Source organism: Desmodus rotundus, chromosome 3 (genome assembly GCF_022682495.2).
Source record: "Desmodus rotundus isolate HL8 chromosome 3, HLdesRot8A.1, whole genome shotgun sequence".
Lineage (NCBI taxonomy): Eukaryota > Metazoa > Chordata > Mammalia > Chiroptera > Phyllostomidae > Desmodus > Desmodus rotundus.
In genome coordinates this window covers 84,694,484-84,831,048 of record NC_071389.1, presented here as the reverse complement: position 1 = coordinate 84,831,048, position 136,565 = coordinate 84,694,484, and the positions used below count along the sequence as shown (strand labels likewise).

General features: G+C 44.2%; 1 protein-coding gene and 1 long non-coding RNA gene across 3 annotated transcripts; one reads left to right on the top strand and one right to left on the bottom strand.

The window, feature by feature from the left end:
- Positions 1–39,162: 39,162 nt before the first annotated feature.
- On the top strand, positions 39,163–80,821 carry LOC123478900 (uncharacterized). The gene is made up of 3 exons (XR_006654310.2): positions 39,163–39,239; positions 78,905–79,668; positions 79,772–80,821. It is a non-coding gene; the product is annotated as an uncharacterized lncRNA (long non-coding RNA).
- LY86 (lymphocyte antigen 86) lies at positions 64,882–123,330 on the bottom strand. 2 transcript variants are annotated; one of them, XM_053921834.2, is made up of 6 exons: positions 123,138–123,265; positions 95,728–96,012; positions 91,888–91,974; positions 90,552–90,680; positions 69,897–69,949; positions 64,882–65,979 (listed from the first exon to the last, which is right to left on the bottom strand). In XM_053921834.2, exons 2-6 carry the CDS (start codon positions 95,813–95,815, stop codon positions 65,896–65,898), a joined length of 441 nt encoding a protein of 146 aa, XP_053777809.1. In that variant the 5' UTR covers positions 95,816–96,012; positions 123,138–123,265; the 3' UTR covers positions 64,882–65,895. The 2 variants fall into 2 exon arrangements, with proteins under 2 accessions (XP_053777809.1, XP_024408042.2); XM_024552274.4 differs by lacking the exon at positions 95,728–96,012 and having other exon boundaries at positions 64,888–65,979; positions 123,138–123,330.
- Between the last annotated feature and the right edge of the window lie 13,235 nt (positions 123,331–136,565).

The window sequence follows — 136,565 nt, the reverse complement described above, 5'->3', positions numbered from 1 at the left end:
ATTAACAAGAGAAAATAACCAAATTTAATTGCATATGGATGGATGGGAACCCCACATACATGACAGTTTCTGGGATAGAAAGTTAAAATGAGATGCATATGGCATTCCGAGCCAAGGATTAGGTAAGACACCCTGGGGCTTCACAGGGGAGGAAGGTCATTTTCAGGACGATAAGAAGAACAGATGCTCAATAATTATAAGTTTGCCCTGACCTACAGAAAGGTTGTAAAAAGTTATCTCTGGTGATAATTCACTATGGGCAATACCCCAAATTTAAATTCTTTCAGGGAGAGGTAAAAGTTTCTTGTGAACCCGCAGGGTCTCAATTGCCTTCAGCTGAAAGTAATTCACATGCCCAAGTGGCCCATCTCGAGAAGGCCAGTTCTGAACCCCTTCAGGGACAAATTCCTGGTCATACCAAGTGGCTAGCTTCAAGGTCATGACCACTGCACCAGCTCCTGGTCCTGTGCAGCTGCCCATGTGCTGTGCAGTTGGCACATCCGCAAAGAGTAGGCCGCTCTGTGCGTGGATCAAGTCTGAATGAAGCCCTTTCTAGACACTGAGGGCCATTCTCCTCCGGGAACTAAAAGATGGCTTTTGAAAACTATTTTCCTTTCCTCTTTCTCATCTCCTCATTATTTTACTTACTTTAGACAATCTACACAACATCTTTCTTAAATGAGATGAAGTCCAGAATTCTAGGCATCTGTTTCAAGCATGCGGGGTGTCTCCAGCTCACTCAGAAGGACTACGCTCCATCTTGATGGTCTCCCAGCTCTTGTGAGCTGGAGCACAGCCTTGTGTGTGGTGGGGCAGCTGCTCTTTTGCCCTCAGCATCTCTGGGGCAGCTGGGCTGGGGCAGGAAATGGCAGACAGAGGATGGTTCCCTGCTGCTGTGCAGCTGTTGGTGAACCAGTTCCCCACGCAGGCAGCTCCCACCACTGGCCAAGGCTGCATGCTGTTATGCAACACGGCCTTGTGCTGCAGACAGATGCCAGGACCAGTGCAGCCCCATACTGCAAACACTAATAAAATCATAGGAGAACGTGTTTATGCTGCTTCTAGGTCCTGGTTTCATGATTGCATTTGCTGACTCAGCACAACATTTTAGCTGAATCTTAGTGAAAACATTTTTGGGCAGGGATGAGTGTCATAGGTATGTTCATAACACCGATTTCAGTGTCATTGACCCAGGTTCTCAATGGGATGCAGTGCTTACTCTGGTGGGTGTGAAGTAGCTTTTACTTCTGCGAGGGGATGTGAGGAAGTTAATGTCAAAGGAATGTCACAGTTCAGTCTTTCTGTTTCATCTGTTCATCTGCTGGCTTTATTTTTAAGAGACAGCGCAATGTTTTGGTGGAGGGCAAGTTCCCAGGAGAATCATTTCCAGAGGGAGAATATGGGGATATTGGCACAAGGAAAACCTTATGTTGTCACTGCATTTATTTTTCTAGGGTTTTTTCTATTGTGGCCTTAAAAGCCAAAAGTTCAGAAACTCATAGGAGGACAGGCAGTTTGCTTTAATTGTACAGGAATGGATATCAAAGCCACCGTCTGCTAGCTTGCCTGTGTTGGAGATCCGTGAAGCCAAACAGAGCCATGCAAACTGTTCTGTGCTGTGCAATAACTCTGCCTGACACTGTAGCAGCCAGAGGTCCCCTTTGGAAGAGTGTTTGTTGAATCCTGGCACTTGTAGAGATTACTGCAAGTCATTACCGATCGCTTCTGCACGCCTCACAGCATCTCCTGAAAAGAAAACACACTCAGACATGGTCTGACCTTTCTCTCCTGTGTAGTTGCCAGGCCCTGCTTTGCTGTCCTTTTGCTTCCCCCTTGAGGTGAGCAGGATAGCCTTGCTTTGGGCAGCAGCAGGAAGCCTTGCGTGGACACCTAATCACCAGAGTGCTCCTGCGGGAGGTGACTGGTGCGTGATGACTGAGCGGGCTGGAGTTTCTTCTTTGTCAGCCTAGCCAGCTGCCCTCATCCCCCAGATCTCTCTTCTTGGCACTTATCTCATTTCTCAACAGATTTCCAAACACAGGACTAAATTCAGATCATCAAAGAGCTTTGCTTGGGGAAGGCATATCATGATAAGGTTGCCACCCCCCCACCCCAATCAGGAGCCTTGCCCTGTTGATCTGCCAGGGAGGCTGCCTTTTCTGCTCTGCCCAGACTTCACAGAGAATGCTTCTTCGCCACTCCTGCCTCCCCAGTCTGAGATGCAATGGGAAAGCAAGCAGGTCTGTTTGCCTTCTTTCAACATTCCGACATCTACCAGAAATCCAGAAGAGTTCACATGATCACATAGCTCCTGCCTGATTTGGACATGTGGGGGATGAGAGAATTAGGACTTCAGTGCCCCCAAGAGGTGATACAAGTTGCAAACATAATTAGGTGACCAATTTATAAAACTTTCAGTGGGATCCAGGAATTCTATGCAAGCCTCTGCTTTGTACAAAGGAGATAGAAGGATGAAGCAAATAGGGTCCTTGCATTCAAAGAGCTGCTGATGGTCCAGGAAGGAGGTGAGATGTGTGCCCACATAGCTGGCAGGTGAGAGAACCCTGATGAGACAAGCCTGTCTGCTCCCCTGGGTTCCAGCCCTTTCTTAGCATGGGATAAATACAAAGGACCACAGACCAGTCTCTGGTGGTTTTGAGGAGTAATGAATAAGTTTACTACAAAATTCTTGAGGGGACTGTGAAAGGGTGAGAGAGTGGGCATTACATGGTCCAGCACAGTGAAGGCTCTAGAGAAAAGACCCTTCTGCATGTGCCTGTCAGGTTCCAGGCTGCCCAGTGCTGACTGGAAGTCTCTGCCCTCTTAGAGGCAAGTCTCCTGCTGCTTGGCTGGCTCATTCCTCCATCCCCTTTGCCAACCTCTCACCACATCTTCCCCACCCCTCAGCGCCATCGATGCTTTCTTTACTTCTCTGCCTGGCTCCCTTCAATAGGCTCTTTTCAGGAGCTCTATTGGCCCCCTCTCAGTTCTTCACAGGTTCTCTTCTACCACTTCCCCACCCCACCAGCCAATGGGGCTTCAGCGGGCAGAGCAGACAAAGGGACCTCCTTCTGGTACTGCTGAACTTTACCTGAGTCCTGCGCTCAGAAGGTCAATCCCCCCAAATATTCATGGTTTGTTTACCCCCCCTATAAATGTCTGGACAAAACCACTGCTGAGACCCTCAAATCATCAGATCTGGGGTGCTTTCCCTACTGCAATGGTCTGAACAAAACAATGCCCTTACCTGTTTGTTTGTTTTTCTTTGACAGTCTGGTGCTATGTTTGGATGGAACTGGCAGCATTTGGATCCCATCTTCCCCACAAGGTGCCGAGGCCTCTCCAGCCTGTTTATCCCCTCCTTGGCTGGCATCCTGGGGATCCCATGGGGAATCCAGCCCTGGTCTTGTGCTCGGACATTTGTCCATGGTAGCATGGAAAAGATTTGATTTTGGTTCTGTTTGAACACTCTCTAGGTTTCGTTTTGTTGCTGGCTTCTGCTTGGTACTATGAGAAACTCTCAATTGACTTCTCAACCCTGAAGGGGAACAGAATTTGCCACCCCAAAATGTGTCTCTTTGGAATAAGGATTATTTTAGGCTGATTATTTTAAAGAAACAACAAACATAGGAAAAGCTCTAAAATCTGAATAGAAGTTACTCTTTTGAAAGATACATTTACATTTATAGGGGAGATCTTTTTTCATAACGATGTCTCCTATCAGTACCAGGAAAAGGAAGATGACCAACTCTCTAGAAACTTTTAAGGCAAGGACTTAAATCTATGTAACAACCATACCTTTATTTACTGTGTTACTATGGGAGGTTCCAGGTAACCTCCCATAATTGAGCCCCCACACCCACATTTTTTGTCTTTAGCTGAAGATGGTATTTAAGATGGTGGCTTCAGACAGCTCTGGAAGTTATTTAGTTTTCCTGGGTCCCTCACGTGTTTACAGAAGGCACACACGTCATTAAACTTCCCCTTGCTTTCCTCCTGCTAATGTCTTTTATTACAGGTGGTCTTTGTCAAAAACCTAGAAGGGTAGAAGAAAAATGATTTCACCTTCCCCTCAACCCCTTTTGAAAATCCCTTCTGATTATGGTATGTCCTCACTTAACATCCTTGATAGGTTTTTGGAATTGGACTTTATTTGAAACAATGTATACTAAGTATAACAATACCAATTTTACCATAGGTTAATTATATCAATAAGAGTTAAGTTTCTATCACATACTCCTAGTCACAAAAAGTCACCAAACTTCTAAATAAAGATCCAGAACTCTTCTAATATTAAACATTGAAATAAATGTGAACTATACATCCATTTAAGAAAGATTAATAAAAACAAGTAAAATAATTTTTTCCAAACAGCTTCTTTCAGGTTATGGTCTCAGGGGGCTGGAGCTGATTCTGGCAGCTTAGGGTGCTAGGTGGAAGCCCCCCTCCCGCCCCTGGACAAGACACCTTCCATCACAGGGCCACTCAGAGACACCCACACTCACTTAGGGACATTTCAGACACACCAGTCCTCCTAACTTGCACTTCTCTGGCGTGCAGGAGGAAATCCATGGACAGAACCCATGCAGACATGTGGAGAACATGCACACTCCACACAGTGGCCCCAGCTGGGAAGCATCCCCCACCCCCAACATCAACGTTCTAACAAAATGATGTGAACGAAAAGACCCGCTGTATATATTTCTCCACTGTGGCGACAGTTCAATTCATGATCTCAATAAATGGTTTGACTGAGGACAGTTTAGAACTGTAGTGGCCTCTTTGGGCACCTAGAGTTTTTCTACCCTGCACCTGAGAAGGTGCTTTTCTCTACAAAGCACCTTCAAATCTCGGGGCTTTAAGGTCTGTCTTCATGTTTGGTCAGCTTGTTTTTCTTGGTTCAAGGAGGCTGAAAAACTAGACACTGTTTCCAATCTACTGCCCAATCCCTTAACACCATCTCTCTCCCCACCAGCTCTGCTTCTGTTCCTCCTTCACCCTCATCAAAACTTCACCACCCTGTCCTCACTCAGAATCCTCCAGGTGTCCCACTCGGGTGCTTCTCCCACCTTGTCTTGCTCCTTAGTCTGTAGTTTCCTTTTCTTCCTTCGCCCTTACCTTTCCGCTGTATCACCCCCACCCTTATTGAACTCCCCTGCTTGTCAGCTCCGCCTCTGTATTATTGGCATTTCCCACCTGTGATGGGAAGCTAATGACCTGAGAACCCAGGTGAACAAGCACTCACTTAGATTTGCATGTTCTTGTTAAAGGCTTTCTGGACAATAAGATTAGGGAAGAGTTTTAAATTAATTCAAGCTGGTCCTCAGGGTGTATTCTCCTGGGATCCCTGACTTATCTCAACTTGTGCAGCTGCTAGTGAGCCCTAGATATACCAGTTTTTAGGTCAAAAAAGCCAAATGAGCCACTTTTCATGAGGACCTTCATAAAAACCCAGAATATCCCCAACACTTATAGGCTGAAACCACTGGGGAGAGACTTTAGAATCTGTGCCCATTGTCTCTCCTCAAAAACTGATTGGTCAAAGACACAAGATTATAGGTGACAAAAAGATGACTCCACCTCAAACTATAGACACAGACTAGAAAATGTTGGGAAGTCAGGAGGAACTACTTAGGTCTTCCTCTTGACGACTGAACCAGTCTATCTTTGTTACTAATTTTATAAATGGCTTATTACCAGAAGTTAGAGATATCTAAAACCACAGTATAAATGGAAGAATGTCCCTCTCTCTGAAGATGTACACTAGCTCAACACCATGAAGACTCCACTGCACAGAAGATCAAATCAACACAGTGAAAACGGAAGGCTTTACAACTTAACTGATTAGAAGAAAGCAAGCCAGGGCAATCTGCTGTCAGACTCCCCACAGAAAAAGACACTTGCAGATATTGTCAATAAAAGGATATTGGACTTTGAATTGCCTGGCATTAAAATGCAAAAGGGAACAAGAGTCCAAAAATCCCTCTCCCAGATGACTTTCACTGAAGGCCCCCACCCCCTGCCCTGTGTCCACACTAACTTGCCAGAGGAGAGAATCACTCCCACGAATGGGCACTCCCACCCCCTTCCTAGTGGACCAAGGGCAACATACTCCTCCTCCAGTTCCTCTTATTTCCCACCACCCTCCCTTGCACATAAGCCATATCTCTGGAGGGGCTAGATAGTCATCCCTGTGACTACCTTTATCTGAACCTCTTTGTGTCTCACTAGGATCCCTCACTACCCAGCACAGCTTTCTGCTTAGCTCCACTACCCAGTCAGCCTTCTAGAGAGAGAGTTACTTTCTAACTGAGAACTCTGCTTCCTTAGGGGCCTCATCCTGGAGATCCTTGGCTCCCTGCCTCACACCTTTGCTGTTTAATGGCTTTCATTGACCATCAGATTTTTCTTGCTGCTGTCAAAACCCACAAACATCCTTTAGACCCCCAATACAGCCCTGGCTGGTGTGGTTCAGTGGGTTGAGTACTAGCCTGTGAACCAAAGGGTCACCTGTTCAATTCCCAGTCAGGGCACATGTCTGGGTTGCAGGCCAGGTCCCCAGTTGGGGGTGTGCAAGGAGCAACCACACATCTATGTTTCTCTCCGTTTCTTTCTCCCTCCCTTGTCCTCTCTCTAAAAATAAATAAATAATATATTTTAAAAAATTAAACAAACCCTCAAGTACAAATGAAGTACTTGACGCCCTTTGAGCTGCTTACTGCACTGACACAGACCACGTCTGGAAGGCCAACCATCTCAATCAAAGTAGAAATAGAACCTTCTGTACACTCCCAATACTCCCACAATATCCTCCAAAGAAAGAGTCCTGCAAGGTCTTTAACCTATAATTCAAGGCCTCCTTGACAAGGGAGTCATAATCCCACATCTAGTTTTGGTAATACTCCCATGTTCCCTGAAAAGAAGCCAAATGAGATACCAGCTAGCTAGTCCAAGACTTGAGAGCAAAACCAACAAAATATTCAATCCTTAGTTTTCCTTTAGTTCTGAAAAACTCCAAGGCCATTCTGGACTCTATCCACCCAACAGCACTTGCTTCATAGTCATAGACTTATATTCTGCTTCTTCCAGAATATTTATCAACCCTGACTCACGATATCCTTTTGCCTTTACATGGAAATTCAATAGTACATGTGGACTGTCATGTCCCAGGGGTTTACTAAGGACCCACCTTATTTCTCTAGCACCCTAAATACAGGCCTGAGAGATTTAACCCTCCCCAGCAACTCTGTTCTTGTCCACTATGTAGATGACATTTTTCTCTGTTCACCCTATTTCGACAGCTCATTTATCACTACCCATTATTCACTCCAAGCTCTTGCCCACAGGGACATAAGATCTCTAAAGACAGAATGCAATGATTCAGTCCTCAAGTGCATTACCTAGGGCATGATATCTCCTCTGAGGGGAAGACCTTATTCTCTAAATGAATTAACACTGTCATCATTTCCTTCTCCCTGAGACCGAAAGGTGACTCTGAGAGTTTCTAGAACTAGTTGACTATTAAAAATTAAATCATTTTTAATTTATTAAGGGTCCAGTTCCAGTGCAGGAACTGGACCCTTAACTTTTCCACTATAGTCTCCCTTATATGACATAGCTAAGGAGACTGTCTCCCAACCCCTTCATTGGAATTCTCCTTTCATATCTGTATCTCAAAGCTGTACATCCTCTCTATCCTACCTTTGGATCCCCTGTTTTGGACTCATTACCTTTCCCATTTTTTTTATAAACAAAAAGAAAGTGTATGCTTTGGGGGTTCTCACCCAAAATATAGGGAAAAGCAAAGTCCTATTGGGTACTTTAGCCTCACGTTAGACCCAGTGGTTCAGGCATTCTCGCCCACCCCCAAATTAGCCCAGACCACTGCTGATTTAGTTGTGAGTCATTTAGTAGTTCAACCCCTACATAACCAAGACAGTTCAGACCCTAGTACTCACTGAGAACACTCAACACTTGTTGAGACATCAAGCTGAGACATCCTCACGTCTGTATCCTGATCAACAGTCTCTAACCCTTCTTCACCCTGACCTCAATGATACTCTCCTCCAAGATGCCCATGCCACCTTGTTTGTGGAGGGTTTTACATCAGGCATACAAATGGGAAATTTTGACTATCTCAGATTTTCAACAATCCATTGAGTACAAACTCATATCCGGAGTTAATTCGATTCAAATGGCTAAACTTGCAGCTCTTATCTGAGCTTTCAAACTAACACAAAATAAGAAAGATGACTTAACACAGTTAGCCAATATATTTTCGGAGTTGTACATGATTTTGCTAAGCTATAGAAACAAAGAGGGTTCAGAACAGCCTCAGGGATACCATCAGAAATTGAACCAACTTGTTAGCCTATGAGCGTCTTTAACCAAAGAATGAAGTATTGTCAAAATTATGGCTCATAACAATAGCCAGACCTTCAAATTTATGGAAACTCCTTGTCTGACAAATATGATATCTCCTTCTTCCCAAGAAAATTCTCCCTTGATCACCTGCATACTTCCCATTGCTCAATCTCCTTTACAGACAGAAATTTACTTACAAACCTTAAGGCACATCAGCTTCTAATGCGTGAGTCTGATAAAATGAACTGAAAATAAGCTGAATATTTTATTCACCAGGATCAACTTTGGAGACACCCAAATGATCACTTGATCTCTCCTTGGTTCCTTACCTGAAATTTAATCGCAGCCTCCACAGGATCACACGTCATGGCAAAAAAAAAGTTTTAAAGGACTCTTCCATACTGGTGGGGGTGCTTTGTCCCTCCTATTGAGCAGGTAATCTCAGCTTGCCCCACGTGTCAGAAACACAATCCAGGTGAAAACATAAAGGTAGGACAAGTATGATGGCCAATTCCCTTTGTTCTTGTCCCCACTGGCAAGTGGATTTTCTCCAAGTCCCAAAGTCTCATCAGCATGAATATGTCTAACCTTAGTCTGTGTGTGTTTCAAGATGGTTAGAAGGTTTTTCCTGCAGACTGCCAGGCTGCATGCCACCACTGTAGCTAGGCTGCTACTAGAAAGAGCGTTTGCCACTTGGGGAATTTTTTGTTCTTCTCTAATGACAGAGGAACTTACTTTACTGCTAAGGTTATTCAGGATATTTAATGAATGCTTCCTTGCTCACAAAAGTTGCACTGTCCTTATCCCTTCAGTCTTTTAGAAAATTCGAATGAGCCAATGGTACCCTTAAATTCAAATTTTTTCAGGCTCACCAAGAAACTCATCCTGCTTTTGTCCAAAGTTTTGTCTCCAGTGCTGATGATTCTTCACTTCTCCCTCTCTGGTCAACACTGACTATCCGCTTACAAAATAATTACTGGCAGGCGCTTACCCTTGCTCCTCCTGGACCTTAGGAGACCCCAATCTAATACAACCCAGTGTTCTTAAACACTGCTATGGTCTTGTTAAATAACTGTCATACTTTTCACCAACGGGTCACATCTTCCTGTCCCCCAGACACCCCATTGCATCCCTTACATGATCTTAATTTGGACACTTAGTTTTCTTTCTTTTCAAAATTAAAAAATAATTAATTCCTTCTTGAGAGAGAGGAGGGAGGGAGAAAGAGGGAGAAAAACATCAATGGGTTGGTTGCCTCTCACACGCCCCCAACAGGGAGCCTGGCCCAGGCATGTGCCCTGACTAGGAATTGAACCAGCAACATTTCATTTTGCAGGCCGACACTTAATCCACAGAACCACACTAGCCAGAGCAGAAACTCATTTTTCTGAAAAGAAAGCACTGAAGACCAACCTTAACCCAGAAGGAAGGAGCCTTATGCTGTCCTCCAAACTGTCATATTGCTGCAAAACTACAAGGACTAAAACCTTGAGTTCACATTTCCTTATTAAAAAATCACAAGCCTTACTTTGAATGTAAATCCATTCAAGGTGGAGGCCTTAAACCGAAGTTCTCTGAGAGCCTCCAGAAGCAGATGACCACACAAAGTAGACTGCTTTCTCAAGACTCACAGAATAAGCAAATGGCATCCAAGTGTTGGACATTCATCCTGTGCAGATTGTAAATGCTACTATGAAGTCATTGGCTTGACAAATGATTCAACCATGTATCATGATCCAGCAGCCCTGAGAACAACTGTGCTTCTACCTGAATTTGCACAGAGGCTGAATCTGAGTGGACAACTTTACACACGGCAATCAAATCTGAACTAACAATTGGTGCAGATCTGGACACCCCCTCATTGATTCATCTCCAGACTTGGTTGTTCAAGTACAGCCTTCTGTTTGTGTTGAACAAGGGGAGGGACTGGCAATGTTAACTTTCCTTGAGTTCTGTGCTTCTAGAAAATAGTGAAGGCAAATTGCCCTAGCCTTTTGTTCTCTAAAATCTCCTACCCTTTCATGTTCTGGGAAGCATCTTATTGCAATGAACAGCCCTTCCCCATGACTTAGGTAAAACCCACCGTCCATTTGTTCTTGTGACCCCATTAAACTCACAAATGACCCTCTTGTTTACCTGTGACAAGGCCAGACACGAACCTTCCACATTCCCATTCTTTGTTTCCTAGATAATTAGCTAACTTATTTGTCCCTTAAAACTAGCTAGACAGAGAGATGGACATTTTTGTTCATCTGACTGACAGATCCCCCTGATTTCAAAAACATTATTACTGTAAAATCACCTATCTCTGACTTGCTTAGAAAAAAACACTGCTGAGACACTTGTGTCTTCAAATCTGGGATGCTCTCCCTCTTGCAATAGTCTGAATAAAATCAATGTCCGTACCTGTTTGTTTTTCATTTTTTCACATTAGAAATGATCATTTATTGAACACTTACTATGGGTCAGGCACTGTTCTAAGGACTACACATATATTATCTCATTTAATCCTCACAACAACCCTATGAGGCAGGTATTATGTCCACCCTTGCTCTTCAGAAGAGCAAAATGAAGTTCAAAACTTGCCTTGTGTCCAAGGAGAGAAAATGTCAGATTGGGGATTCAAGTGCAGCATTCTTTCTCTATAGTCTGAACTATGGCTATGAATTCTCACACATTAAACATTAGTATATTTCTTTTTGCTATTGATAGTAGAGATTGGAAGTGCCCGAAGGGCCAGGAATTAAGAGATTGAGAAATGTGTATGAGAGGGTGGCAATGGATGGGCATACTGAAGGCTGGAAAAGCCTTTGCTGAGTAGAGATGGCAAAGGGACTTTGCAAGCCAAGAACAGGCTCCCTGTCCAGCAGGCAGTTAGAATTGAGCTCTGAACTCAGGAGAGCTTTGGGGACCAAGATTCAGATATAATAGAAATCATCTGCATGGAAGTGATGAGGGACATGACCATGGGCTGATGAGTTAGCTAGAAAAGGCAAGAAGCATTGCCTACTTTTTCAAGAAGTAAGGGAATGGAGAAAAATAAGAAAATAATTGAGGCTCAGCAGGGTCATGCAAGTGCCTAAAAAATAAGTGTAATGGTGACATCCCTACTGCATAGAGATATACATTGAGCTTTTCTATTTTGCAGGCACTGTGCTATGCACAACCTTATCTGATCCTTCCCCAGACCCTGTGACATGGGTACCATAACCATCTCCATGTTAGATGAGGAAATTCAAGCTCAGAAAGGTTAACAGGAACTTTCAGGACACAGAACAACTGGAACTCTCACCCATACTCTGTGGATGGAAGTACACAGTAGTCCCTCCTCATTCAAGGTTTTGCTTTCTGCGGTTTCAGTTATCTGTGGTCAACTATAGTCCAAAAATACTAAATGGAAAATTTCAGAAATAAACAATTAATTTGTTTTAAATTGCCTGTTGTTCGGAGTAGGGTGTTGAAATCTTGCACCGTTCTGCTCCATCCTACTGGGCACCTGAATCATCCCTTTGTCCAGTGTCTCCACGTCGCGTATACTGCCCGCCCATTAGTCACTTAGTAATCTTCTGATTATCAGATTGGTTATCAGAGAGAAAGAGAGACAGACAGAGAGAGAGAGGCAGAGGGAGTCCATATTCACATAACTTTTATTACACTGTATTGTTATAATTGTTCTATTTCAGTATTAGTTATTGTTGCTAATCTCTTACTGTGCCTAATGTATAAATTCAACTTTATCGTAGGTATGTATATTTAGGAAAAAACATAGTAGATATATGGTGCGGTACTATTCATGGTTTCTGGCATCCACTGGGGTCTTGAAACATATCCACTGTGGATAAGGGGAGAGTACTATAAATTGGTACAACCACCTTTCAAAATGGTTTGGCATTAAACATTTTTTTTTTCTTTTATTGATTCTAGAGGGAGGGAAAGAGGAGGGGGAAAGAGAAGGAGAGAATCATCAGTGTGAGATAGAAACATCAGTCAGTTGCCTCTTGCACATGCTCTGACCGGGGACTGCACCTGAAACCCAGGCATGTGCCCTGTCAAGGAATTGACCCCAAGGTCCTTTGGTTTGCAGGATGATGCCCAACCAATGGAGCCACACAAGCTACAGCTGGTTTGGCATTTTTAAAATAAAGTTAAACATACGCTTATTACAAGACCTAGTATTTGTTTTCTGAGGAATTCATTCTTTCCAAGAGAAATGAAAAAATATCCACATAGGGACTTGACCACTGATGCTCGCAACACTATTATTCACAGCAGCTGCAACCTGGAGTCGATCCAATTGCCTATCAATAGGTGAATGGATGGGTTTTCCTGTACTATGAGTCAATATTTCACAATAAAGAGAAGCAAACTACTGAGATATGCAACTACTATAGGTAAGTTGCAAAGGTATTATATTGAGAAAAAGATGCCAAATACACGAAGGGTACATACTGCAAGATTTTGTTTACCTCAAACTCTTGAAAAAATGAACCTAACTTATGGTGACAGAAAGCACAGCAGTGGGCTGGGGTTGAGCATGGACCAGACTGGCTGGTAAGGAGCCCTACAGGAGTATTTTTGAGGTGATTGAAACATTCTACACCTTGATTGTGATGGTAGTGGCACAGGTATATATTTGTAAAATGGAGGCATTTTGTTGTATGTCAATTATATCTCAATAAAACTGATATAAATTTGAAAGCAAAAAAAAGAATGGCATGTAAATACCTTAAAAATGGGTCACAGAAAAAAAGCCTAGAATTACATTAAAAAATAATAAAATCTTAATTACCTCCCTATCCATGTAAATGCATGAAAAAGGATCCAGGAAGATCCAGAAAAATTTCAACAAAGTAATAACTGGATATTACCCAAGGGAAAAGAAATGAGATGGAAGGAGACATTTCCACTTATGATGAGTATATTTTCACTCTGTATTGTTAGGTTTTTATAATTAGTATGTATGGACTGTTTGTCTACTGGCTTTTTGAAGAGAATAAAAACAAAATACACATGTACGCACACACAAAGGCACTTGTTCCAAACAAAGCTGAGCCTAGTTCTGACTCCAGAGCCTGGAGCTAAGAACCTCTAGGTGTGCATGCTCTGGTGTGAAGGAGGACCACAGTCGTCTTCCCACCAACTCCAGCCACAGGACACCAGGCTGCAGGGACAGGGATGGTCCAGAGGCCACCTTTCCTACTTTTCTGGAGTCTGGTAATGGTGGTAGCTCAGCAGGCCATGTGCAAGAATAAGCTAGTGTGAGGGAATGCCTCAGACTCTCTTAGTTTCCTATAATATTTGGGTACCAAGCCAAAATAATCGTGAACAATTTTTTTTGACTAGTGCTTTCTAGTGACAACCAAATAATCTAGCTTCTACATCAGCGGTTCTTCACTGGGGGCAATTTTGCCCCTCAGGGAACATCTGGCAGACACTTTTGGTTGTCATAGTGTGAGGGGTGTGGGTGCTAGGCAGAGACCAGGGATGCTGCTAAATAAATATCCTACAAGGCACAGGATGGCCCCACAAGGAAGGATTATGCTGCCCCAAGCGTCAGCAGTGTGAGGGTGAGAAACCCTGATACAGCCAACACAGCTTCTACAATGCTCTCCAATCTTACTAAAGAAATAAAAAGCAATAATCCAGTTTGCTTTAGTGATGGAGGTAGATTCTTACAGTAGTGTTTTGTCTTTAAAGTTTAGGAGCTGTAGTGTAGAAATAGAAACAGAAGTTGTCTTCCTATCTTGTTTCTGGACAAAAGTTGGTCTTGGGCAAATATACATGAAGGGTGACTCTGGGATGTTAGGAATTGTGTTGGAGGAGATTTCTGGGGGCACAGGGTCCTGGGCAACAGGGTTTGAGCTCCTACCCCCACTTGCTGGGTGCCTTTGGGAGTGACGCTGTCCGGGGAGGGGAACGTGAGCATCTTCAGCTCTCCTGGGCCCCCAACACTTTGTATTCTCTAACAATTCCATGCACAGGTCAGTTTGGAGAGTTGCTAAAGCACCAGAAAAGGTAATGGAATAAGGAAGAAGGAACCACTACAGTTCTGCCTTTCCACTCCCAGCATGTGCTCCCTGCATGACCAGCTTCCTCTCTTTGCTGAGAAAGGAGGAGGTTGGGCAAGCAGGAGGGCTGACGGGGGTGTGGGGCGGGGACTGGTTGTGTGAGAATGGGAGGACAGAGGAAAGTCTGGGGTGTTTGTTTTCATAGTGGGATCCAGGGGGACCAGTGGCTTGAGAGTATTCTCAAGAAAGAAATGGTGACTGGCCCCTGACATTTTGATGTCACTCCTTGAAAAGATCTATACCTTTTTCAGGGATGAATTATAGCTCATTTAGGATATTTCTTATTAGTGTAACTACAGAAGCATAATTTTTTTCAATTTCCATAAAAATGGTTTGTTTTTTTTGTTTTGTTTTCAGAAACAAGTAAGAATGGGTGATTTTTAATTTTAGTTAATTTATTTTTATTGAATTTATTGGGGGTTACATTGGTCAATAAAATAAGACATGTTTCAAGAGTACAATTCTACAATGCATCATCTGCACATTGCATTGTGCACTCACCATCTGAAGTCTAGTCTCCTTCCGGCATCATTTTCCCCTGTTTACCCTCTTCTACTTGTTCTACCCCACCTCTAGTAATCACCATACTATTGTCTGTGTCCAGGGTAAGAAATTTAAATGTTAAAAAAGGGATATATAGTTAAAGATAAATCTTATTCCCAGCTCTGAGGCAGATAATCCTTTTTTTCATCCAAAAATGTCTTGGGGGACCTGATGAAGTTGTTGCTGCTTTAGGGTAGAGACCACCAAACCAAGGAAACTCATTTCTTATGACAGCTTAGGAAAGAGCACAGGGGCACCAGCCAGAGGCCAGGTGGGCGAGTTTCCAGGAAGATGACATTCCATTCTGGACAGACATTCACAGGACGATAAACTGTTGCACACAACTTAGGTGGTTGCCTACTGCTTTGTTGATAAAAGAGGTGAACAAAATCAAGGGATAGAAACAAAGCAAGAAACTGAGGCTTTTGTATTCACAGGCTGGAGCTGTACTGGGTTTTCTTCTGGAAAAGTCAATTCAGGTGTGTTAGCCAACCACTCCAGTCTTTCCTTGTGTCATCCATTTCAGAGTAAGTGGTTGACCCTTACAGGGAAGTAACACAAGTTAGAAAGAATAGGATAGGGTTCGTTAGTCTTTTGTGTTTTCTTAGACAACTCTTGTTTTCTTTTTGTGTTCAAAGCAAGTTCTAGTTTGGACAGAAAGTGTAGCCTCTATGGGTTGTGGGTGCCCCTACATACTCAGAATAGGCTTATCATACTTACCTTGCACCAGCATTGAGTCTTGCTGGACTCCCACTGACCATGGGTCCACTGGGGTTCCATTCTCATGGGACATCATGAGCACCACATGTGAATGGGGCAGCAGGGAAGAGTGGGCATGCATATTATGTATATCTTCTCTGCTCATGCACTATAGAACTTCACTCAGAAAACACAAGTTCAAAGATAAGATTATTAAGAATTTCAAGATGGTGATAGTAAAGCTTTAAACCAAGTGTGGGGCCCCTCTGAGCCCAGGGCTGTGTGAAGCTGCACAGACTGATGGCCTGTGAAGCAAGCCCTGCAGATGGATGTGAAACCAGGACTGCTGAGGGAACCCAGGATAGGTCTTGAAATGATGAATGAGTTACCTGAGGCCAACACCAATGACTGGAGGATGGTAGAGTCAAGAGCTGAAAGGGACTCAGTTCGTGACGACATTGCTAAGTCATGGTCTTAAGTCCTTTGAAACTTGCTGGACTTTTTGTCATCTAAGATAAAAATATCCTTGCTTTAAAAAAATAAGTTCTCTTACTTTTACATTTCAGCTGACAAAATGTCTTTGCTTAAAGCTGGTTTGAGCTGAGTGTTCCGTTACTTGCTGTTGAAAGTGTTCTGATGTATTCTGGAGAACATTCTGTCCATAATGAGTGATTGCAATACTGCCTTACCTGCCTTTTTCTTACCTGACTGCATGTCTTGTTCCATGCTGTTGACAAAGGTGGTTACATAAAACTAGGGGCCACCTACTTAGTCCTGATAAGATTTTGGAGCTCAAAAGCTAAAGAACACTAAAGGGACCAAGCTAGCAATTAGGCCCTGCAATCTGATTCCAGATGGAATGTCGTTCCAAACAACTATCTAGCTCACACATTTGCCCTCCTTAAAGAGCTGCATTTACATGTACCACCCTCTTTGGGTAGGTGATTACCTCGTAAGAATCACCTGTGACCTGAAGACGTGCTAGTCCAGTCATACTCAGGGTTAAGTTAACCACTGAGTCTAGTGTCACTCTGTGTTAGTCCTCATGCTTCCAACTTCAGCATCATTCAGTTTAAGAGGTGAACAAAATAATAGTAAAAAATATATAGTCAATCTGACACTCAGAATGTGATCTCAGAAAACATTAGCTAAGCAATAGAGCTGCAGCAAATTCTTGAAGATAATTAGACAATTCTACCAGCCTTCAAATGTTTATTCATCTTTCCTGGACTTGGTAAGCGCCCACATATGCCAAGATTGCTTTAATCATAGGACAAAGACCCCTGGGAGATGTTGTACAGACTGGTCTTGCAGACTCAAAGCCATCTCCTTTTGCTAACATGCAGGCTCCAAGTCCTGCCAATGGCTTAAGGCGTGTCACAGTGGAAAATATTTAGAGATAATGAATACAAGTAGTTGAAAATGCTAATAAAGTCATGTGCCATATAATGATAGTTTAGTCAATGATGGACCATATATAACAACGGTGCTCCCATAAGATCATAAGGGAGCTGAAAAATTTCTATCACTTAGTGACATTTTAGCCATGGTAACATTGTAGTGCAACTCATTACTCATGTGTTTGTGGTAACCTTGGTCTAAGCAAACCTACTGTGCTGCCAGTCATATAAAAGTATAGCACATACAACTATGTACAGTACATGATACTTACTAATGATAATGAACAATTATGTCACTTGTATATGTGTACTATATTATACTTTTATCATTGTTGTAGAGGGTACTCTTTCTACTTATTAAAAAAGTTTGCTGTAGAACAGTATGCTGTGTTACAATGGCAGCATCCTCATACATCTTGTGTTTACTGTGTCTCTAATGCTTGACTTAATCTCATGTTGTTTTGTTCATCCTGTCCACTAAGAACACAAAACCTGCTGCTACTGTTGCCAGAAGAGGCCACATTGATTGATGGACCTGGAAACAAAATGGAAAGTGATTAAAGACTATAAAGGTAGAAAACCAGTGATGGTTATTGCTTGCCAGTCAGGTATGTCCCATTCCACCATAGCTATGACCCTGAAGAACAAAAACAAAGTGACAGAAGCTGTTCAAGGATCTGCATCCTTGAAGTCAATGGGTCTAACAAAAATTCAAGATGGGCCTCAGACATGGAGAAACTTCTAATGACCTGAATTGAAGACCAGACAAAGAAGCTCATCCTTCTCAGCATCATGATGATTATGGCCAAAGAAAAAAGTTTGTTTACAAAAAGTTTGTTTTGTGAGTGAGTTGGACCCAATGTGGAATTCATTGCTAGCTCGGGGTGGTTTAATCGTTACTCATTACATATTGTGAAAGTAAATGGTGAGTCTTCGAGTGCTGCTGTGAAGGCAGATGGAGAATCTTTGGAAACTCTAGACAAGCTAATTGTGGAAGAAAATTACGTGACAGAGCAAATATTCAATATGGATGAAACCTCCCTATTCTGGAAACAGATGCCTGAAAGGACTTTTATCCACAAGGGACCCAAGCCAATGCCAGGTTTCAAGGCTTTTAAGGATAAGATAACAGTCTTGCTTGGGGGCAGTGTTGCAGGTGACACATGAAACCCTCTGTGATCTGGCAGGGTGAGAACCCCGGGGCCTTCAAGCATATCAGTAAGCACACACTGCCAGTGTCCTACAGGAGCAGTAAGAAGCCATGGCTGACCCTCCTCCTCTTCTGAGATGCCTTTCTGAATTTCTATGCCAGAAAAATGGAGTTCTGTTTATATAATAACATACCTTTCAAGATTTTGCTTATTGTTCATAATGCTCCCAGATGTCCTCCTTCTATTGGTGACTTTTTAAATTTAATCTTTATTGTATTTTTTTCCATTACTATTTGTCCCCATATACCACCTTCTTCCCAGCAATCACCACATTGTTGTCCATGTCCATCAGTCCTTTTTCCTTTTTGCTCAATCCCTCTAGCCCTTAAACTCTCCCTGTGATTTTTATCCTAATATAAAGTGGTCCTTTATGGATCACTTTATGGTTCAAGGGATCAAGGAGTTATAGCAGCTTTTGAGACCCATTACTTCAGAAGACCTTGGCCCAGGCTGTTGCTGCAACTGAGGAAGACATTGGTACAATTCTTGAAGGATTACAGTGTCTACTACAGCTGCATCTAGAGCCTTGCTTGGCCTTGGGGTAACATCACCGAGGAGTGACACTCAAGAAGTTAGTCCATGACTCAAAGGATTTGCCAAAGATGAAGATGTTGCAAAAACAAACAGGGCTGTTGCTGAGATGTCAAGCAGGTCTAACCTGGGTGTGGATGAGGGTGACATTGAGGTAGCTCCTAGAGGTGTTTCCTGAGGAGTTGATGAGTGAGGAGTTGTTGGAAATGGAACAGGAACACATAGGTGAGAAGAAAAGGAAACTGCAGGAGAAGAAAAAGAAGAAGAACTTCCAAGAAAATCCCCAGTGAAGGGTTTAGCAGAAGCTTTTACAGACTTCAGAAAACTCTTTATGGACCCAACACCAAAAGGTATTCGTAGAAATGTTCATGGTGCATTATCTGCCTGCAAGCAACCTATGATAACAAGAAGAGGCAAACCAAGCAAATCACAATGGACATACTTCTAAAAAGAATGATTCTTCTTCAGGAAGAGCCTCAGGCAGGTACTTGAGAAGGTCTTCCAGAAGAAGGCATTGTCATCACAGGAGATGACAGCTCCATGTGTGTTTCTGTCCCTGAAGACCTTCCAGTGGGACAAGATGTGGAGGTGGAAGACAGGGATACTGATGCTCCTGACCCAGTGTGGGCCTAGGCTAATGTGTGTGTTTGTGTCTTAGTTTTTAACAAAAAAGTTTAAAAAGTAAAAAAAGGTTAAAAAATAGAAAACAGCTAGTATTCTAAAAAATATTTCTGCACAGCTGTATAATGTGTTTGTTTCAAACAAAGTGTTAATACAAAAGATTCATTCATTATAGAAGAAAGAAAAATATTATTTTTTATAAATTTAGTGTAACCTAAGTGAACACTAAAAGTCTACAGTAGTGTCCAGTAAGGTCCCAGGCCTTCATATTCACTCACCACTTCCTCACTGACCCACCCAGAACAGCTTCTAGTCCTGCAAGCTCCATTCATGGTAAGCGCCCTATATAGGTGTACCATCTTTTATCTTTTATACCATATTTATATTGCACATTTTTATGTTTAGATATGTTTAGATACACAAATACTTACCACTGGGTTACAACTGCCTGCAGTATTCAGCACAGTACCGTGCTGGACAGGCTTATAGCCTAGGAGCAATGGGCTACCCATACAGCCTAGGTGCATGGTGGGCTGTACCATCTAGGTTTGTGTAAGTGCACTCTGTGATCGCACAATGAAATTGCCTAATGACACATTTTTAAGAATGTACCCTTCATTAAGTGGTGAATAACTGTAGTGAAAGTTGGACATCTTTGTTATCAACATTCTTAAGTGCCTGCAATTCTTAGCGTCAAAGATGTTTATGGATGGGAAAGTCCCATAGAGGTTACCTGGTCTAGCCCTGGCACAGAGGTAATTCAGACACAGGTGTGACTTGCCCAAGGTCAGCAGTTAATGTGGACCTGGGATTAGGTGTTTTGATTTCCTGCCAAGGGCTCTTTCCTCCCATTTCACCACTCCCTTATTGCTCACGCTAATTTATTGCAGGTCCTATTTGCACCGTCTCCTCTCATTGGTCTATATTCACACGATACTCTCTTCAGGATAAGATTACACTTTTTTGTCCATATTACTTCCCCATCCTCTCCCCTCTCACCCAGTGCTGTAGAGTTGCTGCTGCTGAGTCTCCAGCTGAAACCAGTTGAAAGGAACTTCCTGCCAAGTGACTTCTACCCAGGCCGCAGGTCCCAGGAGCTGGGCATGAAGCAGAGTCTCGGTTGTATTTTTTCTCAGATGTGTTACACATAAGCCTTGATTCTGTCAGGTTCCAAAATGTGCCCAAGTTACTCTGTAAATGCTGAATCACAAAATGTCAGATTTAGAGATTTAGAATGTAGTCCACTGGTTCTCTAACTGTGCTCCAAGGAACCTTAGCTGTTCCTCAGGGGGAGCCTTCCATTCAACCTCTAGAAGCAGGTGGGCTGGGGAGCTGAGCAGACCCAGATGCAAGCCCTCATCCTCTCCCCTGAGTTATTTTACTCATTTAGGGGTTCAGTATAAGATGTCTTGTGAAGAAAGAGTTTTGATGCTATAAAATGTTACAACTATGGACCCGGTCCAGCTCTCTCATTTTTAAAATGGAGAAAATAGAGGTGCAGAAGGAGGGAAGAAGGAACTGTAATTGCTCTGTGCGAAGCTGCCCAACCAGTTACAGAGCAGGGCTGGAACCTGGTCAGTAGACTCTCCCCCGGTACCTTACAGAGGATACCAGGACCCTCCGAGAAGCTGTATTTTTGGCTTGATTGGGAGGTTGAGCTATGGTAGGAAGTGCTCTAGTAGCTGCTCATCTGGAAAAGGAAAAGGACCAAAATCAATATTGACTGAGTGACTACTCTGTAACAGACACTGAAAATATACACATTCATTCATTCAGAGCACATTTATTGAGCACACCTCTTACGTGCCCCTGCCTGCCTCTCGAATTATTTCATTTCAAACTCACACCAAAGCAGCAGGAAAGCTGTAATGTGTTTCAAAGGTGAAGGCTCCAAGACGGTGAGTGACTTACAGGCTAGCACAGCTGGTAAGTGACAGAGCCACATCTGAACTAACATCTATTGAATTCTAAATCTGCTGTGCTGGGCCACGTCATGCCCTAATAAACTTGTGATGTTTTTAAGGCTCAGGAAGTCAGCATCTGTCAGTTGTAAGGGAGCCTTCCAAACACTTGAAACTCAGTCAAACAAACAAACAAACAAAAACCTTGAGTTTCTCATTATCTCTTTGGAAAGTGGTAAATCTCTCCTCTATGTCTTCACACTGTGGAGTTCCTTCATAGTCCTGATGCATCTCCCTCATCAGGCTTCCATGATTCACGCACATGCCGCCCCGTCTCCTGCTCACAGTGGAGAACATTGCTCATCCAGTGGCTTGGTTTCAGGCGGGGTCTTGGAGCAGCTGTCCCTCGGGGATGTGGGCGAGGCCAAGCGCTGTGCCCGTGAACATGAGCAATGGAAAGATAATAGTCATGTGCTGTGGAGGGAGAAAGTGTTTGTGTGCACTACGGGGCCAACTTTCAGTGGTGTAAGAAGTTTTCAACTGCCCAGGTCTTTCAAAAGACAGAAGACTCAAAAGAGTGTCAGCAAATTCTGAAGGTATTTCAGCCCCATCTGTTCAGCCATACTTAAGGCTTTTCCCTGCTAGACCCTGTCCAGCCTCTGGTCATCTAATATTCTTCACTGAGACCAGGAGTCATTTTGACTAAATTGGACTGATGTGGGTGCCAGGAAGGGAGTGGATGATGAAAAGAGAAGGGAAGGGAAGGGCAGGGTTTGTGCTACCTCTCCTGGGAGATGTGATGGCTGCCATCCCTTTGAACATTAGTATTTTCAATCTTAGTACCTGAAATCTTTCTACCTTGCTCTCAGGGGTTGTTGTTAAAGTTGGTGGTAGTGATGGTTCAATGGGGACTGGGCCACAGCCATGCAGTCTGAATACTAAGGCTTATACTTGAGGCTTGTGTTGCAAGCTGTAGAGGTAAATACGTTGTCTCTCACCTTAAAAATTAAACCATACATCTTTATGAAAATGTATTTAAATAATACGCAGAAAAATTATTCCAAGTGAGGACAAAAATTATGAAGAAATTAAGATCACAGCATCTTTTGGCATCATTCTCATTTATTTTGAACTAACTAGTGACTTATGATCATATTCTTTCCCACTGGAAAGCGGTAATTTTCTAAATTACTTCTAAAAAAGAAGGAAGCACCTTCTTCCCCCAAGCAGCTCAGCTCCCTTTTTAAAGCAACTTGTCAGCAAAGACATGCAATCTTCAACAAAGTCCCCCTGGGCAGTATATCACTGCCAAATGTGAGACCCAGGAGTGGGCTTGGTGGCCCCTGGCAGCAGCAGGTGGTTGTACTGCTGTGGTTTGGCCAGCAGAAGTAACTGCTACTTGCCTGCCCCAACCCTTCTCACAGGGGCTGGGGAACATACGTGAGCACATCCCTGCCTCCCACCCCACCCCACCCCAGGCCAGGCTCTGTAACTATGTGGGTACATACCTGGGACAAGGGCTGGCCAGTCCTCCATTTGTGAGCATGAGTGGAGGAGTGGAGGAGTGGAGGGAATGCACAATGAAAACAACATTCTATATTTTTGTGCTGCTTTCTTTCCTGCATTTTCCCCTTGGAGGATGCTGGGTAGAATCCTGACTAGGAAAAAGCAGGTCATCCACCTCAAGAGACAGATGTTACTTGGTGTTACTTGGAAGAAGTGTTGGTATTCACTGCAAATTCTTTCCAGTACCCTTCTTGCTTGTAATTGCAATGAATGCAAGCATGCGCCAGCATAAATCACCAGAGATGGCAGTGCATTTAGGCCATGTTACACATGGGCAGGTTTTCCTCTGTTTGTTGTTAAAGAGAGTCCATGTCTCTTCTCAGTCAGTTCTTCACTTCCTCTGCCATGGACTTCTTTCTTTCCAAGAGAGCCAGCTCAGGTTCACACACTCAAGAGCATTAGAAATGGGCAGGCGTGGAGCTCTTGGGACAACATTCCTCAAAACTCTCTTAAGAGTTTAGAGAGGTGGAACTGGGGCAACTGGTGAAGATTTCAGTGTTTGGTACCCAGCCAGGGTCCTGTGCTTTGGGGACAGCCTTATTTAGCTCTTTGGGACTTGGGTTAGAAGCTCCCAAGAAGCTGGTGCAAGGAGAGAAATGAACAGTCACTGCCCAGTCACAGACGCAGCCGAATAGAGAGCTCTCAAAGACTCAGCAGACAGTGGAGAGCCCAAGGAAACAGCTTCAGAAAAGAGAACATTTTCTTCCCCAACTGCTCGGCATCTGCCTGGATGGCAGCCAGATCCTGGGAACAGCACAGCGCTGGTATGCTTTGGGTGAGGCTTGCAGCCATAGCAACAGGACGGGAGTGACCCGTCCCTGAGGATGAGAACAGTGGATAAGATACAGATTAGGAAGGAGGGGCGGGGGAGGAGAGGTAAAAGTTGGACCTGCCTAAAGAATGGAGCCATCTTACTGTTGTGGATAAAGCCCACGGACAGGGCAGCACTTAAACTCCATCTCAGACTCAGATTGTGGCTGAGACCTGAATTCCTTCCCTCCAATGAGCAGAAAGCTTGTTAGACTCCAAGACCATGACCACCCCCTTGACTTATTCCCATCAAACAGAGTAAAATGAGATCCACAGCACTGACTATGACCCACCAACCCCCTGTGTGGGCTAACTCTTGATGAAATATTTATATGAAAGATGCTCTCCAAGGACGTGGCGCCCAGTAAGAGAATGCATGCCCTCTCCCTTGACCTGTTCTTCACTAAGTCTCATTCTCACACCACTGTGAAGGAGAAAGAATGAAACCCACCCTATCTAGAGATGTGCTGTATGTGGAAGACTGCAATTGAGCTCTTGACTCAGGTTCAAGGATATGAGTTCTAATCCCAGCAATGCCATGACCCTTCACATGACCCTCTGTGCCTCATTTCTTCATTCATAAAATGAAGGTGGAGAGGTAATCTACAGGGCCTCTCCAGTTCTGACTTTCTGTATGTCTATGGACATAGAATAAAAGATTATAAGGCACTTTTATTGGTTAAGTCTTCATTTTCTATTTCCATTTCCTTGAAGTCATCAGCTAGAATTGACGACAAGTTTTAAAAATGAATTGATTTCTTTCCTAACTCCTCTCTGTCCCCTGTCCCTCTCTCCCTCCTCTCTTTTCCCTCCTTTCTTCCTAATTCTTGCAAGTGTCATCTAGCCTCATCACTGGATGGGAGTTTTGTTAAGGTAGCCAATTGCCAAAATTATCTTTTTCTGTCATATCTCCTCACCTCTCAGATGACCACAGCACTCCTTAAGGCCTAGACCCACTGGCTGGCTTTTCCTGACCACATTTCACAGCAGGTCACCCATCAGAATTCCAAGCTGTCAGCCCCATGCCTTCTTTTGTCCCAATGACCTTCACCTCAGCCCTGGTATTGTAGCATTTGAAATTATTCATCTGAAGCAGTAATTCTCAATCCCAGCTCTGTAATGGCATCATCCCAGAAATGAAAGAAAGAAAGAAAGAAAGAAAGAAAGAAAGAAAGAAAGAAAGAAAGAAAGAAAGAAAGAAAGAAAGAAAGAAGGAAAGAAGGAAAGAAAGAACCAAACTCAATCAAAAACAATTCCTGGAGGTTCTGATTTAATTGACCTTCATTAGTATTTTTAATGTTCGCCAGGGGATGTTAAGGTGGAATCACTCAGAAGGATACTAATAAGAGGGGAGAAACCTCTTCTTTTGAATGTATATCATCATCACCATATGATGGTGGAGGTTACTGTCCTGTATTCTTATATGGTTGTCCTGTTGGAGCACGTCCCTTAGATGTGAGATCACTAACTGAGGTAGGTGGCCTCTAAATGGTCCCCAATGATCCCCACTGTAAGAACCAGTGATCCCTGGTACTTACAGCCTTATGGAATCCCCTCCCCTCAGCCTGAGTTGGACCTGGTGACTTGCTTCTAACCAATAGCACATGACAAAAGTGGTGGAATGTCACTTCCAAGACTTAGTTATAAAAGAATGACCTCTCTCTTGTTTGCCCAGTCTATATCTCTCTGCCCTTCCAGAGCTCTTGCCCAGAGGGAAGCAAACTGGTATATTGTAATTAATGCTGTGAAGAGAACCACGTGGCTGAAGATTAATATGTCTGACCAATAGCCAGCCGGGACCTGAAGCTGGCTGATTTCCCAACACTAGGGACCATGAAAGCAGAGCTTGTGATGAACACTGCCACTTTGCAGCCTTGTGAGAGAGACACTGTGCGGGAGTTACCCAGCTAAGCCATGCCCAGATTCCTGGCCCACAGAAACTGTGAGATAATACACATTTGTTATTTAAAATTAAGTTTTGGGGTCATTTGTCACTCAGCAATAGATTGCTAATACACCATGAGAGTAAAAGGGGATCCACAGATGGGGAGGTATTACTAGGAGAACCAGGCCTTCTCTCCATTTTAAGGAGAAGAGGGGTCTAAGAGAGTGTTCCTGGGGGTGGGTGTTGCACAGGCGGGCCCAGCTTGCTGAGGTTAGGAAGGTGGAATCTTGCCTGCTAGACTGGAGCTTCTCAACTGTCAGTGTGCACTCAGATCACCTGAGAGGGTCTCGTTAAAATGCGATTCCAATTTAATAGGTCTGCTTGGGGCCAGGGATGCCTCAAGCTCCTAGGTGACTCTGATACTGCTGGTTTGGGGCCACACTCTAAGGGACAAGGGGCTGGCAGTACAGATTTCTGTGTCTCCTATGGTTATTTCCTTTTAAAATACTCTTTTCGTTCCAAGCTTTAGTGGGTGCTTCGGGAAGTCAGGGAAGCGGCCCTTGCCTTTGGGACAGAGTTTAGAAGGAAGAGCAGTGCCCCCTGGAGGCCACATGGTGGAGGTGGTGGTGGGGGGGAGAGACGTTCCGAAGCGAATCTGAGATTTAGGTTTTATCACATAAAGGAACCATTTCTGTAAGTGAAAATGGTTAATTACTGGAAATTTCATAAAGTCCCAGTTATTACCGGGTCACAGTCTGGGCACCTGCCCTACCGAGGGCCCGCCTTTCAGACCCTGAAGCGTCTGCTTGTATTTGTGTCCACCTCCCCCTCCCCCCCCCCGCGCTTTGCTCTCAATCGGCTCCCTGCACCGGGACGCGAGGCCGGGCGTGCAGCCCGAAGCCGTGAAGAGAAAAAGCCTTTGACGTCGTAAAAAAAAACCCAACTTACTATGTCATGTGAACCAATGGAATGTATTTATTACAATATAAAAATAATTCCCCCCCACATGTCCGTGTGAAACGCTGCCGCAGGAAGATGTGCTCGGGCTGATTGGGGGCCGGGGAATAAGCCTCTCCCGGCTGAGCAGCGTGGCCCGCGCTCACGCCCCACGTTTAACTGGAATTCCCATCTCCTGCTCAAGCCTCTCCCACTTCCTCACCCTCACTGACCTCCTGATCTTGACCCAGTAAAAAAGTCCCCCCCACTTTTCCTATTCTCACAGCCTATCCGTTCTCTCTTGCCCTCACTCTGCTCTCTGCTAAGTGCCGTCCAAGGTCAAGCACTTGGACTGTGCTCTCAGTGCGCCCCCCCCACGCGACCCCGCTCAGCCCTGGACCTCCCACCACACTCTCCTGGCCAGCCCCCACCCTCTGGACAGACCCTGCTGCATGGCTGAACCCCATCATCCGGGTTCCCCGAATGGGATCTGGGGCAGCGGCGTTCGGCTGGGAGAAGGGTACTTCTGAACGATTCCCCTCACGCGCTCCAGCCTCTCAGGGGCGCTCCCTGCTGCTCAGCAGTTCTGTAGCTGCCCGTTTCTTTAAACGTGCCTGATGTTCAGTATGTTCGCAGACTGTCCTCATAATGTAGATTTTCAGCCTCACCCAGCCCGTGCCCTGACTCAGTCTCCAGGGGGGGAGTTGGGGAATCTGCATTTTCACACTCTCTCCAGCGATTCTTCTCATGAGGCAAGCTTGGCAAGCACTGCTGGTACTCACCCAGGACATCCTATTCTAGGCCCCTCTGTGGCCGCTGGGGAATTGCCCAGCCTCGCCTCCCACCCCCCTTACCCCCAGCCAATTTTGATGTTGCCTCCTTTCCCACTTAGAAGATTAAGGCCATCTGCTCTGTGCTTCCTGAAGTTTCCCACCCTCCACCCGAAACACTCCACATTTCCTATCTTTCCCCCTGGCTCCCTGAGGCTGACTTCTCTCCCTGCATCTGGACACCCTGCCCTCCTCCCCACCCACCTCCTCTGGCACATCGCCCTTCACTACCCCCTGTCACATGCAGTCAGTGTTTGAGCTTTGTTTGTCTTCTTTCTAACAAACAAAACATCTTACAGTAACTTAGCTTCTTCCTCAAGCTACCACCCTCTCACTGCAGATGGGCCTTGTCTTCCCTGGACCAGCAGTGCTTTCACCCTTTCCCTCGCTGGCCCACCCGGTCCTGGCAGTGCTTCGCAAGGCTTCTGCAATGCCCGAGGGGCCCGCCGTGGCCTTGCCAAGTCCTGGTTAGAAGGCCGAGGACGCCTGACTGGCCTTCGGGCTGAGCAGCCACACAGGTTTTGTTTTTCCTGACAGTGCTGCTCTGATCCAAGGGGACAGACTTGCTGTCTCCCTGCAAGTCCACAGGGCCTATCGTTGTGCGAATGGCTGCAGAATCCCAAGGAGAATGAGGGAAACGGCTGCCGGGGTGGCTCTGGAGTGGCCGAGGCCAGCAGGGGGGTTTCTTCACACCGACTGTGGTTAGACCCCCAGAGAAGACAGTCTGGAGCTGAGGAGGATCTGGGCTGAGTTCCATCTACTGACTGGACCCAGCTACACCCCCCCACTCTGAGTATTTTTACTCACCACACCCATCAGCTCGATTGGCTTTTTTTTTTTTTTTGGACTTTAACAAAATAATTTATTGAGGGGGAATTAATATAACATAAACCTGACCATTTTAAAGTAATACTTTAGTGGCATTTAGTACATTCACAATGTTGTACAAGCACCCCTATCTAATTTCAAAACATTTTCATCACCCCAGAAGGAGACTCCGGTTAAGCGGTTTCTCCCCCTCCCCCCTCCCCCCAGCTCTGGCAACCACCAGTCTGCTTTCTGTCCCTACGGATTTATCTATTCCGGATGTTTCATATAAATGGAATCATATAATATGTGCCCTTGTGACTGGCTTCTTTCACTGCAGCGCAATGTTCCCAGGGGCCATCCATGCTGCAGCATGTATCAGTGCGTGTTTCATTCGTGTACTGCAAAGTTCCTCTTTGTGGCAAAATACACGTAACATAAAATGTATCATCTTAACTACGTTTAAGTATACAGCTCAACGGTATTAAATACATGCATAATGTGCAGCCCGTACCACCATCTACCTCCAGCACTCTTTTCATCTTGTAAAGCTGAAACTCCGTCCCCATTAGACACTGACTCCCAATCCCCTTTCCCCCACCCCTGGCAATCACCATCTACTTTCTGACTCTACGGATGTGACTTCTCTAAGTATCTCATATAAATGGGATCATAGGCAATTCTTAAAGAATAGGCACCCAGTGTTGCTCATTGGTCCTATATGTCTTTAGAGAGCCCTGTATTTCTCACATTTTGCCTGATGATGAGAACCCTGTGGGGCTTGTATTACCAGGAATGACTGGTGGGCTAGAAATCCCATATTAGTGCAGGCTCCCAGCTGATTCTGACTAAGAACCAAAGGAAAACCCAGGAGAACACAGTAACTTCATCTTTTCCTTGCATGTCGTCCCCTGAAAGACCTCTATTTCTAGGCAGTACTTTTACTGTGACCCATGACGTGTGGCTGGGGGCATTCTTTTGTAAAGACCTTATTACTGCACCCAGATTCTGAAGCTAAAACAGGCATGGAAGGTCAAATGCTTTTTTCTTGCTTCTTTTTGGTAACTTCAAAGTAGGTTGTTGGGACAGACAGACCTGAGCTTCTCCCATCCTTCCACAGGCATCTTACTAGAATCATTGATCCATGGAGACCTGAGCAAAAAGAAGTTTAATGAGAGGAGAAAAACTTGGATTCAGAGGATGGCTGAAAAATCCCATTAAACAGGCCCACAAACACAGTTGTTCTCATTGACAGCTTCCTGATGAACAAACAGGGAACATCAGCATTTTGCTGTGCTCTCTGCATCTCCTCTTTCTATGTCCCTGACGCAAGAGCCCTGACCATCTCTGTGTCCTTTGCTGCAAGTTTAGACCATGAGTTACGCGGAGCCCAGGACTGCGCATTATTCTTTTTTGGGCCCATGACATCTAGCACAATTCTTGTTCATATTAGAACTTGGTAAATGTTGTTGATAAACCTGGGGCAGATGTTTATTGATTTTTTTTTGTGGAGCCCCTGTCTACCATAAACACTTTTACTAACTGTATGGTGCCAGGTGAGTACTGGAAATATAAGAGGAAGCACTTTGTAAAGTATATGATTGTCTAACCACTATGCTGCACACCTGAAACTAACACAAAACTACTTTGGATATAAACTGTAATTAAAAAATAAAATAATTTAAAAATGTATTACAAAATTCACGGGTCCCTGTGAGGCATGGTGGTTGATTGATTGATGGATTTAGAGTTATAGGTACAGAAAATGTAGCTACAAATTTATTTATTGTTCTGTCTTTGTAAACGCTCTTCTTAGTGTCCAGGTTCCATTTCTTTCTGTTCAGGTCCAAGAACCGCATATTTTGTTAACAATCTTAGCTAAGTGTATATCTGCCATGATTACCACTCATAACGCCATGGCTCTTCTGGATTTGTTTGGACTGAAACAGCATAGATCTTGTCACCTCAGCTCCCCAGCGCCAGGTATTTATTTAATGGCAGTCTCGTCATTGTGGTGCGGCCACCTCATCCACCCAAGTCTGTGAGCTGGCTTTTGCCGGCTCTCAAAATCGGTATTGCGTGCTGTTGATGAGGACTGGGATCCCAGGTTTCACCTGGAGCCTGCAGAGAAATGCAAACATTAAGTCATCCCCTGGCCATAAATGCATTGTTCTAAAATTTATTGTATAGTGGTCGGAATGTACACATTTCTACTTATAAAATGAGTAAGTCATAGAGATGTAATGTACATTATAGTGACTGTATTCCATATTTGAAAGTAGCTAGGAGAGTGGATCTTGAAAGCCCTCATAGCAAGAAAAATAATGATGATACAATATTTATTACCTCTCCCCCAAGAGTGAATTTTATACTCTGAAGGTGGAAGAACCCATTTTCCAACATGACTTCTCTCAACAATGTGGGCCATGACCCGACACTCCCGGAGTGCACGCTCTTTGCACGTTGCAAAACTCTCATGCCCCTCACATGCCGCCACCTGCGGGGAGGGCAGCCAGGGGCCCTGGGTGCAGGAGCCAGAGGGTCCCATTCAGCAAGGAATGTCTGTCCCTCCTCTAGCAGAGCCTGAGCCTCAGGGGACCAGGGCACCATCACACTGACTGGAGTAAGAGAGGACCTGCATTGGAAGAGCCCATTGTCACCGCGGAATGATGGCTAGAGAACACTCAGAGGCCTTTCCAGAGCCCACAGGAGATTGCCTGCCATGAACATGGAGGGGGAAAGTTGTTTTGTGGGCTACCAATGCTGCTTAAACCAAGGGTCTGTAATGGATTGTTGTTCTCCCAGAGCACTGAATGCATCCTGTATCGGATGTGACTGAGAGTCGTCCAAAATCAGCCTGTGAGTACTGCCCTGATGGCTGAACTGCTTGCGATCCAGAAGAAATACTTAAGAGGTGAGCCAAAGCGATCTACTCAGGTGGTTCCCCTCTGAAGATGCGGCTGGGCAAGGAGGCCCCAGGACAACCCCACAGGCACGGTCTCAGGGCTCTTCAGAGCATCTGACGTGCAGCATCGGAGAGTGTTCTGACATAGGAAATGAAAACTGCCCTCCACCCAAGTTTCAGTCAGGTCCAGGTAGCCCGCCTGGGCGGCACCATCAGCCTGGCCAATCCCAGGCACCAGAGGAGGACTAAGAAAGTTTGGAGAGGACACTCCAAAGCCTAGGGCCCCGTGAGGACCCTGCTTTGCCTAGATCTAAGGGGCACTGGTGAATGACCCAGGTGTCAGTTCGGGTTCTCTAAGAAGCAGACATCAAGATGGGATTAGACATGCAAGAAATTTTCTTGGGGAACATCCCTCTGGCAGGAAGGCTAAATAATGCCAAGATGTCAGTGGCCTAGTCCCCAGAACTTGTAAATATTTATCACACACGACCAAAGGGACTTTGCAGATGAAATTAAATTAAGGATCTTGAGATAGGGAGATTATTGTCGATTGGGTAGGCCCTAAATGTTGTCACAGGGTCCTATTAAGACAGACACAGGAGGGCAGAGCCAGAGATGGAGATGTGATGGAAGTAGGGGTCTAAGTGATGTGAGAAAGGGGCCATGAGCCAAGGAATGTAGGCATTCTTTAGAGGTTGGAGAAGGCAAGGAATGGATTCTTTCCCAGGACGGCTAAAGGGTTCTCCCCTTAGGGCCTCCCCTTGTGGCTTAATGGTCTATTTCAGACTTCAGACTGGCAGAACTGTAAGATAATAAATGCATGTTATTTAGGCCACTAGGCCCGTGGTGTTTTGTTTCAGTAGCCACAGGAAGCTAATACAGGGAGGGGTTGGACCATTACTGAGGAGGACAGGAAGGCTGGAGGGCTGGAGAAGAAACCTTAGACGGTGGTGCAGGTTTCAGGACGTTGTGTCAGGCCAATGACAAGTCTTTGAGCCCCAGTGCCTGAGAGAGGAGTCCTGAGTTTTGTGGGAACCGTGGCGCGTGTCCCTGCCACACTCAGTCATTGGCTGAGAGAAAGTAGATTTCGGGGCAGCAGTGGAGGCTGCCTGTAGTCTCTCGTCAGCCAGAGGTCCAAGAGGTACGTCTTGTGGCCTCCACAGCCCAGCTCTGTTGTACACATCCATCTACTCCCTACGGGTTCTAGGCATAGCTTTTACGTACTTACCAGGGGCCTCTTGTCCTGAGGGGACACTTAGAAGAGGGAGGCTAGTGGGAGAGGGACCAACCTCACATTCATGCTTTCTTTCCTCCACCATCCAGCCTGATTTCCCTCACTTCTCTCTCTTACTTTGTCAGATCTGGGTGGCTTAGCTGGTGATGTGACCCAGGTAAGAGTCCTAACCCATTCTAAGTCTGGGGTGCCCGGGAGGACCTATTCATAGTTACTATGGGGCAGGGGTACCAAAAGCAACCCAAGGGGATTTCTGAGCGCCACCCAAATTTCTCCTGTATGTTTTATAAAAGGAGCCATTTTCTCCTGCTGCTGGTCAGTGTCACTAACCCCTACCAGGCCTATGGCTCTTCTCACCTGCAGGCTCGTGGAACAGAGGTCCAAGGTGTGACGGCAGAGCTATGGCTTTTAGGTTCAGTGGGAAGCACTACATTTCCCAAGGGTGACTGTGAGTAATGGTAAGTGGGGCCCACACCCACCTGCTTCTACTCCTTGGTCCCTAGACCCAGGTATTGTTCCTGTTGGGGACACAGCACCATCAACAGATCTCTAATATAATGTGTCTTCGAGGATAACCTTCATCCTTTCAGAAAACTGCCCCCACACTGTCACTTCAGCTGCACTGTTTGAAGGCGATTCCAGCACTCTATGAGCCACTTCTGCAGTATCTGATAGGATCCCACCCACAGCCATGGGCCCACTCCTGCACTGCCCTCAGCATGAAGTGGGTCCTGCAGTGTGGTGCCTGACTGAGTGGGACTCCATGCCTGTGCCCAGGCATCCTGGAAGCCCTGGCTGGTGGTGTTGGCTGAGGCCCATTAGGCAGTAAGGTGAACCCATACATGGAATGGTCATATATCTTGTAAAGATGAACTGCTGGCTCTTCAGATGTGGAAGGGACCCAGTGGAGTAGATTTGCCAGTATATCAGGGCCTCTATATGTCAGTGGTCTCCATATCAGGGCCTCCGCAAGGTCTCTATTGCAGGCAGGGTGGACAATCAGAGGCAGCAGTAGATCCCCTGGCCTTGGTAAATGAGTCCACGCAGCTGGGCCCATGCAGAGCCTCCATCCTGGCCCCTGGGGCCACTCCATTTGCATGCTGAGTGCACTGGTCCTGGGTTGGCCAATGGTGTAGGCTGGCTAATGTCTACTGGCCGAGTAATTTTGTAATGATCTACATGGGTATTCAATGACTCTCTTGTGATGGATACTTTCTAGTATCTGTCAACATGTCACACAGAAATTTCAGACTTCATGCCCACTTCTATATGTCCTTCCACATGCTTTACTGGTGATACAGGACCCCCCTCCTACTATGACCATAGGTCAAGCTGGGGAAGGGGCCCAGTATAGCCGCGGAGAGTAACTCGTGTGTCTGGGCTACTAGTGCATGCAACTTACCTGTGCCCTGTGGTTCTGCCCAGGTTTGATCTCAAGTGTACCATTTCCATCTCATGATGTATCTTGTCCCTCTGCTGACACCTCCAGCCTCACGTGCCCACCAGTTCATATGGCTCCAGTTGTAGGTGTGTTTGCTCTGCAGTCTGGACCTGGTGCAGAGCTTTCTGGCTGCAGGCTCCACTCCGTGTTAGCACCCTTCTGTGCCACCCATGTATGTGCTAGAGCAGTATTCCTAGAATGTGTTGCCTCCAGAATAAAATAAGGTACACCAGGTGCAGTGCTTCTTACTTGTGGTAGGGGATGCAAGATGCGGCAGTTTGTATTTTGCTTTGGAGGGTTCATTCAGGAGCACTCCTGACCATTGCATCCCTAAAATCTTTATTAAAATGCAGGTCCCCGAATCATCTTTGGGTTTATCCCTCATCCTCTCTAGTGCATTATCTTACCAAAGTCTCCAGTGAACTAGCCACCTATTATTTCTTCTGTATAATCACCATGACATTATGTTCTGTGGGCTATTCAGGTGGTCTGCATACTTTCAGACTATTTTATGAGAGAAAGCAGGAGAGTTCACATAGGCCTGGGGCAAAGCTCTTGTTAAATATTGTTTTCTGTCCCACATGAATATAAACTGTTTCTAATTCTCTGTCTTGATTGGAATTAAAAAGATGTTGTACAAACACTACCAGGTAAATGAATGCATGTCATGAACTGTGTTCAGCATAGCACCTGCAATCAGGGCTACTATTTGTTTAATTTGTTGTAACTTACAGTCACTCCCTAGAATGTATTCAGTTTCTACTGGGACCAGACTGGTGAATTACATGGAAATATGATTGGTACCACCACTGTGTATACTTGAGGTCTGTAATGCTGGTATAAACTTCTGCCAGCCCCGTCAGAGTGGAATATTGTTTTTGACTTACCACCTTGGATGATATTTTCAGAGTTTTATATTTGGTGTTCTTCACTGTGACAGGTCTTATTCCAAGGGTCAGGTACACAGTGTCAAAGCTAATTCAACTACCAAGAATATCAATTACAATTTTGCACTTAGGGAACAAGAAAGTGACCACAGACATGAAGTGGACTGAGCAGGACCACTGTGAGCTGGACACGAACCAGGACCCCATCCACTACTGGCCTCCACACTAACACGTCTGTGAAGATGCTCTGGATCTCCAAGTCCGGCAACCCTCGAATTGTCCGGGTTCCCCCTTCCCCTGTGACTACTCACCTAGTGAGAGACCTGTGGGGAAGAATTGTTATTGTAGGCTGAATTGTGTCCCCTGAAAGAAGACATGTGGAAGTCCTAAACCCTCATACCTGTGTGAGTGTGACCTTATGTAGAAATAGGGTCTTTGCAGATTTAACCACACTAAGATGAGTTCAGTGTATGAAGGTGGGCCCTACTCCATATGACTCGAGCCCTTATAACAAGTGGAAATTTGGACATGGAGACAGATGTGCACAGAGGGAAGATGGTGTGGAGACACAGGGAGAAGTTTGTGTGAAGTTGGAGGGTTGGAGTGACGCACCAAGGCATGGCAGGATTTTTGGCAGACCACCAGACACTGGAAAAAGACAAGGAAGAAGTCTCCTCCAGGTTCTAGAGGGAGAATGGCCTTGCCAACACCCTGAATTTAAACTTTGGGCCTTCAGAACTGTGAGAGAAGAAATTTTAGTTGTTTTAAAACACCTAATTGTGGTACTTTGTTACAGCAGCCCTAGGAAACTGTTACAACTACCATGGCAGTGCAGCTTGCAACAGTGTTGCAGAACTCTACCTTTTTAATCAAAGGGTTTCAAATTGAAATTGACTCAGATCTAGAAACTAAGTAAGAGACCATGATATTTTACTGGGGCAGCCTCTGCAGCCTTCTGCTACTCTGTTCTTGCCTTTGTTGTTGTTGTAGATATTAAGCAGCATCTTCCTGGGCTGCCTGCTTATTTTGCCCTGGGGGACACCAGGCTCTGTTTACCATGTCCATGACTCCCTGATGGTCACTCCTCTTCAGCTGCCTCTGTGACCTCACCAGCTGGTAACGTAGTTACAGCCTTGTGGCTTCTGGTAGTTAAGTACAGCCTCCTGGCTGCTTGTGTTTCAGCCCTACCCCCAACATTCTGATATTCTTATCATGCATATTCATGAGCCCAGCTCTGTGGCCACCCTTTCTATGGTCAGCCTTGGCCTGTAGAGCAGAGCCACCACCGAGCATTGATGCTGGTGCCCTGTCACCAGCACATTCCCAATGGCTTTGGTGAAAGGTGTGTCCTCTGGCTCCTGTGGGGAACCATCCTCTGATGGATCTTCTGCGTCACCTGCTATACTCATTCCAGCATGTCTTCAGCCTCTTCATCCCTTCCTCTGCCACCTCGGGGGCAGCTTGGAAATATCGTCTTCACCCAGCATTGCCCATCGGTTTCTTTGGCAGAGTATTTGTTCATGCCCTGGAGTTCCTGCCAAGATGTTAAATTCTGACTCTGGGGAAACTGCCATTGAGTCAATGAATTTCTGCTCTCTCCAGTCATTTATTCTGGCACTCTTGATCAAAAGTCAGTACCAGGAGCGCTCCCCTAGCTCCTGCCAGTAGATATGGTTAATTCTTGCAGCGACTTTGAAGGGTAATTTCTTTCTTTCCTTTTCAGGCATAGCACATCCCCGACCAGGTTATGCTGTACTTGATTGTAGTTATCACATAGGAGTAGAGCAAAGAGGTGGGGAGTTCCCGAGGGGCACCAGCTACCTTGTGAGGGAGACAGAGAGTATCCTCAAATGAGAGGCAGGTGTAACCCCAGTGGAGGGCAGATGAAAGGCAGAGCACCTGGGATGCATGTCTAAGAAACTTCCAGTCAGGCTGGTGGGAGTCTTGGAGGCAAAGTTGTTCATTAAAGGAGTCCCTCATCTTTCAGACATCAGGCATCCCCTCCCTTCTGAGTGCAAGACACTCAGATCCTGGTTTATGAGATGAGGCTGATATGCATTGTACAGAAAGTTGCGAGGGTTGAATGAGACAATGCCTGAGAATGCACCCCATTGAGGACGACAAAATGTACCACTTCCCTTTCCATGTCCAAGGCAGATGTTACAAATTCATGATAGCATTTTTCCACAGGGAGGCCTGATTCAGCCCCTGAAACATTCTGTAGCAAGCAGTCTCTGAAATGAAATCTTGTTCCCAAATAGGATCCAGGCACTGGCCTGACTCTCTGTCCCCAGAAAACTCTTTGTTGGGAGTCCCAAGACATTTCAAGGGCTTATTAAACTGGTAGCTAGGTTTAATGAGTATATTCTGTGACTTCCAGGTATTCTGTTAGGATACTGTTCTCCAAGCAGTGCACAGCAAAACTTTGGTTCATGGGGAGGACACTCATTTCCTTCAGTTCTCTGCCAATTTTTGATGTAGGGAAGTTGGGGGTGGGGGTTCTGGTAACCATAGTGTGGAGAGGAGGGAGTACAGTTGGGGGTGTGTGTGCAGAAATGGAGTGGGTGAGGTTATGGGCTGGGTCGTAAGGGCTCTGTTTCTCTGTAGGGTGAGGTGAAGTATGTGCTTCTCCAAGGGTTCCCTCAGGGGCACACGCTTGTGTCAACTGAGTGAAGGTTTAGAAATATTGTGTTAATGGTATACAAACCCAAAGTCTTCTGTGTTCAGAGTAAAGATGGAGGGAAAGGGAAAAACTTTCTTCTGTCTGCTTCTTTTTCTCGCACTCTCCCAACTAATCAGACCTGCCTTGGGCAACTCCGGATGGAATGGAAATAGATTCTCCTCAAAGCAGCCCATGGGTCCTACTGCGGCACACAGCAGCAGCAGCACCACTGATGTTTTCAGCAGTGTTTATACAAGAGGCTTTGCAAGTAGGGGAAGGACGGTCAGAGGCCACTGGTTGGATCAGGAGTTAAGGAAGAGGGCGGAGACAGAGTCAGAGCCTCCGAGGCAGGAGAGTATTGTTTGGAGGGTTGCAGGTCCTTCTGGGAAGCAGGGAGTTCAGAAGGAAGAGGAGACTTCATGTGGGTGGGGTGAGTTTTGTTTTACATCTGTAGATCTGACAGTGCCAGCAGAGCGCTTGGGAGGAAATGCCAGTTGGTTATGGCAGATGTGGGTGGGAGCTTCAGAAGAGGCCCAAAGATGTGGGTGTATGTGGCATCTGCTTGGGGGTGAAAATTGAGGGTTTAAAAGGGGATGAGATCCCTGAGGGATTGTGATTAATTAGAAAATTTGGATCTCTAAAACCCATGTTGACATTTTAGGATCTATCTATCTATTCATTAATCTAGTTACACATGTGAGGAGCTAAATCGTGTGCCACAAATTCATATTTTGAAGTTCTAACCCCCACTACCTCAGAAAGTGGCTGTTTTAGAAAATAAGGTCTTAAAGAGGTAATTAAGACATTTGGACACAGAACAAGACAGAGACACAGGCACAAAGAGGAAGACCAGGTGGGGACTCCTGGAGAAGACAGCCGTACACAAACCAAGGAAGGAAGCTTTAAAAGGTACCAACCCCACCAGCATCTTGGTATTTGGCTTCTGTACAAATATACAATAACAAAAAGTACCTGCTAGTACAGTTGGAAAGGAGGCTGAGTAACACTGGCTCAGAGGAACTACCTGGACACAGGAGATCTAATGAAGATGTCTAATATTAGCACTGAAGACTTTTTAAATACAAAGGAAATTTAGATAACCCTTTATGTCTTTCAGGCTAAAGAGGTTTCCTAAGGTCTAATGAACAGATTAGAAATCATGGTAGATTGTTTTACGAAGTTCAAAAATTTTGTCCAAACATTAAGAACTCTCAACATTAGTTATAAATATACAAGGAAATTTTTTAAAATGGCAAATTAGTATTTATTTAGCATATTATAGACTAAAACATTAGACATATTGAGAAATAATGTTTTATTTCTTTATAAAATTTTCAAGAGTTTTAAGCAGTGCTTGCCTACTTCTTTTATTGTGAAGCTTCTAGTGTAGACCAAGTGTCTCTTCTATGCTTGGGTGGATTGTCATGCTCCTTTCTGAATTTGGGTCAGCTTCCGATGTTTTACCTTTGGCACTTCTAATACCATAAAGTATCTCCAAGAGTTCCTTTAATATGAACTTTTTTTGCAGCACCTTCATCCTTTTTGTCACAACCACTTTCCTCATCGGTTTCAATAGGGTCACCTCGCTCCCACGCTGCACATCTGGACTCTCTGGAACAACAGCTGCATCCGTATTCCCGCGGCTGGGCATTACTCTCGAACTCTGTTCAGGTCTGATTAAACTTTCACTTCCCGCTTTATCACTTTTTGTGTCTCTCTTTTGGTCATCCATTTCTGTAAAATGTTATGTGGGCTTATCACTGGGAGCCAAGGAGGCCCCACTGCCGCACGCTTGCTATCTGTGCACGAAGTGATAACACATGCGCAGTGGCCAGTCACCCGCAGACTCTGGGACGTGATGGGTCCCTGGCCGCGGCGCACCTCTGTGGTTTACGTAGTGATGTGTGGCCTGAGGAGCAAGCAGCAGAGTCGTGCTTGGTGAATTACTCTCACAGTACGGGAGTAACTGATACTGGACCTGGGTTGCTGGGGGCTGGTGTTATTTAACTTCCGTTACTGTGGGGTGACCGAAATTCGTGCCTCTGGGGAGTGCGCAAGGGCAGGGCTGCCTGTGTACTCTGTACTGTGATGTGTGTCTGATAAAACAAGGCCTAGATCATCAGAGAGCTTTTTTGTTATTCCTGGCCTTCAGTCTATAGACGTTCTTGTTGATGGCATCGTGTGTGAACGAGCTTTTCTTCTCCCAGAAATGGCATATTCAATCCTCCTATTGGAACCCATTGCTCAAAAGGCATCTGAGCGGAATTTGCTTACCTGAGGCTTTCTCCAGAGGCTTCCATGCTGTGCTCCTCAGTGTGTTTCCAATGGTGACTGAGCAGGGGGAACAGGGGTCAGCGCTAGGGAGGCTGTGGGCTTTCTCAGAAAATGTAGTATATTAATGCACATCGTGACTCTCCCTGAGACGTATTGTGCTTCCAGATGCTGAACTGCTATCATTTAAAAAGTGTCATTGGTTAATAACAGCTTTATAGGAAATGTCTCAGTCTCCTGGGGTTGCCATATAAAGTTCTACACACTGGGAAGCTTAAGCAAAATAATTTACTTTCTCACAGTTCTGGGGGCTGGAAGCCTGAGGTCAAGGTTCAAGCAGGTTTCTCCTGAGGCCTCTGGCCTTGCCTTGAAGACGGCCACCTTCTCCCTGTCCTCACCTGGTCTTCCCTTTGCACACCCACATCTCTGTGTCCAAACGTCTTCTTTCAAAGATGCAAGTCAGAATGTATTAAGGCCCACACAACAGCCTCATTTTAATTTAGTCAGCTCTTTTAAGGCCTTATCTCCAAATGTAGCACATTCCAAAGTACTGGGGTTGAGGGATTCAACATATGCATTATTTAGGGGGAGGAATTCAACCCATAAGAGGAAGTTAAGGAAACACAGCATATTAATTATAAAATGAACTGTGATTTTAGAAATTTTTAAGAACCAGGGAAAAATGTGTGATAGATTCAAGGAAATGTGGTAGTGCACACTATTTGTCAAATTTATTTGACCCTAGCATACTTTTTTCATAAATCATCCCATTGAATGGTATTATATGGCTCATACTTAATATAAAATGTTGAAATGGCTGCTAAATAGGCAGTAGAAAATAACTCCCTCATTTTAATAAAATATAGATAAATATATCTACTAAAATGAGCTTTTGTTTGGGAGTCCCTAGTTGTTTAAATATGTTCATAGGAAATTTACCACAATCTTTAGAGGGTGAGACTCTTGGTCTTCAAGTCCCAGTTTAAGGGGCTCCTTAATGGTTGTCACTTGCAAAATGGCCCCAGTAGGAGTGATCCTTCCTTTCGTGATCCTTACTCTGCGCTCCTGCTTAGTGCTAAATCCACGCTTCTCAGTCAGGATTCTTTGGGCTGCACGTGTGCCTCCCCTCAACTTGGGCTGCCTCTAGCTTCCCAGTGCACGATCCTAAACCCTGGGAAGTGTCTGCAGGACTTCCCCCAGCATGCAGATCTGCTCAACCTGGAAATAAGGGCCAATGGAAAAATGTTCCTGCCACTCAACCTTCAGACAGATGATTCTGAGATGTACTTCAAATACCCTAGCAAGATCTTTCTCCACGTATCTGCCTTGGTGGCTATTTTTATAACACCTCTTTGTATTATTGAGTTTTCCTTCTTTCCTCCCCCCACTCCCCCAACCCTCTTCCCAAATAAATGACTGCATGTAACACTCTGCCTTCAGGAAAAACCAGGCTGAGGCAGATGGGGTCACAAGTCCTGGGTCTTTGCCTGGGGTCCCCATATGGGAGTGGGCTAGAATGAGATGCTGTGGTTAGGGTGGGGAAGGCACAAATGCCCAATGGAAAGGAGTGCTGTTTCCAAGAGCAGAGGAGAAACAAGCTGCACAGATGAAAAACAGGAGAGAGAGAATGAGCTATCCACTATATATGATGGCCTTCAGTAGTGGTGGAAACGAGGCTCCTAAGAACGTGGCTTATGAAATGGTCAGGCTGGAGGCTTGCCCACAATGATGCCACCATGGTATTTAGTGTGCCTCCTATGTTCCACCCACTAGAGGATACAAAACAGCCACATTTCCCAATTTTTTGACACCCCAAAACACACTTGTAGAAGAGGCAAGACTATTGTTTTCATTATAAAGATGGAAAACCAAGGCGAAATAATTAACTGCTCTCCCAAAACCAGAAAAGAAAGTCGCTGCTGAGTTTGGGATTCCATTTGGGCTTCCTGCCCATGCCACTGAGCCCCACCTTTTACTGAAACCCTAGGGAAGGTTTGCTGGCTTTCCTGGAAGGCAGAGGTTTGCATTTGCATGCCCTGTGCTGGGGCCTTTATCTGGGTGCAGGCGGGAGAGTGTCGCACTCGTGTGCCTGGGGAAAGGGAGGGGAGGGTAACCATTCTGACAAGGCAGGCTTGGGAATGGCTGCACCGTGGATGATTGGCTTCCCTGACAGGACTTGCACTGCCAGAGAAGTCTCCCTGACTCTGTCTGTGGACACCAGAGGACAGAACGCAGCTCAATTCTCTACAAACTTGAGCCATGCTAACATACTATTCTTTAAAAAAATAAGTAACTGCTTGTAGTAAAATGCAAAAAAAAAAAAAAAAGACTGACCCAGTGGTTAGCTGTTATTTTTTATGTGTTGGTGAAAAAAAACGATTTGCAGGAGGAATTGTCTCCACTCAGGAATTCTGTGAAATACAGACCAAAACAGGCTTCATTTTTGTTGTTTTTTCTTATGATGTTTCTGATTCACTCTCAGTCCTTGGGTGTGATGCCTGGGCCTGTATATTTAAGGAGGAATAAATAGGGGACCGACACGTATTTAACATTCATTCATGGTATTGACATAGGTCACTTTATTTATTCCCACGGAACCCTGTGAGACATGTGCTATAATTCCCCTTTTCGCCGATGAGCATCCTGGAGCTTAGAGAGGATCGGTAACATGGGCAGCACTGGGCAAGCTGACCCCAGGCCAGTGCCGTCTGCCTCGCTGGGCCTCCCAGGCCACCCCCCTGCTCCCGGCACTGCTGACCCACACAATGAACCAGCTGCGGATTTTCTGGGGGTCCACTGCCACAAGGATCCCAAGTCATGAAATCATGGTTTTGTCTTATTTTTTTCAAATGTATTTTCCCTACTTTTTATTATAGATGTCAGCTTTTCCTCCTTCCTCAAAAGTTTTTATCTTTATTACCACACACACACGCTACCCTATATCTGGGTGGGAGGAAGTGGAGACAGCACACAGCAAAAGAGCATGTTAAATCCGCATAACCACATGTCTCAGTTAGGCTACAGTAACCAAGTACCAGAGACTGGGGGGCTCATAAACAACCGAAATTTCGTTCTCACGGGTCTGGAGGCCGGAGGGCTGAGATCAGGTGCCAGCAGGGCCAAGTGAGTGTCCTCTCTCAGGTCTCAGCCTTTTTTCTTGTCGTGTCTGCACGCGGCAGAAGGAGGGTGAGGGAGCTCTCTGGGTCTCTTGTGTCAGCGTGCAATCCCATGTATGAGTGCTCCACCCATGCGTCCTAATCACCCCAAGGGCCCCACCTCTTAATACTATCATACTGGGGGTTAAGTTTCAACATGTGAATTTTGTCAGAGACGCAAACATCCAGTCCACTTTTGGCACCCCATTTCATCACTTCTGGGAGGAGCACTTTCTCAGGCTTTAACTGTTCTGAGATCGCCACATCTTGTGCTCACCGTCCTCGAAGCAGCCTCGCACCACAATCGCCTGTTGTCGCTGTAGGAGCATCCGCGCTCAGGGAGCGAACAGGAATCAGAGTCTTGGAGGAAACTCCCAAAGACAATTGTGGAGCACTTTTAAAGGAAATACGGCCTTATCAGAACTCTCCTGAAAGTTCTTGATGACTCACAGGATAATGGTGTTTGGAAAAACATGGATTTCAAAGTCCTGCCTCAAAGAGTGACTCCAAAGAGGTAGATTCTTAATGTGAAGCTGTTTTAGTCACATGGTAACTGGTTTGTTTAGCCTGTATTTCCTTTTTGTGTATGCAGGAGAGTGACATATGATTTAAAAATTCTATGTCCAAAAAGGTCTAAAAGAGCTCTTCTAGTAAATTTAAAATAAAAATCCTAAGTGCTAAGAAAGCATCCTGACGCATACAGTTAGATATCAGCATCCTTGTCTTCTTAGTGTTTCATGGAACAATGGTGTACCTCACACAACTGAAGGTTCAGATTCCATGGAATATGGTAGTGTTTATGTTCGATGTTTCAATAGCTATCAATCTGTTTCTAATGTATTCATGCAGAAATATGAGTCATCTTGCCATTAAACTATTTTCAAAATCTTATGGAAGCCTGCCAATGGTTTTTACATTTAGCTAAGAAACCTTCTTGCTCTTGAGAGGGGAAGTTCCAATATTATATATTTTGGGGTAAGTTTTTGTTAATCTTGGCATTTTTTCAAATCCTCACCTGAGGGCATGTTTATTGATTTTAGAGAGAGGGGGAGGGAGGGAGAGAGAGAGGGAACATCCATGTGAGAGAAACATGGATCATTGCCTCTCGCCTCCCCTGCCCCCCAACTGGGGGCCAAACCCACAACCCAGGCATGCGTCTGACTGGAAATTGAATCCATGACCTTGTGGTTTGCAGGACGATGCTCCAACCAACTGAGCCACACTGACCAGGGCTAATCTTAGCATTTGTCTAAAACAAAAAATTAAATTAAAATGAAAACAAATGAAAGACAAGCAAAATGAAAATGCTTGCATTATAAAATGTAAAATCTAGAGAACAAAAGCTCAGTCCTATAAAGTTGGTGTGGCTCCGATAAGAGCATTTCAGTCCAAAGCCTTGCCTCTTTGCTCCTGCACTGACAAGCTCACGGTCAGAGATGCCTGTGTCCTTGAGGTCCCCTGGTCGTGCCCCACGCATTTATGTATTAATGTATTTAAACAGAAAATTTTAACTTTACCACTGGAGCTTCAGGTGTGTTTATTTATACTGTCTTTGCTTTTAGAAAACACTAATATCATAAAAAAATTCAGCCTTACATTACTTCCCATGTGCTTCGAGTTTATGCAGTGCATATGGGGGCACTGAAAGAAAGAGAAACCAGGAGAGTCTGGCTTGAAGGGCACGGGCTTCAGCTTTGTCACTTGTTTGGAGATAAATGGAAAAGAGATCTATTCTTTCCATTTTGCACCATCCTTTTAGTACTGGCACTGCCACGCAGGCATCGTGTCTGGCTCACAGCTGCTTCTGGGCTGGGAGGAAAGTGCCTTTCCAAGAAAGCAGAGTACAGACCCCCATTTGTGTGCGCCTGCATTAAACACAGCTCCCACCTAAACCCAGCTCCCTCATCTGGGCTCTGGTGCCTGCTTGGTCTTTTGACCGAGCAACTCCTCTTCTTCCCCAGCCCTGAAGCCAAGGTCCTCAGGGTCACCCTCCCTGCCCACCATGGCAGGGAGCCCAGGTCTGCCCTTCCACAGGCACTCGTCTCCCTGCTGGCCTGGCGCCTCTGGGGCTCCAGATGGGGGCCAGAGTTTGCTCCCAGTATCCCGATACCTTGAGAGGGAGAAGGGCTTCAGCCTTTATGGCCAGGTGGCTTTGCAGCTTAAAACCTTTTGATGGTGCTCCATTGCCCTCAGGGACAGGTCCAAAGTTCTATAGCAGCTTCCAAAATCCTTCATGATCTCTTCTGGCTTCTGTGCATCTTCCCCTGTGTCACTCTCTGTCCCCTGGCCCTCTGCATCAATTCTTCTGCCACTCTGAACCTGGTCCAGTCCCCCCAGACTCCTCAGCTGCCCCTCGTTCCTTGGCCTCTGCAGTGGGTAGGATTTGTTTTCAGGGAGTCCTGCAAATGCACTGCCCCAAACCTCATTGTTTTGATGGGAAAGCACATTCCAAACCACTTCAAACCCACATTTGGAACACAGTCAGTCAGCTGTAAGCCAGGGCCTACACAGATTTTGTTAAACAAATCCAGTTACCAACCCCCCCCCCCAGTAGGACCCCTTTTTAGAGCTTTGGAAGCTTCCACTCAAAAGTGTGATCCATATGTGCCTGCTTTGTTTGGCACGGGAAGGCATTTGGAATAGATCTGGGCAAACATTGAACTCCAAGGTGGCTCTGGTAAAGAGCGCAAGCTCTTATGGGACTGCAGACAGGAACAGTCAGCACACCAAGGAAGGCCCTGAAGCAAGGGTAGGTGACACACCCAGTTCACCTGCAAAAGACACTTGGGCCCAGTGCAAGCTCATGCTCAGGGGTTAATAGGTGTGAAATTGGTATTTATGGGCAGTGCTCTTCATTGTGTGGCTTCTGCAAGCTCCCACCTTCTTTCTAACCTTGGCAGGACACTTCCCTTTCCTGTAGTTCAAATATATGCCAGAGCCTTGGCTTTGTCTCAAGGTTTCTGATGCCGTATAAGGAAACATTTCTAGTTCCTCTTATCAAGCCAGCAGGTGACTTTTCTCTGGCCACAGTGAAAGCAGAGGCTTACTCACGTGAGCCCTGGATGGTGGGCCAGAGTCAAGGTCACCCCAGGGTGCAGCATCTGAGGGACTGAACCGCAGGGTGGGCTCTCTGGAGGCAGCTTCATGGGGATGGAAAAGGCAAATCTCCTGGGCATCTCGGCTGAAGCAAATCCGTGACTAGGCCAACCCTGTGTGTTTGTGGAAGATGAAGGAGGGACTCCCCGCCCATGCGTGTGTATGCATGCACGGGTCTTTATAGCTCGGCGGTCAGCGGGTATGATGAGTCCCAGGGCTGGTTTAACTCTATTTCACGACCACTTTCAGGTCAAGTTGTCCTCGGTGATAGCTGTTCATCGAGTGCTAACTATAGCCCAAGCTTTGTCCTAAGGGCTTATATACATGATCCCATTTAATTCTCACATCAATTCCTGCACCAAGCACTGTTTCCTTATTTAACACACGAGGAAACAGAACTGTGAGAGCAATGTTACCTTCCAAATCCTGAGGCCAGGTCCTTCTGACGCTACAGCCTGCGAGCTGTTCCGCCATCGTTCGTCTTCCTGGGGACTATGTGGGAACTGGGGCCGCTTCCCCTCCAGAGGTGCAATAGAGGAAGGAAACTAAGAACATATTGCCAGAATTTCCCTCAGCATTCTTAAAATATGTTAATAGAAATACAATAAAAGTGGCTAGATGCTGAGATTCAGGGATAAAAAACCCATTTAATTTGAGACCTTCCCTCTGTTTTCTTTTTATGGCCACTTCTAACTTCAGTTAGTTGCCTTACTCCCCCGCTCAAAGCCTTTGGCCAGCACCCACGGTCCACAGGGGCAGATCCCAACCTCTTAAGTGGCTTCCCCGGTCCTCCAGAGCCCTTCATTGTCTGAGCAGACACACTGCACCCGGGACAATGACACCATTTTGGTGAAACCTCTCTCAGGAAACAATGTCAGACCAGTGTCCACGTGAAAAAGACACTTGGGTGTTGGTGGGAAAGCCCGTGGTTGGAGCGACTCAGGACTTGGGAGAAGAACAGTTACTCTGCTTGTTATTTCCTGCAGAATCCTTCAGCTTGCTCAGCCTTCCTGGAGCTAGGGCCAGCCTAGCAGTTTGGGGGTCCTTCTCCTTTATATACCTTTCCCACACCCTGAGGGCTGAGCTAATCAAGTGTGAGGCTTCCCTGTGGGGGAGTGTGCCCATTCTGCTGGGTAAAATGCACAGCTGCATTTTGCTGCTGGAAAAATATTTATTGAAGGCCTGGCTACAGCTGGGATAGTTTGACAACTTGTGAGGCACAAACATTCTTTATCTGCAGGATGAGGTTAGTTTCTGTTTGGGCCTGGTGTTTTTGTAAGAAGGAAATCGCTTCCACAAGCATCAGATTAGATCCAGGAAACATCGCAGGACCGCGAAAAACGATAGACACAGAGCATCAGGACTTCTCGTTGGTCACTACTGCCACCTCCTGGCTGAACCTGTCAACTACATGGTATGGGCCTCCTAGAGAAACTAAGATTCTTGTACACACCCTACCTGATTTTCCCCGATTTACAAGCTCAGTGTAGTGCAAAAAAAAAAAAAAAAAAAAAAAAAAGGAGAGAGAGAAATAATTTAAATACAGATTTACTGGTATTTTTCATATTAGAACAGTGATAAAGCATACACAGGAATGGTAAATAAAAACATTTGAGGCAATAAGGAAAAGAGTTCATCTGAGCATTTATTACATCTTCTGATTTAGCTTTGTTGAAAATAAGTGTTCAGCCTTTATCTGAGTTTCTAAAACCTCATGCCCACTCTGTAAAGCTGCCATCTTAGCAACTTTAGGGCAATTTTACCAATCATTTTGGAAAAGTGGTACAAAATTAAGGGTTTCAGTATAATTACAACATAAAACTTATTGGGTGTAAGGCATGCCTTTAAATTATGCACTGAAATATTAGATTTGGTATGTCCTCATCACCATTTCATATTGGTTTTATTCTTAGGGTCTCACTCTCCAGAAATTTAAATTCTAATTTAGAAAAAGGTTTATTGTAGCATGCTTCCAATACACATATATTGACAGAGGCAGAGCTGTTTTTCCAGTTATTTAAGTTATATTTTTTACCTTTAATACCAAATGTGCTGAGATCACAGGCAGGTGATTTCAAAACTGTATTGAGGATATTGGCAGAAACTTCTCGGCATCCTTTCTCTCCTTCTTTCTCAACAGCAGAAACTGGAGATGCTTGGCTGGCCCATGGCCACTGTGTTAGTCTGGGTGTTATGAGAAACAGATGCTAAGAAGGAATTATACGTGCAAGGAACTTATTAGGGAGACCATCTGTTAGAGAATATGGGGAGGGAGCTAAGGAAGACTGGCAGGACCACCAGACTACTGAGCAAGCCTGACCCCAAATGCAAGAGAGAAGGAAGGAAGGAAGGAAGATAGGTTGGTTCTTAAACTCCAGTGTGGTTCTAACAAAGTTCTGCAAAGCTGTGAGGCAGGGGTCCTGGACAGGTGAGGAAGCAACCGGGCCGCACAGTAGGAGGTGAGCAGCAGGAGAGTGAGCAAAGCTTCATCTGTACTTATAGCCACTCTCCATCACTCGCATTACTGCCTGAGCTCTGCCTCCTGTCAGATCAGGGGCAGCATTAGATGCTCATAGGAGCACAAACCCTACTGTGAACTGTGCATGTGAGGGATCTAGGTTGTGAGCTCCGTATGAGAATCTAATGCCTGATGATCTGAGGTGGAGCTGAGGCAGTGAATGCAGTGCTGGGGAGTGGCTGCAAATACAGATTATCATCAGTACAGAGGTTTGACTGCACAGAGACCATAATAAATCAATTGCTTGCAGACTCATATCAAAACCCTATCAGTGAATGGCAAGTGACAATTAAGATGCATCTGGTGGCATGCTATAAAGCCATGCCCTCTAGCCCCCAGTCCATGGAAAAATTGTCTTCCACAAAACTGGTCTCTGGTACCAAAAAGTTTGGGGACCACTGCTGTAAGAGATCGCTGTGGCAGGCAGATTTCAGAGATGATCCCAATGACCCCTGCCTCCTGGTACCCATGCCCTAGTGAAATTCCTTCCCTTTGAGGGTAGACCCAACCTAGGACTAGCTTCTAATGAATAGAATATGGCAAAAGTGATAGGATGTCACTTCCATGATGCTACAAAAGACTGAGACTTCCTCCTTACTGGACTCTCTCTCTTGCTAATTTTGATGAAGTAAGCTGCCACGTTGGAAGGTCCCACACAAAAGGAGACTGAGGGCAGCCTCCAGCCAACAATCAGAAAAGAACTGAGTCCCTCAGTCCAATATCCTGTGAGACATTGAATCCTGATAACAGCCACTAGGTGAGCTTGAAAGCAGATCCTTCCCTGGTCAGGCCACAGCCCTGGCTGGCACTTTAACTTCAGCCTTGTGAGTGTTCTTGAAGCAGAGGACCCAGATAAACTGCACCTGAATTCCTGGCCCACAGGAACGGTGATGCAATAAATGTGTGTTGTTTTAAGCCACTAAATTCTGGTATAATTGGTTATATAGCAACAGATAGTTCATAGAGTTCTCAGCCAATGTTGCCCATCAGTGAAGCCTTATGGACTCCTAGAAATGAGCCTGTGTTAGTCAGTACTCCTGATGCGCTCAGCGCTGGTTGGGGGTGCAAATGTGGTGGTGGATTGAACAGTGCACTAGGTGGGGGCCCTAGGACAATTATATCTCCTGCATTCAGAGATGTGAGAGGAACTTTCTCATTGCTGCTAAAGACACTCAGAACAAAGAGTATGTTCCCCATCTTCCCTTGAAGCTTGGATGGCATTGTGATTGTGTTCCGGTCAATATGGTGTATGTGTAAGCCATATATACAACTTTCAGGAAGGGTCCTTTAAAAAGAGGGTTATTTCATCTCAACCCTTTCTCCTCTCTTGCTGGCTGGAATGTGATGAGATGACTGGACCTAGGCAGCTGTTTTGGACCATGAGACAGAAGCCATCTATGGAGTATGATGAAGCTACAAAACAAGGCAAGCCAAAGCCCCAACAATCATGAACTGCCTAGTTTCACTGGAGAAAGAAATAAACTTTTGACTTGTATAAATCTCTGCTTGTTTCTCTGTTTCTTGAAACAGACCTTAATTCTAATTGAAAAAAAATTATACACTTTCTATGTAAAGTCTGAAGGTTAAGAGAGTAAATGTTTTCCAGAGGATAAATCATGGCACTAAGAAAAGTTTAATTACTTAGGGCTATTACTGGAAGGTAATATTTATTCCCTATGGTGAGGGTGGTAGTGGGTAGATCTCACCTTTCTATTGTTAGGAGGGTATCCCTCTCGTCAAGGAGAAGAGAAAGAAACCATTTATGTTCATCATGGAGAAGTCTTTGAAAATAGCGTGTAAGAAAGCAGCTAACCACCCCACTCCCCTTCTGTGTGCCAGGCTAAGAACATTGGCCTCAGTGGTTAACAGGTTTGTTAAATGAAGGGACTAAGAAGGAAACCAGCTTGATTTTAATTGTCTGCTAAATCTGTTGAAAAGTAACTTCCTTTAAACTAATTCTTTCTGAAGCTTTCAAAGATTGAGGACATGGTAAATTTTACCCTTTGCCAGACTTGTCATTGATTCACCCCAGAACCATGCTCTGGCCGTGGCATAGAGGGGCAGGTATTTTCTGGAAGGATATAGTGGTTCTCTCTGATGACTTTCAAAACATAAGTTTGCTCACAAAGAGTTTTTGTCCATTTTGACCATAGTATTTTTAGCCCTCACATGTATTTTCAATGTGTGGCATCTGAGGGTAAGCAAGTTCCAAGTTTACTAAGTGTTGGCAGGTTAGGCATCAGGGTGGAGGATGGGCAAATGCGTGGGCCTAGAGACACACCCACCTTGCCTGGCCTTGACTCTGCCACCCAACTGCTTGTGTCACCTTGGGCAAGGGCTCGGTCTGTGAGGCTGTTTCCTCATTGGCCCCGTAGAGTTAAAACAGTCCCTTGCTTATGGGCTTGCTGTGAGAATTAAGTTTAATAAAGCATGAACAGTCTTAGAGGCCTGGTCGAGGGCTGGGCTTGTTGTGAATACACAGTAAGCATTAGCTATTACTGTTAATATTAACACCACTTTCCAGTCATGTGTTGTCCAGCATCATGCCCACTGCCCATGAGCAGACGTTAAGCTCTGGGAAAGAGGCGAGTCCAAACTGTGCTGTGCTGTGACACTAACATACAGACTAGATTTTGAAGACTTAGTATGAAAATAAGAATGTAAACTATGTCCCTGGTAGTTTAAAATTAAAAAAAAAAACTTTAGATATATCATGTTAAATACAATATATTATTAACATTAATGTCACCTATTTCTTTTTCTTTTTAAATGTGGCTACTAGAAAATTTAAAGTTACATGTATGGCTTGACCTCAGGCAGGTTTTGGATAGCCTGGGTCTCGGCAGAGGGCGGGGTGAGTGGCAAAGTGAATCAGGGATCCGTGGCCCACTTGAGCACCACCTGGTGGTTATCAGGGCCTGGGACAAAAGAGGCAGAGGTTTAATCCACTTCCAGGGGCACCGTGGACACTGACACAATTCAGTTCCACAGATACTGACTGAGGTCGAGGAGTGATCATCTGAGGAAGCTGCACTCAGCCAACGTCAGTCTAAAGACTGGCTGGGGAGCTGGGGGTGCAGGCAGTGTCGGGCTGGAGAGGTGCAAGACAGGACCCAGGCTGCAGCCTCGGGTTCTGGTGGAGCACACTGCTGACAGAAAATCGAACGGCAGGGGGTTAGCAGAGGCCTCGACCAAGGGGGCAGCAGTTTAGGGGTAGGAAATCCACTTCTCAGGGGTGCTGTTGGTCCAAACACAGTTCAATTCCACAGATATTTATGAGAACTTATTTTACTCGACACCCTCAATCAGAAACTGAAAAAAACACAGTGCCTGACTGCAAGGTGCTCAGAGTCTAGTGGGACAGACGGTGGAGGACAGGTGAACGAGTAACTGCAGCACAAGTGATAACCTGCTGTGCCCATTGCAGAGAGAGTGAGTCCACTCTGTGGATAAGGAACAGTGTGCTAGAGAAAGCAACATCTCGCTCGACTAGGCTGTATGCGAAAGTAGGGGGAAAGAGGGAGATGCACATTCAGGGTAAGGGAGCAGCATGTGCAAAGGCCGGGGTCAGCAGAGTGCTGTGGCTCCTTCAGCTGCAAGAAGCTCAGTGCTGCTTCACAGTAGAGTGAAAGGTGGGGGTGGTGGAGGCTGAAGGGAGGAGGAGAGGCCAGACTATGAGGGGAGTTTCGTAGATGGGGGGATTTAAGGGCATGAGGTGGGAGGCTTTAAGAAGTTTAAGCAGAGGAGTGACAAGCCACACTTGTGCTTTAGAACGATCTCCTTGATTACATTGTGGGGGGTCTGGTTCTGGGTAACATGAATTAAACACACCCCACCTTGCTTCTCCCACTGAAGCTGGCTATAAAACCAGGACAGAATGCGTGAGTAGTATTTGAGGACTCTGAAAGGTAAACAGTAGCAAGTGGATTGGGGAAGAGGGCCGGCTTCTGAAGTGCCTCTAAACTGGTGGCAAGTTTACATTTTCCCCTCTGGTATTTCCTAGACTCAGCATAGCCTGAAACCTGCAAATGGCATCAGCACAGAGACAGACCCAAGAGAAGCAGCCTGGGTCAGGTTCGAGGAGGGGGAGGGAGACCTCCTGATGCTAGAGAGAGGGGAACCCCCCACAGCACTTTTCCTTTTCTCCATTCTCTTGCATCTCAGCCCCTAAGCAAGCCTGAGGTGGCTGCAAGAACAGTGATAGTAAAGGGGACCCCAAAACTCTGAGGGTGGGAAACTTCCCCTCCAGCTGGAGGAGCTACAGGCCCAAGAGCATGGGCTAAATACTTGTTGCTTTTCTTCTATCACTTAGTCCCACACACAGACTCAGTTGCAGCAAGTGTGTGGCAGAATGAGTAACTAGTAAAGCCCCAGCCTTATGGCTGGAGGCTGAAAAGAAGAGCGCCAGGGGACCAGAAATACTGAGGAGACCATGGAGAGGAAGGAGCTCAGGAAGCAACCTCATAAAATTGCTTATGACCCCTAGGCTCCCCCCTGCACTGGACAGCCTGGATCTGACCCCAGGCCGAGTGTCAGAGGCCTTGAGAACTGAACCATGCCAGAGACCGCAGTCCAGCACCCAGGCCACCCGCTGGGTGGCACATTGTGGGACACATCTGAATAGCACTGCCAAAGCTTTGAGAAAAGCTCTGACATTTAAACCACATGGACAGAAGGCTGGGCGGTACTGGCAGCCCGAACCCAACAGTCTGCTAAAGAAAGCAGTTTTCCTGCTTAAACACAAACATCAACATTGTCCATTGGTTTGAAATAAATCCCTGTGTCTTATAATATAATATCCAAAACACCCAGGAAATAATCCCGCATTACCTAGTATAGAAAGAACCGGGTGCACTCTAACTTACATGGAAGAAGAACCAACAAGTGCCTAAGCAAAGGTGTCATAGACATTGGAAGTATCTGGCAGACTTTAAGGCGACAGTGGTAAGAATGTTCCAAGAAGTAAAGGCAAATCCTCCCCAAATCGGTGGGGAGATAGAAGTCTTAGCAAAAAATAGAAAACACTCAGTAGAAAAAAGAATCAAAAGGGAATTTTAGAAGTGAAAAATATGATAACCAAAATTCAGAAAACTGATTGAGCTCTACGGAGATGTGGAGGCAAGAGCCAGTGGACTAGAATATAGGCCAGTAGAAATGATCCAATATGAATAACAGAGTGTCCACCTTCTGACACTCAGCATTGATTCTTACAGCCTGACCATGCGCTTTGGTAGAAGAAAGTAGTTTTCTAATATGTTTAGCTCCTGTTTAGGACCTTAAACCAAGCCTGGGGGGCTCAGATGTTAGAGGTCTTGGCCTAGTGTAAAGGAGGTGCCTGTCTTGGTCAAGCAGCTTACTGCTCTGGGGAGAGGAAGGGGAAAAATCCACCCCTGCTTAAACTGGGAGATGATGAGAGAAAAAAAAATAGTGAGAAAGAGGCAGGAGAGGTAGCTGATTGGAAGCTTTTTGCAACTAGTTTCAACAAGCTTCCAACGAGCTACCTCTGGTTGGAGAGGATTGAGAGTGTTAGAGGGTCAAGGTGTGTGGAGGTAGCCTGTACCAGCTCAGGAGAGTTGATTATTAAAATTTCAGGCATTGTATAGGCTGATTGTTACATACTTGGCAGCCTGAGATTGGACCTGGTGGGAATCTTTGTAAATACTTCACTCCCCTGGAGAGCCTGTTGTTGAACTATTAGCACACCTCTGGTGACAGACAGATCCAAGAGAGGATGGCAGTGGGCAGAGGGCGGGCCCGCTCCCCCTCCACGCCATTGGAAGAGTGGGGGAAATGCTGTGCTGGGACCCATGCTAGCACGGGGGGGGGGGGGGGGCCAGCATGGCAGATCACATGGCTGGGCGGAGACTGAGTCTGGTCAACACTGTCAACCCTACCTCGTGTCCCACATAAATGCCCAGCTGGAAGCCACTGCGTCAGCCACGGGGCCGATGTGGTGAGGGGAGGGGCCCTCCACGCCTGGCCACAGTCAGAGGGACACAGGCATGGGTAGAGGGAACCTTCTCAGTGTTATGAATCTCAAGAGGGCCAAGAGCTTCGCTTTCTGTATTTCTCTGATAAGAGATATTTTCCTGTTCCACTAAGAGAGTTTGAAACTGTTCCCAGCCTCTGTTAGAGACTGATACCCTTACAAAGAACAAAGCTTTTTGAGAACAGTTTAAACAATGCCTCTGAACACGTTTTTATTATAGTGTCAAAGTCTGCCAAAATATTAAGATCAAAGAATTCTGAATAGATTTATACAATGCTTTGCAAAAAAAATTAGTAAATGCTTTACAAAAACCTTAGACTTTTTGGAGGGATATGTCCAGTATTAAATGTTCATGGTTCCATTGTTTTTCCCTTGCCCACTAAGGAAAATAGTTTCAGGATAAACTACTTTTTATTTTTGTAAATTAAAAAATATTTTGGTAAAGTATATGTAACATAAAATTTACTTTTAAAACCACTTTGAGGTTTCCAGGGGCACCAGGCACATTCACTTCCTCATGCAGCCGTCCCTGCTGTCTGTCTCCTGGCGCTTCATCACCCTAAACTCACCTTTGTAGTTTTTAAGATGCAAGTTGCGTCAGGCATTTGAGAGTCCACGTTTTCATGTTGACTGTATTTAGAGTTGTTCTACCATTCTGTGTAGTTATCACATACTTGTCTGAATACAAGCAGTTAAAAATGACGCAGAGGAAAAGGGAAGGGAAGAGGAAGTATTTACCAAGTGCCACCAAACCCCAAGTGTTACATGTTCCACACAACAACCTGTGAGGCAGAGACTGCTGTCCTGTTTTATAGATGAGGAGCCTGAGGCCCAGAAGAATTCAGCAGACTTGCCCAAGTTTGTCCAACTGGGAAGTGATGGAGCTGAGACTCAATCCCCCATCAGTTTTGCAGTGGGACTGTGCTCTCAGGTGTAGACAACTTTCAGCCCAAAGGAAAGAAGGAGAAAGGGGTTGGGTGAAATGTGAACTTTGGGACTGTTAGGTTGCTAGTTACTGAGAGATACTTCCAGCAAAGTATGGCTTTTGCTTTGTTGGAAATTTTTAAGGACCAACAGTCAGCTCCTTTCCTGCCTCATAAATCCTTGGACTGAAAGGACCTCTAAAGGATTTCTGTGATTTGTGTTCACATTCAAGTAGTCCCACTGTTACCTGTCTTTGTAAAATAGTGACACTAGGGACAAGACAAGGAAGGGACAAGTATAGGGAACTAGAGGCAATGGAATTCCATAGCAGAGGGGTAGATGTCTGGGCGGGGCCGCTGCTCCTAGACATCCCTGTTTTGCTCAGAATGTTATATCTAAGCTGGACGAGGCGAGTGCTGAAAAGGAAGCGGGTGGCTTCTTCATGGATACAAGGATGGGCAGACTTTGCCAGAGAAGTTTTATCCTCTCCAGAGATAAACCGGAAACATGGGCTTCATGTCTAACTGAATTCTGTTGCTGTTCCTGGGGCTGCTTCTTAGGAAGGTGTAGTTAGAGTTATACTATGATATGATATTAAGTAATGTTTGTCAGCCTCTGTAATAGACATTATACAATCTCCTAATGACACGAAGACTTAAGAGGCGAGGGGATGGAGGTCATGTGGCCCAGAGGGGGCAGGAGCAGGACTTCAGCTGAGGCCCACCTGCACTCCACATCCACGCTCCACCACTTCCACCATGATGCTCTGGCACCTGGTGCTGAAGTCACATTCACACAGGCACCAGACTTGCCTCCACTCTTACTGCCCTGTGCTCTTTCATTACGTCTCAGCCCTGCAGTGTTATGAATAATGGGAACTGTATGACCTATTCCTTGGATTGCTATGAGGATAAAATAAAATGATCCACATGAGAACGTTGGCTAGATTGTAAGTACATGTTACAGGTTGAATTGTATCCCCACCAAAAGACACATTGAAGTCCTAATTCCCAGTACCTGAGAACGTGACCTTATTTGGAAATAGGGTCTTTTCAGCAGGTATCAGATTAAAATTCGATGATTAGGGTGGGCCCAAATTCCATATGACTGATGTTCCTATGAAGTTGGGCACACAGACAGACCTGCCCAGAGGGAAGGTGATGTGAAGACAGCCAGGGAGAGGCCGTGTGGAGACGGAGGTTTGCAGTGATGGATCCACCAGCTGAGGAATGTCTGGGGACACCGGACGCTAGGAGAGGCACAACGTAGTTGTTCCCTGGCACCTTCAGAGGGAACACGGCCCTGTCACTACCCTGATTTTGGACCTCTGGACCCCAGAACTGTGAGACAATACATTTCTGTTGTTTGAAGACGCTCAGTTTGTGATACTTTGTAACAGCAGGCCGACCAAACTAATACAGTGCACAATCAATCAATGCTTTCCCAGACCATTCGTTTCACCAAAATTTAAACCACGCATTGGAGATTGGTTCAAGGGTGAACAAGACCTTGTTTCTGCTCTCGGTTTGCTCATGAACGATTGTGGCGGTAGAGTATGGTTAGTGTCTCGCTTCAGTCAAGGCAAGGGGAGACTGCTAGGGGAGCCCTGGAGGGGACCTTGACCCCAGCCTGGGCATCAGAGAGGGACAGCTTCTTGGAGGGAATGCTATTCCAAAAATGATGTGGTGGTGTTTCAGATAAGAGCAAGGCATTCATGGAGCAAGGTTGTTAATGACTTTTTGTTGTTCTAATGGAACACGCTCAGTTCCGAGTTGATATGAAAATAGACAGGGCAAAAACAAGATCAGAGAGAAGCCTATGTATTTGGTTCACGTGGCAGTTTTGACTCCTGAATGAATTTTAGCTAGGGTGCCTTCTTATGAAGTGGTTGGTTGGTAATGGCGAGTGGGAATTGAGGTAGGGTAGGGCAATAAGGAGATCAGGGGTCATCAGTCAATAGGCAGAAACCAATGCCTTCTTGAGGCAGATATTCCCTCTAGGCAGCTCTCTTTCTTCAACGTGCACAATGCAGAGGGAGAAGATCCCAAAGCGTGACCTCAGCCACAGGGGAATGTCATGTAGGGTGTGGACTGCACAGAGAGAGACAGGGGCTGGAATCCAGCATGTGCTCACTCACCAAGCATGTGTCTGGGCACGGGCCTGTGTCTACCCAGAGGACCAGCTCCCCTTCACTCTGCATGAAGGTGGCCCCTTCCTGCCAAATCATATGCCACTGGTTCTGGTTCCACTCAGAATTCTGGTTTCCGATTCACACAAAGGTGTCATCAACCCTGGTGGTGGTTCCAAGCGTGGCACTTGGTCTGGCTGCATGACAAGGCATTTGTTTCTGTGAAAATGAGTCTGTTGTGCTTGTTGAGAGGATGAGTCCTTATCCTACAGTTAGAACCTGGATCCGTGGCAGCTCCATCTCATCAGCAAAGTTACCACCTGCCAGTTAACTTGCTAGTCTGAACCTTTGCTATATGGCTTTTGGCTCATCCCCCTGAAGTTGAGACCATATCTGGTTTTTGTGGAGCTAGAAAGCAAAGGACACAAGAAGCTAAAGCTGTTGGTTAATAAATGTGAGTTATACATATTGTCTGTGTACCTAGGACAATGTCCTCTAAAAATTTCATTCTTGTCATGTATAAAAATGTCTAATACTTTGTAAAGTACTCTGCATTTGGGACTTCTCCTCTTCTGGACCGCACCACAGATTTGCTCTGGGAGTAGGTAACTGGACATGCTGTGGGGGTTGAGGGCTGAGCTCCAGTCCAGAATATCAATAGACAATGGGTCCTACGCTCATTGTCAGGAGGATGGTGAGGAAGGGACTCTGATCACAGCAGGAGCAATGCATCCTGCCTGCCTTCGAGCAGAAGGAAAACCAATATCCCAGGGACAGTGCGGAGGTTACAAGTAGGTCCAAATGGACGTCCAGTTGTTAGCGGGGAAGCAAAAGGAGCTGGGGTGGAGCACTTGTGAGGAAACGGGACTCCTGTTCTGCTGTGGGGCTGGGGCAGGAGAACCCTGCTCAGCCGCAAACCTGGAACTCCTTTTGTATTGGCCTGAGGGTTCATAGGGAGACACTCCACCAGTGACAACTTAATAAGTATCACTGACTTATCACTTCACTCATGTATTACAGAATCTATTCAGATCTCTTCAGACTTGTCTCACATTCTCTGCCGATTATTTTTGGGCACCCTGAGTCAGTTCAAGAGCACTTCTTTCCTATTTCATTCTGTAGCACGCTCCTCCCGGGCCAGGGCTGTGTGTTTGGGGAGGGGGAAGCATGGTGCTTAAGCCCAGGCCTGGTTCTCTGGCCCCTCTTTGTGCTGGGTCCCCCTTGGGTTATGGAACCAGCTAAGCTGTGCCGCCCCCTCTTGCCCCTGTACCGCATTGCCATGGAGGCCCCACAAAATGCCGCTGGTGCCCTGGAGTTTCTGTGAGATCTGCATAAAGTCAGCTCCTGGCTCAGCTCCTGGCTGCAGCTTCTATCCCCTGGAGGCTCTGCCACGCATCCCAGTGTCTGGGTGGGGACACAAGACACCAGGTCCTCCTCTCTGCTACGTCTCTGCCCCTAGGAGCTCACCCACAAGGCGAAGCCAACATCGTCCCACCCCCAAAATATCCGGAAGAGGTGATACATGTGCTTGGCTAAGGTGAGGACTGATTTCCTTCCAAAGTTGTGCTGCATTTTAATTCCTCATTTTTAGGGCTGCTTCTCCAGCCGTGAAAGGTGTCTGGGAACGAGCTCCCTGAGAGCACCAACAGGTGCCACTGGCTCTCAGCAATGACTTCAGTATCCTGTTCCTGATATGAACATTCTGGAAGCCTGAATGTGGCTGTGATGTTTCAGTGAAGTCAAAACATAAAATATTGAACAATAAAATCCAATTTAAAAAAGTGAAGGGGGTTAAAACAGCAACATGAAGAACAAATAGTTTTACCGAGGGAGGCAACAGTGGGCAAATCCAATGTGATTATGAAAAACTGTGGCCAGGGAGTGCAGCAGGAGTGAGAAGTGCCTTTCTCTCCTAAATGCCTCCAGGTGTGACATTACCCAGCTGGTGGAGGGAGTCCTTACCAAGAGCTCGGACTTGGCCAGTGAGGGCTTCACACCAGGCAACCAACAGAGGAGTTTCTGCATTATGATGTCTTTCATTTCATTACAAAAGATGAGCTGGAAAAGGAAATAGAAGGGAAGTGTTTGTATCCCCAAGAAGTCATATGTAGAAACCTAATCCCCAGTGTGATGGCATTTGGAGATGGGACCTCTGGGAGGTGATTAGGGCATGAGTGTGGAGCCCCCGTGAATGATATCAGTGCCCTGGTCAAAGACACCCCAGAGAGCGCCCTCTTCCCCTCTGCCAGGTGAGGACACCCAGTCTGTCGACCTCTTGGACTTCCAGCCTCCAGAACTGTGGGAAATAAATCTCTGTTCTTTGTAAGCTCCCTCTTCTGTGATAGTTTTGTCAGAGCATCCTGAATGAACTGAAACAGAACAGTCATAAAGACCCTGGTCCAGACTCTGGTAAGAGTGATGGCTCCTGAGTGGTTTTTTTTCTGGAGCACCACACCGGGCTCCGACACAGCAGTGGTGGGAGGAAAGCTGAAGGACACAGAGGCCCAGCAGCTGTTGGCTCCACTCTCCAGGTCTCCTTGCACTGGGCCCATGTAGGGGCTCCTGCTGGTTCCATGTCTTCCTGAGTTTTTCAGCACCTCCTTCTCATCACCCTTAGACCAGCTGTTCCCTGCCCCCTGCCCCCAGCTCTCCAATCGCTGTTCCCCTCACCGAGCATTTGTTTGGGTTTTAGTGCTATCTCCTTGTTTAGGCACCATTCCCTGGCTGGCCTCCCCCTCTCTCTCCTTCCCCCATTTGTCCCATCTCCCTGGAACCTTGCATGAGCCCTTGCCTACTGGCCTAGCTCCACACCTTCCAACACAGGAGGGGACTCTGACAACATGAGTCACACGTGAGAACGGGGTGCAAAGGAGTTGTTTGGAGGGGTGACTAGTGGACCGTCTGGTGGGGGGTGGACTTGGAGAGAGATCCGGGTCCACAGTGCATAGCACTTGCAGATTGGTTTAGTTTCAGGATCACAAGTAAGTATTCACAGAAAAGCTTGTGCTTGGGTGAAAGTCTCTTTTATTATATACTTTACTTAGTCTAAAATGGAGTTCACTACCATACCACGGGCACCAGGACCTCCAAAGCCCCATCCACCCTTCGAGGTCCAGCACCCGTGTACTCCACCACCGAGCCAACGCATCTGTCAGCCCCACAAAACCAGTCTCCTCCTTCTCTTTTGTTATAATACTTACCATGGGCTACCCACTACCAGAGATTTTTGAAACTTTCTTTATTCTCTTTTCCTAAAATATAAGCTGATTTTGAGCAGGGATTATAATATATATTATTCATTTTTATATTCTATGTTCTAGATTTTGTATTCTGTTCAATGCAGCCGCCAGCAAGTAGTTGGTGCTGAACAAATATTTACAGAAGGAAGGAAAGAAGGAAAAAAAGAAGGAAGGAAGGAAGGAAGGAAGGAAAATAGAAAGTGAGAAAGCCAGACTATCCCAGCCCATTCATCCAGGTGAGTTTGAAAGTGAGCGACCCAAAATTTATTTGTTGAAGAACATAGTGGAGTTCCTCCAAATAATGAAACTCAAATCATAGTCTTTTTCTTTTTCTGCTGTGCTCTCATTGGTGAATTAATCCAACCCCTTTTAGCCTATTTTGTTTTTAAGACTGTTTGCTTCTTGACTTAAATTCTTCAAGCCCACAACTGAAACCATAAAGTGTTCCTTATTCTATAGTCTCCAACCAAACAGCCAGGGCAGCCACTCAGCGAGAGTGAGCCTGGGATGGAGTCAGAACTGAATCCCAGCCTGCTGAGCCCAGCTGCAGGGGGAACCGGGGGCAGTCTCCTCCATTTGCTAACCCCACCTTCCTCTTCTGCACCAGAGGTCATTGCATTACCACCTGTGGGCTGTTAATGAGATTAAGTGTTAAATGCAGGTAAAAGCATGCACACATAGCAAATGCTCAAATAATTGGTAGCTTTAAAAAAATTGTTGCTATTATTGTTGTTCTGCCTTCCCAGATGTCTTTCTACAACTTATACATGTCAATCTTTTTAGTCTACTTTTATGTGGAAATACTTAATATCCCTTTGATCATTTCAATAATTTTCTCTGGCCTCTTCTCAAATGCTCCCCTACCGTTTCTGAGTGGAAGAGAGGGAAGGGAGCCACAATAAAGCGATGCGGGTGTACGTGGCAAGGGTGTTTTTTTCCTCCATCGTTGGTTCAGTTTCAGGGAATCCATGAAAATATCAGCTTGGTGAAGAGCTCATTGTTTTCAGCTAAAATAACATTGATGTGTACATTCTCCTCAGCAGTGAGGAGACCAAGATAGTGGAGGAATTTCCTCTTTCACACATTTTAAAGAAAAGCTGGCTTAGAGGAGAGAGAAAAAAAATTTAGGCTGGTATATTTGAAGGCAGCTGAAGGCTTCGGTTCCAAAAGGAACAACAGAAGTTATTTACTAACTGAATGTAAAAGAGCTCTCTTCCAGCTCCTCTAGAACCACTGTTTACCAGATAAAATGATCGGGAAGCTTTGCTGACTGAGAAACCTGTAGCTGATTCAAGTCTGAAATAGAACTGCTCAGTTAGTTGATTAGCTTTTTCTTCACAAGTCCCCTAAAGTTGCGATGTGGCCCTTGCCACTCTCTCACTAGCTATTTTGGGTTATTTTTTTCTGAAGGCAGACGTAATTGTTAACTTTGCAGATGTTACATTTAGTTCTTCATGTCTTGGATCTGTATCTTTTTTTTTTAACAGAAAACAAGTTTAATTAAATATTTCACACATTTCCTTTTGTAGGCCCCTTTGGCCTAGTTATAATGTTTCTGTTTGGGGGAAAATTGGTGCTGAAGGTTTCCCTTGACTTCTTTTCTGAGTTAATACTCCAAGCATATAGCTCTGCAATATGACCCCACCTCAGGTCTGATAAAACTAGCTACACTGAGAAGTCAAGGTGGCAAGGAACCATTTCAGGGCTTATAAATAAATGTGGGCTCCGGGTGATAGCAGGCCCCGCCACTGTTTGCCCGATAATGTAGGAGAGGTACGCTAGGAAACAGGGCTTCAGTTCCACAGAGGAACACCCACCTCTTAGGACTAATGTTTGCGTCCCCTCCAAATCCATTTGTTGAAATCTTAACTCCCAAAGTGATGGTGTTAAGAAGTGAGGGCTGTGAGGTGATGAGGTGATTAGTGACCATGTAAAGGAGACCCCGCTGAGCTCCCTCGCCCCTTCTGCCACGTGAGCACCCGAAGAGAGGCTGTCCATGAACACGGGAGCAGGCCCTTGCCAGACACCAAATCAGCCAGTGCCTTGATCTTGGACTTCCCAGTCTCCAGGGCTGTGAGAAATAAATTTCTATTATTTATAAGTCTCCCAGTTTATGGAATTTTTGTTATAGAAGCCCAAAGAAATGAGGCATCACCTTATAATAACTCACTTTGAGTTACAAGACAGGTACTGTTCCAAGCACTTTACATACATTTTTTTTCATTTGATTCTCACAGTATTTCTATAAGGTGGGTGTGATTATTGTTGACACAGATGAGGAAACTGAGGCTCAGAGAATTTAAGGCACTTGCCCAGTTAATAGCGAGGGAAGTTAGAACTGAAAACTGGCCTGTGTAATTCCACATGTGTTCTGGACTCCTAGCATCTTTCCCCTTTTTTCACTTTACCTTTCTCATGCCCCCAGTTCTTCTTAGGGAATAGCCTGGTACCAGTGGGACTAACTTGAATCCAATGCTGGGGAGTGGGTCATGTGGCTAAGGCTAAGCCAATCAGTGCAAGGCCAACATGATTGGTCAGGAGTGGTCATGTGACCCAAGACATTGCACTCAAAATGAATGGTAGGGTTTTGAGATAAAGTTGTCTCTCATTTTTTTGTATTTTGCACAAGTGTGAAATTACTTTTAATTATAGAAAAGATTGAGGGTGAAGTTGATATTCAGAGAGGCCAGAGGTGAAAGAACGGCAGAAAAATAGAGGTGAAGTGCTGAAAGGAGCGTGAACCTCTGCAGCAAACCGTGGCTGACTCCTGAACCCTGGGACTCAGTAGTCGCAGGGATCAATGAGGCCCCCATATGCATAAGCCTGATTGAGTCGAGTCTCTCTTTCTTACAGACCAAACATTTTGTGTGATGTGATCACACTCTCCCAAGTGAATCTTCAGAATTTTGCCTGGACCCTAGCCTGGAGAAGCTTCCCTTGGGCACTGGCATTTCCTTTGAGGAAAAAAAAAGAAAAAGTAAACACAGAGAGGTTAAGATTGCAGGGGGGAGGGGAGTGTGTGGAGGTAGAAGAGGGTATAGAGGGGATAAATGGTGACGAAAAAAATAAAATAAAAAATAAAAGCATATTGAAATAAAAACTTTGTGTGTGTGTGTATGTGTGTAGGCTTGGGGCCCCAAATGACTGGAGCTGGCTGATTTCCCCAAGAGCTCTTTGGTTCTGGAGGCATAGTATAATCTAGAACCAAACTGATTTTTTGGCGGGGGGAGGATTTTGTTGAGGAGAAATTTTTAGAATATTTGACGGTGATTTTGAAACAGTAGCAAACTCTGTGTATGAGAGAGTGAGAAGTAAATTAAGTCCTTTGTGCACACTCACCCCCTGCCCAGGTGCACACACAGACGTGCCCCCTAAGAGAGCTGCCTGGCGCTGCCCACCTCCTCAACACCTCCTGCTGCCTGGAGGCCAGTGCCAAACATCACCTGAGGTACCACGTTCTGCCGGAGTGTTAAAGAGGGATAATGAGCTTGGCTGCTTCTCCTACCAGGACTGTTTGTATTTCATGGGAGACTTGTAAACAGTAAGCAATCTTCTCAACTTGCAGGAGTGAAACTTGCCGTGAAATTTAAGGCCCATAACAGGACACTAAGGACAGACGTATTTCAGGCCAGAGAAATGCTTTCTTTTTCCCTCAAATCATGCATCCTTAGTGCAACTGCTGTATATGAAAATCCTTGTTTAACTCAAAACTATAGCATCTGAAACTCTCTCACACACACCTACACGTACACATGATGTTGAATTTTTAAGAAGAGGGCAAAGACTAGGAAGGGAAACAGCTGAGTTGTAGAAAAATAAAAAGTGAGCTCATTCCCTCCGGCTCACCCTGTCGTTGGAAGGCTGTGACAGCTGTCCTGAGCTGTTGAACATGTGTGCGCCCAGAATCCGTACGGGGCCTTTGCTACAGCAGAGGTGTTTACCAAACAGGGAGCAGGGGAACGAGTCTCCCTAGAGGGAATGGTGAAGGGTCAGCAGCTCAGGTGGCTGTTTGTGTACATAACAGTACCACTGTGAGTGTGGAGGTTTGCTCCCGAGCCTGGCACGGCCACAGCTGGTCTTTTCTCCTGAGCATTTAGGGGCACAAGTGAGGACACTACTGTCATTTTGCCTCTTTATAACCCAGAAAACATCAGGTTCTGGTTTTAAAGTTTTGATTCACCAGGCATATGGGCTGCTATACCAGGTACTTTAATTATATACAGAGAGCAATTAATAACAATGAACATTTTTAAACTGAGAATTTTCCCCCCTCTTTAAATCTCTAATGTAGTGGCACTTTGAGGGATAGAAAAGTCCTGAAAATGATAAAGTGAACTCAGTCACCTGATTCTAGCCCCTTAGTGGGAGCAACAGGGCCAGACAGGTGTTGGGCGCAGGGAGCCTGGAAGGACAAGGGCGAGGAGGAGGGCACAGGGAGCCCACCATTCGATCCTGGGAACAGGAGAAGACGGGGCTGCCACAATGGCCTTGGCAGCAGACAGGCACCTGCTCATTACGGAGGGCATTGTGGTGTTTCTGCATGGGCAAGATGTGTCGTCTGGCCAACATGCGGCTTTTTAATATTTCAGGGACTGCGAGCTCCATGATGGCAGGGGCAGTATCTGTTTTGTTCCCTGGAGTACCCTGGTCCAAACGCAGGGCCTGGTTCATACTGTTCAGCAGTTATCCATCAAGTAGGACTCTGATGTCACTTGTTACAAGGTTTCATCGGCTTCCCCATCCTTGTGGTCCGAGGTGCAGGGCTGGCCCAGGAGAAGGATGGGCACGTGTCCCCAGCGCTCTGACTTTAGCAGCGCCACTGTCCTGCTGAATCTGTCAGCACTGTGAATGCTGCGCCAGCCCCCGACTGTGTCTGGAGGAAATTGCATTATAAGTCCAGGACTATACTCAGATTCTTGGAAGAACCACAAGAAATGATTTTGGGCCAGCTTTCTTTATTCTGGGTAAATGGGGACGCACTCCTAAAGAGCTGAGAAGCAGGGCGTTTGGTGTGAGGTGGCCATTTGGGGAGGAACAATGGACCCTCAAGACTGCTCAGTGAGTACTAGAAGGCTCCTTAGAAGCAGGTAATTTCGGGCACTTCATTACACGTGTGGAGCCTGGGACTCCTGGTGCTGGTGCTGAAGTCAGCACTAGCACATTCAACGAGCTCCTTGAGGGTCCTTTTGTAGGTGACTGGTTCTTCTTGCACAGTAGGTTCAGGCTGAAGAACTTGCAATTCCCACGAGACAGATCCATGTGCTTTTGAGCTGCTCAGGAACAAATGACGGTAGCATTGGCACAGGCCACCATGGGATTGTTTTTATTATACAGTTTCAGCGAAACCTGGTATTCTCCCTGAAAGGGACACAGGGAAAGTGTGAGGTGTGCAACCTATAGAACAATCAACCATTCAGAAAATAGTTATCAAGCACCTTCTATGTGCAGGCTCTGCTCTAGACATTGCAAATAAGGTGGAACAAGACAAACCAAATTTTGCCCTGTAAACCTTATGGGCTCGCTGGGAGAGACAGACAATGCAGGTGACCACTAGCTGTGTATATGGTGTGTCACATGCTGATATTACAGAGAGAATTCAAGCAGGGAAGGGGTGGACGGGAGTGCTGGGCAGGGCAGGGCAGAGTGGGATGGGATAGTGCCAGCTGGCGATTTTAAGTAGGGCAGTCAAGGCAGACCCAGCAGAGAAGGTGCAGGCCTATGCCACTCTACCCTGGGGGCTGGTTCTCCCATGTTTCAGGAAGAGTGAAGATGTCAGTGGGCCATTAGGGAGAGGGAACCACAGGACCAGAGAGAGGAGATGAGGCCAGGGATGGACTCACTGGCCATGGGGATGCTGGCTTTGACTCTGAAAGGGCCAGGTGGCGCCGGTCAGGACAGTGTTTTTCCCAGAGGAGGACCCCTGTGGCTACCTCTAACAGAAGGCTGTGTGGGGAGAGGGTGGCAGCAGGAAGAGCAGGTAGAGGGTGACTTCAGGAGCCCAGGTGAGAGATGGTGAACACTTGGAGCGGATGGTGGAGAGGGAGTAGGGGTTGGATGCTGAATAGATTTTGAAAGAAGAGCTGACATGATTTGCTGAGGAAGTCCATGTGGGTGAGAGAGAAAGAGAGGGGTTAAGGGTGACTCCAAGGATTCTGGCCTGAGCGACTGGAAGGACAGAGTGTCATTTGCTGAGACAGAGAAGACTTCTGGGGGAGCTACATTCAACTGCATGAAACCTACATGCTCTGTCACTGCCTTTTAGGGTTTCTTTCTGGAACAACACTCCACAGAGGAATCCTTTTGGCTGTGTGTAGTGGCTGCTGCACAGGCCTGTGTGGAGCTGCAGAAGGAACCCAGGGGTTGACCACATCTGTTTTGTTCCCAGCAGAACCCTGCCCAGCCCCCACAGGCCCACGTGGCATCTGTAGACTGCAGTCTGGAGAAGAAAAGCTCGGGGTGGGTGACTGTAGTGCTACACAGGGAAAAGGGCCCAAGAGGGAAGGATGCGCAAGACTCCTGGCACATTTTTGATGTGCCTGTCACCAGAGAAAGGAAAGGAGTTTCATCTGTGTAAGCCAGAGGGAAGGAATACATCAGACGACTGGGTAGAAGTTTCATGAAAAGGTAGTGTTTTTAGGAGAAACACTTCCTAGCAATTAGCAGAGGTCCAGGAGCAAGCTGGTTCCCACCACTGAAAACTGTATTCAAGACACCCAGGTTCTGCTCAGGATGGTGATTAGGGTGTGAGGACTGATTGGAGCCCGCAGGCACCATTTAACTTGGGGACTCTGTGATGGATAGGCTCCCGTGGGTCTGATTACTCAAATATCAAGCAGCTGAGATTTCAGAAGCAGTGTTAGTTAACCAAAGTGGTGTAAAAGTGAGAGAATAAATAATAAGATCAGCTCAGATTTGCATCTATGTTTAATTATCATCATAATTATCATTGTCTATTTTTCTTTTAACAGTCCCTATGCATTTAAGTACATACTGTATAAAATTATTGAAAACAAAATGAAGTTTTCATCATTGCTTTGTAAGCCTAAGCAAAGATATAGTATTTAAAGGAAGGGTTTCTAGATTTTGAATTATAAGATATACATACTCTGGTTTAACCAGCAAGAGCATTTAGGGAGCAGAGCCTGACTCTAGGCAGGTGGAAGGACGTATAGAAGACAGGAGGAGCAGAGCAGGGACAAGGGACAGAGGGCAGTGGCCTTTCTGCTGTTGAAATGAGCACTGAATTTGTGAGTTAGGGGTTTGTAGTTCTTGGCACTTATGCAGTTCAGGCTACACCTACAAGTTGCCCATGAGCTTTTGGAAGCCCAAGGGTCTCAAATTCTAATTCAGAAAGCAGCAGTCATAGACAGATGTAGAGCTCTAGGCAGGACTGAAATCTGGGCCAAGGGACTGGTTCTGTTAAAAAGTAAGGAATACCAAGACACTAAAGGCTGATTGCTGACTGGAGTGGTTTTCAGCCAAGCAGGTACAGAATTAGCACAGAACCCTTCTCTGGGGGATTTGATGGGAGGAGGGGATCTTTTAAATCGAAAAGCTTTGCACTGTCTCTGTCCCATATTAGGAAGCAAAGTCTTTGAGCCTTGCTGGCTGGCTTTCAGCCAGGGAAGCCTGAGCTGCCTGCAGCTGGTCCTGGGCCAACATGGGAGCCCACGTGGGGATTAAGGCCTCCAGCTGCCTCTGCTGCTGTGTGACAGGTTGCATGTGTCCTACTCGGGTGTCAGCCAGCTGGGGTGGGGTCAGGGCTGGGGAGATTTCTGCTTCCCAGGCCCAGGCCACAGAGTGGGGAGAGGCAGGAGGATCAGGCCAAGAGAGTCTGGGTGGTTAAACACTCAGACTCAGACCCAGGAGACCTGGCCACACCTTTGCCCTCATGTTGGCCAGCAATCTCGTTGAGCACCATTGCTGGTTGAACACAGGCACTGCACTCACCCAGGTGTCCTGGCAATAAAGCTTTTTACACCTCAGGTAAATTTTCTTATTAAGAGAGTCTGTGACTATAAGAAGTTCTTTTCGCCCCCTATTTCACAGCAATTACTAAAGGGAACTGGTTTATTTTTTTAAAAGATCAATTATGCAAGATGGAAATCAATAGCTTGCAAATTTTAAGTCAGTCTCCAGTGTGCATGTGTGTGTGTGGAGGGGGTCAGAAACAAAATGAGGAAGGAAAAAAATTCAAATAACACAGATTTAAAGAAAAATCTACCTGGATAATTTGGGCCCCACATTCTAGAAGTGATAAGAATTTGTTAAATTTATACTGAAAGGCTCGCAGAAGAAACTCTAGAGAAGAAGAACCCCAGAGTGGGAAGGGAAGGTAGGACAATTTCCAGCTGCTAGAGCAGTGCTGGTGGAAGTCCCAGATGGTCCAGAAACATGATGGCTTTGACCTTAGGAGCCCAGAGACTGGGATAGAAAGGAAACGTACAAGATAAATGAAACTAATTTAAACAATTCCATATGGAGGAGACCGTTTTCCAGAGTCACATACTAGTTTTGGAAGACAGAAAGGAGGATGTTAAAACCAAAAAAATTAAAATTATTACATTTTTGTGATTATTTTTCCATTGTCCCATAATATTCTCTTGCAAATAGCATACTGAAAATGTATTGCTTATGTCAGAGCTGCTTGAATCCATCCATCTATTAAAGTCACATTATTTTGAGAAAAATGGAATTAAAGGAAAATTCAGCTCTTGTCTGTGAAGCTCACCAGTGAATGCCCAGGACATGGGCATTTTATTTACTTGGTGGCAGCCCATGAATAATAGTGTAAGGATGGTAACTGGGGGCCATTCAAGTCCTCGTGGTTGTGTGTTTCTTTCTCTAAATGGCCAGCCTTACCAAGCACAAGTGACAGCAAGCCTGTGCCCACCTCCCAAACGCCCGGCAGCTCCAGCCACATGGAGTGCCCGAGGACAGAGCAACCCTGCAGGGATGGAATGCTGGCATCCCTCTAGCTGGGGGCATCTACCCAGAAGATCCCCCAGGGTCCGACACGACATAAAATGTTAAGTACCAAAATGACAAGACAGACCAGTCTGTTAGACATTTGAAAGTGCCCTCTATCAGGTATCAACTTTATGGAGGAATGGTTTTCTTATTGATGGCCTACGAAGGTTTAACTGTTTAATTCCCTGTTCCTCCTCCTGTTCCCCCTCCTCCTTCTCTTCCATCACCTCCACCTTCTTCTGCTTCAAGAAACTGCTCAATAGAATTATTAAGTAACAAGGCAAAATAGAAAACCAAAACCTTACCTTGGGAATATCAAACCCAGGATTATTGACAGGGCCAGCATAATAAATCTGTTCTGAAAAACATACAAAACACATACAGTATTATTCGACCATTTAAAACAAAAATGATTTCTTATGTTATCTATGCTCACCGTGCCCTGGGGATCCAGTGATGAAGAAAAAGCTCTCTGTCCAAACACTGTTTATATTCTAATGAGGAGACTGACAGTACAGAAACAGAGAAACAAGACAGTAGCTAGATGTAAAACGTGCTGGAAGGAGACATGCAGGCAACGTGAGTGAGTCAGATGGTGTGACGGTTAAGAGGCCAGGCTGGAGCCAGACTCTGCAGGGTAAATCCCGAGACCCTCTGTGATCATCCTTTAACCTTGGACAGTTATTGTCTTCTTGGGCCCAGTTGCCTTATTTTTAAGATGGGTATAATAATGATAATAACAGTGCCACTTCATCCATTTGTGAAAAATAAAAGAATTAATCAAGGTAAAGCACTAATAACAATGTCTGGGAAGTACTCAATAAACGTTTGCTAAAAGTACAAACTGGGGAGATGCCATGTTTGATAGGATGGCTAGTCAGGGAAGGTATCTCTAAGGAGATGGCCTTGGAGCTAACTCTGAGGGAGGAGAATGAGGTGGTTGTTTAAAGAGCTGGGAAAAGAGAACTTCAGGGTACCAGAATAAGGACAAAGTCCCTAATATGGAAAAGAGTTTGGGAAGGAAGGACAGAAGGGAGATGAGTGTGCTGAAGCATAGTGAACAAAGGGGCCTGTGTTGAGAAGAGGTTGTAAAAGTTGAGGCAGACAACTATTTCAGGACCTTGAGGACATGGTAGGAGAAGGGTGGTAAAAATCCAAATGACAAATGTGCGGAGAGGCCTATAGCGGAGCTCGTTCCGTGGCTGAGGTGAGAGATGGATCGGTGAAGCGTGGTGGTGCTGATGGAGAAAAACGAACACAATCAGGACAGGACTCACTGATGAGTTGCACATGGAGAGTGAGGGCCAGGGAGAGATTTGGCTTCAGCATCTAGGTAGATAGGGGTGCAACTTACTGAGATTGAGGAGGAGCCTGAGGAGGAAGACATTTGGGGGCAGAGGCAGTGATAATAGAGCTTCATCTCTAGGTCCTTGAGAGCAGTTGGATACATGAATCTGGAATTTTAGGGAAGAGGTAAGGGAGAGAGCTATGAATATTGGAGTCATTAACATGTATATGGTGATAAGGCCATGGAACAGTATGAGACTCCCCCCACCCCAGGAAAATAAAATTAATAGGTAGAAAATGGAAAAAGGCCAGAACCACTCCTTTTAGGAGTGGGGTAGAGGAGGAAAAGCCAGCCAAGGTGACCAAGAAGGAGTGAGTGTGGAAAGGAGGGCAACCAGAAGTGGGATCAAAGAAGCCAGGAGGTGAATGATCTTCAAAAAGTGAGGGTATGATCAGCTGTGCTGAATGACACTGAGTTTGCTTAAGATAAGGAAAAAATGTGTAGTAGATTTGGCAACATGGAAGTCATACAGTGACCATGACAAGATCATTGGAGAAGATAAGGACAAATGCCTAAATGGGGTGGGTTAAAGAGTGCTTTGGAGGTGAGGAAGTGAGAAAGTTTTTCTACAGAGAGAAGCAGAAAAAATGAGTGACAACTAGAGGAGTGTGTGGGGTTGAGTGGTTTGTTTCTTTATTTAAGGTGAGAGATACTTCGCAGTGTTTGTCATTTGAAGGGAATGATCTTGTAAACAGAGAGAGTGAAGATGCAGAAGAGTGTGAATTACCGAAGGAATGAAGTGTTTGAGAATCTGGGAGGGGAGGGATTTGCCTTTGAGAGGAGCACAAAGATTGCTCCCAGAGTCGTGGGAGACAAAACAAGGCAGAACAAGTTCAGATGTAGATAGATTTGTAGATTGGCCAGTGGACAAATGGCAGGACACTGATCTGTTTAGTTCTGTTTTCCCAGTGAAGGTCATGGGCAAAGATGTAGGGGAAACTGAGGGTGAGGATTCCGGTCCACTGAGGAGCAAGAAAATGGTATATACTAGTTATGGACAATGGGGAAGTAATTTACTTGAAAAACACAGTAGGCAGTGTTGAGTGTTTTTTGAGGTTTGTGGCCATGGATTTAAAGATACTCTGGTTATTATCTCAGATGTATATTTTCTCAGCAATATTCAGTAGCTTTGATGCAAGACTAGACAGGGTAGATGGTCGGACCTGAGTTTTTCTGGGCAAAAATGATAAGGAGAGAAGGGCAAGGCTGCTAGGAATGGATTCAGTGGAAAGCTTATAAAAACAGGGCATGGAATCTAAGGACAGTAAGGAAGAAAATGAAGGCAGGAGGAGTTGATTAATAGCAAAAACAGTGGTGGAGTCAGTTGAATGGAGTTTCTAGTATTGCAGTTAAGGTCCTAGAATAGGGAGCTGGATGATACGGTGAAGCAGGAGGGCAGAAGGTTTGACAGTGAGATTTCAGAAGTGGTGCATTTACTGGTAATGATAATATGCAGAATTGACATGGGAGACAGTGGTTGAGGTGGAATGATAGAAATGGTTGTTGGAAGTAAGGAAGTTAAGGCACTGAGGCATCATGGTCCAGGGTGAGCCATCCATGTCAATACTGAAGTCAGCAGAAAGGATGGAGCCTTGTCCTGCTCCTCAGATGGTGACTGCCTCCTCTGGGATTCCCCAGCACTGTGCACCTAGTGTACTAGAAGCAGGGACTAAAAGCATAGACTGGGGCCAGACTGTTGGGCTGGGCTTGAATCTTGACTCTTCTTCCTACTAACTGGGCAAGTCACCCAACATTTCTGTGCCTCAGTTTCCCTACCATAAAATATGGGTAATAATAACATCTACCTCACAGCATTCTTATGAACATCAATGAATGAGTTAATACATGTAAAACTTATAATAGCACTTGGTAAGCACCCAGTAAGTATTTGCCATTAATATATTCATCCATCAATCCATACTACTGGCGGTCCATCTAATATACGCCAGGCATTCTTCTAGGTGCTGGATAGAATAGTATACGAGAATATTATGTGAAACTTTTGAATCGTTGGCCACCCAGAATTGTAGTCATTTGTTACAGGGCTGTTTCCTTCACTAGAATGGGCTTTCATGCCTTCTTGTTTGCATGGTTTCAAGTACATTGCATAGTCTAACACACAGCAGGGCGTAATGTATGGTTATTGAATGGGGTCATAGAATGAGGAGATCCAGAGTCAGGACATGGGTTTGCCAACCAACCTCACTCTCCCTCTTGCTATTGCGGTCCTCTACCTGTGGAAAGGGTCCAGACGGCCTGGGATGTGCTGACACCAGAGACTGGACTAGGGAATGAACCAACCTGGTGGTGAGGGTGGAGGGATGGTGGAGGAGGATGGGGCTGAATAAATGCTTATTGGTGGTAGTTACTGAGCTCTTTTAATGACACAGTGACTTCCTGCTTCACACAGCACCTATTCTGTAAATATCTGGAGACAGACCAAACTCCACATTAAAAGGGGTTTTGGGCCAGGGGCAGCATGGCTGGTGCATTACCAGCTGTCCACGTGGAACAGTGCTAGGAGTTTAAGGATAATCCTTCTTCAGAAAGGCCTCCCAAGGTCAATCTGAGATGCAACTTCTACTAGACGATCGTTCTTAACAGAGAATTTGGCTTCTGTTAAATACCCATGTCCTCAGCATATCTAACCTTGCCTTCATGGTCAATTCCTGGTAACTTGCAAGGAAAATGTGCAAACATGGTGTGTGCCAGATGGCTGATGTTCCTATTTCATTGCACTGTGTATACTGGTCCATTGACTTTTTGAAAGGAAATATATAGTTGGTTGTGGATATAATGAGTTTTATTGGAAACTACTGTTCTGTATGATATGGTGTTAGAAATAGAGATGTTAATATTCTGGATCCTATCCTTAGGAGTCTTCCAGTGCACCTGGAGAAGATGCAATAACTAAACTATACAGAAAGTTACTCGTGTGAGGAGTGAGTGGTATGTGGGAGCAATGTATCCAACAAATGCAAAGCATTCAGGGGGGCTCCCTGGGGTTCATTTGTACTGCTGGTGTGTTGCACACAGGGAGGCATACCATTCACATTATAGTCTATGTGAGTGGTGCCCCCTGGAGTTGAGCAGCACAGTGCCCCAGCTCCTAGGGCATGATTTCATTTTAGGAAATTATCTCTTTCCCAGTAGATACTCTGACTCATCCAGGACAGTCTGAGCTGAGGGACAAAGAAACTTAGGACCAATCTATTCTGGCAAAAGACAGTTTGTTTCATTTTATCTCACCAGTCTCTCGAGCTGCCTACTTCCTGCCTGGCATAGCAGCCTTCTCACTGACTCCTGTGACTCCTTTTGAGAAAATGCCTTTGCTCTTGTTGAGTGGAATAGATTTCTATCTCCTGCAACTCAGGGACTTTGACTGCTGTCGGCATGAACAGCATGGCTCAGGAGCAGAGTCCAAGGATGGGAACTGGGTGTTCCCATCCATGTCTGGGCTGACTGGGTTCTTGTGCACATGTGTTATACCCACTTTTCGTTTCTACTTATTCTTCCAAGGTGGCATGGTGCAAACGACTTGACCTTGGAAGCACACAAACTTGGAATCAGGACTCACCTCTCCTACTTACTAGCTAAGTGTTGGTGGGCAATGTGCTTAACCTGTGACTCAGCTCCCTCACTTGGCAAAGTAGAAATAGGAATGCCTGTTCTGCAGGGCATTAAGAGGACTTAAGAACTCGTATGTGAACTCACTGAGCATAATGGGGTCCCCAGTAAGGGCAGAAACAAAAGTCAAATTATTATTATTCACTGGATATGACATAGTGGAAACTCACTTGGCAGATGTCGAAGAACAGCCCAAGACTAGCTTTGGGAATCTTTATGCCAAGCCAATGAGCACAACTGCTAAGAACTGTTTCTTTCTTTCTTTTTAAAAATTTCTCCTTAAGACAAATGGATGAGTATGGGTCTTTGAATCATACATGGGATGATATTAAACATTTTATTGTGCTCATTTAATGTTCAAAGATGTGCTAACCTGTGCTCTTCATTCTTAAGGGGCCCTTTACTGGGGTGAGAGAATGTCATTAGATATAAAACACTTTACACTTTCAACAGGAGCTATTCTGGGGCCCATGAAGTTCCTGAGAATCACTGCACGCAATGCATGAAACTGTCTTTTTTTTAAACCTGATGAAACAACACCTAAAATTAAATTCTTCTTCCTTTTTCAGATCCTCTCTGATTCTGAGATTTTCTTTAATTAACATTCTCACACTCCAGTACTATAAAAAGAGCCCTAGTATATCTGTACCCACTTCCTCCTTTCCTTCATTTAAAACCTTTATCAGTTTTTAATGTGTAGTGGATTAAAGAAATTCACCTCCCTAGTTCTCAACCCATGAAGTCATTTCTGTGAATCAATTTTTTTTTTTGACCCAGATCTTCATGTGGTTGGCACATAGTGTCTTTTAGAAAGGAAATTGAGTTGAAAATTGTGGAAATAAAAGGTCCCAAAGGGTTTTGGATTACATTGATATGAGACTCCAGGCTGTGGCTCCAGCCCTTTGTTCTCAGTAACTGGTACCAAAGCCGGCCTGATCAAGTGCGCAGGTCTTGTGAGGTGTCCTTCCCACCATTTCCTAGTCCTTGCTAGTGTGTTACTGAAATTTCCTCCAGTTTTCATTTAAAAAATTGTCATTTATTAATTTTTAGAGAGAAGAAGGGAAGGAGAAAAAGTGGGAGAGAAACATCAATGTGTGGTTTCCTCTCATGCGCCCCCACCTGGGGACCTGGCCTGCAACCCAGGCATGGGCCTTGACCAGGAATCAAACTGTGACCTTTTGGTTCACAGGCTGATGATCAATCCACTGAGTCATGCCAGCCAGGATTCCTCCAGTTTTCTAAATTTACTATAAAAATGTCCAATTTTTAAATGTTATGAGAGTGCTTTGAGAGTATAACATACTTAAGATTTCAATTTATCATAAATAGGCTGATTAGTATATTCAGAACAATTAAAAATAATTATCATTTATTTATTTACTCAGTATTCGACCCCTTTCCTAGCTGCCCTGTCTGGTCCAGTGAGAGGCCGGGGGACAGTGATGACCTAGAAGAACACAGCCCTCAGCCTGCCCTCCAGTGAGTGGGGGGACCTCAGGGTCCAGGAAGGCCCATTACAATGGCTCCTGTGGGCAGTGCTCCCACAGTGAGGACGGAGGTGGGGAGAATGTTCCAGGCAGACCTAGAGTGTTGTCTCTGGAGTGAGAGGGAGAAAGTGTATTACTTCATTTGGGTGAGCTCTAAACATAGTCTCCCTTTCTCTCCCTGCCTTCAGTATTTCCTTAGAGACTCAAATCTGGCAGGTGGCAAAGTCCCAGCACCTGGCTCCTCATCTCCTCCTCTCTGATGTGAGCTCTAATTTCTTTAGTCTCTGACCCTGGAGGGTGTGGTATTTCTCATCCCATAGGGTGCAGAGCCAGTTGTTGGTTAGGGCATAATTTAAATTAATAGTGAACTTGCCTAGGGTTGGAGACTTGAAAGATTGTCCATTGCCTACAGGGTGAATGTGCCTGTAGACTGAATCCCTGGGGGCCCTGGAAACCTTGAGATTTCAAGATTTCACTAGATTCCAAGCAATGTGAGTAAGGTAGGTCTAGGCTAAGCCCAGGCTCAGTTTTATTTTTTATTATATATTTTTAGTGTGTCCTAATTTGTCATTTTCTTCATCGCCTGGGCCATTTTACCTGTTATTCTCTAAAGCATCTCTTTTTTTGTCTCTCCTGAATGGAGGCCACCAGAGGACTCGGTGTCATAGGTGTGCCTATGCCATCTCAGAAGTGGTCCATCCTGCAGCCACACCACATATGGTCACGTACGCCAGGCCTGGCTGAGCCAGAGCATGGGGAAAGAGACCCAGCTCCCTCCCCCCTGGGCCAGACTGTGCACCTTGGGGTTGGCTGGTCCCACCTGAGCATAGTTTTGGTACCTGTGCACATCCCCTTGACCACTGTGCCTGCCCCCGATCTTTGCCCCCCATGTGGGTTACAAAGCACCCATGTAGGGCAACCAAGAAGTATAGGCACTTGGTCCCATGGGGAAGACCTCAACCTAGAAGACTTGGAATCAAATGCCACATATTCCTAACCTTCAGGGGGATGATACTGAGACACACACTGCAAATCCCCAGAGGTCTCAGTGGGCCAGAGCCCAAGTTCCCCACACTGGTCGTCAGCTCTTCAACACCTCACTTCTTGGCCTTTCTTCTTGCCCTGAGTCCCTCTGGCACACCTCTTACTCCTGCTTCGTGGCATCACATCTCAATAACTATTCACCCCCAGGTCTTTGTCTCTGACTTGGCTGCAGAGACCCTAAATTAAGAACACTTCCTGGTAGAAGGTGCATCTTTTTTTGATTCATATGAAGGACTGTATAAGCTTGTGTTGGTCCTAGAAACCTACTGCTGATGTATTTGGACCTGTTTTCTGATGATGGAGCCACCCAGCCAAGATGGTAAATCTGAACACCCTGTCACCTGTTCTCTGAATTTTGCTCCAAAGAGCAGGAAGGATAACGAATGCCCTGGATTGTCCCTGTGGGTGAAGACAGGGACTGAGAGAGGGACAAGGAAGTGAAGACTGTAGCTGCACCTGGAAGGGGATGAACAGGAGTGGGTGGGTGGCAGTGAGAGAGGCAGTGAGTTTGAGAAGGGAGAGAGGGAGCAGAGAAAGGAGGGGAGAGGTGCACAGCTAGCCCCAGTGTCTGTTTTCTTTATTCCATTGGATAGGGTTTTACTGTCACTGAATAGTGAACCTGCAATGAATAAAGTATACTCTGATAAACTGTATTCACAAACTTTGGGATTCCATGTCATGTCAGGTAACCCTCTTATTGGTAGGACTATTCCTATTGCTAAGAGGATCTCAGTAGTTAGAACATGCTCAATTTTATTTCCAGTATTACTTCCATCTTATTTTGCCCCTTTGGCTGTACATAGGGTCAGTGCGTTCTGGGAATTGTTGCTTTGGTCCTTATAAGAATCACAACTGTGCTTGGGAGCTCATAAGTATCTAATTAGAGTTTGGCTTACTACATGAATTAGCTTGGCCTACGCTAACTTGTCCATTGAAGCAGGCTGGTGAGATCTTCTTTATGCTCTTTCACAACTGGAGAAACTTCTGTTATTTAAAACATTCACTGTGTGCTTGTGTTGGATCATTTATAACTATCAAATGGGAATCCTTCTGTGCTTGTCCATTCATGGTCCTGCTGCTTCCGCCTCTCCAGTATAATCTAGGGTTTGAACAGAAGGGAAGGTGCTTGTCCCTACAGCTGGGCCAGAGAATAAAATTTCTAACATAAACTTTCACTACAAGTTCAGGTGAGTGCTAATAGAGCATTTTGCAAAGGTGGGGCTCTTCTATACTTGCACCATCAAATGTGACCACATGACACATGTGGCTATTAAGAACTTTAAATATGGTTAATGTGACTGATGAACTGAATTTTAAGTTTAATTTAAATGTAAATTATTTAAATGGCCACATGTGACTGGTGGCCACCATCCTGGACAGTGAAGTTTTACGTTTCACTGGCTAATAGAAATAAAATGTGAGCTATTTATGTAACTTAAATTTTTCTAGTAGCCACACTTGAAAAATAGAAAAAAGAAACAAGTAAAATCCATTTAATAATATATGTATTTTTAAGCCAAATATTAAAAGTACAATTTTAATGTATAATCAATATAAAAGGTATTAGGTATTTAAACAATATTTTATACTTTTTTTTGCACAGTCTTCAAAATCTAGTGTGTATTCTACATTTAGAGTGCACATCCCTTTGGACTGGCCACACTTCTAGTGCTCAGTAGCCATGTGTGGCTGGTGGCTGCTGTACTGGAGAGGGCCAATTATTGAGTTATTGAGGAGGAATTGTGGCTCAAAAAGTGAAATGTTTTGTTTCTAACTTTATTTCTCCTTTTTTACCTTTACTGCCCAGGTTCCCTCCAGGAGATTCGTAACTCTGGCAATAAGGAAGGAAAGAGAATTCCAGTTTTTTTTCTCTACCAACCTATTTGTGGATTTCTGTGGATAAACAACTTAGCATAAGTCTCAAAACACAACTTGTGAATCGGTGGGCTGAGTGGGTTCCAAGAAATGGAAATGAAGAAGACGGTAATGGGAGGAAAGAGAAGACATTGAATTGATCTCCAGAAACCTGGCGCAGTCACAGGAAAGAGCAATGTGATTGGAAACTGAAATCGATGTGGCAGAGAGTAGCCTCTTTCAGACTGGGGGCCTCTGGGGTCCATACACATCAGAGCTCTTGGGGTGTTTGTTAAAATGCAAATACCAGTGATCCGTGGGCTCAGAGTGTGGGTGTGATATGGAGGAGGGGGAGTCGGCCTCCTTAATTAGCTGCCTAATGATTATTACACGTAAGTGTTTGAGTCATTGAGCCAGACATATGAAATTCCATAGGGGGCCAAGAATTTGTGTTAGAAAATTAAAAATGCTTCTGGTCCTAGGTCATAATTAGTCTCAATATGCTGAACTCAACTAAAATAGAGACTTGATTGATGTCACAAGCCAGTTTTACCGTATTATTGGCTCTGACTGATAGGCTTTCATTTGAGGGAGGAGGGACAGCTCCCAGGGCTATAGGATTCCTGAACAGGCAATGTGTTTCCTTTCATGTTTTGTTTTGTCTTTTAGCAAGAAAAAGTCCTCTGTTGCTTGGTCATTACTGGTGCCCTCTCTAAGGTGACTATTGCTTCTAGTTCTATTTTTTGCAGCGCAAGAGTAGGTGTTTTCTGCTAATTCAATACTAAACCACCGTTTTTGTTGATTCTCCCTGAATTTTTAGCAGTGGCAGCTGCCCAGCAGTCACAAGCAGGAATCTACCACTGCTTGAAATATTTTGAAGCATGCAGATAAGGAATAAAACATGAAGAGAAGAAAGGCAGCAGGCTGAGGAGCTGCTGCCTCCACTTTCCAAGTCCATGAGAAGTTGCAAACAGGGGTCTCACCCCAGAGCTGCTAGTGGGCCATGCAGCCCCCATTTTGTCAGCCGTCGGAGAATATGCAGCTTGGACGAAAGTCAAGTTTCTGCTACCTCTGAGGAAAAAGGCCTCAAAAGCTGTCCTGTCTCTCCAGGCCTTGTTAAAATGCAGACTTCCACTCTGAGATGGATGACTTCAGGGACTCAGTGCCCCTGCTTGAGAAATCCCCAGTCGGCTGCATGAAGTAGCGGCCATTTATCACGTATGCACTACTTACTGTGTGCCAAACTCTGTTCTAATGGCTTTACATATGTTATCCCATTTTACCTTTATAACAATCCTGCAAGGTTATGTGTATTTTCCTTACCATATAGATGAAGAAACTAAGGCTCAGAAAGATCGAGTAAATTGCCTGAAGTCACAAATTAATAAGTGGCAGTAAGGGTCTGCTCTGCAGGTCTAGCTTCAAACCTTGTGCTTATTATGTGCTAAGCTGGTCCCTGGACCAGCAACATCAACCTTACCTGGGGACTTGTAAAAAATGCAAATTTTCAGGCTCCTCTCCTAATGTACTGAATTGCACAATGGGCATGGGTCTCACAGCGTGTGGTTGCACAGGTCCTCCAGGGGATGCTGACGCATGCTCAAGTTTGAGAACCACTGGGCCAGGCTAGGCGCCTGCTTTCTGATGCAGCACTGCAGTGTGATTTGGAAGCCTACAGAACACTTTTTAAGAATAATATTGGTGCCCTGGATGGTGCAGCTCAGTGGACTGAGCACCGGCCTGCAAACCAAAGGGTCACTGGTTTGATTCCCAGTCAGTGCATATATCTGGGTAGCGGGCCAGGTCCCCAGTAGGGGGCGTGTGAAAGGCAACCACATATTGATGTTTCTCTCCTTCTCTTTCTCACACCCTTCCCCTCTGTCTAAAATAAACAAATAAAGTCTTTAAAAAAAGAATAATGTTGGTTTTGGTAGCATGCTGACTACCATCACAGAATGACAGTGCCAATGATGATGGCGGGAAAAACTCTACAATTTCCCAGGTGACAGAGGACCACCACTCCCCCTACAGATCCATTGATTCATCTATGGAAAGTGAAACCATGAGTTCCCAGCTAAGCCACTTTGTCGTTGGGGCTGTTAGCCATGGTTGATATAGGATGGAACCAGAAGCTGGGATATAGAGAGTGAGAATAAAGTGAGGGACCAGTGCAACAGAAAGCCTGAAGCAAATGAGCGTATCGAAGCAGATGGTCTAAAATGGCCCAGAAATTAAAGGTGAACAAACAGGTAGGACTGAGGTGATACGCTTGTGAAGATGTGCTTTAAAATTGCAGCCTCAGATAAAGCCATTTATTCCCCTTCTCTTGCAGCAGAAACAAATGACCTCACTCCTGGGGCATGCATTTGTTAATGTCTATGTGGTGGATGTAACACGGATGAACAGCAAGGCTCACTATAGGGGTGGTGGCTGGGGGTGTGTTTTATAGAGGTTGACAGGTTGTCGGCATGGGTTAGTGGTGGAGCTTATTTAAGGTAGTGCTTGCCTGGAAGGTGGTTTTTGCCCTGTCTTTTACTAAAGCACAGCAATGTGTAAGGCATTTTGCAGAGAGCATTCATGGGAATTTTTCCAAATTGAGTCAATTTCTCAATTTCCTCCATTTTATAGACCTGTGAAAAGGAGCACATAGAAACAGAGCTAGCTAGGGCAATAGAAATCCCTACAGTCTAGGCAATGAAATCTGAATTGTTATTAGGACTGAATTTTGAATAGTAACAGATGGCAAGATTGAGAAGGCTATGCAATTAATGATGCTTTGAGAATGGTCAGACACATGTGTTCAGTCTGAACCAGGACAGATGAGAAACACTTCTAGTTAATAAATGGGAGGTGGCCAGCGTGGATGTCCACTATGCCTTTGTCTTGGTCTTATTTGTATGTGTAAAATCAGTGAGTATTATTGCAGAATCCCTTAGCTGCTATCCGAGGTAATATCTCCCTTGTGGGCAATGTCATGTTAGATTTTAAATAGAGTTCTCAGAGGATCTACTCTGTCATATAATGAAATTCACCTAATTATGATACATTCCCCACCTTGAACAAAGACTTAAGGTAGGAAAGTTCAGATTTACACAAAAGATAAATCAGGGAGCAATTATTTTTTCAAGCACAGAATTCTTCAGCTGGCAAAAAGTACCACGGTAATATTTAATAACAAGCTTTCCAAATGTATTTAAAATTAAGTCCACAACCAATTTTTTTCTGCAGCTTACAAACTGCATGAAGTACAGTATATAAATATCTGGCATATATATTTTGTAGTAGGTTTTGCTCCTACTGAAAGGGGTTAGTGCACAGGCACAGGGATAGGTGCACCAGGCGTCTGCGGTTCTTGTGGGGCCTGCTGTCTCCTGCATCTCTCTGGGATTTCGACACACGTAATAAGGTAAAGTCCTCTCAGGTTTTCATTGTGTTTCAACCTTGTCAATCACCGCTGTCAAGGTCTCAAAGAAGAGTCCTTGACCAACAGGTCTAGTTTATGATCATACTCTATGTATCCAGTGTGTACGCACACACACAATTGACTTATTTAACTCCTCCAAGCCTTTAATTTCAGTTGGTTTTGGCAAGAAGGTATGTACAATTGAAAATCAATCCATAAAACAATAAACAAATCACTTGTGAAAACCAATGATTACTTAGTGCTGTGAAACCCATGTCTGTTGCCTCAGTTGCTCTACCCTGGCTGGAACTCACAGTGGCTCAGGCAGAACCAAGTTTAATAGTTGATGTGTCTTTTTTTCATCAAGAGTAAGAATCCTGTCTTCATTCTATTTACTTTATGGTCTTAATTTGGATCTTTGCCCAAATCTCCAGGTTCATTTCCAGTTGAGAATCTCCTTTCTACACAATATATTCTAGACAGCCAAAACATGAGCCACCCTGTTCTTTGAGTAATTCCCCCACCCTGCATGTTTTTTGGGGTAGAGTGTGTCCTGGAGGGGCTTGTTCCTACTTCCCAGACTGTAAGTCCTACAGAAAATTTTTGTCCTATTTCACTTACTGTTTCACTCTCCTCTTACTGAGGTGGGATATCCTAGGAAACTTGTTGAACAAAATGAACCTCATTTTACTGAGAATGGACACCAAGGTGTGTTGACCTTTTGATAAATCAGAAGAGAATAAAAGCAACTGGGTGATCTCAACTCATTTCCCAGCTAGAGAGGCCTGTGGAAGACTCGTGTGTGGTGTTGTTTAGTGCTGACAAACCCAGACTTTGGGAAAAGTCCCTATGTCAGACGATAGTGGCATCATCTTGTTGTGGCCATGGGGATAGACCTCACCTCCATGGGTAGGGGTCAGGTTTCCCTGAAGCGGGTGGACAGTGCCACGGTCACTCATTCTGAAAGGTAGTCGAGCCAGGGTTAGAAACTGAGAACTTCAGGGGCTAATGTTAGACCAAGGTGAGGAAAGCAAACAGCACAGAGAGACACAAGAAGAAAAGACTTCAGTCACCAGTGAGGAAATCCTGGGATCTGAGCAGGCCAGAGTATTGCACCAGCTGCCCCCTGGCTTCAGTGAGCTGGTTTGAGCCAATCGTCACCCCTGACTTATTTCCATGGAAGACCCCAGACCATGTTTACAAAGCAGCCGTGGATTACTTAAACTGCTCTGCTCCCTGCCTCAAGGTCCCTCAGACTGGGGAGGAAGCAGAGACATGCCATTGCCATGTTTATTGCATGCTGTCTAACATACCAGGCATGTTATTCCTCTTTTCACTTTTAGTTTCCACTATTACCCAACAAAGAATTATGGTTACTCCTATTTTATAGCTGAGAATCAGAGATTAGGTGACCCTCCAGAAAGATGGGCCTGTTTCAGCCTGTAAATGGCAGCTGTGGGGAGGGGAGGAGACAATCGGTCCTGCTCTCTGGCTATTTTACAAGGGGCTCTTTCTTCCCTGCTAGCTTACTCTCATCAGTCTTTGTGTTAAATCCACTTTCTTTGCTCCAAACCTAATCTGTTCACACTGGCAAAGCAGAGTTAAAGCAAAGTTGTTACATTTTTCCTAAGTAACCTCTGGATCTGGATTTTTCCTGAACCTTAGGTCGGTATTCACCAAGTAAAAGAGGGTACCTGTGCTCAATAATTGCTGTTAAGAGCCCTGATTCTCATTTACCTTACAGCAGTCTTTCTCAGATTTAAGCTGCAACAGAATCACCTAGAGCAGGGTTGGCAAGCTATGCCTGTGGGCCAAATTCCGCACAATGCCTGTTCTGAGTAGTTGTGAGTTAAGAATGGATTTTATATTTTAAAGGGTAGAAGAACCGTCAAAAGAAGAATAATATTTCAAGATATGGAAACATTACATGAAGTTTAATTTCAGATAATAGTGTTCATGGGCTTTGTCAGTGCTCAGCCATGCCCGTCATTTCCACGTCGTCTGCAGCCCCAGTCACGCTGTGACAGCAGAGTTGAGTAGAGCTCATACGGTCTGCAAAGCCTGAAATATCTGCTCTCTTGCCCTTCTACAGAAAAAATTTGTTGACCAGTGACTTAAAGGACTCGATAAAATATAGAATTCTAAGCCCCAAGCCAAGAGTTTCTAATTTAGTAAGTCTGGGTAGAAACTAAAATTTGCATTTTTAATAATTTCTTGGCTGTTGCTAATGTTGCTGGTCTGGGGACCACACTTGGAGAAACATTGCCTTAAATAATGGCTGGTTATGTCCAAAGATGATGATTTGATTTCTAAAATTTGGTCATGCCTTTTAAGCTTTTTTCAGTCCTAGTAGAGGAATAAAATAAATTATACTTCTCCAGTAGAGTTTTCTTTATTTTCAAAGAAAGTATGTAGCAGACAAGTGAAGAGCAAGTCTCTGGAGCCCAACTTTTTGTAGAGAAATCCAGCTCCACTGCCTGCTGGCTGTGTGACTTAGGGTAAGTGACTTAACCTCTCTGGGCCTCAATTTCTCATTTGTTAACACAAGGCTAATAAAAATAGTTTCTATATATCATGAGGTTGATGGAAGCAAAAAAGTAGTTATTACACATAATATGCCTGGTAAGGTCCCTGACACATACTAAGTGCCATGGTAATGCTGGTTGCCAACATGAAATGCCTGCCTGAGGCTAAGGTCCTACTCCTCAACCTTGGTTGAATGTCAAAATCACCTGGCTAGAGTCTTACCCCAGAGATTCTGATTTGATTGGTCTCGGGTGTGTGGTGTTGGGATATTGGAAATGTTAAAGGGAGATTATAATGCATCATTGCCCAATAGAAACATAATGATGATCACATGTATAATTTTATGTTTTTAGTGTGCACATTTAAATAGGAAAAATTAATTTTGACAATATAATATGCTTTATTGTTGATAAATGTATTAATGATATATTTTATTTAACTTGATAGATCCCAAATACTATCATGTCAACTTATAACCAATACAACAGTTTGATTGAGATATTTTGCTTTTTTTCATATTAAGTCTTTGAAATTGAGTCTGTATTTTACACTTACAGTACATCTCAGTTTAGATCAGCTTTGTGTCGGTGACTGAGTAGCCACACGTGGCTAACTAATGTGTGACCACCACAACAGCATGGGACTAACAAATGTGTAACCAACATTGAGATCACCTGGGGAAATGGCACAGTTGGTGACTGTGGACCAGACCAAAGCTAACTTACCACACAGAGGTTCTACCAGCATCACTGTTTTTAACTTGAATATTAAGGAAGTTTACTGCAGCTTCCTTCCTTAGGGTTAGTAATTAGGTGTGGTCATTGAGTACATTCAGTTTAATTCCAATTTAGTCTTAAAAATTAACGTGGAGCTGATGGAGCTAGTTTAAACGCATGAAGATCAAGTACAGCAGGTTAATTTATATGACAGCAGAGAAAAGAAGAGACCTAAACTAGCACTAATGGAATAGGAAGTAAAACAGGAGCCCATTTTGACTCCTTCTCAGCAACTTGAGGTGCAGGGGGTTGGGAGAGTCCCAGAGAAAGGATATAGAATGCATAGTGAATGATCCCTTGACACTATGCAACTCTTGGATTCGGAATGTTCTGTTTAACTACAAATATTATTAACTGCTAAGTAGGTGATGATTTATTCAGAACTCTTACTCTACAGAGAAAGAGAATTCATCCTCTCTAGTCTTCTCTACAACCATCAACTAATATTTAAAGGAGCAACCATGTAATTTTATTATAAAAGCAAAAGAGATTTCAAAAAAAAAGATAAAAATGAAGATCTGCAGTTCCATCATTTGGGGATAACCACTTCTGAGCACCTAAGTGTATACTATTTGGGAGGTCTTTTGGTGTATACACTTATACACACGTAAATTAAAAACAGGGTGCTATAGTGATAACTTTTATAGCAACCTTTTCTGTTACTTAACAATACCTGTATGAGTTTATTTTCATGTAATTTAAATGCACAGCATATTGTACTTTTGCTTGACTGAACAATAGTCTACTTATCAATCACCTATGGTCGGACATATAAGCTGTTTCTCCCAAATTACCAATTACACCATAAATGATAATGCCAAAAGAATATCACTTGGCCCTCAAATCCAATGTGCTCTTACCTGAGAACTAGCTGGGAAGGATGCAGAAGAAAAGAGAACATTTGTCCACACAGTCTCCCTGAGCTTGACCCAGTTTGTAGTTTTGTCTGGCTCAGAGGACAGCCAGTGGGGATGCAGGCTGCAGAGAGGTGCATTGTAATGCTGTGGGAGTATCAAACAATTCAGATAGACCTGACACCACAATGGGCTGCCCACCATGGACGCCAAGTTTTCTCATTGCTCTGCTGAGGACCTGCAAACCCCAGAGAGGCTTTGCTTTCTGCTTAATATATCAAGGGCAGTTTGTGCTTGGGTTTGGATTAACATCTATTCTCCTTGGTGTTGTGTTTTTCTATTAATTCTGGTTTTAGAATTCATCACTTATTTTCAATAGCATCGTTCTTGCAGTAGGTTGGTAAGGTGGGTTTAAAGAAATGTAGTAACCAGAGAAGCCTCTAAATTTAAGATTTTACTTTCTCTGGTTTAGTTGTTTACATAATTATTTGTTCATGCAGCATTTGTATACCACTTTTCTGATCTTTTTTACTACGTGAAATTTCCTGGCAATTTCCCAAGTTTTGGCTTGTCACTGCCTATGCAGCAATCAAATCCATAGCAATAAAGCAAATAAACTTCTGAAAGGTTGCCCGGCATTTGAATAAGGTAAACACCAGCTTTTTGAGCTGCTAAACTGAATTGGACCCATTAATTTAGGGGGGCAATATCTCTTCTATTTTATTAATTCTATTAAAACCACTCGCAGGGGGAAAAAAGAGGTTTTGTTAAACTGAGAGAGTCAAGATAATTTACTATGTGCTGGGTTCTGACGTGCCTGTGTCTTCATGGCACACATAAGCATCATTAGATGGTCACTTTTGAGATAGCATATTTGCATTCAATCTGTCACATGCAAATTCAATACAACAAATATTTATTGCATCTTTACTCTGTGACAGTCTCTCTTTGTCTGCAGAGTCTGCAGAGACAGAGGAGCAAGACGTAGTTCTGTCTTCAAGGAGTTCAAAGTTTGAAGTGTCTGCTTTTAAGGGACACACCCACACACCCACAATATAGCTATAGAATACAAAATGTAATTATGGCTGAGATAAGTGGGAATGGATGCTTCAGGGGCATCCAGAGAAAACAATTCACTGGCTAGAGGTTGGAGGAGGTTGGAGGAGGCTGAGAGAAAGTGATGCCTGAGTGAGGTCAGGATGGAAGAGAAATGGGAGACCGGTATTAGAGGCTAATGGAAGCCTCACAACAGCATTTTGTGTGTTAAAACACAGGGTGGGGCAGACAGTGGCAAATGATTTGATGAAGCTGTTGCTAAAGATGCATGTGAGCCAAGATGTGACTGGAGAAGCTGATTAAAGTTAAATCTGTAATGAACTTTGGTCACTAGAGAACTTAGGCTTTGTTCTATAGAAATGGGAACACTTGAAGTCATGTGGGGAGGGGAGATGATGTGATCAGAACGGTATTTGAGAAGACTCATCCCTGGCAGCAGTAAAGAGGTAGGAAAACCAGTTAGGAGGTCATTTCCATCTTCCAGGAAGGAGACAAGGAGACTTGATCCAGAGAATAGAAGGAAGTAGGAACTAAGCTGGTAGTACTTTCAAACATACTTGTTTGGGTCAAAAATACTTATTTTGGGAAAAAATTGGAAAGACAAGCACACCTGGGAGATAGAACTATAGATGCTGACTCTAGGTGGCAGCCTATGAAATTGTCAGTCTTTCTGGGGGATTATTAACTAATTATCAAAATGCTTTAGTTCCTCCAAACATTCTGTAAAATCAGGAATGTGTGCAGACCACCAGCATTATGATGCTATACACAATTAAATGCTGAAAAGCCTGTAACAGACCTTCAAATAGCTTTAAGGCAAACAGGAAAATAATTCTATATTGAATTTCCCAGATTTCCCATATTCCAACAGGTTGAACCTATTGGGGATGAAGTATACTTCTCAAGTTTCCTCAGCATTTTGTTTGTATCTCTTTAAATCACACACCACACACAGCAAGTTGGAAGGAAGCAACTTTGTGGATCTCTGATCTTCTCCTGGCCATCATAAATATCCTTGAAGGGAGAAACCATTTTTGGTTCATCTTCAGGCTCCCCAAAGTGCTTGGCACACAGTAGGGACTTAGTGTTGAAGGAAGGAAGGGGAGACCAAGGAAGGTGGGAAGGAAGGAAGAAAGGAAGGAAGAAAAAAATGGCTAATTGTGGAGTGAGGAGTTGGGACAACAGTGGCTGAGGGCAGGTAGAAAAGACTAAATAGGGACCAGCTAATGAACAGCTCACCGTGTTGAGGAAATATAGAGATGCTCCTGATTAATCAGAGGAACTTTCAGTAAGTTCAGAGAAGAAAACTGACTAATAATTCTATAGCAGGTTAGCTAGGAAGAAAAAAATCTCAATCTGAAACAAAGTCATATCACTGGTTAGAAAGAGTTTTTGAATAATTATTTTTAAATAAACTCCTGGCCAAAAGGCACATTCATCCATCTGTTGTTGTTGTTGTTTCTTCATTGTTTAGAAGCTAAGAGTATGGGCCCTGGCGCCAGCCTGGCTGGGTTTGAGCCATGGGTCTCTCACTTGGTGCAAGTTCTTAAAACTCTCTGTGCCTCACTTTTTGTATCCATGAAGTTAGAGTATTCATAGTGCTAACTCTTAAAGTTGGGGTAGGAAGTAAATGACTAGCCCAACTAGTCATTTCTAAATGCGTTCTAAAAGCTTACTGCATATGAAGCTTTTAGAACTGTGCCTTGTGTGAATAGTAATAATGTTAGCTCTCTTATTCTGTATGTTTGCTGTATTTAGCACCCCCCACGTGTCAGAATCAAAATCCTGGGAATAAAACGGTGATGATGCTACCCATCCTCAGGAGGCCGATGGTCTTTTGGGGATAACAAGTGGGAATAGATTATAGGCCAACATGACAAGTGCCCTGATGCAGTTATACGTACATTACACACTTTTGAGAGAGAAGGGCCAGGAGGGAGGGCTGAGCTGAACTTGGTCACCTACACAACATGGTAAAGTCCACCTGGCTTCTTCCAGCCTCCACTCTCTTAAATTCCCTGTTTTCTTTTCTGGCACAGACACACTTCCTTTGTCTGCATCTTCAAGATGGGCAGGGAACCCCAATTGCCTCTAGATCCTTTGTTTAAAAAGCATAATTGCGTGATTTTCCTCTGGCCTCCTTGAATGAGTAAATAGATAAGTTGGTGTCTTTGGGGTGTGTGGTTAGGGGCATGATCCCCCTTGGCCAATGGGAATAGGAAGGAGACACAGGGAAGGAGGAAGAGAAAAATTTCTGGGGAAGAACAGTCACAGATAAGACCCAACTTTTGGTTAAATAAACAGAGGCACGTCAGGGCCTCAGTGAAGATGCTGGGTGAGGACAAGGAGGAGAGGAAAGGTGGAAACCGGCTGGAATGGGGTTCCAGGCCTCTTCTGAGGTATGTACTACAGGGGTGGGTGCTGGGGCTTGCAGAAAGAGAGTATAATACAGTGGGTTTTATACTTCTGTGCTTTGAATTTAGCCACCTAATGCCCCATCAGTCAATAACTCAAATGAGAAAGGCCACTGTAAAATACTGGCATTTAAAAAGCTTATTTTTTTAATTTCTTCTTTTTCAGAGTCTGTTGCTCAATTAAGGAGACCCTGCCAGTAAAGAGACTGCTGAGGAGAAACTTGGAAACACTTCGAAGGCAATGGACTTGGGGAAGCTACTGGTTCTTTCTGTTGCCACCCCTTAATTTTTTACAAATAAGATGTTTCCTCTAACACGATGTTCTGTTTGTAAAATACCTCATATGTGTGTTTCATTTGATATTCACACCCACCCTGCAAGGTAGGTCCTGTGGATGAGCCTTACGTTATTTTTATATAAGCTTATGACACAGCACTTAGATGCTGAACAGTGAGGTAGGTGAAGTTTGTCCACAGGTGAGGAGCAGAGCCCGGACTTCGGCCAGGTGTCCTGACCTCAGTGGCAAGCTCCTGTTCCTGGGCCTCAGCAGGCAGTAAGCCAGACAACTTACCCCCTTTCTTTCTTCCACAGAAAGAAAACTTGGGTAGATCATCTTCGCAGATGGGATAGGAGTAACTCAAAATGGACAGGCCTTCACTGAAGAGACTTACGTCGAGAAACAACTCTTTGATGTCCTCTCCTAGAGGAAAAGGGAAGATCAGCTGTGCTCTCAGTGTGGGTTTTGCTGCATTCAAAATTTTAAAAAGTATGAACCCTGAGAACTTTTATTTCCAGAAGTCTGTGCTATCTAGAGAACACTTTTCTTCTTTTTTCAGCAAAACAGCATTGCCATAGAGCATTATGGTACCAGCCCTGGGTATAAGATGAGGCCCTTTTACAAACATTAACTGCTTGGAGCAATGAAGTTAATCTGTTCCCCTGCCCTGATGCACGGCCCCTTAATGTGATGGCTGCAGGTCTGGTTTCCACCACTTTTCAGCACCATAGTATTAGATACCTCCTGATAGCTCTGAAGTGCAGGCAAGCCTGCATAACCCCACTGTTGCTAGGCAGATACTGTAGCATAGTTACTCAGGAAGCTATGGGACGCTCTGCAATGTTGGTTTCCAATTCTTTCTGAAACTTTTTTTCCCATTCCTCCCTTTTATGTTCTGCTTACTCCTTCCATTCTGCGTTTCTCTCTTTCTTTCCAAAGTTTTTGAGCTGCAGCTATAGAGTCCAGATACTGTGCGAGGTTTTGGAGACAGAAAGATGTACAAGAGTTCTTGGGCTCTGGGAATGTTCCCTCAATTTCTGTGGAATGATTCCACATGCTAAGTTTATGAAATCCTTCTGCTCTGGTTTCGAAAGGAGCTACTCTAGTAGCTATAGCAATATAGTGATATAATGACTAATTGTGATATAGCATGACCATATAAATATAAACAATCAGACAGCATTCTAGTTCATTGCTTGGGGTGTGTCAAGGCTTAAGAATTTAAATTAGCTATTTGGGAAATGAAATAACACAAAGATAAGCAATGTTGCTGGTAGTAGACTTTGTTGCTGAGATAACTAAACAAAAACTCTCTCCTGAGAAAACATCAATGCTTAGGCTAAAAATATTTTCTTACTTTGCTGGATATACTGATTCCAGGCGTTTATATCATCCAAATGAGTGCCTAGAGTCTTTTCAGTACAAAAAGCACAGCATTAAGAGAGAGTTTTATTCTGTCTGGATAATACCCAGAGACAGAACTGGAGATGAAGATGGAAACAGAGTTAATTCCCAAGGGTGATGGGGAACAGTGACTTAGCCTGCCATTGCAGCTAGTGCGAGTAATTGAGTTTGTGGACCGGGGAGAGACTGTGCAATGTCTTATTTCATGTTAATAGTTTTTACTTACTCAGAATCATTCCAAATCTAATGCTGAGATTTGACTTTAAATGTCTGGAACACTGGTCAACAGAAAAGCCAAAATCTTGTAATGGATCTGCAAAGAAGAAAACAACAGGTTAGGTGTGAGTACACTGTGTACTCTGCAAACTCATATTCAAAATTCACCCCAGTTACATAGTTTTTCTGCATGAATCACTAAAAGTTGCTCAGAAACATACTGCCCAGTACTTTTTTTGCATAGGGCCCGTGATACTCTCAACAGCCCCTCCCAGTCTGTGCAAAGTCAACACTGGGCAATGTCATATTCAGTCTGTAAAATGGGCACAATGTCTTAACGGGTGGGTTACATCTTCACTTGTTATATTGTTATCATTGTTTGAATCTTTTTATTCCTGAGCCTCGATTTAAAATTCCTCATTGATTGCACAAAACATTTCCCAAAGTATTTATTACTATAATTAAAACAAAGGGAAATATATGCAGGTTTTCTAAGTTAAGACCTGACTTTAAAATTCCATCTCATTCCATCCCATCCTATTCAAAGTAATATTTTTTCTAAATATTTCACTCTGTGTAAGGTATTGTGTTAGATATGATAAGGACTACAAAGATTATTTTTTACACATCATTTCTACTTATTCAAAAAGTTCCTAAAACCCATCTTTGCCTTCAAAGACAGTCAAGAAACATTCTGCTGGCTCCACCTTCCATCCCCTGCATTACAAACCCAGCCTCCATTCCTTCAGATCAGGGCTGCAGCGTCAGCACTCGGGAAGTTCCCATGGTGTTTGAGTTGCACATGTGCTTCCTCCCGTTTATTATGGTCTCGCCACTTCTGACCACTGTCGAAACACTAAGATGTTGCTCTTTCCCATCTTCTTTGTGAAGGTTTCCCTGATAGCCCTCAAAATATTTGTTTGCTTCTCTGAATTCTTAAAACAGTTATGTCTGAAATACTTTTTAAAGTGTACAAGAATGTATGACTTGGTACTTAGCTCTTTGACTTATCCTTTAATCTAAACACAGAACTCCTGAAAGGCCGGAGTTGTTATTTTGTTGGTTTTCCATTTCTTTTTCCTTTATGTTTCCCACTGGGCCTGAGAGAGGAGAGCTGGGTCTATGCTGCACTAGTCACCGAGCTGGGCACTTTACTTAGAGGAGTTTTCCATTTAATTCTTCAGACTCCCTAGTGTCCAGCAGAGTGCCTCAGAGTCGGACACACAGTAAGCCCTCTGTAAATGCACAAAGGATGAATGAGCCATGGATTAAGCTGTTGTCTCTCAGCTCCAAACCCAACTTGCATACTTGCTAATACTCAAGAGTGTGAACTGGTGATGGCCTATCACCCCGGTGGTGGCAATTGATTCCAGTGGCTGTCCTGCACCTTTCTGGAATCAGTAAAGGGCCCCTAAGCTCCTGGGGTGCCAGTACCTCAGAAGTTGTCACCCCTTCCCTGGCAGTCTTTGTTCCATCTCCATAGGACTCTTTTTTCAAGCTTCTAGGTTCTACTAGCTCCAACCTCTCCTCTCTATTCTCCCAGCCTTGGTGGTGGTCACTGCTTCCTCACTATCCCTATTTTGTGTTTTGGTTCTCTAACAACTGCTTAACCAATTCCTTATATTAAATTCTCTCTAACAAATAACTGACATGGTCCTGTATTCCTGACCAGACCCAGACTGCTACAATAAATAATGATATTTTTTATATGTATTAGGTAGAATTTTTTAAATTTAAATTATATTCTATTGTTTATGCTATTACAGTTGTCCCAATTTTTCCCCCTTTGCCCTCCTCCACCCCACCCAGCCACACCCTCAACAATCCCCCTATCATTGTCCATGTCCTTGGGTCATGCATAGGTTCTTTGGCTACTCCATTTCATATACCGTACCTTTCATTCCCATGGCTATTCTGCAACAACTTATTTGTACATAATCCACTAAGGTGAATGACCTTTTTTTCCTCATCCCTTTCACCTCCTCCCATCTGGCAACTGTCAAAACATTCTCTGTATCTATGATTCTGTTTTGGCTCTGCTTGTTGGTTTATTTTGTTTTTTAGATTCAATTATTGATAGATATGTATTTATTACCTTATTGTTCATATTTTTGATCTTCTTCTTAAAGAAGACCCTTTAACATTTCACATAATACTGGTTTGGTGGTGATGAACTCCTTTAGCTTTTTCTTGTCTGGGAAGGTATTTATCTGTCCTTTGATTCTACGTGATAGCTTTACTGGATACAGTAATCTGGGTGGTAGGTCCTTGCTTTTCATCACTTTAAATATTTCTTGACAGTCCCTTCTAGCCCGAAAAGTTTCTTTTGAGAAATCAGCTGACAGTCTTATGGGAATTCCCTTGTAGGTTACTAACTGCTTTTCTCTTGCTGCTTTTAAAATTCACTCTCTGTCTTTAACCCCTGACATTTTAATTATGATGTGTCTTGGTGTGAGCCTCCTTGGGTTCATCTTGTTTGGGACTCTCTGTGCTTCCTGGATTTGCATGTCTATGTCCTTCATCAAGTTAGAGATGTTTTCTGTCATTATTCTTTCAAATAAGTTTTCAATTTCTTGTTCTCTCTCTTCTCCGTTTAACACATTCATGATGCAATTATTGGTATGCTTGAAGTTGTCTCAGAAGCTCCTTACACTATCCTAATTTGGGGGGGATTCTTTTTCTTCTTGCTATTTTGATTGTTTTTTTCTTCCTTATATTCCAAATCACTGGTTTGATTTTCAGTTTCATCCACTCTACTGTTAATTCCCAGTAAATCATTCTTTATTTAAATTAGTGTAGCCTTCACTTCTGATTGGATCTTTTTTATGCTATTGAAGTTCTTACTAAGTTCATTGAGCATCTTTATAACCAGTATTTTGAGCTCTAGTAGATTGCTTGTCTCCATTTTGTTTAGTTCTTTTTCTGGAGTTTTGTTCTCTTCTTTCATTTGGTCCATGTTTCTTTGTCTCCTCATTTTGGCAGCCTTCCTGTGTTTGTTTCTATGTATTAGGTAGAGCTGCTTCATCTCCCAGTCTTGAAAGAGTAGTCTAATGTAGTAGGTGTCCTATATCTTCCAACAGCAGAGCCTCCCCTATCATCCAAGCTGGGTACTCAAGGTGTGCCCATCATGTGGGTTGTATACACCCCCATCTTGTAGTTGAGCCTTGATTGCTGTTGGCACACCCAAGCTTAGCCACAACCTATGTTCTGTCCAAGGTCACTAGGCATAAGCTACCAAGTGATCTGCACATGACTGCTACTTGTGCTGGGCTTGGAGGAGCCCAGGAGAGGCTAAGCTGTGAACCAAGGCTGGCTGCTGCTAGTGCCAAGCCTGGGACCACTTAGCAAGAGATGTGGGACACACTAAAGCTAGATGCTGCTGGTTGGAGAGAATTTAGGAAAATCTGAAGTATGAACCAAGACAAGGCATTCATATGTAAAAGCCACCACAAATAGCTTGGGCGGGCCCAAAAGTTGGGTGGGGTGGGACCTCAGGGAATCACCAAGATGGGGCAACAGTGTGAGCCAGGTTGATGGAGTCTCAGATATGGTGTTTTCCTGCTGGTTCTGTTGGAAGAGGACTCTGTAAAAGAACAATGGCCTCTGCATCATTTCTGTCTGGGAGAAAGCTGCCCCCTCAGCTCTCACCCTGATGCTAGACAACTCAATTCCTTCCCATGTTTCTGGTGCCTTTCAAGCTGCTGCCCTCTCACTGGAGCTCAGAGGAAGTGAGTGCAAGTAAGTCCATGTGCATGTCCTGTAAGAGTAACTGCCTGGAACCCCAGGAGTTTCTTCCATCCACAGCCGCAATCCTCACTGGTTTTCACGACCAGAATTTATGAGGACTTACCTTCCTGGCCCTGAACCCTTGTCTGGGGGGACCTAGTGTGGGGATGGAATCCCTTACTCCTGAGATATCCCTCCTGATTTTTATCCATCACACATGTATGTGGGACCAGTCCGTTCTGTGTCTCCAACCAGTCTTATGTGGTTTCTTCTTTAGGTCCACAGTTGTAGCAATTACATTCAGCTCAGTTTCTGGTGGTTTTGAATGATGGTTGTTATGCAGTTTAGTTGTAATTTTGATATGGTTGTGCACAGAGGCGAGCCGTGTTTACCAACGCTGCCATCTTGCCTGGAAGTGTCAATAAATATTGATCGTGAGAGATAGGTATAATTTCCCCCATTTCAAAAATAGGAAAATATAGTCTCAGAGAGGTGGTATTAATTTGCAAAGTCAAGATTAAAACCAGACTTAAAAACAAACAAACACATAAATAATTGCCACCTACTTTTATGCAGAAACGTTCACAAAATAGATCCTCAAAGATGTGTTAATTATTTGATTTGCAAGAATGCCTGGAATATTTTGTGTGCAGGCCTAAGGCATCTGGTAGTTCTCTTTCATAACTGGTTTCAATTTCAGCTGAGCTATGAGCTCACATTTGTCAATGATAGTGTTCCAGACAGTTTTATCACCCACATTGCTGACCTGGAAGATGCATAATTGTCTGTGGTTTCTGCCATGGAAATGATCACTAGGCAATTTCAGCCTTGCAAATCTAATCCAGTGCAGTTTTGTTTGATCAAACCCCCTTTAATCTGGTCACTAAATTTTCTAGGGGGAAATCCATTTTGTCATATGCTTATTTTACTTCTTCATAAGCATTTCTGTGCTGTCCTAGGGCTCCCTTCAGCTTGAAAAATAAGAAGAGAGGGTAAAAATACAATTGTTTCTGTTACATACTCGGCACTCATTATTGAAAAAGAGAGTCCAACTAACAGACATTTAGGAATGTACATCTCAAAATTGTGAATATATTTAGGTTGCTATCTGAGGAAAGATTAAAAAAGCTAGGTATGCAATGCTTAGCTATTTAGCATTTACAGAATTATACTGTATGTTTATCAATATTTAAAGTTAGAGGTAGAGAGAATAAACAAAGGGCAAAAGAAGGAAATAAAACATCTTTTGGATCTGGAAAAATATTGTTAGAAAAATAACCTTAATAAGGAACAAAGTCTCAAAGAAAGCAATAGGTTGCTTCTTTCTGAAGATGTTTTATAGAAACAGAAAATGAGATTGCCTTAAAAGTGTTTAGGGTTTTGGTGATCTTTCCTAGCAGTTATTTCAATTTTATATTTGAGAGTGAACATGCAGTTTGCAGTCATCTTGGGAAAAGTGACATCAGTTCCTCCCACTCCCCAATCCCATCCTTACAAACTCATCTCCTTTGCCCTATTGATTTGTGTTTGCACTCAGGCACTTAGCATACCCTATATTACATTACATTTTGTTGTACATCTCTGTCATTCCTCTACTAGGTGCTGCAAGGCGGGCTTCCCAGCCTCTGGGCCCAGCATAATGTCTTAAAATTATACTAGGTTCCAAGTAATTGTTTGCTGAACAAAAAATAAAGGTTACATGCACATTTTTTTGTGGGGCTGTCCTGTGCATTGTAAGAGGCATCTTTGGCTTCTACTCACTAGATAGCAGCAGCACTCCTGCCCTCAATTCAAGTTATTACAACCAAAAATATCTGCAAAGAGTGCCAAATGTCCCCTGCAGGGAAACTTGCCCCTGGTGGAAAACCACTGTTTTAAAGAATTGTTTTAATTACCAGATTACCATCTGCTTGAGCATCACCTGCCAAAATAAAAGATAGTGGATTGTATTTTTTAAGCAGTTCTCTGTATTTAGAATTAGAACTTATCATAGGGTGAGGGGAGACTTTCCCCTGGACACTTGCCTCAGGTAATTTTTAATACATATATATTGGATTTTCTGAATTTGGATCTTTTGAAAGAATAAATTGGAAAGTTAATGAGAGTTGGTGTTCTGGGGCTTCAAGGGCAGAGAGAAGTGTTTATTCCAGCCCCTTCATTGTATAGTGAGCAGCAAACAAACTGAGGGAAGAAGCAAAGCTTCATGGTGAAATACACAATCTATTCATTTCACTACTTTTCCTTCCTCTCTTAGTTACAAAGTGACATGTATGGCTTCCACCCAAGGGAAGATGATACTTACAGGGAATGAGCCCAGCATGCCTCCAAACCCCTTGCTGCCCCCACCGTTCTGGGAGATGGGTGCATGGAAGGCAGGGCCCTCTCAATAGCTAAGAGCCAGTTCCCCTGGGACTGAGGAAGAGGTTCCGGGAAAGCAGCCCGCAGCATCTGCCTTGCTTGCTAAGGGCAGTGACAGTCAACGTATCCTGAAACTGTTTGGAGATCATTCATGGAGTAGAATAGACTTAGATAAGTGGGGGAGGGGTTGGGGGGGCGGGAGGGAGCTTAGCATGTGCAGGGTCTAACAAATCTCAGCTCCAGAAACGTTCCTGTGCCTTAAGCTCTGATGGTGGCCTATGCTCTCTCCGGCTGAGCTGGAACTGGGTGGCTGTCCAGAAGACAAGATTGCCTTGTTTTTTTCTAACCAGTGTTGGGGTCTCAACTGGAATCGGGGGGGAAGAGATCAAAATCCAATGGCACAGCCTATGAAAGTGCAATTTCCACCAAGGACAGTGGGGCCATAAGCCTGATGGACCCTGGGTGGTGACTTGGCTGGGTCCCTGTGAATGTGGTCTCAGGCCAGGTGTCATTAAGTCCTTGAGTCCATGGCATCACTGGCCTGTGTTGCTAGTTGGATGGTTTGAGGAAGAGAGGAGAAGCCAGTTCTCATGCTGCTAGTGCCATTTTTATATTTCATAACTCTGCTTGGGTTTTATTTTAAATTTCATATTTTCAAATAATTATATTCTCACAGAAAGTTGCAAAGAGATAAAGAGAGGTTTCGGGTATCTTTACCCAACTTCCCCCCATGCTAGCATCTTACATATAATATAGTACAATATCAAAACTAGGAAACTGACATAAATATAATCCACAGCACTTATTCAGATTTTAGCAGTTTTACATGAACGTGTGTGTGTGCACATACACGGATGCATGCTAACGCATGTGCACATACATGCCTTACAGTTCTGCTGCTTAGGTTTTAAAAACTAAGTTGCAAAGTGGTTGAAGCATTGGCTTTCCTGCTCCCATGGGAGAGTGGAACACTTATTACAGTGCCACCCTGAAAAAGAGCTGACCCTTCTCCAGCCTCACCTCTACTAACCTCCCCATGTTCATATCCAAGTGCACCCCCAACCTTGTCCACGTCCTTCTTGCTGTATGAAGTTCGTATCTCTCTGTTCTCTTTCCCTCTCCTTCTTACTGCCTCTCTACTCTCTTCTTCCCCCTTCCCACATCCTTTTTCTTCTCCCTCCTCTCACTACTATTCTTCAATTTCTCCCCCTCCTTCCCATCTCCCTCCATCTCTCTCCCTTCTCTCTCTTTATTTTTTCCTCCCTCCCTCCCTTTCCCTCTCTCTCTTTCTCCTTGCACCCCTCCAGTACTTAGATGGATGACATATTGAGAGCCAGAATGCTGACTTTTCTTCTAACATACCTTAACCTCATGGTTCATTCCCTGTAACCCACATTACTTTAGGAGCTGGTGTTGCTACCTGCATGTTCTGTAAACAGAATACAGGCTGACTCCAGGAGTGTTAGATATTATAAAGCATGTTTCATAACAGGCTGCTACCAGAGACACAGCTTGAGGAAGGTAGGGAAACACAATAGAGAGTGGGGAGGGTTTTACCATTAATGTACAGCTTAGATGTACTAGCAAGATCAACTCTAACAGTTTATGGAGAGAAGAAAAACTTGGGCAAAGAGAACGTGAGTTGATGCGGATCCCGGCCTTCGAGATCGGTGTGTTGTGGCTACAGTGGTGGGTACTGTGTGCCGGACCTCACACCCCACTGGCTTTTCCGACTGGGGGCTGGGCTACATTTCCCATGCGTGGAATGGCTCCCTATAGTGAGTGATGCTGGTTCACTTCTGGTTGCTTAATAAAGTGGCACTAGGTACCTTCTTGTTATTAAGGAAAGGGAGTATATTAGGGTCCTCCAGAGAATATATACTAACGCATATGTATATATTATATAGATAATATATATATTCTATTGCATATGTATAATATATGTATTACATGGAGAATATATGAAGTTTTTCCAGAAAAAGCCCAGCCATTGCTAATATGAGAATGGTTTGCACGACATCAATGTAACCTGGGAGCCAAGGAGAGTGGACTGGAATGTGCATGCATGAACAATGACAACTTCATTGTACTAGTTAATGGGGGTGGTAGGTGCCATTGAGTGAGCATGTGTTCTGTGCGGCCATCACATTGAAAATGAATGAGTAGAGCCAATGAATGTGCATCATATTTTCCATTAAGCTTGAACAGTCCTCTGAGAAAACTATTTGGAGGATTCAGAAGGATTTCAGGGATGAAGCAATGGGTGCATCACAAATAAAAGTGTGGCACAAATGCTTCAAAGATGGTCGAGAATCCATTGAAGTGATCCATGTTCTGGAGGGCCTGCAACAAGCAGAACACCTGAGAAGTTGAATGTGTACGGGCTGCAGTCAACAAAGACTGGTGACTGACAGTGCAAGAACTACAAGCTGATCCGGGGATTCCAAAAACTACTGTGCCTGAGATTTTGACACAGGATCTTGGTATGAAACATGTCATGGCAAAGTTCACTCTGTGGCTTCTGCTATCAGAGCAGAAGGAACAATGTGCTGCAGTTGCTAATGACTTGATTCAAACCACTACCAATGAACCAGATTTCCTCAAGAAGGTCATAACCAGAAATGAATCATGGGTCTACAGCTATGACCCAGAAATGAAGGCCCAGTCATCCCAATGGAAGTTGCCTGATTCTCTATGCCCAGACAAGACATGGCAAAGTCGCAGCCAGATCAACACCATGTTAACTGTGTTTTTTGATTGGGAAGTTGTTGTCCATCACAACTATGCCTCTCCAGGTCAAACAATTAATAAGAAGTACTACCTCAATGTTTTTTGTCAGTTGAGAGATGCAATACGATGAAAACGAACACAGCTGTGGGCAACTAGTGATTGGCAGCTTCATCACAACAATGTGCCCACCCATGCTTTACATCTTGTGCAGAGTTTTTTTGTGAAACATCAAATCATCCTGGTGACTCAGCCCCCATACAGCCCAGATTTGGTGCCCTGTGACTTCTGGCTTTTCCCAAAACTAAAATCACCTTTGAAAGGGAAAAGATTTCCTTCCCTTTCTGTCAGTAAGATTCAGGAAAATACAACAGGGCAGCTGATGGCGATACCACAACAAAGGATTTTGCAGAGGGTTTTGAATAGTGGGAGAGACACTGGGAGAACTGTGTGAGGTCCCAAGTTGCCCACTTTGAAGGGGACTGAGACATCATTATCCTATGTACAATGTTTCTTGTATCTTGTATTTTCTTCAATAAATGTCTCTATTTTTCATATTATATGGTTGCTGGATACTTTCTGGGCAGACCTCATATAGAATGAATATATCTAATATATCTAATATATTTATCTATTTATCTATCTGAGAGATTTATTATAAGAATTTGCCTCATGTGGCTGACAAGACTGAAATCTATAGGACAGGCCAGTAGGCTGGACATTCAGCTCAAAGTTGATGTCTGCAAGGCAAGCCAGCAGGCCAGAAACTCAAGATCGCATGCTGCAGTCTTGAGACTGAATTGCTTCTTCTTCGGGAAACATCAGTCATGTCTGTTAAGGTCTTCAACTGATTGGGCAAGGTCCACATACAGTGTGGACGATAATCTGTTCACTCAAAGTCTGTTACTGTAAATCTTAATCACATAACTTAGCCCATAACTGCCTTCACAGCAACATCTCGACCAAACAGTTGGGCACCAGAGCCTCACCAAGTTCATACACAAAGTTTACCAACATGAAGGGCTTTTTGTGCCCTCTATTTTTGCCCAATTCCTCAACAGCTCTTCTAACCATGCATTCACAATCCTTGCTCTTATTTGGTCAATAGTTAGAGCAAGATTCAAATGCCTCTAAATGGCTCCCTATGTTTGTGGGATGAAAATTTTGAGCCCAAACTTATGGAAGAAAATGGTTGAGTGCTTGGGATATTTAGAAAAAGTCATCTTAATTTATTTAGTTCAGGAGTATTAGGAATGGGGATGTCTGGGTCCTGTGGAAGAACAAAGAGTGAGCCAATAACTCCTAGGGAGCCAATGATGATTTTAGAGAGAGAGGGTGACATGCTGTCTGTGATTTCATTGCTTGCATTAATTTCTCTCCTTTCTATCCAAATCCTGACTCTATGGGTCATGCCACCTTATCCCACAAGTTTCTTTCCCTCCATTCCCATGAACTTAAGATCTATGCCAGTTATTTAGTATGTGACGGATGACATTGTGTAGTTACTCAGTATTTTATGATAATGCCTTGTCTTCTCAACCGATGCCTGATCCTCAAGGGCAAGACTTTTCTATTATATCTTATTATATTATATCCTCTTTTATTTTTGATTACCCTTCCCCTTTCTCATTGTGTCTGACATGCACCTACAATGGCAGGTGCTAATTCAGTGTTTGTTGAATAAATGGCTCTTGCTTTAACTCTCTACTTTCAGAAAACATGTTTCCCTCTATCTGCAGTGTAAAAATCAATTTGGACAATTTCCAATAAATGTCTTGTGAGAGGTTTAGATCTCATATAGGAAAATTCAATTGCCTCTCTCTGACTTTTCCTACCTTCACAATCCAGCTCAACCACACTCCTTTCCAAGATGCCACCTGTGCTTTTCTCCTCTGTCCTTCCTCTGGTCTCTCACGACATGCTGTGTATATCTGATTATGCCTTTATCATCATGAATGTGGTAAGTATTGCTAGTTTGCTTTTCTCATAGATTATGCTAGGGTAGGAACTATGTTTTATTCATCTTCAGATAACCAGTGCCTACTCTAGTGGATGTCAGTTGGTTGGATAAATAGATGAAAAGGAGAGAAGGTTAGATACTTTGATGATAGCAGAAGGGAAGTTGAGCTTTGCTGGGTGCCAGCAATTACTTGGAAAGCCTAAGTTGTGAGGCCGCTAATATTGATTACTGCTCACACTTGGAAGGCTCTCTGAGAAGGTGCTAGTGCATTAGCTTTGTCATCATAATAGTGGGATTTTGCTTTGGCACTTAGGATAGAGTTTCTGAGTGTGGTTGAAAACCTAGTCCCAGGCCAAATAGTAGCAGATATTCCTCTGTTATCTTTCAGATTTATTTTTCAAATAAAACAGAATAACAAAGAGACCTTGCTTTTGACATCTTCCTTTAGGTTGGATTATTGCCAATTCTGCAAGCTTGTACCCTGTTTACAAAACAGCTTTAGCTGTGCACAAATCTGAAAATTAGCTGCCTTGCATGCCTATGTTTTAATTGGGGCATTTTAATTTTCCTGTGTGATTTATAGGATAACATTCAAGGGTCATTGTGAATCACTAAAAAGAGGATGATGAGTAAGGCTTCAGTGAGATGCCACTGCTGGAAATTCATTACCATAGAAGCACAAAATTAACCTTCCTTTTGCCTGTCCTTGATGCCACTGTGGAGTGTTCCTTCCACCCCTTCCCTCATCCTCCTTCCCTGACAATGACTTATAGTGTGGCAAATATATTCTATGCTGTTCTGTTATTTTCTAATCTTTCCTCTTTTTTCACCTGTCAAAACTTGTCACTGTAGAACAGCACAGCCAGGACCCCTGATGAGCCACTATGTCAAATAGGACTGGTTCCTTCCCATCCTAGTGTTTTTGGTTAGAATTTCTTTGGGAATATACTCACACATTTAAGTCAGGTATATGATTTGACTTCTCAAAATGCTTAAATATGTTCTCAATATCAACTACACCAAAAATGGAATGGGTACCATCACAGTGGATTATCTATTGTTTGTAATGTTAGAGGGCAAGAACTACAGCACCTTGCAGGCTGTCTGGTAAGCTTAGTGAATGCATTATTGAGTATGAAGTTATGTTTGTGCTGCCAAATTCAAAATTCTAGACCACTCCCTTGTCTGGTTCTAACTGAAAAAGAAATGGAATTCAATAGAACTTATTATCAATGGAAAAGGGGTATTTACCTGCAAGGTCCCTTTTGCCTCCAAAGTCCACTCCCCCCAGAATAACCTCAGCTTGGCTTCCATCAGCTTAGGAGGACATGGTTTTGTATCATAATGTAAACATTAGAGACCATAAAGAAATAAATGAAGACAAGCTTTTATCCAAACTTCCTCACCAAATGTCTTGAAAAAAATGGGGACCCATTAGAGGCTGTGATGCTTCATTTTCTGCATCTTAGGAGTAGATAAGAAAATGAACACTAAATGCACAGTTGTACTGTGTGTTACCAAGAGGGCACCATGGTGACACACAGCCCAGAATCTTAACATGAGGATGAGAGAAAACTTGAATCTATCTTATGGGTGACAAATAATGGCTTGAAAATAGAAATTACAATTTAGCTTCTCATTCATTTTACTGAGTATCTATCTAACTTTTGGCAGGAAGAACACTAGACCTTGAGACTACAAAGACAAATCAGAAAATGTTTCTGCTCTCATCTGGACTGCAACATTTCCATCATCTAATTATAATACTCTGCAGCTGAGTGATAGACACATTAAAAGATACTTGTATACTTCAATCTCTCATTTTAAAGTCCACATATACGGTCTTCTCTGTGCGAGGTGTCTGCCATGGACTCACTTCATTCTGCCTGGCCTGGCCCCTTTTCCATCTCAGGGACAATGTTGCTGGTCACTCTGTTAGTAGCATTCATGCACTGTGTAGTATGTGCCAGGCACTACTAGCTACACTGGAACCAAGTGAGGCAGGAGGCCCTCGACCAGGCCACTTTACCCAGAGCCTCAGTATTGGTTAAGAGTGATGAAACTACCAGGTCTGCCCCACTTATAGAAGCATCTGGGAAACTTGCCTATTCTGTTTGGTATTGAAAATTGTTTAACTCGCTGTTACTAATCTGGAGTCAGTCCCTGTGGAATAGGATAACTGAGAAAAGCTAGCTTGGTCTGTCTGTTTGCTTGCATGTTTTTAATGGATAAGCAGAATTCAGAGCACATGTCTGCACTGCACTTTGAAGGTGGGGGATTCGGTCTCACTAGCAGGCAGATCCCCCTACTGGGGAGGGATCTTTGGTGCCTCCGTGGATCCTGGCTTAGGAACAGTGGAAACCACGGCAGTATTTGGTAACATTGAGACGTGACCAGACACACCTGTCATGGCTGATTTCTGCATTTCGTGCAAATCTCTTCATGTTCCCATGGGGCCAAGACTGTGCCCCGAGGTGCAGGGTGGTTTACTGGACCATGTATGGTGGTGAAGATGAGCTCTGGGACATTTTTGATAAGGCTGGAGATGCTGAAAAGAATCTGCTCTTCCCTCTGCAAGTTATGACCTGGGTATGGCTTAAAACCAAAAAAGCTAAGGTATTTGTCTTTGGCCTCCGGTGCTGTGGAATATGACACACAAGTGACAGAGACTGGTGGACTGGCTGGGAGGGAACACGTGACAGCAGCCCTGGCTTCGCTCACTTGGAGAACTGGACTTGAACCCATGCACCTAGAGGTTCTGAAATGTACTTGAATCATCAATCCTCTCCCACTTCTGTGAGTGGCCAGGACATCAGGTATGAATAATATCTCCATCATGTGACGAAGAGGCTGAGCTCCAGGGCAGTGAAGTGACTGTCTTGTCTCCAGACTCAGGCTCAGGTGCTCTCAGCACTGCTCTGTGCTCTCCCTGAGGCCCGGTCCCCATTGCCACGTTGGAGAGACAAAGGCAAGTGAGGACACTAATTAAAAGAAAGAAGCAGAGCTTTGGACAGAGGCAAAATGAGTCCAAACACATACGCTGAGACCCTCCCCTTACACTGTACATCGATCACAGGAAGGAACAAAAAACCAGCTTCCCAGTTTTGCTAGGCTTGCTGGCTAGGATCCCACAAGTCACTGTTACTCTGTGAAGGAGCAGCTGTTTCTCAGCCCAAAGACACTGGCATGGTAGACTGAAAGGCAGAGGCACTGGAAGGTTTGGGAAGGAATTAAGAAAAATAAATTTTGTAAAGCATCTAGGTCAGTGCTTCTCAAAGAGTAGACACTCAAAAGTGGGGTCATAGTTTTAAAAAAACAGTGAATTTTGATAGAAGGGCAATGTTGACTATTTTCATTGCAGCTATGGAAAATGAAACCAACTTCTTCTAGAAATTTTATGTTAAACATCAGAGTACTCTGTTTAAAACAATTTAGTCGCCCTGGCTGGTGTAGCTCAGTGGATTGAATGCGGGCTGTGAACCAAAGGGTTGCCAGTTCGATTCCCAGTCAGGGCACATGCCTGGGTTGCAGGCCAGGTCCCCAGTGGGGGCCACATGGGAGGCAACCACACATCGATGTTTCTTTCCCTCTCTTTCTCCCTCCCTTCCCCTCTCTCTAAAAATAAATAAATAAATAAATAAAATCTTAAAAAAACAATTTAGTCAAGTCCAATAGATATTTTTGAAACGAAACCTAGATATCAGTGAAGGCCTTCCATCCCTTGAGATAAAAACAGGATTGTATTGAAAACAATTTGTTCAATTGTGTTGGGGAGGTTCACCACCCCTTGTTCTCAAACTTTACTGTAGATTGGAATCACCTGGGCAGCTCTAAAAATACCAATACCTGGGTCGCACCCCAGAAGTCCAGGGGCTGCCTGAACATCAAGATTTTTGAATGCTCCCCCAGGTGATTCTATTGGTCTACCACATCGGAAATCCGCTGTTAATGAGCCACACCAAGTTCTGTGCTCATTCCCCAGTGCATGAGCTTGTGGGGGGGTTCCCAGATCTACGATGTGTCACCCCAGGCTAAAAGTTTCTCCCCCCTCCGGAGATTTCTTCAGAAATCTGCTTACAAAACCATTTACAAGTTTCACAGAATTTATGAAGATTGGGGGGGGGGTTCAAGGAGGCGGGCTCCTCCCCACAAGCCACCTGTCACTGTATTCCTGGCTCCCTTCCTCCCTTTCTTTTCATCATCTCTCTAACTTCCTTCTCTAGAGAAACAACAAAATATTTCTCCTGTCTCAATGATGAGGAGGAAACCATACCAGGCCCCCTGGGGCCTCAGCAGCTACCCCAGCGACTTGTTAAGGAATTCTTTCAAGAAAGCAAAGCTCTGCTTAGTTAGGATTCTTGTAACAGCCCCTAAGGGAACTTTTTTCTTTCTGTTTCATTTCAGAATTATTGACTCTATGCGAAACACCAACCTAGGCACAGAAAGGTTTGAGATGGGGGTCCAGGGATGAACAGGGTAAAGCTAAACAATGGACAGTGAGGGCTGTTGGGGGAGAGCAGACATGAAAACAGAGTGTGCATAACAAACTCCAAGTGTAGGAAGAACATGCAAGCACAGCAGAGGAGTGTGGGAGGCGTGGGACTGGGCAAGCAGGGCTGGAGGAGCCCTGGGGCCTGTGCGGTGGTGGTGTGCCTGCAGGGGCTCAGTCAGACCTCCAAGCTGAGGTGCAGAGCAATCACCCATGGGTGGAATCAAAGCAGTCCCTGAAATTAAACTAACACAAAACAACCTGTGATTGTAAATGAAAGACCTTCAGCCTCAATTAAGAACACAATTAGGAGACAGCAGTATCTTCTGCAGCCGGATCGGCATTGTCTTCCTCTAACCTCTGTGTTCACGGAGGTGGCTGAGTGCACAGTTTGGAACTTTGGGCTCACCTCTCCCCCCGTGGAGACTAGGGCAGAGTGTGTTGTGCTGTGCTGTGTGTACCCAGTGTCTCCACAAAACTCCAGGACCTTTGGGAATAAAATATTAACTCATCCATCTACTTTTTTTCTGAACACTGTTTACTTCTTGGGGGACTGCCTCTGGTCCTGAACACATACAAATAAAGGCTGCACAGAAAGAATGACTTTTTTTTTTGAGAGAGAGAGAGGTAGAAGGGTTTAAACTATAAATTCTCTGACGGGTAACTCCTTAAGGGTTTGAGAATGTAAAAGTAAAAACAACACAGTCCCTTTACTATTTCTGAATTCCTCTCTCCGACAATACCTTGTTTGGTCATTTCACTGTTACAGGTGCTGGATAAATGTTTGCTGAGCAAATGAAGGAACACTGATCACCCGTCAGAGGGGGAACGTGAGGGACCGGATCTCCTCAGCAGTCATTGAACTGACTTTGAAAATGGCCAGCATGCTTCTTCACCACCTCAAATGTTTTGCTAACATATTTGCTTTTGAATAAGTCAATTAACCTTCAAATACCCTTAGTTTGACCTCTGCTAATACAAGGGGATATAAAGATTACTTTTCTCTTCATGGTTCTTAGTACTCAGATGGGAGGGGGCAGATGTTCCTCCAGTGAGATTGTGTTTGGGACACATACGAAGTCAGAGCAGCAATGTGAGCATGCCAGCAACTTGGCTTCTCTTATTTTTGGCAAATGCTGAGGAAATAGAGTGGAAGATGCTACTTCAACAGGGGAGACAAGAAACCTGATACCTGTTGATAATTGATCCAATATCAGATGTGTTTTGAGTGCCCACTATGTGCTGAGCACTTAGCTACCTGTGGGGATACTAGATGATTTAGTTTTCGGCATAGTCCCTGACTTTTCAGAACACAGAGTGTAGGAGAAAGAGAAGGTAAACACAATTGCCACACAGAGCAGCCACTAGACACCCCAGAGCCCGGGGAGGTGCATATAACCCAGCGTGGGTGATCAGGGGTGGCAGGAGGTGGAAGTGACACCAGCGTGCAGTTCTGCAGGCTGCTGAGCACCCAGGGGAATGCGAAGGGAGAGGTCACTTGTACAGTTCTGACCACATGCAGCTGCTGTGCTAAGCACTATACATACATTAACTCAGGTCCTCACAAAAGCCTTAAGAAAGAAATACTATTATTCTCTCCATCTCAACAGTCGAGGCAACAGAGGCAAAGAAGGTTTAAAGAAATTGTCCAGGGTTACCCATCTGGGAGAGCTGGAGTATGAACCCAGACAGACCGTCCACCCAGGGTCTACACAAAGTCTTCTCTGTGAGCCTTGGGGCAGAGAGAACAACATACACAAAGACTGAAGTTCAAAGACCGTGTGATTTCTAGGAACTTCACAGTTGCATACAAAAGTCCTTGGTGAAATCAAGCCAGTTCTATACCTGAGACGTTCACCTCGAGTATTGTAAATGCAACCAGCTGAGGTTCCTCTTTGGAGACTCGAGGTCAGACGTGGGTGGTGTTTGCAGGGACATGGGCATCTAGACCTTAAAGACACTGGAGATAGCTCTGGGAGGATCCTGGTAAGAGCTTCACGTTCTTTCTTCTATTGTTTAACATGGCAGCAGACAGGTAGACTTCCACTGTCTTCCTATATACTTCCAGAGGAGAGACTTCGGTGAAGCAGTTCCACCAACATCATTGGCTATATCTTGCTGGTAAACTTCGGCCTGCTCACCCTTTTCTGACTGTTGATCGTCTGCCCATCACATGGAATTAAATTACTGTCTCACTGATGCCCATAGTTTATTCTTTGCAGCTTTTTAATAATCACACACATACACTTAACAAATACAAAAACCCCAGCCCTGGCTCACTTTGGTCTTCTAGGCTCACCATGTTAGGGCACTCTTTGGTGGAGTGGTTCTAGGAACAGCTGTTTCCATGTAACTCAGCATTTAAAGTAGAGTGACAGCTAGCAGTCACCTGGCCTCACTGAGCCTCCATTTCCTCACCTGTAAGACAAGGAAACTGGAACCATTTTAAGCTTCACACTTGATTCTGGTGCCAGAGTCTCAGATGCCCAGAGGCCAGGGCTGTGGAGCCTGCACTTGGGGGTCAGGGCCTGCGCTGTCCACAGTGACCCTACAAGTGAGGTGCAGGGTGTTAGGCTCAAAGCTAGAGGCCAGGCCTTCATGTATTTTATTTTTTAAACATTCTTTATAAATGATTTTATTTATTTATTTTTAGAGAGAGGGAAAGGGGAGGTCAAGGAGAAGGAGAGAAACATCAATGTGTGGTTGCATCTTGCAGTGCCCCCTACTGGGGACCTGGCCCACAATCCAGGCATATGCTCTGACTGGGAATCGAATTGGCAGCCCTTTGGTTCACAGGCCTGCGCTCAATCCACTGAGCTCCACCAGCCAGGCCAGGCCTTTATTTTTTAATTAACTTTTTATTTTGAAATAATAATGGACTTACAGGTAGTTGCAAAAAGTATAGAGAGGTCCTGTGTGCCCTTTCCACGCCTCCCCTCATGGGAGCATCTTACATAACCGATATCAAAGCCCGTGCACCAACACTGGCATGATCTACAGACCACTTTCAGGTTGCGCCAGCTTCTATGTGTACTCTGTGTGTGCATGTGTGAGCACACGCTCCTGTGAACTTCTATGTGATTTTTTCACATGTAACCGCCACCATAATCAAAACACAGATACAAAGCATTTTTCTCATGCTGCCCTTTGATAACCACTCCCTACCCCTGAGCCCCCTTCCCATCCTGACGGTGTTATATCAGTAGGACCATATAGTATGTAACCTTTGAGACTGGACTTTTTTCATTTGTCGTAATACCCTTGAGATCTGTCCAGGTTGTGTGTATCCATTGTTGGTTCATTTTTGTTGCTGAGCAGTATTCACAGTGTGAATGTACCACAGTTTGTTGGACCACGCACCTGTTGAAAGACACGGCCAGTAGGGGGCTATTACAAATAAAGCTGTTACGATTTTTCAGTTATAGCTTTTTGTGTGAATATCGTTTTTATTGCTCTGGGATAAATACCCAGGATTTGGATTGCTGGGTTATGTGGCGTGTGTTTAGTTTTATAAGAAACAGAGCAACTGTTTTCCTGAGTGGCTGGGCATTTTACATTCCCTGCAGCAATGTAGGCAGGTCCTTTTAAAGAGAAACTCTGGTCAGAGAAGCTTGGTCCCTGGGGAGAAATCAGGAGAGCAGCTTGTAGTCCAACGCTGGCTTGACAACTTTTATACTCACTCAGCCTTCAAGGTTCTGGCAAGACTCCCTCCATGGCACGAGAAGAATCTTCCCAGAAGTGATTCCTGTGCTAGGAGCCGTGAAGAGCACAGCAGCCATGGTTAATTGTCCTCAACGCTTGTACAGGGGAGGGGCAGCTTGGATGACTGTGATGCGGGTTCCTTCCTTAGTCACCACCCTTCCCTCCCAGGGCTGCATTCAGAGCCCCTGATGTAATTTTCACCACACTCAGCCATACAGAGGCCTGCAGAACAAGTGTTAATTCTTGAGATTTGTTTCCCCTGTGGTTTCCAGTATGAGAACAACTTAATATATTTTTCTTTTTCCTTGAGTACTGCTGTCCTGCACATGGTAAAGAATCTTCCACTGCTGCTTCTGATCCTCCGTCAGACTCATGAGAGAAAAAAAATCAATTCACACTTCTCCTCAGAAGCAAGCCTATTGGCAGAGCTGACGTGTTGTCTATCGTGCTGCCATAGCAAATCACCACGGTCGAGGTGGCTTAAACAATAGACATTTATTTCTCACAGTCCTGGAGGCTGAGGAGTCTAAGATCAAGATGCTGGCTGATGCAGTCCCTGGTGAGGGCCCTTGTCCTGGTCTGCACTGGGACGACTGCTCCACGTGTGCTCATGGGAAAGATACAGAACTCTGATTTTAGAGAGAGGATGGGGGCAGGGAGAGAGAGAGATGTGAAAGAGAAACACTGGTCGCTTGGATCAAACCCGCAACCTACGTATGTGCCCTGACTGGGGATCGAACCCACAACCTTTTGGTGTATGGAATGACACTCCAACCAACTGAGCCACCCGGCCAGGGCTGTGCAGACAAATTTATCAACTCATTTAAATAACTCTTCTAATTATATTTTTGACATTACCATGTCAGGTGTAAGTTTTCAACAATGCTGACAGACCAGGTTAGTGTATAATAACACTAGGACAATGAGTAACATCACAATGACCCAGCAAAATACACACCATCCGAGGAAAAAGCACCACGATAGAGGGAACTTTTTAAAGGAAGGGGCTTGAAAGGTCTTGAGGATTTAATAGGTCAAGTTTAAGTAAAGAGAGCTTGCTGACCCACCAACAAACCCAGAGTCAGTTGATTGGTAACTCACAACCTGCACCCTCAGCTGGTCTGAGATGACAGACTAAAGCATACTACACACCCAGGAAAATACTGACCTAAGCACTGCTATAATTCCAGGGAGGCATAAGAACACATATAAAAATAAATATCCCTGTAAAGATGATGAAGAAATAAATATAAACCCACGTTATTAATAGTTTGAAACTAAGAAAAATATAATGAGTAGAATAATCATTGTGATAATTTATGTTTGCTTTGCTTGCTTTTAAAGCATTTAAGGCAATCTGCTGTATTAGATTAAAGGCCTAAAATTCTATTAACAAATATGTGACCAATGTATGCATGTCAGCAATAAATTTAATTGACAAAGTTTTGATTTACTAATTATGCAGGCAGTGTTTAATTGTGTAGAGGGACATTTTCACTGCAGTATAGGATGACTAAATGGAACACGTACAGAGGAGCCTTTGAATGAGAAAGTTCCCAGCTATGGGAAAGGAGCCTAATGGCTCACTACAGTGGGAACCCTGGTCCCTGCATTCTGGATTTCTCAGTGGGGCTGGCACAGTTCCTGCCTGGCCACAAAGAGGAGATGCCAGGCTTCAAGTAAGGGAGCCCACTGGCAGCACTTTGGCCAAGCAGGCAGTCTGTGAGAATGAATCTTCAAATATAAATTGTATTTGGAAGCAGTGCTTTCTGGGCGAGGAGCCTTTTCTTTCTCCTCATAGTCACTGGGTTGGTTAGCACTCACTCCTGTCCTGAAGGCAAAGAGACACTGGAGGGGTACTAGGACAGAATTTCAAGAAGGGACACACAATAATGCCTTTCGGATCCCACACAAGGAAGCTGGCAGGTGCTGATTGCATACTGCCCATTGCATGGGAATCACCTACTGGTTGCAGATGGATATGCATGTACTTGTTTCCGGGTAAACCCCAGAGTGCACCTTCCGATGATGCCCATGTGGCTTCTCTGGGATCCCAGAACAAAGCTACTAGATCAGGGACCTGGGATATCACTTTACAAGGAATCCCAGAAAAGGCCTGAACAACCCAGGTGGCACAGAGTTCCTGAGCAAGTCACCTTTTTCTTCCAATTAAAATCCTCACCATATTGTTTCAGTTCTAGAGGGGAGTGCCTACCCCTCATCTCTGTGACCCTGACCACTGACCCTGCTGTGTGCCTCACACTGCTCTTACTAAGTTGCTGAGGGCTCTGTAAGTCGGGAGACCCTCCTTTCCCAGAGCTTGGTGGCTGCTAGCCTCTGCGAGGTGCTCTAGCTGCACAAGCTGGGACTGGGACAGCTCGCTCACCTTTGCCTTTCTTGGCCTCAGGAAAAAATCTGCTTTGATCCCCCCTCCCCCCTTTGGCTGGCCAGAATGCTAAGCCATCGCAGCCCAGGACCTCACACTGGCAGCTGCTTTGTGTATTGTCTGTGCAGTAGTTTCTACAAAAACAGCTGCAGAGCTAGAGGAGAGCCTTCCCCCATTTCCACCTCTCCAAAGATCCTCCTCCAAAACGGGAGCAAAGCGTCTATCAGCATTTTGCCTGAGGATGGAAAGACTTGGGAAGACATTTCCTGTCTGTACAGAAGAGGCCTCTTAGACTCACAGACTCTTGGCTTTTTTCCCTCTTTAGGTCCCTATTCACAAGTTACTCAGCATCTCTTTTAAAAAATGCTTGGGAGAATTAACAGGGAGGAACCAGTGGCTTGGTAGCAGAAACTCACCTGCAGACTTTGTTCTCTTCTAGCTCCTTTTTACCCTCAACTTTTTCCCATTCCCATTTTTAAAAATCTGCATCTCAATGTAGATATATTTATATCATATTAATGTGTTATATATTATACACATATATAACTTTTTTGTCAACTTCCTGTCTTTACATGTGGGCCAAATGGCCTCAGTCTGCTTCAGGCAGCTCACTGTGTAATGCTGCACACCCAAGGTTTACCCTTTGGAATTTCATCTTTGTTTTTCTGACTATTTGTCTACTTTAAAAAAATTGCACTTTACTTATATCCCTATTAGTCTTGGAAAATAAACTAATAGAGAAATGCTTGCTGTGTGCAATATTTTAAAGTACTGCTAAAGGACTACTTGGCCAGTGATGTTTTCCATTACTACTGTTATTTTTCAATGTTGTTGCTATTTTGGGGTTTGTCTTATGCTCAATTTACTTCAGAATTATTAGGTTTTGAGAAAAGCATGGTTTTCTTCCTCCCTCCCTTTGTTCCCAGGGCAATTTTGAAATTTTCCTATGAACATTTTATCAACATGCCTGTTCATTCTGCTATGTAGCTAGGTCATTTACAGCTTACCCTCTATTTTGGAGGTGTTGCCAGCATTGCTTTACATTCTTAAAGTCTGATTAATTGTCCTGTTTGACTATCTTGATGGATTATCCTGGTGAACATGACCTGATTTTGACTTTTTAATTAAGGACTTTTTGGAGGTCAGGTAAAGTGCCTGCCCTGCAGCAAACTTCAGCAACACACAAAACCTATTTATGCAGATATGGACAAGGTCACTTGCCTTCAAGGAGAGGAGAGCAGGTGTTCACTACACATTCAAAGCATGTGACCAAATGCTATGGTCCCCTGACCCTAGAACCTCCCAGGTGGCTGTCTGGGCCCCCTAGGGATCACCCACAGACCTGAGCTTACTGCCAGAGACAGGGTTCTTGCTCTGCACCCCCTCACCACTCACTAATCTCTCCACAGAGGAAACTGCTGTCAGGTGTGTGGGATGTAGGGTTTCCCTGTGGAATATGCACGCCAATTGTATAGGAGGGCTCTAACTGAAAAATTGGCTGTCACTAATAAGAGAATGGTAGATATCATTTTAATTTGGTAGTTGTTATTTCCAGACACCTTTGCAACAAAAGAGAACTTGGTACGCATGGATGAAAAGTACAGATGTAAGTGCTTCTTCTCCTCTATGTCTGCTGTCGGTCCCTGAGGTGTACTGGGTAAGAATCAGACTGGCCCAGCTCGGAGAGTGTGCAGAGAGGGGCTGCTGGAGTGGGGCAGTGTGGGCAATCTTTGAATCAGAAGATAAATTTCCTTCACCTTCTCCCTTCCTCCTCTCCACTTCCTCCTCCTTCCTTGTCTAGTCCACAGAATACTTGGGTTTTTTACCTCTTCACCAAAAGACTTAGTTTTTGAGCTGTGCCTTCTCTCTGTCCCCATCTTACATTTCTAGGATCAGACGGCATGAGTTGATCACTGTTAGAATTCTATAGTCTAGTTTGAAGTCACTGGGTATGAGGTCAGACACTTGGGTTTGTGTCATGGCTCTGGTGTGTTACTTAATTAAGATAGGTAATATGTATGTGCTTCAGCTTCTCCACCTGGGAAATGGAAATAAACATCCTACGTACCTCATAGGGCTGTTAGTAAAATTTGAATGAGAATTTATAACTGGAAGGACTTTATAGATTGTAAAATGTTATGCAGACACGGGGGAGTTTAGAGCAACAGTGGTTCTCTCAAAGGTATCCTATAAATTCCTCACAATCATGGTGGGCTAGGTGTCAAGTTCACTTGACCATATAGCCCCTCTGTGGCTCGAATCATCCAGAAGACCTAGAACTTGAGCCTCTGATTTGGTGATGAGCTTGAGAGATTCCTCCCTAACCTTGACCAGGGAGAAGCAGACATTTTCTATAAGGGGCCAAATAGTTAATATATTAGGCTCTGTGGGCCACACGGTCACTACCACACTCCTCAACAATGCTGTTGTAGCATGTAGCAGCCATAGGCAATACACAAATGAGTAAGTGTGACTGTGTTCCAATAAAACTGTATTTATGGACACAAAAATTTGAATTTCATATGGTTTTCACATGCCACAAATATTATTCTTTCTTTGAAAATTTTAGTTATTTAAAAATGTAAAAACCATTTTTATCACTTGGGCCAAAGTGAGGCAGCAAGAGGGATTTGGCCTGAGGGCTTCAATTGCTGACCCCTGCCCTGCACCCAACAATTCCCAGGAGCTGCTTGAACAGCCAGGATGACTGCAAGTGTCAGAGAAATTGAAAGGGGGACAGGAAGTCATTTAGGAAGGTGTCCCAGGCCCTTTACTTTTTGTGACCCTCCTCTCTGCCTGGTTCATGTCAGAGCATGTTAAGAGCAACACTGAGGTGTACACTCAAGGCTCTTGCAGAAAATATAGCCTAGACCTCTGCTTTCCAGTCCTTGTCAAGAACCCCATCACAGCAGCAACAACAATGGCAGCACTAATGATATTTATGGATGGCTGCCTGGAGTGTGTGTAGCTCATCCCCACCTGCAGGCAGGCCCTCTGAGCACCCCAGACCTGCACGTGCTGCACTTGTGGGAGGTTCTGCTGTGGCCCACTGCAAAACTGACCCTGTGTTGCATTCTAGTAATGAGTCCTTGGTCCATACCGAGGGGCACAATGAGAAATAACAAGTGTGAGTCACTGTGGCATCTCCTATAGAGGTGCTGTCCAGGACGTCATCTCTCCAAGGAGAAATTTCTCTCACAGCTCATCCAGGTACCAGGAAAAGCTGGACATCTCCTTAAAAACTGGTTTCACCTTGTAAATAATGCCATTTCCTTCTTTGATTTGGTATAAAGAAAGCTCAGAGTCAAATATACCTCTAGTGACTGTAAAATATCTTAAAAGTCATCAGCACCAAAGGTTTACTGAGCATGGAGTACGTGCTCAGCACTTTTCACACAGTCCTTTGCACTTAATCCTCATAGTCCTGAGAGGCAGCTTAATTTATTATCCCTTTTGTATGGAAGGAGTAATTACTTCCAAAGATATCCATGTCCTCCATTGAATGTTACCTTAATTGGTAAAAGAAAGTTAGCAATTGTGATTAAACTAAGGATCTTAAGATAGTGATATTATCCCAATCACAAGTGTCCTCATAAGAAGGAGGAAGAGGGAGATTTGACACAGAAGAAAGCAATGTGATAGCTGAAGCAAGATGCTATGTCGTGGGAGAACCAAGATGGCGGCATAGGTAGACACACTGCGCCTCCTCGCACAACCAGAACTGACAGAGAATCAAACAGCAAGGGGGTCCGACACCAAGGAAATAAAAAATAAACATTCATCCAGACTGGTAGGAGGGGTGGAGATGGCACCGGGGTGGAGAGGACTCGCGTGGCTGAGGCGGGAACGAGACTGGCGGAGTGTGGGATGAACAGGGCAGGCAGTCCGAGCACTAGCAGACCCTGTGGCCCACATTTGCACACAGATAAACCAGACAAATGGCGGGGAGCGAAGTAGACCACGGAACCCAGGGCTCCAGCAAGGGGAAATAAAGCCTCAAACCTCTGATTGAAAGCGCCCGTGGGGGTTGGGGCAGCAGCAGGAGAGACTCCCAGCCTCACAGGAGAGGTCGTTGGAGAGACCCACAGGGGCCTAGGGCATGCACAGGCCCACCCACTTGGGAACCAGCACCAGAGGGGCCCAGTTTGATTGTGGGTATCAGAGTGAAAGATTGAAATCCGGAGGAGAGTGAAGCGGGCGCCATTGCTCCCTCTCGGCCCCTCCCCCATGTACAGCGTCACAGCGCAGCAACCAGCGGTACCCCGCCCAGGGGAACACCTAAGGCTCCACCCCTTTAAGTAACAGATGCGCCAAGACAAAAAAAAAAAAAAAAAGGCCCAAATGACAGAACACTTCAAAGGTCCAGAAAAAATACAACTAAGCGAGGAAGAGATAGCCAACCTATCGGATGCACAGTTCAAAACACTGGTTATCAAGATGCTCACAGAATTGGTTGAATCTGTTTGAAAAGTAGATGAAAAAAATGAAGCCTATGCTAAGAGAAACAAAGGAAAATGTACAGGGAACCAATAGTGATGCGAAGGAAACTGGGACTCAAATCAATGGTGTGGACCAGAAGGAAGAAAGAAACATCCAACCAGAAAAGAATGAAGAAACAAGAATTTGGAAAAATGAGGAGAGGCTTAGGAACCTCCAGGACATCTTGAAATGTTCCAACATCCGAATTATAGGGGTGCCGGAAGGAGAAGAGGAAGAACAAAAAATTGAAAACTTATTTGAACAAATAATGAAGGAGAACTTCCCCAGTCTGGCAAAGGAAATAGACTTCCGGGAAGTCCAGGAAGCTCAGAGAGTCCCAAAGAAGCTGGACCCAAGGAGGAACACACCAAGGCACATCATCATTACATTACCCAAGATTAAACGCAAGGACCTACATCCAAGATTACTGTATCCAGCAAAGCTATCATTTAGAATGGAAGGGAAGATAAAGTGCTTCTCAGATAAGGTCAAGTTAAAGAAGTTCATCGTCACCAAGCCCTTATTATATGAAATGTTAAAGGGAGTTACCTAAGAAAAAGAAGATCAAAAATATGAACAGTAAAAATGACAGCAAACTCACAGTTATTAACGACCACACCTAAAACAAAAACAAGAGCAAACTAGGCAAACAACTAGAACAGGAACAGAACCATAGACATGGAGATCACATGGAGGGTTGTCAATAGGGGAGTGGGAGGGGGAGAGGGGGAAAGGTACAGAGAATAAGTAGCATAGATGATAGGTGGAAAATAGACAGGGGGAGGGTAAGAATAGTGTAGGAAATGTAGAAGCCAAAGAACTTATAAGTATGACCCATGGACATGAACTATAGGGGGGGAATGTGGGAGGGAGGGGGTGGGCAGGATGGAGTGGAGTGGGGGGGAATGGGACAACTGTAATAGCATAATCAATAAATAAAAAGAAAAAAATAAAAAATAAAAAAGATGCTATGTTGTTGGTTTAGAAGATGGAAGAACAGGCTGTGAGCCAAGGAATGCAAAGCATGCAGCTGCTGAAGCTAGAAAAGACAAGGGTTGAGATTTGCCCCTAGAGTTTCCAAGACAGTGTGGCCTTGACCAAGGGAAACTGACTTTTGGACTTCTGACCTCCAGAATTCTAAAAGAATAAATGTGTGTCATTTAAGCCACCAAGTGGTAACTTGTTACAGCAGCTATAGAAAACTCATACACCCTCTTTATAATCAGGAACAGGAGACTTAGAGACTACTGCCCAAGATTTGGAATGAGATCCAGACCCAAGATCTTATCCCTTATACTGCCTCATCCATTGTGTGTGGACCACCCTGGCTTTATTATTCCCCTTGTCTTCCCTCCCCTTATCCAGCTGCTCTCACTACCAGTTAATCTTCTCATCATGAGTACTTTTGTAATCTACCTCATGTCTTGGTGTGGTAGAGGCAGCGTATAAACATCTTGGTGGACATTTGCGGCATGTGCATGAGGTGGGGTCCCTGGGCTTTTTCTAGGCCTACAAAGTGTCTTATGGTTTAAGCAGAGAAAGGCTCCTGGCTGTTTTTGTTCCCCTTTTGCTTTGTAAAGACTGTTGCTCTCTCCTTTACTGTAGCACTAACAGTCGAACAGAGCAGGACTTCTGTTTTTTCAGAAAACTTTTCTCACTTCCTGGTCAGTATTCAGAGGCCAGTGAGTGCTTATGAGGTTCTTTCTTTTCAAGGAGTTTTGTATTATTCAGAAGAGTTTGTAGCCTAAGAGTTCCCCTTTCCACTAAAACTATAAAACAAAATAAAAGGGGAAAATTAAACAATAAGCCCAGAAAACAATGGACTCTTTGTTTTGTCAGCTGACCCTCCCACATGCATGTTGGAATTCTTGAAGCCCCCAAACACCAGGGCTGGGCAGGGCATCACAACATGTAGCCTTTGCACTCTGTTATCAGTGTGAAGGCCTTGGGGTGTGGGAGAGACTGCCCCACTGGGCATTCAGAGGCTGAAAGGGGACCATCTCCATCTGGAAGGGGCATGCAACCAGTTGGGTTCTGACAGCTCAATGGCTTTAAGACGTGAAGCAGCAACCATCTCTAGAGAAGTTCCAAGAACTCTGCTTTCCTTTCTGCTGACCCCAAAGTGTACCAAATATCCCCTCTGACATTAAGGCTCTTGAAATCATACTGGGTCAGGCTCCCATCATGTCTTTCCTGAATTATTGATTCCACAAACTACAAATCCTGCCTGTAGCCCCAAACAGCTTTCAATGTAATATCTTTGCTCCTACTCATTACCTGAGGGACCTTTTCCAAAATGCACTCTCCTCGTTGCCAAAGGAATGCAGTGCAACCTTGTCTGGGTCTCCTGGTATATTATCCAGGGTGCTCCAGAGAAACATAACCGATGGACTTGCATATGTAATATATACATTACAGATGCTACATATCATAAATAATACATATATATTCTAGAAAGAAATTTATTTTGAAGTACAGGCTTCCATGGTTATGGAGGCTGGGAAGTGCCACAACCTGCTGCCTGGGAGTTGGAGACCCAGGAAAGCTGGCAGTGTAGCTCGCAGGCTGGGGAACCAGGAGTGCTGCAAGTGAGAGACAGAGCCCAGCTTGGCGGTCAGGTGCAGTTAGGTGGAGAGCGAATTCTCCCTTCTTGCACCTTTTTGTTCCATCCAGGCCTCCAAGAGATTGGAAGATACCCATCCTCATTGATAAGGGTGACCAACTTTACTCAGTCCAATGATTCCAATGCTAATCTCTCCTGGAATCACCCTCATAGACACACCCCAAAATAATATCAACCATCTCTCTGGGCATCCCTCTTCCAATCAAGTTGACTCATAAAATTAACCATCACACTGAGGCTCTGCCCACATTGCCCACATGTTCCCACCCTTCTGCAGAGCTCTGAACTCTGCCCAGTCACATCTCCCTTCTTCACACATGCCATTCCCTCCTTCCCCACCTCTCTTCCATTTGCCTTCAGACAAAACAATACACAGCAGGAGATTAAGAGCAAAAGCTATGGAGTCAAACAGGCTTAAGATCAATTTATTTTAATTGCACAAATATTTATTCAGCACCTTCTCTGTGCCTCCAGGGATGTAACTCTGCTTCTGTTACTTGTGGCCTTGGAAAGGTTACCTGGAATCTCTAAGTCTTAGTTTACACATCTGTAAAACAACACTTGGGCACTGGCTAGTGTACCTCAGTGGATTTACCACAGGCCTGAGAACCAAAGGGTTGTCAATTCGATTCCCAGTCAGGGGACATGCCTGGGTTGTGAGCCAGGTCCCCAGCAGGGGGTGTGCAAGAGGCAACCACACATTTATGTTTCTCTCCCTCTCTCTCCTTCCCTCCTCCCCTCTAAAAATAAATAAACAAAATCTTAAAAAAAGAAATCTTTCATGAACATGATGTTAGAGTTATCATTTGTATCTTTCTTTAAAAGGTTAAACTCAAGCTTGATGACCCTTCCCCAGGCAGATTTAGTCCCCAACCTCACTTGCTCCAACCACCATGAGCCCTGGTGCACAATGCATGCCTGCCTCTATCCCAGCCCTTTATACAAAGCATTTATCCCATTATTTGTTTGACCCCCCACCCACTCTTGGATGAGAACAGCATCTCCTTCACTCCTTTTTTCTGGGTGCCCAGAGCAGGACTTATGCCACGTTCACTGACTCCCTGGAGCACAGGGAGGAGTTATCCCCAGGGGAGCGAGTGCTATGCTCCTGCTCTTTCCTTGATGTGCCTGCCCATCTTGCTTCTCCTGGCAGCGACTTGAAAGGCTGTGCCAGGCTTGGCTGTAGGCTGAAGGCTGGTCAGTGAGAGGGATGAGCCATGGCAACTTTTATAGTAGGATAAATTAGGAAAACAAATCCTTAGAAGTCCCTTAATCTCAAGCCTTGCTTGTCATCCTGCACCTAAACTGATTAGATGCCAGCAGAACGCGTCCCATCCCCACAGGAAGAGAAAGAGTGATGGGATCAACAGACCAATACCCAGCCATTCATTCTCTTTTACATTAAAAAACAACAAAAAAAATTGTGTACTTTAATGTTCCATGTCCCTTCTTTTTAAAGGAGTAAGGTGAAAGTGGAGCTGTCTCAGAAAGGTCCAAACAGTCAGATCCTTAGGTGGTAGCTGTACTGACCAGCTGCCTGGTCAAGGACGACATGTCCACTACTGCCCAGCTTAGAGTAGGGCCAACTTAGATGCTTAACAAGCATCTCCTTTCCACCTCTGTCAGCCCAAACATATTTGGCCCACTGTCTATCTCCAAAGCGTATTTCACAATGTCATGTCTTTTCATGACCCTGTCCCTCTACTCTTCATTCAAGATATGATCCTGAGTCTTGGCTCATTTTTCCCCACTCAGTGCCCCTAATGGGCTGAATTGTGTCCCTCCCCTAATTCATACGTTGAAGTCCTAACCCTCTACCTTAGAATATGACTGCATTTGGACATAGGGCCTTTAAAGAAGTGATTAAGGTTAAATGAGGTTATATGAGTGGGCTGAAATCCAATATGACTTGTGTCCTTGTAAGAAGAAAGAGATACACTAGGAATGTGTGGGCATATAGGAAAGACCGTGTGAGGACATGGACAGGAGACAGCCATCTGAAAGCTAAGGGGAGAGGTCTCAGGAGAAACCAACGCTGCTGACACCTAGATCTTGGACATTTAGCCTTCAGAACTGTGAGAAAGAAATGTCTGCTGTTTCAGCCACCATGTCTGTGGTGTTCTGTAATGACAGACTAATAGAATCCCCAAAGGGTTCATTCACACATTGATTACAGCAGTTCCCTGCATTCTGTTCATTAGATTGCAATTTCTGTTGGTTTATCTGTTTGCCCCATTGGAATAACAACCAAGGTTCATTTCCTTTTGTTGTGTCTAGCACTAGAGAAAACCCCGGCATTACTAGCTGCAAGATAAGTTTTTGCCTAATGAGGAATGACGCTGCTGCAACGGAAGCTCTAGGGGTGTCATAAGAAGGGTCAGACTGTCCTCTTTAACCTAAATGATCTTTTCACTCAACTTGCAAACTAAATCAACTACTCAGGTATACAATTTGCAGGAGAGGGAATTGGAGCATCTTTTTCTAATTTTGAACAGGTAAGGTTTCATGGTTTGTAGACTCATTGCTCATTGTATTCTTTTTCAGGCTGTGTCATATTAGTGAATTGCTGTATTTAGATTATTGGCGTCTTTTTCTTGTCCTCTTTGTCACTCTATTCAGGCTCTTTTCTTCCCCCACTGCTCGCTCTCCCAAGAGCTCCAAATGGCCCCCACATATCTGCCACAAGTGAAGAAAGTGTTTGGCTATTGGTCCCCTCACTCTTTACCCACCCCAACTAAGCTCCACAGCAGCCCACATTTGTGAGACTTAATTTCCTCCCAAACACAAATGGCCATGGTGAAAGACCTTACCACAACTCTGGTAGAGTACTTCCAAGCCCCCGTCCTTGCAGGCCGTGTGTGTGGGCCAGGCTTGGATGCCACGGCCCTCAGGAGAAATCAGAGTCCAGATGAGGAAGGCAGCAGCGAGTCCCTTCATGGTGAGGGCCTGTGTGTGACCAGCAGAAAAATAACAGGCCCAGTAAAAAAGGCCTTTAGGGTGGTTCTTCCTCTCCCCTCATTAAAAGGGTGACATGTTCAGTTTCACTTCTCGTATTTTATGCTCTTGGGGAACCACTGTGAGAAGAAAAAGGCAGTTAGCAGAAGCATTTGAATATTGTTCCCCCAGGACCTTTGGTACTTGAATCAACAGGGTGAGGCTAGTCTAGGTTGGCAGTGGGTTGAATGTTGAATTTCTGCTTTCACAGGGAGAAACTAGCAAGTGACATATGACCTTATGCCTGAGGTCCCCCAGTATAGCCCTCCTAAGAGCCCCAACCCCAGGGGGAGCAGTGAACTCAGTAAAGATAAGCCACAGGCCACCACTGTGTTTTCTAGCAGCAAGCTCCTAAGTCTCTACAGGCCTCTGATGTGGCTGTGCACCGGGGACCTGCCTGGGCTGGCAGGCAGCACAGGTCATCTGTGGTCTGGAGTGAGACTTTTGACATAGTGGCAGTTTTCTCTCCTCTGGTCTCAGCTTCCCTCTCTGGATGAGGATGTCAGCAGTGACTTGTGTAGCTGCTAGCATAGTGCCTTTTCCTGGGAATAGCAAACATGGTTTTTGAAGATGAAGTGGAAGATGAAGTGAGGTGTGTTCTATGTCTGGGTCCAGCTTGGTGGGAAAGGATGGGGAGGTGGGGACCTCCCTTTTAGGAGTGGGGAGGCCCTCACTTTAATTGTTTTGGTCATTTTGGGGCCTCTTAATGCCATGTCTCACTTTTTTTCCAAAGCCAGGATTCTGTCCCCCTTTTCCACTACCATTATTGTCCTGCTTCAAGACAGGAAGGTTTCTGAACTGTGATTCCACACTCCCACCCCAAATGGACCTTAGCTGGAGAAAATCAGAGTCAGATCCAAAGCCGGCAGATTTTAGGAGCAACAGAGAACACTGTTTCCTGGGAGGAAAAGCATTACTCTGAGCACACTAGGTAAATTAACTATTTCTACCAATGGCTAAATAAGAATTAAAGTCACCTCAAAACTTTTTTTAAGTAAGTGGAATGTAATTGCCAATAAAGACAAACAAATACATTGACTTAATGGATGGATGCTTTGCATTTCTTAGGGGACATCAGGGGCTACTCACTTGGGAAAGGGGCAGGAGGACAGGTCTGGATTTTTTTTTAGGTACTCATCTGCAGATAAGTATAATGATGTTGACTTTCAAAGGTAGTTCTGAAAGTATGGCTCCTGGACAATAGTGTCAACTTCAACCAGGAGCTTGTTACAAATGCAAATTTTGGGGTTACATGCAAAAGACCAACTGAGTCAGAAAGTCTGGGGGAAGGGGAGGGGCCCAGCCAGCACTCTGTGTTTTAATAAGCTCCCTGCTGAGTCTGACACATGCTCAGGTGTAAAAATCACTGGCTTTTTTGGAACTCAAGGTGAAAGTTGAGCTCCAAAGAAGAGTGAGTTGCTCTGAGGAGACAAGGTAGCATTGCATGGTGTGTGTGAACAGAGGTCAGCAGCACTGTGAACAAGAGCTCAGGTAAGAGCCAGAAGCTAAATAGCTTAGAGTTGTGGGCCCTGGTAGAGCATTTAAGCACTGGTGGTTCAGGACAGGAACATGGATCTTTCCCCTGGGAGCTTTGGGTTCTCTAAAAGTTGTTGAGAGAGATCTGACAGTGAGTGAGGAGAGCAATCCAGGCTAAGCTATTCCACCCTGCAGAGCACGGCATGACCGACACACCAGCAGACGGGCCCAGAATTTAGAGATGTTCAAAATGGATCATTGAGAGGCTTTGGAGGTGTGGTGATGCCAGAGCCATAGTCAGCAGACTTGGGTGGGCAGCAGCATTGGCTGAAGGGCTTGTTAACACACAGACTGTGGGCTCTGCACCTATAGTTTCTGATTCAGGAGGTTTGGTGATGCTGATGCCACAAGCTCCTAGGTGATGCTGATGCCACTGGTCTGGGGCCACAGTTTGAGAATTTCTGCCCTAGATTATGGAATTTGTTCTCTTGCAAGGTGTACAATTTTTAAAATCCTCTTATTAACAAAGCATTCATTTGCTATATGATAGACAACATTTTGTAAAACATATAACACACCCAAATAGGGATTAAGGAGTAAGCCACTTTCTTGAAGGAGTTCAGCTTACTGAGAATGAAGATGTGAATAAAATCATCAGTTATGGCTCCCTTAGTTCAATCAGTCCATGATGTCTTGAGGAGTTCTTTAACTAGAAGCTTTGTAACGATAACAAATAGTTTATTGAGAATGCCCTATTCCCTAACCATAGAATAAAATTAGAATCAATGTATGATAGGTACTTAAAATATTGTCTTATACATGTAAATGATAATCAAATACATTGTCAGGCTCCAATCCTGACTTTCAACACCTTAAAGAAGTGCTGTTCAGGTCTCATTCAGATTTCTCTTCTACTTTTTTTGATAGCCCTCTTCCTCTGGGTCTCAAGCTATTCTATTTTCATAGAGTTTTGCTTCGGAATGGTGCCTATATTTTCTTGAAGGGTAAAAATGTTATTATCAGGATGGCTGTCCCCAAAAATGTTCTTAAGAAGAAAACTCATGTTTAAGGAGAGACTTTAAGAATAAAAGGTGAGATTGTGAGGACAGGAGTCCAACCACATAAGGAGGTAAGGGTGAAGCTGCTCCGCATGAGAAAGTAATATGGACTAGTTTTTGCTGCAGAGAGCAAACTGAAGAAAAGAGAAAGCAGTGGACGAAAGAAGGGTAGGGGAGCGAGGGGGTGAAAGGCCGCTGCTGGGTGGAGTGAAGTGGCCTGTCTGCAGGTAGGGCGAGCCGAAGCTCTTCTAAGGACAAATTCTAGATTGTTTGCTGTGCGGTGTGCTATGAGACAGCCTTCTCCACTTTGTCACCCACTCTTGTTCAGTGGAGACTTACACATGTAAAAATGCTCTGTGTGTGTGTGTGCGAAGTTAGAAAAGGGCAGAGTTTCATGTTTGCATCAAAGAGCCGTAGGAATCCTGCTTGCCTAGAAAGTGATTCAGTCTTGGGGTGGGCACTGCACTTCCACAGTGCATGGAAGGGGCTTTTGGCCTATTTTATCTACGTTTCATATGCCAGCTGATGGTAGATCACCCTAACTGTTGTTTAACTGTGAACACTAATGACATGGCATTCTTTGTTTGCAACAGCAAATGTGTTTTTACCATCATCTGTGTTCAACTATGGCTTCTCTCCTTTAGTGCCCCCCAATATTTATTAGGCAACAATTTCCCTTTGTGTAGCACTCTTGCTTTGCTCCTTTGCTCTGTGGCCAGTCTCTGTATGTCTGCCACGTGACAGTGGGAAGAGAGGCAGGTTTGATCTCCTCTTGCTTCCAGACTGAGTGCAACCTAAAAATAGCTCCCCTGGCATGCAGAAGTCAGGAAGCCATGCTCCTTCTTGTGTAACACCATTTAGCAGCCCCCCAGCTGACTGCGGAGGTTTTACTCTTTAATTACTTTCACACCCGCTGTTACCTGGGCTACACGAATATCTTGTAGAGTTGGTGCCAGCCTACTGAGCTTTTCAGTAAAATCATTCTACAATCTCCCAGTCTTCTGGAAGATTCACCCTGTGGAAAGAGTGAGATCCCCGTAAAACCCATTAGATTTTTGATATCATATATTATGTGTATGTATCTGATAGAAAAGTGTAGAAACAGCTTGCTTTCCACAGAAAACAGGAAATTTTTTTTATTGATTTATTTACCTGCTTTGGATTCATTCACTTATTTACTCAGCAAATATTTATTAAATATTCCAAGCTGCCAGATAGAGTTCCATGCACTAGGAGTACAGCAAAACAAAGTAGTCCCTGATCTCACAGAGCTTGCTTTCTAGTGGGAGAAGGTAATCAACAAATTTGTTTAGTACAATTATTTAGTAAAAGAAGAGACTTCACTTCTTGAAAAATTGCTTGGTTTTCACATAGGCAATTGGCCTGAGATTTCTGAAATATTTTCAGTTTACTATTGCATTTATACACTAAACTCTTTTTTAAAAATTTTGCCCCAGACTGGTGGTTTATTAGGGCTTTACAATAACTGTTTGCTCCAATACATAAACTGTAGCAAGCCTATCTGAAATACTGCCTCTTCCAATTTCCTTATTATTGCCTCATTTTGCCTTATTATTGCCTATTAACATTAATGTTTATTTACTCTGGGGACATAATATGCAAACTACTGCATTCCTAAATGTGTCTATAAAATCTACGACAAACTACAAACAGAAATGATTTTTGTTTATTTGGAGAACATGTATGCTAGGTCAAGAAAGGAGTGGGCTTTATAGATCAGTCTGATAAATGTCCCAATGATGAAAGGGCACCAAATTGCAGTATCTGATTAAGGCAGAAGAAACTGCTCTGAGATTCAGAGAGAGCAGGTCTAGTCTGAAAGGACTCGTGTACACTGTCCAAAATTTCTCTGCAGCATGGGAGAAATTAGCAACCTGTGGCTAAAACTCTCCTCAGATCCAGATATTAAGATTTCATGCTGTTAAGACTGAAGTGATTTTGATAAGCTGAAGAAAAAGCATTAGTGAGGAAACCAGAAGTGTGGCGTAGAATGGGTAGAGTTCCTTTGTGTGGTATGAAGAGGGGGCAGGGACAAATAGAAGCAGTGCAGAGGAAAGGGGCTTTGTAGTCAGAAAGGAGTGGCTGAAAATCTTGTCTCGACTGTGTGGTAGTGGCAAGACACATATCCTCTCCGACTGTAGGTTTCTTTACCTTTGAAAATGTCAATAATAATCAACAAATGGTAACTGATTTATTAGTATTTTTTAAAGGAAGCCAGATACTAGGAAAAGCTTGAGTAACAGGCTGGAGAGTTTCTTAGTGACCTAGTTTACACCCTTTGCTCTTCAGCCAAAGTCAGGCCCTTGACCCCATGGAAAGGTGACTAAAAGGATGAGGTTATGTGGGACATAATTATCTTCTTTTAGGAGCAATATCTTCCCACTAGAAATGTGAAGTGACAGTGGAAAAGAGGACCTTGAAAGTTCAGAAGAGAGGGCCCTGGATGGTGGCCAGTGAACAGACAAGCCCCTGAGGGGTCTAATGATGGCACCTTTCCTCCTTCCCTGGACACCTCTGAGACACAGGGTCACGTGACTGCACGGCAAACCACTTGATATTCAGAAGTTGAGTTCTTTGCTTTTCCTTTAAAACATGGAACATGTCAGTTCCAATTTTAAGGTTATCTATGAAAAAAGCAGGAAACAAAACACTTTGTACTTTTCAGGCAAACGGTGATTTCCATGGCTGTGACCTCTGCGCACCTGGAGTTTAATTGAGTTAAAAATCCATGACCAAATTTTCACTTCTTGCTCAGCAAATTTGTCTTTCCTTTGTTTATATTTTTTGAATTCCAAGATTGGAGATGACCCATCAGGGATCAAAGATGAAGTCACTTAAAAACAGTCTGCCCATCACCACGTGCTTCCCATTTGACTGGATGAGGATCTCATGAGTCTATGTCTGGCCGTCCCTACTGCCGCCACCCTAGATGAGGGTCCTCGTGGTCTCCCAGGATCCACCTTGGCCCCCTTGCAAATTTACTCTCCAGCTGGTACCAAGATACCTGCTGCGATGCAAATCTGGGAAGAGATGCCCTGCCCATGCCCTTCATTGGTGCCCTTGGAAATGTCCACACACCTTGCCTGGTTTGGTCTCTCCTACTCCAGCACCAGGCATCTCTCAGTTCCTGTAGTACTCTGCTCTCTCCTGCCCCAGGATACCCAGCACATGATCTTACCTCCCCTGGAATGCTCCTGTCCCCTTCCTTGCCTTATTGCCTAGACTTTCTTCAGAGCTCAGCTCAGTGCCTGCTTTCCAGAGAAAGCTGTTTTTCCAGGACTGGGAAACTCCCCCTAAAAGAAGCCTGTGCAGCCAGATGGAGCTCATTCTTTCCAGCACTGCTCACAGGCCCTCATCAGTTAAGGTCAGATTCCCTTATAATAACCAGTAACTCTTCCTCCATCCCTTCTGTCTTCCCATTCTTCCTTTATTCTTCTCTCTCTCTCTCTCTCTTTGCCCCCAGATGGTGGTATGCCCAGTGACTAGCATATAGCAGGTATTCAGTGAAACCGTTTAGCCAGAGTGGATGGAAAACAGAGGATGGGTATGGCCCAGCAAGCTTGTCTTCTTAGCCTCAGCAACTGTACCTCTGGGCTTGGTGGGCCAGGGCAAGTAAGGCAAAGCAAGCAGCTCTCTCTCTCACTGGAGAGTCTATGATCCCCAAGGAGTTAACAAAGTGCAATGTCATCTTTTCCCAGGAGCTTTACAGTTTCATTTTCTCTCTCTTTGCTCCTCATTCTTAAAGTAATATACTCTAACTGAAGGACTTTGGTGTTATACAGGACAACCTATTCCTCTAGGGAGATAGGACAGGGAAGCAGAAGAGAAAGAAAAAATAATCATTCATAATCTCAATATCCAAAGATAACCACTATTGACATTTTGTGAAATATCTTTCCAGTCCACCCGCACACAAGACCATACTGTACAAACTGCATGTAGTATGACATACTATATTACTTAACACTGATCATTTAGAATTCTTAAATGACAAGACTTTTAATGACTATATAGTATTCTACCATATGGATTAACCATGATTTATTCAATCAATTTATGCTTTAGACATTTGGATTGTTAAAGCAAAAATAATGGGAGATGATACAATAGCATATCTCCTAATTGTTATTTTTTGTGCAAGCATGATTACTTCCTCAACATAATTCCTAAAAGTGAAATACTTGATGAAAAGAATTGCCAGATTTTTAAGTCTTCTGATACTTGCTAACATCTTGTTTCCAGATACATTAATGATATAACAATCCCGCCAGCAGCTAGGCATTAGTACTTAAAAATTGCTTTTGTCAACATAATAAATAAACATTTCTTTCTCCTTACATTTATTTATATTTATTTCTGCACTAATACAGTTGAACATTTTTTCATACTATTGTTATGGATCATTTGTATTTCTTCCCTTGTAAATGTCTGTGCATGGCTATTGCCTATTTTTCTATTATGATATCAAATTTAAAGAAAAGAAATAGAAAGTAAGAGACTGCTGACCTTCATAAGAATCTAATTAACAAACATTTATTGTTACCTGCTTTTTGCATGGTGCTCTTCACCCTTGGATAAACCGTGTTATGGGCCGGTACAGGTAAAGAAAAGCACGCCATGAGATTTATTTGAGACTCAAGTTTACTAGGAGGATGATATAGACAAGAAATAAAATATACAGTACTTATAATATAGATATACACACAAAAGGAATTCCTTAGATGAGATATTGTATTTGCTTGGGTAAATTCTTTATATTTGTGACGGTTAACTTAGAAGCTGTGTGGTAACAGGAGATTTCTTTGGGCCCATTGTTCCACCGCCACTCTGGACAGTGAACACCGGGGTCTGGACTGCTGCTGCTATTTTTATTGAGACTGGGAGAATATGACCCCCTTGGAGCACCTCCAAATGTTTGCTAAGAGCAGTTGAAGATGTGAGACTAATTCCTTATACTTTGAACAAATAGGAAATACTATTGCTCAACAACTGCTCTTTCGTAAGCACCCACCAGCAAAGGAACCATTGTAAGGGTGAAGTTGCATGGGGTGGGTAGACTCATTCTTCCTTCTGACCTCACCATTTGCCACTGTGTGACCTTGGCAGGGCACAGAATCTCATCTGTAAAACAAAGTTTGCCAAAGTCATGTTTCAGGTTTAGAAAAAAAAACCCCAAGAATGAGTATATATGGAAAATGCTTGTTGTATATTTGATGCTAAAAACCTGGTAATCCTTATTAGGAAAAACTCTCTTTTATAAATTAGGGGCTGAGTCATATATAAATGAACAAAATACTTTCTTTTTGGTCTTTCCATTTATTTATTTATTTCTTCTTTTAAAAAATTATATTTTATTGATTATGCTATTACAGTTTTTCCAATTTTCCCCCTTCTCCCCCTTCCACCCAGTATCCCCCAATTCCTCAGGCAATTCCCACACCATTGTTCATGTCCATGGGTCATGCGTATAAGTTCTTTGGCTACTCCACTTCCTATACTGTACTTTACATAACCATGGCTATTCTGTAGCTACCTATTTATACTTCTTAATCACCTCAGCAACTCACCCATTTCCCCATACCCCCATCCAATCTGGCAACCATCAAAATGCTCTTCATATCCATGATCTGTCTCTGTTCTTCTTGTTTGCTTAGTTTGTTTTTTAGATTTGATTGTTGATAGATATGTATTTATTGCCATTTTATTGTTCATATTTTTTATCTTCTTTTTCTTAAATAAGTCCCTTTAACATTTCATATAATAATGGTTTGGTGATGATGAACTCCTTTAGTTTTTAGTTTTTTCTTGTCTGGGAAGCTCTTTATCTACCCTTTGATTCTAAATGATAGCTTTGCTGGGTAGAGCAATCTTGGCTGTAGGTCCCTGCTTTCATGACTTTGAATATTTCTTACCAATCCCTTCTAGCCTGCAAAGTTTCTTTTGAGAAATCAGCTGACAGTCTAATGGGAACTACTCTGTAGATAGGTAACTGCTTTGCTTCTTTTAATATTCTCTCTTTATGTTTAAATTTTGGCATTTTAATTATGATGTGTCTTGGAGTGGGCTTCTTTACATCCATCTTGTTTGGGACTCTCTGTGTTTCCTGGACTTGCATTCTATTTCCTTCACCAAATTAGGAAAATTTTCTTTCATTATTTTGTCAAATAGATTTTCAAATTCTTGCTCTTTCTCTTCTCCTTCTGACACACCTATGATGCAAATGTTGGACTGCTTGAAGTTGTCCCAGAGGCTGCTTATACTATCTTCATTTTTTTTTTTTTGATGCATTTTTCTTCTTGTTGTTCTGATTGGTTGTTTTTTCCTTCCTTATGTTCCAAATCATTGATTTGATTCTTGGCTTCATTCACTCTACTGTTGTTCCCCTGTAAATTGTTCTTTCTTTCAATTAGTGTACATTTTGTTTCTGACTTGTTCTTTTTTATGCTGCTGAGGTCCTCACTAAGTTCCTTGAGCATCCTTACCACCAATGTTTTGAACTTTGCAACTGATAGATTGCTTATTTCCATTTTTTTTAGTTCTGTTTCTGGAGTTTTGACCTGTTCTTTCATTTGGGCCATGTTTCTTTGTCTCCTCATTTTGACAGCCTTCCTGTGTTTGTTTTTATGTATTAGGTAGAGTTCCTATGACTACCTGTCTTGATAGCATGGCCTAATCTAGTAGGTGTCCTGTAGGGTCCAGTGGCACAGCCTCCCCCATCACCCAAGCTATATACTTGATGTGCACTGTTTGTGTGGTATGAGTACACCCTCCTCTTGTGGTTGAGCCTTGATTGCTGCTGGAAGATCAATGGGAGGGATTTACCCAGGCCAGGCAGCTTCAAGGACTAACTGTAATCACTGACCAACCTCTGCCTTCTGTGGAGGCTCAGCTGTGCAAAGGCAGGGTGGTGGTGCTCCACTGTGGTCTGTAGCTGTCTACTGGGTGTGCTGGCCTTGGGGTTTCCTGGGTGGTGTAGGCCACGGTCAGCCCCCACCTGTGTTTTGCCCAGGGCCACCATGCCTGTGGTATAAAGCAATCTGAGATGGCTGCCACTTGAAACAAGTATAATACTTTGTAAAATGATATTGGTGAGTAAAATATCAATAAAATATGAGTTCATAACAACATTGAGTAAGATTCAGAAGATTTGAGCTTCTTTGTGAATGAGTAGAAACTACTCTTTTAAGTTAAATGAAAGTAATTTATTCCCATTCACTGGTAGAATAAAGCCTACTAATTTTTGGAAAGAATGACTGGACCAGAACTATGTTCATAATTTTTCCAGGTACCTTGGTTACTGCATTTTGCCAAGAAAATAGATTACACATCATAATATGAACAATGACATAGCAACATTTATATTTTTTCCCTGGTGCTTCTCTTGACTTTCTTACTTCAGCCTCATAGCCATTTCAGTCAGCAGTCTGATATTATGTTTGACTTTTCTATTGAAGTAAAGGACTTTGCCATTCACCTTTGAATCCTTGCTGCCTTGAGTGATGTCTAACCCATAGTTCATTATCCTTAGAGTTAGTTGAGGGGATAATACTACTGCTAATAAACAACTAATATTTTAAAGGCTTCCAAGGTGACAGACATTGTGTTTTCCATGTATTTAAGGTAAGTATTATATAATACCCCCTATACAGATGAAGAAACTGAAATTTAGAGCAATTAAGTAATTTGTCCAAGGTCACACATGGCAGATCTGGGGCTCAAATCTGGGGCTACTATCCAAGTCCATTTTCTTAACTATAATACTCTATTGTTCCAGTAAACAGATAAGTTATATGGTAAATAAATGCAGGATGAGAAAGACTAGGTCTCTCATCTAAGTTCACAAAGCATATTAATGGTGGATTTGGGACTAAAACTCTGCATTACTCAAGCTTTCTTGCTCCCCTTTCCTGTGCTCTCTTCCAGCTGGAGGTGATGAGACATTAATTTGCCATACCTAGATATGTTATTTGTTCTATTTATTCTTTGCCTTTTTTCTTTCCTGCTTTCTCTCAGGTTAATATAGTATTTCTTTAGCCTTCCATTTTATCTCCTCTGTTGGCTTGTTAGCTATCCTTCCTTGTTTTATGTTGTTAGTGGTTGTTCTAGAGCTGGGCTGTCCAATAGACTGGCCATTAGCTACATTAGCACTTGAATTGAAAGCAGGGACCCAGATAGACACATGTACATCAGGGTTCATAGCACCATTATGCGCAATAGCCAAAAGGTAGAAACAACCCAAATATCCATTAACAAATGAATGGATAGATAAACTGGTACATATGTAGAACAGAATGTTATTCAGCCTTGAAAAGGAATGCAGTGTTGATACATGCTACAACAAGGATGCACCTTGAAAATATTTTTCTAAGTGAAGTAAGACACACATTAAAGGATAAATGTATGATTTCACTTATATGAGATTCCTAGACTATATGAATTCATAGAGACAGAAAGTACAATAGAAGTTACCAGGGACTGCAGGGAGGGGGAAATGGGGAATTATTGTTTAATGGTTACAGAATATCTGGGGAGATAACAAAATCTGAAAATGGTGACAATGTTTGCAAAACATTGTGAACATAACTAATGTCATTTAGTTGTACACTTAAAGACATTTAAAAGGTTTAAAAACGAGCTAAATGATTATTGATAACTCTCTATCTTGCAATAAATGACAAAAGAAAAGAAATCCCAAATTACCATCTACTATTGCTATAATAGTTTTTAAAGAGAGAATAGTTTACAATCAAAAAAGGAAAAAAAGACATTTTTTAAAAATATATTTATTGATTATGCTATTACAGTTGTCCCATTTCCCACCCCCCTTACTCCACTCCATCCTGCCCACCCCCTCCCTTCCACATTCCCCCCCTATAGTTCATGTCCATGTGTCATACTTATAAGTTCTTTGGCTTCTACATTTCCTACACTATTCTTACTCTCCCCCTGGCTATTTTCCACCTATCATCTATGCTACTTATTCTCTGTACCTTCCCCCCCTCTCCCCCTCCCACTCCCCTATTGACAACCCTCCATGTGATCTCCATCTCTATGGTTCTGTTCCTGTTCTAGTTGTTTGCCTAGTTTGCTCTTGTTTTTGTTTTAGGTGTGGTTGTTAATAACTGAGTTTGCTGTCATTTTTACTGTTCATATTAAAAAAAAAGACATTTTTATACTAAAACAAAGTTCTTACAATTAATACCATTGGCAACCTCACAGTCACATTAACATTGTTCTTATTTTGTTTATTTTGTCAAGGCCTGGTAAAAATGGTTCATATACCTCCTCATGTCTGTGGGCAGGCATTTCAGAACCACTGCTCATCACCTCAGAAGGGCTTTTTGAGCTGAATTGATGACACCAGGGTCATTTTATAGTGGCATAGAGTCACAAGTGATCCTATACATCACAGTCTAACTTGATACTATCCCTGAAATATGTTCTACAAATTTTATGTTGAATATTTACATGTAATTTTCACAACAGTATAAAAACCTGTGAGAGGCAGTAAGGGTAGGAATATTCTAGAATTACATTTTTTATGACATTTCTATCTTTTACAATGACCACATAGCACTTGTACAACTGGAGAAGCACTCTCTCCTGAGCATACCCCAGTTACTGAATTTCCTGCAAGGACTGAGCTTCAGAGAGTTGTGGGAAATAAAGAACACAGATGTAGAAGCAGTATTCTGATCACATGTGTTAGCTTAACCTCAAGTGGGGCCATGGCCTAGCCCTTGGGGGAAAAAGGCAGAGTGACCCCTCTCCGGGAATTAGATATGAGGCCATGGAACTTTGGATGGCCCTGGGTCTGACCTCCTAGGCTTTCCCTCACAGGGACAGGGAGGTCTGTTTATATTGCATATTTTTATTTAGAAGGTCAGTTGCAACATGGAGGAAAAGCTGAAACAAACTGTTTTCTACAGGCTTTCTTGCAATAGTTTTCATATCCAAGAGTGAAGACTCCGCTTAATTCAAACCAGTAACAGATTTTTTAAATGTCAGAGACAGCTGTGGAGTGATTCTCTCATAGTCCCAGGGCTCAAAATAGTTGTCAGGCTGGAAGAACAAGGAGAAAGAAGCTGTCCTCCAGATGCTCAAAAAGAAATTGATTCTTCCAAAAGATTCTGGTTAAAACTGGCCACTCCTCTCCTTCCCCCACTGGCTCTCGCACAGGCCTTTCTCGCTTTCCATGCTGCAGTTCACTGAGAAGCTAGCTGCTTCCTGCTGCACCTGTCTCTCTCCTCCCAGGGCAGTGTGGGGCATTGAAGGAGCATGAGCTGGGAAGCAATGTGCTCAGTGGAACCCCCTAAGTCCTGCCTGCTTGGCCATGTGTTTACTTTACTGAGCCCCACTTTCCCTATATGTGTCATGCGGTGATGGCCTCCATTTTCCCAGGTTAGTTTGAGGGTGAAATGAAATAGTCCATGAAAAAGCATCTGCTGCATACTAGGCACTCAATAAACATTAAAACAGGACAGAACAAAAGCCCAATTGAGCCCCTGTCTTTTGTACTGTGCCTCCTTGCCATCTCCTCAGCCCTGGCCTGTGTTCCCCACCCTTGAGCTGGAGGAGTAGTCTGCGGGCTGGTCTCCCTGCCCGGTGTCCCTCTTTCCAAGTTGTCCTCTGTACCATGGGGACAAGGTGTTCTGCATCCCTCTGGACACTTGGCTCCCATAAACATAA

Coding starts and splice junctions, on each gene's coding strand:
- LY86 (XM_024552274.4), bottom strand. CDS start 123,264: ATGAAGGGACTCGCTGCTGCCTTCCTCATCTGGACTCTGATTTCTCCT. Junction 91,975..123,137: donor AGTACTCTACCAGAGTTGTG/GTAAGGTCTTTC, acceptor TCTTCTTTGCAG/ATCCATTACAAGATTTTGGC. Junction 90,681..91,887: donor TAGATTTGGAATGATTCTGA/GTAAGTAAAAAC, acceptor CTTTTCCTCTAG/GAGAGGACATCAAAGAGTTG.